Source organism: Podarcis gaigeae (assembly GCF_964106915.1).
Source record: "Podarcis gaigeae genome assembly, chromosome: 5".
Classification (NCBI taxonomy): Eukaryota; Metazoa; Chordata; class Lepidosauria; order Squamata; family Lacertidae; genus Podarcis; species Podarcis gaigeae.
Genome location: NC_139681.1, coordinates 7410204 through 7548674, shown reverse-complemented (window position 1 = coordinate 7548674; position 138471 = coordinate 7410204). Strand labels below are relative to the sequence as shown.

The 138471-nt window shown below is 44.3% G+C and overlaps 1 protein-coding gene across 5 annotated transcripts; it reads left to right on the top strand.

Annotated features, from left to right (window-relative positions):
• Nucleotides 1-75438: 75438 nt before the first annotated feature.
• Nucleotides 75439-137767, top strand: NTF3 (neurotrophin 3). 5 transcript variants are annotated; one of them, XM_083738893.1, is made up of 2 exons: nucleotides 75439-76037; nucleotides 136594-137767. In XM_083738893.1, the coding sequence occupies exon 2, from the start codon at nucleotides 136615-136617 to the stop codon at nucleotides 137389-137391; it is 777 nt and encodes a 258-aa protein (XP_083595019.1). In that variant the 5' UTR covers nucleotides 75439-76037; nucleotides 136594-136614; the 3' UTR covers nucleotides 137392-137767. The 5 variants fall into 5 exon arrangements, with proteins under 5 accessions (XP_083595019.1, XP_083595017.1, XP_083595016.1 ...); XM_083738891.1 differs by having other exon boundaries at nucleotides 75439-76041; XM_083738890.1 differs by lacking the exon at nucleotides 75439-76037 and adding an exon at nucleotides 78227-78571.
• The last annotated feature ends 704 nt before the right edge of the window (nucleotides 137768-138471 follow it).

Sequence of the window (138471 nt, the reverse complement as noted above, 5' to 3'; positions counted from 1 at the left end):
ACAAATTTCTATACTGAACCAGATAATTATGAACTTCTGTGACATTTCTAGAAATAGACGATGTCTTGTTTTTATCCCTTGTCCTGCTTCAGAGAATCCTTTTTTTAAAAAAAGATATTTATTGAAGTTTCAAAAGTTATATAAAAGAAAAAAACAATAATACAAACAAAACACAAACAAAAACAAGTATAATTTCAATTCCTTATTTTCTTATAACTTACTTCCCCGACCTCCTCATACCTCCCCTTTCTGTATTCCAATTTCTAATTATTTAGTTCAGCAAATCCTCTCCCTTGATTTTCATTTAATTTTTAGCCTTTCTTTTCTTTTTACTTAATCATTACAGCTGGAAACCACTTAATTTCTAAACCAACACCATTCTAACATTCATTAATTTTGCAATGTTTCCTAAGATAGTCCTTAAATTTCTTCCAATCTTCTTCCGCCGTCTCTCTTCCCTGGCCTCGGATTCTGCCAGTCATTTCTGCCAGTCCCATATAGTCTATCACCTTCATCTGCCATTCTTCCAAGGTGGGTAGATCTTGTGTCTTCCATTACTTTGTGATGAGTATTCTTGCTGCTGTTGTAGCATACATAAAAAAGTTCTGTCCTTCTTTGGCACCAATTGGCCGACCATACCCAGGAGAAAGGCCTCTGGTCTCTTCAGGAAGGTATATTTAAATACCTTTTTCATTTCATTATAGATCATTTCCCAGAAAGCCTTAATCTTTGGGCACGTCCACCAAAGGTGAAAGAATGTACCTTCAGTCTTTTTACATTTCCAGCATTTATTATCAGGCAAGTGGTAAATTTTTGCAAGCTTGACTGGGTCATGTACCACCTATAAATCATTTTCATAATATTTTCTTTTAAGGCATTACATGCCGTAAATTTCATACCGGTGGTCCACAACTGTTCCCAGTCAGCAAACATAATGTTATGACCAATATCTTGTGCCCACTTGATCATAGCTGATTTAACCATTTCATCCTGTGTATTCCATTTCAGAGAATCCTTGGAACATGTTAGGGGCAGATGTGGAGTGGATGGAGTCTAGGAGAAACTGCCCTTGCTCCCAAGGGATTCTGATACTTTCCCTTGCTGGAACAGAGCAGATTGTATAAACTTTTCTGGCATTCACAATCAACTCTAGTCCCTTAAAGGCTTCTCTCACCAAAACCCAGTAGGCCAGAACTTGATGGTTCTATCCATCCCTATCAATTTCTGGCTGTGGTACACCAGAACTACAATTCCCATCATCCCTAGCCTAGCTAACAGGGCCAGTGATCAGGGATGATGGGAACTGTAGTCTCAAAACATCTGGAGGGCTGGAGTTTGCCTATGCCTGCTCAAGCTCCTCAAATACTGTTTGTTTTTTTAAAAAAATAATATTTATTAACAGTTTAAAGATTACAGAAGAAAGCAAAAGAATTATACAATACAATACAAAAACAAAGACACTACATAACCACAACACTAAAACATTTAATTAACAAAACAAAACAAAAACAATTTAAAACACATCCAATAGTTTCAATATCTTATCTTTCATTCACTTGTTTCAACGACCTCCTCACATGTCCCTTTTTGTGTTCCTCTTCAATTAACTGTTTCAGCAATTCCTTTCCATCTTCCTCTGTTTTCTGTCCTGTAATTTTTCTTAACATGTTCTAACCTAATTTTTCCCTTTAATACATTAATAATCTATTTGTACTTAGTTCCTTATAACATTTCTACTAAAGCCATATAACTTCATTCCAACATTTTTCTAACATTCATTGATTTTACAGTACTTCTGTAAATAGTCTTTAAACTTTTTCCAGTCTTCTTCCACCGATTCTTCTCCCTGGTCTCGGATTCTGCCAGTCATTTCCGCCAGTTCCATATAGTTCATCAACTTCATCTGCCATTTTTCCCGGGTGGGTAAATCTTGTGTCTTCCAATACTTCACGATAAGTATTCTTGCTGCTGCAGTTGCATACATAAAAAAAGTTCTGTCCTTCTTTGGCACCAATTGGCCGACCATGCCCAGGAGAAAGGCCTCTGGTTTCTTCAGGAAGGTATATTTAAATACCTTTTTCATTTCATTATGGATCATCTCCCAGAATGTCTTAATCCTTGGGCATGTCCACCAAAGGTGAAAGAATGTACCTTCAGTCTCATTACATTTCCAACATTTATTGTCAGGTAAATTATAAATTTTTGCAAGCTTGACTGGTGTCATCAGAAGGGCTGATCTGAGGCATATGTTGCAGCATTGCTTTCATACTGATATCTTCAGGACTCAAAGAGAGAAAAATAGCATAAATACAAAACATTCTAATATCAGTGGATTTTGTGCTAGTCGCCTCAGGGTATTTGAGGAGCTTGAGCAGGCATAGGCAAACTCCAGCCCTCCAGATGTTTTGAGACTACAGTTCCCATCATCCCTGATCACTGGCCCTGTTAGCTAGGCTAGGGATGATGGGAATTGTAGTTCCAAAACATCCAGAGGGCCAGAGTTTGCCTATGCCTGAGCTTGAGCGTCAAGAAAATTTGCTTATAATTTGCTTGAGTGCTAATTGTCTGATTTTGGTAAAAATAAAATAAAAAAGACCATCACTAGGAAAAGAAATATTGCTTATTTTTAGTTCTATATACAGAATATAGGGAGGGAGAGGGGGAAAATGGGGCAGGACCATAGAGCAAAGGTGAAAGCAGATCGTGCAACAGCTATGGCTATAACATGGGAGTGAGAAGGGAGACAGAAGTGAACAGCATTTTAATTATCAAGTATGGACAAAAACACTAACTGTTGACACAAAGATACAATCATACAATTTCACCACATATGATGGAATGTTCCTTAGCCAATGTTTGTGATTAGCTCAAAAGATGTCCTTTTTATACACAGTGGAATTGTGATGTTTACAATGGTTGTAAACAGGCTCCTTTAAGGAAGAGGAAAAGGAAGACATGGTACCTGAAGCTTCAAGCTATGCAGTTCCTTCATGCCTACATGACCACTAGCCATTGCAACTACAAAGTGCCTACAGAGGAAATAAACATAACTCTGGAGGGCTGTTGTCTTTGTACCTTGCGTGCTGGCTTACCAGAGGCATCAAGCTGACCACTGTCAGAAACTGTATGCTAGGCTAGATGTGCATTTGCTTAGCTTCAGCAAAGCAGTTATTACGGTTTTTCATGACTCATCATTGCCCCAGAACCATTAAAGGCTTGCTTCCAAATGTCACAACTAGAACATTTCTGAGAGTGAATTGCAGCTCAGCCATGAGGGTTCGCATTTGCATTATTACGTATCATCTGCTCTTGTTTACTGCTCATTTCAGTCCTTTTTAGCTATTGCATTAGTGCTAGATGGACGTATGTGGAGGTTTGGCATCACGGCTGCAAAATTCTCTCCTGACCTTTGTGCCGTTATCAGAAGGTATGCGCTGAGGCCTCCATGCACGACCTCTGCAAGCAGGATGCTCCCTGAACACATTCTTTATGTAGGTTGAGAGAACCGCTTCCCATCCCATAAGCCATTCTCACCCACATTTGGCCTTAATATCATGCCTGGAGAGGGTTTTGATGACTCACAGCTGAATGTGTGAACTGATTCAATTGAAAGGAATGTTTCTGAAGGAAGGGGAGAAGAAACCTCTGTCTGTGTTGGTGCATTCACACATGTAAACAATTTCCTGATGGTGCAGCGATTGCGGTATGAATATGTGTGGATGCTAAATCTAAATGTTTGTTTCTTCGGATTCGCAGCCTTCTCATAGGTGGGCTTCCTTTTGCCTTCCAGTCCCTCTCTGTGTGAACATCTAGTGTAAATGAAGAGGGAAAGGTGGAGGAGAGTCATTGCTAATGGAAACAACATTTCTGGCCAAATTTAGATACTGCATTTCAAAGCAAGGGAAGCAAAACCTTGGAATTAAACTATGTGGTTTTAGCAGAAAAGATATAAAGGATTAAGTAAAGAGGAATTGATAACACGTGAAAATGTAAAGTTACAATATATTAAGATAAAATATTAAGATAAAAGCAAAAAGGGTAAGGATTTGCTGAAACAACTACTGAACTAGAATACAAAAAAGGGAGGTGAGAGGAGGTCAGGGAAATAAGTAAATGAAAGATAAGAGATGGAAAGACTGATTTGTTTTTAACTGTATTTATTTTTCTGTATTTTGTATTTTTTGTCCTTTTTCTTATTTTTTCCTTTCTTTTTTCAATTTTTGTAATTTCTTTGAAATTTTAATAAATATTATTCAACAACAACAACAACAACAACAACAAGGGAAGCAAAACCTCATTTAAGCTCCATATGTGGATTTGGCCTGAGAGTGGCAGGAAGAAATCTGCTTAATGGCTACCCTTGGCTTAAATCTTGTCTTGTTCCCTGATACTAAGGAGACTGAAGATGTGCTGTATGGGACAAAAGCTCACACGTTACTCATTTGTTTGGAAATATTTCCCTGAAGGAAAATACTAATAAAAACTAAGGCTGATGGCATCCACAACTTCCCAGCCAACTTTTGAGAACTATTACTCATGGGTTCTATTTATGCAATGGGTTTGCCTCTGCCTCTCACCAATGTTTTCAATGTGTTGTTGTTCAGCTGAGACTTTGGAGGGGGCGCCAGTATCTCCTGCCAGCAGGAGGGAGAAACCAGGCTGCCATACGAGGAGGCTACGTAGGAAGAGAGGGAATCCAAAAGATGTGTTTGCAATTTGGGCTTAAGTATAAGCACATTTTAGGATTTCGTATGCTCTTAATTAAAACACACACACACACACAACCCAATTTTAAAAGGGTGCTGTCTATGCTGTCGCCTGAGCCACTTGCTGCTTCGTGGCATATGAGGACAAATTTTGGAGCCAGCAATGAAAACATAACATGACAACATGAAAAATGTCATCGACATCTGGTTGTACAAAGTAAATCAGAAATGTCCAAGACTTGGACAAATATATATACAGTCATAACTCTGATTATATCCGTTTCATGTTATGTTCTTTCAGGTTATGTCCAATGGTGACCCGGAAGTACCGGAAAGGGTAACTTCCAGGTTTCGCTGCTTGCGCATGCTCAGATGCGCAAAATGATGTCACACACATGTGCAGAAGCGGTGAATCGCGACCCGCACGTGCACAGACGCGCTGCTGCGGGTTGTGCTCTTTTCATGTTGCGAACAGGCCTCCGGAACGGATCCTGTTCACAACCAGAGGTACCACTGTATATACCTTTAGTGAAAACGGGCTTTTGGGTTGTTTGTAGTCCTCAGACAGATCTCCGTGCCGCCCCCCCCCCCCCCCAGCCCTCAGCATGCAGGACAAGCACCAGGGATTCTGTGAATCTTGAGTGCAGTGTATACAACTATGGTCAGATCCATAACTTGCATTTAAAACACCTTCCACCATGATGTAAACAAAATCTGCTGCTTTTCCCTTATGGGGTATCCAAGAGCCCATACAGAGTCCTTAAGTGGGTTCCCTATTGGTAGGAGAAAATAACAGAGGCCAACCAGATAATATTGAGGAGCAAAGCAGCTAGTAAGCCGGATCTTTATTGAACTGTTGCAACAGGGTCCTCACTCACCACATGCAGGAGGGAGGAGGAACCCAGAACAATAGTGTGCAAGCCCGTTATATTGACTTTTGAAATTGCCCACCCTGTAGCTCAAGACCACCCCCAAAAACATCATGCATACATCTCAGAAGGAGGCGGTCTACAACAGAAATGCTGTCTGCCAGGATACCTGACAATGGCCAGTGTTTGCTTACTTGGGCAGCCTGGCTATTCTTTGGTGATGGTTAATACTTTAGTTCTACACAGCATCTTAAAAAGCAGGGACATCACCTTACCAACAAAGGTCCGTATAGTTAAAGCTATGGTTTTCCCAGTAGTGATGTACGGAAGTGAGAGCTGGACCATGAAGAAAGCTGATCGCCGAAGAATTGATGCTTTTGAATTATGGTGCTGGAGGAGACTCTTGAGAGTCCCATGGACTGCAAGAAGATCAAACCTCTCCATTCCGAAGGAAATCAGCCCTGAGTGCTCACTGGAAGGACAGATCCTGAAGCTGAGACTCCAATACTTTGGCCACCTCATGAGAAGAGAAGACTCCCTGGAAAAGACCCTGATGTTGGGAAAGATGGAGGCCACAAGGAGAAGGGGACGACAGAGGACGAGATGGTTGGACAGTGTTCTTGAAGCTACTAACATGAGCCTGACCAAACTGCGGGAGGCAGTGGAAGACAGGAGAGCCTGGCGTGCTCTGGTCCATGGGGACACGAAGAGTCGGACATGACTAAATGACTAAACAACAACAACACTTTAGTTCCTGAACCCAAGTCACAGGCTCACCCTATTCATACACAAAGATGCCCTAAAGAAGCAAAAGACAATGGAGAGGTTTTCCCATTTCCTTCCTCCTTGCAGAGAATCATTTGAAGTCAACTTGGGAGAGTCAAAATGGTTTCAGGATTGTTCTCCTGTACTATTTCAGACAGGTGGTTTACATATGTATGTGATTGCCTTGTAAATTGATGAACATTTAATTTATATATTTGAGACCTTAAATTCTTATGACAACCCAAATTTAAGTACATGACCCACCCCCAAACCCCAGGAACTCTGGTTTTACCCAGTAGCTGCTGGTGAGGTGGTGTCAGTGGGGCTCCATCGCTCTCCTGTCAGGGGCAGAATGAGGCACAGGAAGCAGAACATGGTACAGCACATGGCAGTAGATGCTCCAGGTTGGAACTGCTGATGTGACCACACTGCCCTCAGCTCCCTGTGCCTCACTCCTCTTCCCATAGTTTATTTAGGGTGCTGGTTCACTCTCACATAGCTACAATTACCAGCAACCTAAACAAACTGTGGTTCCCATGATTGTTTGGGGGGAAGCCATGTGCTGAATGTGCTTTGAATGCGCGGCATGGACATGCTCTGTCGTCTGCTCCACATGTTATTCACCCGCTGTGATCTCCCACTGTTCAGAGAAAGCAGCTCAGCTGCAGAGGAAAAAGGGCGACTGAGGAGAAGGAGCTGGAGGAGCCAGCAGGTCAGAGGTTTTGCAGTTCTTCTTCGCTAGATGCTTGTTGCCAACAGAACATATTCTGTTGAAAAGCATGAAATGAATGTGAAAGCTGTTTCTGTGGTGGCCCACAGAAACCAGAAAGTTACTATCCATTATTGCAGGTACTGGTAAAAAGAGAACAGTCATACCTTGGTTTTCAAACAGCTTAGTTCTTGAATGTTTTGGCTCCTGAATGTCGCAAACCGAGAAGTGAGTGTACTGGCTTGCAAACTATTTTTGGAAGCCGAATATTTTTGGAAGCTCCTGCAGCCAATCAGAAGCTGTGCTTTGGTTTCCGGACGTTTTGGAAGTCAAACAGACTTCCGGAACGGATTCCTTTCGACTTCCAAGGTACGACTGTACTTTGAAAGTGAAACCGCTACGCCTATTTCTTAACAATGAGATTGTTACATGTAAATTGAGCTCCAGACACACATTCACAGTTATTACAGCTAGAGCAACAGCTTTCACAGCCATGGCACAATTGGCCCTTGGGAAGAGAAGATGACCTTATCACATGTTTGTAACAGAAGTACTTGAATGCCCTCATTCACAAATGCATAAAGGTATTTCAAAGCAATCTGAGGCATGGAAATGCACTCATAGTTCTTTAATCTCACTTAAATCTTTTTTGCCAATGCAAACATATTTGGCGATGAACAGAGAATGCCCCTTTTGTTGCTCTTAAGAAAAATATGTATTTTTATTAATAGCCTGTCACAGCTACCACTAGTTTTTGCTGAGTTCTGGACAGTTGGCACCAAGCACTGTTTTATCAGCATACTTTGTGGAGGATTATTTTGTGCCCTCGAGCCGTCACACTGCAAGCAAGCCTTTATTTATTCGTTATTTATGTATATTGGGGGCATTGCATGGCAGCCCCCACACATCACAATGAGCCTATGAGGTAGGACAGGTCAAGAGAAGGTGAGGGGCTCACAGAGGCACCCCCTTCTCCAAAGGAATGAGGTTCTCAATGCATAATATACAACACAGGGCACCCGCTGAAATAGTTCTTGTCAGAGTCTTAGAAGGCTGGCCACTGCCTCCATTTTTGGGAGATGCCATTACAGTTGTCTTAAATACAAGTATTTATTTTAACTGCCACAACAGTTCAGTGTTAATTCCTGAAAAAATAAATTTTCCAGAGGTGTGGAAAATGTGACTCATACACGGCTCAGACTATTCAGCTATTTTGAAATTTTGACATAAATATCAACATAATATAATGGTAAACAAAGCAACATAATGTAATATAGGGACCCTTGACTGTTAGGTCCAGTCACGGACGACTCTGGGGTTGCGGCACTCATCTCACTTTACTGGCCGAGGGAGCTGGCGTACAGCTTCCGGGTCATGTGGCCAGCATGACTAAGCCGCTTCTGGCGAACCAGAGCAGCGTACGGAAACACCGTTTACCTTCCCGCTGGAGTGGTACCTATTTATCTACTTGCACTTTGATGTGCTTTCGAACTGCTAGGTTGGCAGGAGCTGGGACCGAGCAACAGGAGCTCACCCCGTGGCGGGGATTCGAACCGCCAACCTTCTGATCGGCAAGTCCTAGGCTCTGTGGTTTAACCCACAACGCCACCTGTGAGTCCTGTGAGTATATTTAGGTATAAATGAGACTTCAAGTATTTTGCCAGGAAAGCGTACTAAACAACATTTATGAAGAAGTATCAGCTAATTAAAGACTAGTATACAAAATTCTGGTTTTAGAATCCAAATCTGTGATCCACCTGCTGATGTTCTGTGAACAGCTGGGCTTGTTGCGCCAACCTGATCTGTTTTCTGTTTCATTATTTGATTGCTTCTGATTTGTCTAAAAGGCAACTTCATTTCAAAATTACAGCTCTGCCTTTATGTGGATTCTTAATCCGATCGGCAAGGAAAGCTTCCATTAATGCTACAGAAGTTCTGGACAGGGTGTACTGTATGCTGAGCAAGTTCTTTTATTTTCTTTCCAACCTTCTTTTAATGGGAGCCTAACTTCTCCATAAATGGCTAAAGTTGTTCAGAAGGAGATAAGGATCAAATATTTCGCCAGAGAATAGCTCAGAGAGAATGGGCACAAACGGCAAACCTCAAAAAAAACCACTTACTTCAGAGAAGTCCACTGGCTTTCTAAAAGCCACGTAGAGGTGGCTGGGTTTGAGAGTTGCGAATTCAGAGTATAGCTTAGAAAATAGACGTTATTACTAAGAAGAGGGGTCAGCAAGGTTTATCTTGCCTGGGCCGGACTGCACCGCAGCGGTTTAGCACAGCGCACGAGTGGGCAGCTCGGTTTGGGGGCGGCTCGTGGGCTGGGCGAACAATCTCCGTGGGCTGCTTCCGGCCCATGGGCCTTAGGTTGCTGACCCCTGTCTAAGAACAAGGGCTTGATTAAAGCATAGGTTCAAAAACTGTCACATTAAGCCTCCCTAAATTACAAAAAGGTGGTTTGACATTCCAAGCAGGTCCGTATCTGAACGAACTGTTTTTCAGGACTGGCATTGCTACCTCTCTCTAGCATGGAGGAAATGTGCTGTCAAAACCTCTCCTCTAAGTTTGATGTTGATAATGATCAGGTACAATACTTTCTAAGAAAAAAAAAAGCTTGATAGCCTATGGTGGGGTAGCCAACACAGTGCCTTCCAGCCACAAGAGCAAGGCTGAATGATCTGCTTCCTGGGGGCCTGTTGTGGAAAAGGAGGAACAGGAGGCTCATGTGAGCATGCAAGAATCGCTGCCAATTGAATTCTCCACTCAGTGGCGTAGCGTGGGGGGTGCAGGGGGGCCGGCCGCACCGGGCGCAACATCTGGGGGGCGCGCTCACCGCGTCCGGAGTCGCCGAAGAGCCTCGGGCGCAGGCTGTAGCAGAGCCCCATGTCTCGCGGAACCAACAAGCTGTGCGCGCGTCCGGGCTGAAGGCATCCAGCACGCAGCGACTCTCAGCGCTCGCCGTGGTCCCGGCGCGTCAAGGCCGCAGAGGGCGCGCCAGGCAGCCCCTCCTCACAGCCCCGCCACCGCTGCTGCTGCTGCAGCTGCTGAGCCATGTTGCATTTTCCTCGCCTCTCTGCCCTCCTCCTCTGGGCAAGCGGCGTAGTTTGGGCAGCAGCGCCAGCGGCAACTCACCTCAGATCACCTGACACAGACCCCCCGCTGCCGCCGTGGCTACCTTACCGTAAATACCCCAGCCCAGGCAGCAGCAAGAAGAAGCTGGCAGCGGCGGCAGGTTAGGGGTTAGGGGCGCAAATTACTTGCCTTGCCCCGGGTTAGGGGGCGCAAATTACTTGCCTTGCCCCGGGTGCTGACAACCCACGCTACGCTGCTGTCTCCACTCCCTGCATGCCAGCAGTGGAAGAAGAAAGTCTACTTGTTTACACTTCCAGCAGTTATTAGGATCCTTCTTAAACGTTTTAGATCATTTGTTAGGTGTTAATGGCAGTGTTTTCCTCGGTGGAGGAGAACACACAGGAGCAGCCTGAGGTCTGGGTGAGATAAAAACCGCCCATGATTTGCCCCTTGGGTGCCCCAAAATCGAGGTGGCATGCAGCAATAAATCCACCAGCAAAATCTGTGCCTCTACCAGCCTCTAATTGCTGCTGTAAAAGCATCTGAAGGCCCCAGGTAGAGACCATGACCTCACCCTAATGTCTAATTCATATGATTATTCCGAAGTGTGAGTTTATTGCACAAGAAGAACGTTTATTGTTAAATGTGAACACACTGACTAATGTAATACTGCTGTTTGGAACGCGAACCCTGTGATTACATTGTACCAGGCAAATAAAAATCTATTTATTAGATGAGGTATATATGTTTAATGTGCAGTACCATGCAGTTATAGCAGATTCTACTTAAACAGCTACAAATCATAAAAAGCACACATGGTGCATGTAAATGAGGATGGTGTTATGTAGCAACCTGCCAAAATTAATATCCTATCGGGGGGAAATCTGGGAATGCATCTTTGGCACTGTAATGAAGACATGAGACAATTAAGTTTATTTAAACGTATAAGGCTCTGAAACAGCCACAGATGCCACAACAGCATTAGGCTGGCCATACTCATGGTGCTCCTTGAGGGGCCCCCTCCCAACTCAGTCCCCCTTCTCCTCAAGGTGAAACCCCCATGCCACCACCGATCGCTGAACCAACAGAGGCACCTGCAGCTGCTCTGCCACCCTCACCTGGACTTGAAGCTGCAGGTGGGCATGAAATGGTTTGGTGTCTCCACTCTCCGCTGGCAATCCTATCAAGGGTCCAAAGGCACTGTGTGTCTGCAGGCTCCTCTTTGCTTGAGTCGATAGGGGGTAGAGATAACCTTTGAGATAACTCCCAAGTCTGTGATTCTAGAAAGCAATGGGGACCTTATGAGAGTTGTCAGGCTGGTGGCTCAGAACAGCCCTGATACCTTATATGAAGACATATCATGCATGAGAATTGGGGTCTTCTGCCCATCACAGTGGGCCATGATACTGTCAGATGATAAGAAGAGCTCTATGCTGTGGAAAAGTCTAACCATGCTGGCTGGCCCTATTGCCATTCGATATGCTGGTCTAGTAGGCTATGCAACGCTTCCGTCTCCGTAACGTTATGCTGCAGGAATGTGTGATAAAAAACCCAAAAGCTGGCAGCCACCTGGGCAATTGGGACCATGCCCTCCCAGTCTCCCAATGTTATTCCTCTTCAGCCGCAATGCCTGGCATCCTCCCCAGCCTGGTGATCTCAGGTGAGATAATTCCACACAATGCCTCTTTCGAGGGGTTGCTGTATCCCCTTCTACCCAATTGTTGGGATGTACTGGAAGACCCTGAATGAAACTTTCCATGCCAACACCGACCTCCACGCTTGCTTTACATACCCAGGGAAAGGGCCCTGCATGACTCCTGCCTGCCGCACGTCAGCTCCAATTTCTCTCCCTTCCTCCCACCACTTTGTCCCCCCAAATAATAATAATAGTTTATTATTTATATCCTGCCCATCTGGCTGTGTTTCCCCAGCCACTGTGGGCGGCTTCCAACAAATATTAAAATACAATAGTGTGTCAAACATTAAAAGCTTCCCTAAACAGGGCTGCCTTCAGATGTCTTCTAAAAGTCTGGTAGTTGTTCTTCTCTTTGACGATGGGTGGGAGGGCGTTCCACAGGGCGGGTGCCACTACAGAGAAGGCTCTCTGCCTGGTTCCCTGTAACTTGGCTTCTCACAGTGAGGGAACCGCCAGAAGGCCCTCGGCACTGGACCTCAGTGTCTGGGCTGAACAATGGGGGTGGAGACGCTCCTTCAGGTATACTGGACTGAGGCTGTTTAGGGCTTTAAAGGTCAGCACCAACACTTTGAATTGTGCTCGGAAACGTACTGGGAGCCAATGTAGGTCTTTCAAGACTGGTGTTATGTGGTCTCGGCGGCCGCTCCCAGTCACCAGTCTAGTTTCCGCATTCTGGATTAGTTGTAGTTTCTGGGTCACCTTCAAAGGTAGCCCCACATAGAGCGCATTCCAATAGTCCAAGTGAGAGATAACTAGAGCATGCACCACACTGGTGAGACAGTCTGCAGGCAGGTAGGGTCTCAGCCTGCGTACCAGATGGAGCTGGTAAACAGCTGCCCTGGACACAGATTTGACCTGTGCCTCCATGGACAGCTGTGAGTCCAAAATGACTCCCAGGCTGCACACCTGGTCCTTGAGGGGCACAGTTACCCCATTCAGGACCAGGGAGTCCTCCATACCCACCCACTCCCTGTCCCCCCAAAATAGTACTTCTGTCTTGTCAGGATTCAACCTCAATCTGTTAGCCGCCATCCATCCTCCAACCTTCTCCCAGGCGGCCGTCACCAAGATGGGCTATCCTTTCTCTCCATACTTGTGGTCGCTCCTGTTCCTCCTCCTCTGCTGCCTTGCTCAGATTGAAGGCCTCCAAGGCCCCACCTCCTTCTGGGAATGAATCTGGAAACTGCATCCCTTGTGGAATGAGTGAAACAGCTGAGCATACTTAGCCTGGAGAAGAGAAGATGAAGGGAACATGTGATAACAATTTTCAAATACTGGTAGTTGAAGGGCTCATGCAGAAGATGACGCAGACTTCTTTTTGGTTGCTCCAGAGGGCAGGAACAGGGAGGATGGTTTTGGCCAAACTCTAGGAGAAAATCCCTAAAAATATGAACTGTTTGACAGTGAAACAGATCCTCCTGGGAAGTGATGGACTCTCCTTCAGTAGAGGTACGTAAGCAGAGTCACACCTGACCACTGGTTATGCTGGCTGGGACTGAGGGAAATTTGACTCCAACATTTGCAGCTACCATGTTGGCTACCCCTGCTTCATGGCTACACTTATCAGCAAAAACCAGGGAGTGTGCTTCTTTCTCGGAAAGTTATTGGGCAGAATCATTTTCCGAGTGATTAGGGATGTGGGTGGCGCTGTGGGTTAAACCACAGAGCCTAGGACTTGCTGATCAGAATGTCGGTGGTTCGAATCCCCACGACGGGGTGAGCTCCCGTTGCTCAGTCCCTGCTCCTGTCAACCTAGCAGTTCGAAAGCACGTCAAAGTGCAAGTAGATAAATAGGTACCACTCCGACAGGAAGGTAAACGGCGTTTCCGTGCGCTGCTCTGGTTTGCCAGAAGCGGCTTAGTCATGCTGGCCACATGACCCGGAAGCTGTATGCCAGCTCCCTCGGCCAATAAAGCGAGATGAGCGCCACAACCCCAGAGTCGGTCACGACTGGACCTAATCGTCAGGGGTCCCTTTACCTTTACCTGTGCTTCTTTCTCGGAAAGTGATTGGGCAGAATAGTGCCTGCATACTTTGCTTTATGTCTCTGGTTCTTGCAAGGGCGAGAAACATTTAAACACACAGACACATGGAACCTAGGCCAGCTAATGGGAGTTACGGCCACATTCTAGATAAGACCTGGCCAACTGGGCCATATCACAGTTCTAATCACAACTCTGTAAGCTGAACACAGCCCATCAGCTGTGTATTGTGGCCTGAAATGTGTTTGTCATGCTCTCCTGTTTTCGCAGTCCCAAGAAGGCAGTAAGTTGTAACAGGAGGTTTTATCAAATCCCTGGCAGGCTGCCATACATGACTGGTGAGCCTCAAGGTATGCAGGCCTGACCTAACAAATCTCTCCCTAAGTCAATGGTGCTGTGAGTAAAGATGGGTGCATTCTTCTGGTTTTGATCTTGAAATAATTGTGGTTTTACTGGATTAATTTTCCACATGCCTGCTGAGCATCTGTTCTGCAACTTGTGCTGTCCAAACTGTCCTTTGCTCTAAAACGCTTGTGCTTCCAAGGTAACAGCTTTTGTTAGGCCCACTGCTAGAAGCTGCCTGCAAGTGCAAGACAGTGCATCTGCGCACCTTGGTAGCTGCACTTGGTGTTAGCGGCACTTGGTGCGAAGCATCGCTGCTGCCTTGATTGCCTTGGAAGCAAGAAGAAGGAGAATATCTGGGGAGGAGGAAGGTATTGGTGATGTGCTCTGGAACCACAGTGTATCCTTCTGTTCCCCCAAGGAATCTTCCTCTGAATAATGGAGCTTTAATTTTAACAGCAATTCTTCTTTTTGCCAAGCCACGTGAAGTGTGCAGAGGGAATGTCCAAGAAATCTTCATTTCACTTTTTGAGAGAGCTCATTTTAAACCCATTTATCTTCAAGTGGAATAATACCACACAAGTTTAAAATGCAACAGCTTTAACTATTGCTGTTTATTTAAATAGCTGCTCGCACACTTTCCAGAGCAGTAATATGTCGTGACTGGTTCCTTTCTTCTTCTTCTTTTTAAATAATTTTTATTATTTTCTAACACAAATATACAATTATGTCCAATTTTCACAAATTTTCACAAATTTGATTCTTTTTAGACTTCCTTTGGCTTCTCTGACAAACATCCATAATTACTTCTCAGTTTACGCATTCCTCTGTTTATATTGCCATTAAACTTCCCTCCCGCTCCTATTTGTTTTTAACAATATATCTCTGCTTTCACAGTGCTTCTTGAAATCCCACCAGTGTTGTTTGCACATCACATGTTTTTTTTCCAGATATTCAACAAATTTCCCCCAGTCCTCGATGAACTTTTGGTCTTATTCCTTTCACATAGCCAAGAGGTGGCTGTTTTTCTCTTTGCATTGAGTTGCCCCCTCCCAAAGAAATGCATCACCCAAAAAGATATAGAAGATGACCCAGATTTGATAAAATGTGCTAATTTATTTGTATAAATGTGAATTTAGAAATAATTACTATAACTGTGAGAACGTGATCTGTGTTTACTGGCCAGGTCTTAACTATTGATGGGCAGGTTCAAGGTCCTGCTCTCCCTTCTTATGGTTGTTGTTGTTTTATTTTTCGGGTGGGTATGTGTCTTGGTGGGGTAGACTGCAGCAGCAGTACTGACAGCTTGCGACCACAATCTTCCACACCACGGATATGGCATTTCTTTGTGATAGACACCTTTCCCCCTCCAGAATGGCCTGGTCTTGTGAAATAAGGGCAAAACCACGTTTAAAAATCGAAGTTTCTATTCAGCCCTAGGTTAGCCAGACATTGGGTTGTAGTCCACTAACTTTTCCTCAAAGCAAACCCATTGAAATGGTTATTAATTTCAGTGGAAAAAAGCCAGTGGAATACAGCCTAGAGCAGGCATAGGCAACCTTCGGCCCTCCAGATGTTTTGGACTACAATTCCCATCATCCCTGACCACTGGTCCTGTTAGCTAGGGATCATGGGAGTTGTAGGCCAAAACATCTGGAGGGCCGAAGGTTGCCTATGCCTGGCCTAGAGTCTGCCCTGAAAACTAGTGCCTCAGAATAAATTTCCACCACACTTTAGCATGTCTATATGTCTGTGGATATCTGTAGGTCAGCTTGCATCTTCTTTTGAGAAAGGTGACTCAGAAAGTTAATAAATAATAATCTTCTTCTTCTTTGGCGATCACTCGTGGCTGAGTAAGATTGCCTTCCATAAACACGGTTTTAACAATGAGTCCATAAGAGACTGTGGAGGCCAATTCTGGACCCACACGTTCTTCCACAGTGGGGTCATTGGTTCCCAGGCGGGAGTTGATCACAGTGTGGATTTGCCAAGCGTGCCTTCCTCCAAGCATGTTTCTCCCTTGCATCCTGAGTTCGAGTGTCTTCAAAGCCCATGATAACTTTGGAAAAGGCTGTCCTCCAATTGGAACGCTCGCAGGCCAGTGTTTCTCAATTGTTGGGAATAATAATAATCTGTCTGACTTTACTCAGCAAATCCTCAGCAACCCCACACAACAACTTCCAGGATTCCTGGGAAGGAGGCAATGCCACTTAACCTGGTATAGAATAAGCATAAATTCACAGTGTTTGCATTGTGCAAGGAGTAGCTCCTATTTATGGACTCTTGTCCATGGCAATTTAGCATCCCTGGGGTGAGTTGCTCTTCGCTTCAGAGTCCAGTCCCTTCTAGCTCTCTACCAGATCTTTCTGAGTGGCATGGGGATGAACGCAAAAGTGCCGAGCAGTGGATAGTCCATCATTTCACACAAAGTAGCTCCTCAGATATTCTGACCTACTAATAAGCTTGTTGTTGTTGTTTAGTCGTTTAGTCGTGTCCCACTCTTCGTGACCCCATGGACCAGAGCACGCCAGGCACTCCTGTCTTCCACTGCCTCCCGCAGTTTGGTCAGACTCATGTTCGTAGCTTCGAGAACACTGTCCAACCATCTCGTCCTCTGTCGTCCCCTTCTCCTTGTGGCCTCCATCTTTCCCAACATCAGGGTCTTTTCCAGGGAGTCTTCTCTTCTCATGAGGTGGCCAAAGTATTGGAGTCTCAGCTTCAGGATCTGTCCTTCCAGTGAGCACTCAGGGTTGATTTCCTTCAGAATGGAGAGGTTTGATCTTCTTGCAGTCCATGGGACTCTCAAGAGTCTCCTCCAGCACCAGAATTCAAAAGCATCAATAAGCTAGTGTACTAATAAGCTAGTGTACTACAATTCTTTAGCCAAATCCCCCCACAGCTTTTGAATATAGAAATTAGGTTTCTGAGTAAATGACTACTGAAAATGTAACAGATGCTTTGACTTCAAGCAACAATCCTTGTAAAATTGTATTTATATGTTTCTAAAAGCGAGATGAGCACCACAGCCCCAGAGTCGGCCACGACTGGACCTAAGGTCAGGGGTCCCTTTACCTTTTTATTTTTTTTATTTTTTTGCAATAACAGGTACAAGGAGTAGGATTGTATATGGACAGTAAAATAAAATTGTTTCTAGCAATAAGTTATCAATTTTGCCTTTCAGCATTTCCAGCTTACATATAATATTCCTTGCACTTCTGAGTGTGACTTTCTACGATATTATTCATCTTGACCTACCATCTTCTGTTCCCTGCTGCTCCTTTTATTCAGTGTGAATTTGCCCATTCATTTTTTGTGCTCCCTTTTTTCATCCATTCATAACATGCCCCTCTTTTCATCTGTTCAGAGCTGGAGAATGTGCTCCATCTGCTGCTACCTGTCTTTCCTCATTTAGACTGCGAGTGTTTGAAGGCAGGACTCTTAATGTTCCACAGAGTATTGGGTGCCTCCAGCACACCAGGGCCTTGGTGCTGTTCAGGGTCTTGTTTGGTTATGTCAGTGCTAGTCAAAATGCGAGCGGAGAGAAAATATATAGACTTACAGCTTTTCTAAATTAGCAGGAGGTTTATGACATGCACCAGCTTGCAAGCACTCTAGAGACCACTTATTTAGACATGCAAGGATATGTCAGCCATGGAAAAATTCCTCACCAACTGAATAGCTAAATTCCTACATTCTGAACAACTTGAGGACATATCTGCGTCTCCTACTTTTCACCCAGGGATTTTTCAGTGCTCCACAATGGGACGCAGACTTTGTTTTTAAAATGTTCAGAAGTTTAGGAGTTCATCTTCCATTAGTCAGCAAAGGATTGCATAATGTTCAAAGCATGCTTGTTAACAATAAGGTCCTGTTGAATGTGAACAAGTGAGCCCGGAGAGGCATTTTGAAAGATTTACTTTAATCTGCAGAAGGACATCTAGTTCGAAAAGAAAAGAAAAGAAAAGGGAAAGAGGCTGAGATGTTCAACTATGAAAACAGCTGCTATATCCATAGTGGAATGAGGAAGCTCAAAGGTCTGGGTGCAACTATTGTGGTTTCTTCCCAGTCAAGGAGCTGTGGATGTTTACATTCAAAAAGTGACAATAGTGCCTGATGACCTCGTAGATGAGGGGGCTGGATTAATTCCCATCACCACGAGGGCCAAATTTGGTTTTGATGAGGCCCTAAGCTACTGAAGGTAACAGGGCCCTTTATATGTCCAGCTGTCCTTTGTCAACAACAAATTGTCACTGAATATATGCTATATGGTAATTTATGGACCTAATAGGGGGTAGAGATAACCTTTGGGATAACTCCCAAGTCTGTGATTCTAGAAAGCAATGGGGACCTTATGAGAGTTGTCAGGCTGGTGGCTCAGAACAGCCCCGAGACCTTATATGAAGACATATCATGCATGAGAATTGGGGTCTTCTGCTCCTCACAGTGGGCCATGATACTGTCAGATGATAAGAAGAGCCCTATGCTGTGGAAAAGTCTAACTATGCTGGCTGGCCCCACTGCCATTCGATATGCTTGTCAAGTAGGCTATGCAACGCTTCCGTCTCCGTAACGTTATGCTGCAGGAATGTGTGATGAAAAATTCAAAAGCCCAAAGGAAGCTTGGAGTTCCTGTTTCCATTTTGCTGGGGGTAGAGGGAATGTTCTTTGTACCAACAGTGTAGCCAAGGAATTCAACCTGGGAGATGCCAAAGATGCATTTCTCATGCATAACTCAACAAAACAGTGCCTCACCCTCCACACCCATATCACGAGCTAGTCAATAGATCTGCCAGCAATCGAGGCATCATTCAACTATGGTGTGGTTGTGACACTAGGCATTCCCTTAGGAATGACTTCTATTCAATGCTGGAAAATGCCAGGCGCTCTGAACTGGAGTCATTTTACTCCGAATGCTCCACAATGAATGGCGATGATCTGGGCATCAACGGTGGCATCATCCGTTGACAGCTCCTGATAGGTCTGGGCCAGATCCAGCTTGGGAAAAAACATTTCCCTCTGACAGCTATGCCAGGAAATAGCTGGCCCTGAAACTGAATATAGTACTAATGTGAGGGCTTTATTAATAGCACACTTATAAACACCACAAATATGAATGTTGGCTTTAGTGAGGTGACAGTGGAGCATCTTCCATGTCAGATGTGTCTGACTCAGAGAAGCCTTACTCTGAGCAAATTATAGAATCATAATTGAGTTGCGAGGGACCCTGAGGGTCATCTAGTCCAACCCCCTGCAATGGCAGAAACCACAGCTAAAACCTCCATGACAGATGGCTATCCAACATCTGGTTAAAAAACCTCAAATGAAGCAGAGGCCACCACCTTCTGACATAGTCCGTTGCACTGTCAAACAGTTCTTGCCATCAGAAAGTTCTTCCTAATGTTTAGTCGAAATTTCCTTTCTTGTAATTTGAATCCATGGGTTTGGCTCCTACCGTCTGGAGCAGCAGAAAGCAAGCTTGTGCCATCTTCCATGTGACAGACCTTTCAATATTTAAAGACAGCTTTCTTACCACCTCACAGTCTTCTCTTCTGCAGGCAAAACATGTCCAGTTCCCCCAACCGCTCCTCATAAGGCTTGGTTTCCAGACCCTTGACCATCTTGCTAATCCTTTTCTACACCTGTTCAAAATCTTTTCAATATCCTTCTTAAACTGTGGTGCCCAGAACTGGACACAGTACTCCAGGTGTGATCACCAAAGCAGAACAGCATGTTACAGTGGTAAAGGTAAAGGGACCCCTGACCATTAGGTCCAGTCGTGGCCGACTCTGGGGTTGCGGCGCTCATCTCGCTTTATTGGCTGAGGGAGCCGGCGTACAGTTTCCGGGTCATGTGGCCAGCATGACTAAGCCGCTTCTGGCGAACCAGAGCAGCACACGGAAACACTGTTTACCTTCCCGCCGGAGTGGTACCTATTTATCTACTTGCACTTTGAGGTGCTTTTGAACTGCTAGGTTGGCAGGAGCAGGGACCGAGCAACAGGAGCTCACCCCATCACGGGGATTTGAACCGCTGACCTTCTGATCAGCGAGTCCTAGGCTCTGTGGTTTAATCCACAGCGCCACCCGCATCCCTGTTACAGTGGTACCTTGGGTTAAGAACTTAATTCATTCCGGAGGTCCGCTCTTAACCTGAAACTGTTCTTAACCTGAAGCACCACTTTAGCTAATGGGGACTCCCGCTGCTGCTGTGCCACCGCCACACAATTTCTGTTCTCATCCTGAAGCAAAGTTCTTAACCTGGGGTACTATTTCTGGGTTAGCGGAGTTTGTAACCTGAAGCGTCTGTAACCCGAGGTACCACTGTACTTCTAGTGATCTGAACATTATACTTGGAAGAGTTGGAAGGGATCTTGCAGGCCCAACTGCCTGTAATGCAGGAATCATGTTGACTCATACTAATTGAATTCGGCATCAATCTTTACTTGAGTGCAAATGGGATCTGGTGGGATTTCCAACAATTGGGGACCCCAATACCCAGAGGCCAAACCAAGGAGAATGGATTTCAGTAAGCAATAAAATCCTGTGGAAAGGATTTTGGTGATGCACATTAGCTTCCCAAACAGATAGATTTGACTGGTACTGGATTTTCCTAGTAGCCAATACTTTAGGAGGGGAAAAGAACAATTTCTGGAAAGTTTTGCCTGCAAGTTTTTAATCCTGGTGAAATAAGAGAAATTGCTGATGCCATGATAGAGAAATGGGCTTCCACTTCGAAATCTGCAAAGTGCTCAGGATAGGGACTGTCACGCTTACTGTTTTTCACTTTGGCAAAATACTGCAAAACCCTGGCTGAATGTGGTATAATAATAATAATAATAATAATAATAATAATAATAATAATTTATTTATACCCCACCCATCTGGCTGGGCTTCCCCAGCCACTCTGGGCGGCTTCCAAAAGAATACTAAAATACTGTGATACATCAAACATTAAAAGCTTCCCTAAACAGGGCTGCCTTCAGATGTCTTCTAAAAGTCTGGTAGTTGTTGTTCTCTTTGACATCTGGTGGGAGGGCGTTCCACAGGGCGGGTGCCACTACTGAGAAGGCCCTCTGCCTGGTTCCCTGTAACTTGGCCTCTCGCAGTGAGGGAACCGCCAGAAGGCCCTCAGTGCTGGACCTCAGTGTCCAGGCAGAACGATGGGGGTGGAGACGCTCCTTCAGATATATTGGACCGAGGCCGTTTAGGGCTTTAAAGGTCAGCACCAACACTTTGAATTGTGCTCAGAAACGTACTGGGAGCCAATGTAGGTCTTTCAAGACCGGTGTTATATGGTCTTGGCGGTGGCTCCCAGTTACCAGTCTGGCTGCCGCATTCTGGATTAGCTGTAGTTTCCGGGTCACCTTCAAAGGTAGCCCCACATAGAGCGCATTGCAGTAGTCCAAGCGGGAGATAACTAGAGCATGCACCACTCTGGCGAGACAGTCCGCAAGCAAATAGGGTCTCAGCCTGCGTACCAGATGGAGCTGGTACACAGCTGCCCTGGACACAGATTTGACCAGTGCCTCCATGGACAGCTGTGAGTCCAAAATGACTCCCAGGCTGCGCACCTGGTCCTTCAGGGGCACAGTTACCCCATTCAGGACCAGGGAATCCTCCACACCAGCCCTCCTCCTGTCCCCCCAAAACTGTACTTCTTGTCAGGATTCAACCTCAATCTGTTAGCCCACATCCATCCTCCAACCGCCTCCAGGCACTCACACAGGACCTTCACTGGTTCTGATTTGACAGAGAGGTAGAGCTGTTCATCATCTGCATACTGATGAACACGCAGCCCAAACCCCCTGATGATCTCTCCCTGCGGCTGCATGTAGATGTTGAAAAGCATGGGGGAGAGGACAGAACCCTGAGGCACCCCACAAGTGAGAGCCCAGGGGTCTGAACACTCATCCCCCACTACCATTTTCTGAACACGGCCCAGGAGGAAGGAGTGAAACCACTGTATGACAGTGCCCCCAGCTCCCAGCCCCTCAAGACGGTCCAGAAGGATGTTATGGTCGATGGTATCAAACACCACTGAGAGATCCAGCAGATGATGATGATGAGGATGATGATAATAATAATAATAATAATAATAATAATAATAATAATAATAATAATATATTGATACGCTGCCCATCTGGTTGGGTTTCTCCAGCCACTCTGGGCCTCTTCCAACAAAAGATTAAAAATACATCACCTCTGTGTTGTCTCATAAGAGGTACAAGGAGGGTGTAAACAGTACTGCCACATGTAGGAACAGCATGGAATTTCCTTCCATCACACTCCCGGGGAAGTAAGATTTCACTTGTCCAATATATCAAAATTTATGACTATTTTCAGCACTCTGATGCAGCAGCAGTTCATGGGATCCCCCACAGCACACGGAGCTGCTTGCCTAGATCTGAATCCCTGAAGCTCCTTCACAGCGTGACAGGCTGTTGCATTGCACCCTATGGATACCCAACAGCTGCAGAATTTATAGCCACCTGGGCAAGGTGGGCTTCCTGCTTTCATGAGGAAAGTGCACCACACAAGGAGTGTGGTGGAATCTCCTTCTTTGGAGGTCTTTAAGCAGAGGCTTGACAACCATATGTCAGGAGTGCTCTGATGGTGTTTCCTGCTTGGCAGGGGGTTGGACTCGATGGCCCTTGTGGTCTCTTCCAACTCTATGATTCTATGAGTTCTTGCTGCAGCTGCCTCAACAGCCAGAGCTTCTCCTAGTGCTTCTTGTGAGTTGTCTTTTCGAAAACAGGCACTTGTCCAGGACCTCATCGTTCATTCGTTCATTTTATTTTGTATGCCGCTTTTCCACACAAACAAAAATTACGCTCAAAGTAAAAAGGTAAGTAAGCCGCTTCTGGTGAACCAGAGCAGCGCACGGAAACGCCGTTTACCTTCCCGCTGGAGCGGTACCTATTTATCTACTTGCACTTTGACATGCTTTCGAACTGCTAGGTTGGCTGGAGCAGGGACTTAGCAACGGGAGCTCACCCCGTTGCGGGGATTCAAACCGCCGAACTTCTGATTGGCAAGTCCTAGGCTCAAAGTAGCTGACAACAAAGAATACAGGGATGCATTTCAAACAAACACTGCAAGAACACACAGTGGATGGGGTATTCACACACACACACACACACACACACAGAGAGAGAGAGAGAGAGAGAGAGAGAGAGGACCTGGGCTTGAGATCCTGTAACAAGCAAAAATATTATTACGATTACTATTATCATTTTATATTTATTTATACCTCACCTTTTTCTCTGATGGAACTCAAGGCAACTTACATATAAAATGAGAACTGCTAAAAACATAGGGGGGGGCAATGATTAAAAAACAATGAAACATTTTTAAAAGTAAAACTATATACACTTACATAAAAACTATTTAACCACATCAATAATTACAATAAAACAGCAGAGCAACAGCCCTTTCTTTAAAAGCAGTCGGTTCCCCAAAGCGTGTTGGAACAAAGAAGTCTTCAGCTGCCTGGCAGAAGTACAACAAGGAGGGAACCAGTCTGGCTTCTCTAGGGAGGAAATGCCAGAGTCTAATAAATAAAGAAAAGGCAAGGTTTGAAGACATGTGTTTCCTTTCTGGATTTCTGTTCTTCTTCTCTGAACTGTAATCCATCCTTTCTTCCAAGTGCAACCCATTTCTCATGTGGGTTCTTCCAAACTGGCTCCCCCCCCCCCGGAATCTCTTCTGTTCCACTGGGTCCTCTCCACCATTGACTTCTCCACCCCATATGGCCTTCTCAAGTTGGTATGGAGAGGGAACTTTTGTAATAGTCATGTAACCTGGTGAACAAAAGTTATTTCCCATAATGCAGTGCCGGGCTGGGATATTTTGCTGCTATAGGCAACTCCCCCCCCCCCCAGTACCTCCACTGCCTCTTGGGTGCATTTTGCTGGAGGTGCTTGCTGCCCCCTGCTTCTCTCTTCGCTCCTGGACTGCCCCAAAGAGGGTGGTTGTCAGGAATGAGCCAGCTCCCAGCAAAGGTTTGCAGCCAACTGCAGAAAGCAGCCAGGAAAAGAGAAGCTTTGATGTTAGTCAGACTGGGGAGAGCCGGCAGCTGCAGACTTTGGATCTTCCTGACCTTGATGGGCTGGCTGATGAGGCAGTGGCCGAGAGTAGGCTGGAACACAGCCAAAGCTCTCCGGAAGGACAAATAAGCAGGAACAGACACACAGAGAGTTTATCGGAAACGGAAGGGGCTGGAGATGATCCATTCAGTCCAAGGAGTCGGCAAATGGGAGGGCTTCTAGACAGGAAGCAAAACAAAAGACATAAGGTGTGAAAGTTCAGTATATTCTGTAGACACAGGAAGCAGTCTTCAGAAAGGTCATCTTGAGTGATAATGCCGGTGGCTGCGTTAGAGCTGTCTGGAGCTATCTGTCTGTTTTTGGAGTAAATCCTCCTTTTTAATTACCTACGCTTACTGTGTTATCAAGCTGGGAACCTGGACTCCTGACAGTGGCCCAGGGGTGACTAGCGGAGCACACTGCTGCAGCACTGTGGCGATCAAACAGGGTCCCCGGACGTTTGACGGTCTATTGATACCTGTGCCACCACTGTGATTGCTTCCCCGCTGCCACCAACCCATTTCTTTCGGGTACACACAGAGTCCAGACAGTTGTTAACATTAAACCAAATAAACAAGTTTATTTTATAAGGATTAACAAGTTTATGGTTTCAGATTTTTTTTTTGGTCAGTTTCATAATCTTAGTTTCTTTACCGGCCTTTACCTTCCTAATAACTTCTAACTGATTATCCCAACTGTCTATCTGACTCCTCTTAACAGATTCTCTCACTCTCTCACATCAAACTATCCCAACCCACAGACTTATCCTCCCTTTCTCTTCTCTAACACCCGACTGACTCCTTAAGAACTCTAACTCTAACTCCTCCCCTTGGGTTCCCACTGGCCAGTCACTTCACACTCATTTAACCCTTTCCTTATGACCCAGCATGATGTCACCCACCCAGGAGGGCAAACGCCACAAGCACCTAGGGTCGATGAGCAGGGGATGGCAAGCCTTCAACCACCCTCTTACTTGTCTTGCTCCTTTGGGTGGTTCCTCCTCCTCCTCCTTCCCCCCCCCCCCCCAGGATGCTGCCGCTTTTTAAAGTGCCACCTTGAAGCATTTCGCATAATGGCAACTGACCTGTTGAAAACAGCATTGTTCTCTACCAGGATCCAGGTTTGTATTTTTTGCTCCACATGCATGGAAACCCCGTCCATTTGCCTAAACCCAAAGTTTAAAGGAGCAAAAGTTCAGATTGCTGACATCACAAATCTTGCCAGCTGGCTTATTTGTTCAGCCAAACCTATTCTTTGCTTCTTAGCCCCATTTTGTAAGCAATACTCATTCACACACACAAATGTAATGGTTTTGTTCTGGTTGCAATGCCATAACTAAAGCTTGAACTATTTCTTATCCCAGTTGATAAATTCTGCCCTGCAAAGCTCATCGTTTAAGTTTTCAATCCAAATGGATTAAAAACACAATTTGCTTAACTTTTAAAAGGATAGAATAAAGAGATCAATACATGTTTTTAAAGCACAGTATATGACTATATCATAAACATAAATCTCTCTAAGAAACATTAATGTACTAGGTGGCCAAATGCGCGTTAGCCCTAGTGCTTCTGCCTATTAGGGTTGCCAACTAAAGCCAAGTTTAAAGATACAAGGTGCATTTTAATGGTGGCAATAAGATGCACACTCCAAAACAGAACTGCGTTCCAATTTGCTTGTTAGTCTAGGACAGGGGTCGGCAACCTGCGGCTCCGGAGCCGCATGCGGCTCTTTAACGCCTTTGCCGCGGCTCCGGGGTGGAGGCGAGGGGAGGAGGCGCATTTTCCTTTGTTCCCGTGCAGTCGCTGTCATCTGTGAGACGGCGGCGGAGAGCAGAAGGCAGCGCCACTCTCCTCGCGAGTTGGGCGCAGGGCAGCGGCAGCAGGAAGGCTCCCCAAGGGCCGAGCGGCACGCGCCCGCCTTCCCCGTGAGCCATTGTTTTTAGTGCGCCTCCTTTCACTCATTGTTGCCCCGCGCGGTGAAGCGACCCCGGGTTGGGAGCCGCCAGGATCTCTGGAGCGAGTCCTCTTTCGGGGGTTGTGGGGGCTCCCAGCAGCAGCAGCTCCCGGCGGGAGCTCCTGCAGGGTGCGCAAGGCTTGCAGACACTCGCCCGAAGCACGGGGAGCCCTCCGGAGGGCTCCCTGTGCTTCGGGCAACAGGCTGCCGCCCCAAGCCTTGCGCGCCCGACGGGAGCTCCTGCCGGGCGCGCAAGGCTTGCAGACACTCGCCTGAAGCACGGGGAGCCCTCCGGAGGGCTCCCTGTGCTTCGGACAACAGGCTGCCGCCCCAAGCCTCGCGCGCCTGGCGGGAGCTCCCGCCAGGCGCGCAAGGCTTGCGGACACTCGCTGGGGCTGCAGGCTGCTGCCCGCAAGCCTTGTGAGCCTGTGGGAACTCCCGCCGGGCTTGCAAGGCTTGCGGATAGCTTCCTGAAGCCTGGAGAGCGAGAGGGGTCGGTGCGCACCGATGCCTCTCGCTCTCCAGGCTTCAGCGAAAGCCTGCATTCGCACCATAGGACGCACACAGATTTCCCCTTCATTTTTGGAGGGGAAAAGTGCGTCCTATGGAGCGAAAAATACGGTATATAGCATGTCTTTGTTGCTGGCTGATTTGCTGCTATTGCTTTGCAATTTGCAGCTACTGTTTTGAAGGGGAGTGAAGAACACACACTCAAAAAAAGGTAACTTGTTAATATAACGTTTATTTCTATGAGGAGGAGTAATTCTGAGGGGTCAAACAAAAAATAATTAAAAAGTGTCAAAAAAGTTATTTTTATAATGACGAGGATAACATTGGGCTAAGAAACAATGTATGCAGTGTTATATTTGTTTTAAATGTTGCAATGGTTTTGCGGCTCCCAGTTGTTGTTTTTTCTTCGGAAACGGGTCCAAGTGGCTCTTTTTGTCTTAAAGGTTGCAGACCCCTGGTCTAGGAGGTGCAGATCAGAAGAGCTCGTTTCAAAATTCAGACAAAAATAAAATCCCTCTGTCATCCCTAGTAATGCATCTTACTTTTGAAACAGGAGCAGTAATTGAGAACTCAAAAATCCAGGAATAATTTCAGATGGAGAGAAGCCTACCTCCTCACTTCGTCGCCCAACTACCTAGTGAAGTCAGATTTCAGCTTTTTAAAAGGCTACCTGTTGGATCAAGCTGGGGAGGTTCACAATATTCTGTTCCCGTGGACAAAGAGCTTCCGATCAGACCGAGTGGCTGAATACAATTCTGAGAATGTTTGAATAAGTGCTCACTTGTGCAGTGCTTTTCATTGCTTTAGGAGTAAGCACCCGTATGTTTACTTACTTTTGAGTAAACCTGCACACAATTAGGCTGCACAACATACTTAAATTTCTCTGGATAGTGTTCACTACCAATGCAGCTGACTAGAGCTTTTTTCTTTTTATAGTTAGGAGATTCCTTAAAATGTCATTCAATTTATGAAAAACTCGTTCTAATGAAAAATTCACATTTTTTTCAAGTATTAATTAGCTGCTGTTGTTCTTTTTGCTCTCTTAGCCAGGCAATTTGAGAGTAGTCTGTAAAATGGAGGAATTAATTTCAAATACATCATTGTTGCAGTAAATTTGCCTACTGAGGAAGCAATTTCCTGGATGACAGCTTTTATCATGCAATAAAAATATATTAGATAGATTAGAGATAGAATAATAAGACTAATGAATAAAGTTAACTAAAGATGGGGCAATAATTTTTTTCCACAATAAAGACACTATCAGAAAAGGAAATTCACCAAACCCCATATCAAATTCTGATACATGGAAGTGAAATAAAATAAAAACAATATGCCTTAATATTTTTCTAACCAAGGAACATTATATCTACATGGTATATATATTGCATTGTGGTTGTGACAAGATAGCTGAACTGATGTGATGGTTTAGAATGTTCATAAAGATCCCAACTTCTCAGAAAACATTTTTTTTTCATAATAGTGCAGTTCGGTTTCTACAAGGGAATGGGAATTTGCCAGTCTGGGATTAAAGCTTTCTAGATACAGTAGTTTTCTTTAGGACTAGGAAGATAGGGAGATTAAAAGGAAGGGTGAAGAAAGGGATATTGGTTAAGAAGAAAGAGCCTTTTAAAGACCTTAAAGGAATGGCCGGCGTTCTCATGCATTTTGGGCAACCAGAGTGCAAGGTGTTAGAATTATTCAATTCTGAATCCCCAGAATTTCCTTGAGACTCAGACTGGACTATGTGAACCATTGCCAGTCTAGTGGAAGATTTGGTCTCTTCTGATGGAAGGTCAGTCAAAATGGGTGAAAATAGAAAAAAAACCTAACTCAGAGACACAGAATACCCCAAACAGAGCTCTCCCTTGCACATTGGACAACTGGCATTTGGGTAACTCTTGAATACCTTCCATTTTCAACAAGGCTTTTAAGGGGGGAGTTTTAATCTAGTCTGTATCTCTATTAGATTATAATTTTTTTAAATATCTGGAATTGACTTTGATTGTTTTTATATATGGAATTGATGTCTGTTATTGCAGCAACAACAACATTTCTGTCCAGTAGCACCTTTGAGACAAACTAAGTTTGTTCTGGGTATAAGCATGCACACAAAAGCTTATACCCAGAACAAACTTAGCTGGTCTCTAAGGTGCTACTGGACAATTTATTATTATTTTTTATTTATTTCAACAATATTTTTATTATTTATATGTTGCCCATCCAACTGGGTTGCCCCAGCCACTCTGGGCGGTTGCCAATAAAATATTAAAAACACATGTATGGAATTGTTTTTAACTGCTTTAATTTTGTTGATGTTTTAATTGTGAAATCACTTTGAGATATGTTAATGGGAAGTGATTCACAAATGGAATATAAGAAAAGAGAAGAAGGAAGGAAGGAAGGAAGGAAGGAAGGAAGGAAGGAAGGAAGGAAGGAAGATTGCCATTCTAGATCAGGAAGGAGGCAAGAAAATTTCAGGGTTTAGCAACTGCTGTGTGGAGAGATTCTGCTAGTAGATTTTCCATAGCTCAGGAAGGTGAACTTTTTAATGAATAAGATAAACATGAATTATTTCATGTGAGTTTATCTCATAATGCAGCAGGGACATCTGCCTGGAACATGACAAGAAAGTATTTAAAATAAAAGTATCCCCTTTTCCCTTGTTGTATCTGAATGGATCCTCTAGACATTTAATTAAATTCCGGCTATGACAGAACATTTCTTCACCAGCTTTGGCTGGTTCATCTGCTGTAGCCTTTCCGGGATAGCGACAGCCCGGCTACAATGATCTATTCTCTGTCGGCCTCCAAGTTAGATTATTGTAATATATTACACACTGGGCTGCCCTTCAAAACAATTCAGAAGGAGACGATTCAACTAGTACAGAACGTGGCTGGTGGAATTCCGGATGGTTACCTCCATGGAGCCACTTTCTGTCAGTTCTGAAGGAATTACACTGGCTCCTAGTTCACTACCAAGCCCAGTTGAAGTTGCTGGTACTTTGTTTTAGAGGCCTAAACGCCTTGGAGCCCATATTTCTGAAGGAGTGCCTCCTCCTGTAACAACCTGCCCATGCAATAACATAATCCGGGGTGGCCCTTCTGAAGTGCATTATGCATGTAGAAAGAAAGCGGACCTTTTATTTGCTAGCAATGGATCGTGTCTACCATGACATGGGAGAACTTCATTCATTTGCTCATGAATGAGGGCACTTAAAAATTCTGACATTGTCAAAATCTTTTCTATTTGTCCAGCTGTTTTAAATTATTGTATGATGAAGTAGCCAAGTAGTTTTATCCCTCTCCATTTATGTGCTGTTGTCTAATGCTTTATGTAGTGCGTACCAACCCTGAAATAATATACTGATGGAAGTTGGATTTGCAATTTTTAAAATATAAACGTCCAGCTCAATTCAGGTCCATAGCAGAATGTATAAAGGTAAAGGGACCCCTGACCATTAGGTCCAATCATGGACGACTCTGGGGTTGCGGCACTCATCTCGCTTTATTGGCCGAGGGAGCCGGCGTACAGCTTCCGGGTCATGTGGCCAGCATGACTAAGCCGCTTCTGGCAAACCAGAGCAGCGCACAGAAACACCGTTTACCTTCCCACTGGAGCGGTACTTATGTATCTACTTGCACTTAGTGCTTTCGAAATGCTAGGTTGGCAGGAGCAGGGACCGAGCAACGGGAGCTCACCCCGTGGCAGGGATTTGAACCGCTAACCTTCTGATCGGCAAGTCCTAGGCTCTGTGGTTTAACCCATAACGCCACCCGTGTCCCGACTAGATTAAAACTCCCCCATTAAAAGCCTTGTTGAAAATGGAAGGTATTCATGAGGTACCCAAATTCCAGTTGTCCAACGTGCAAGGCAGAGCTCTGTTTGCTTTAAGAATGTAAGGTGAGCCCAGCTAGATCAGACCAAAGGCTGATCTAATCTAGTGTCCTGTTCTCACAGTGGTCAAGCAGTTGCCTATGGGAATATGGCATATAAGCAACACATACTCCATGTGTAACAACATTTTGGGGGGTATGGCAGAAATTTAAGAATAAACTTGTGCCCGGGTCTCTCACTTTTCACAACAGCATACTGTAGTGAAATGGAAAGAAAATATTTATTATGCAGTGTGAAGTATGGAGAACAGAACAACTTAATGGCGATAACCAAAGTACTGAATCAAAGATAACTGTTGAAATATTGGACCAAAAAATGAATTGCAGCACACCCATCTCAGATGGTGTCAATATTTTCTGTTAGGCTGTATGGTCAGGGTCCCAGCTGGTTACTGAGGAGGAGAGGCAAGGCATCAGGGAGGTTGCCATGGGGCAGGCACAGCAGAAGAACCCACCTGACACCCCCAACCGTGCTGAGCTCCCTTCTGCCTCTCCCCTGCCCTTCTCCTTGTGGGTAACTGGCAGCAATGCTCAGGGTTGAGAAGCCAGGTGAGCATTGCTGTCCTACCAGCCACAACAGCTGAGGACAATAGATGCATGAAGAAGTTTGTTGTAAGAGGCGTGTGACACCCACATGGGACTCCCTCTCCAGCATCAGCTGCTCAGTGGTGATGGCTGCTGGTCGTATCTCCAGCCACTGCGGTCGGTCACTCCAGGTGCAGAGAGAAACCACAGAGGAGCCTAGTTAGGAGGGGCAGGCCCAGGACCTCACTTGGTTCTTTAATTGAAGCGTTTCTCTTGGTAGACCCAAGTCACACTCGTGTTCCTAGGCACACAATCTGGGAATGACCCTTAAAGAGGAATTCATTAGATTGTCTTTCGGCTTTTGAAGATTTGCTTTATCCTTTGTCCCCACATCACAATAAAGGGGATTTAAGTTCCAGAACGGGCAGAGAGCCAGAGATGTTAAACGGAGCACACAATATATTGCTTCCTGAAAGATGACTTTGGAGGCTGAAAGGGATGGGAGGTGGGAGCTCTCAAAATCTTGGCTAATTGAACACCTAGAGAAGAAGATGGATTATCCCTTGGGGGCAATTAGCAAACTAAACAGAACGGCAACAGAAGGAGATTCATTGCAGAGACCTTCACCAGAGTTGAAATGCATAAAACAGAGGAGTAAGTAATGTTCAAGCAAACGCTCTCCATTATCACGGAGGAAAGAAAGGAGAGGCAATGAACCTTCTACACTTTGGATACCAGAAGCCCTCTTTTTTCTGGATTAAAATGGAAGGTTTCTAAGTACACACACACACATACATTTCTGAATTTTCAATAAGGTTTTCAATCTTACAGAGTGTGATGAACTGGCAAGACACTGACTGAGGAAGGAGAAGAAGATCCCGGCAAGGGGTGTAGCCATAATCGCTACACACTAGAACCAGCTGAAGATGGGAAAGGGGAGACTGGGACTTAGGAGGTACTCAAGGGACATCTGAGGATGTCAAAGGGGCAGCTGGCAGTTCACAGGAGCCAGGGGAAGTGGACACATCACCAGGACCAGAGGTGCCCCCATCTCTGCGAACATGGCAGGCTCTGAGGCATCAGGAAAAGCATTCTCCATTAATGGACCATGGCCTGACTGCTTCAGAAACACCACAGGACTGACCCTAGGATTCTAACCCTGGATCTTCTTTGAAGATGGGAACCTGGCCTTGTGGTATTACTCTGAACCTGTCTCATTGCATTGGAGCTGAACCTGTATTTGACCACTGACTCCTCTCTAGTGTTGCCCTTGGGACTGTGTGCACTTTCAGGACTTACCTCAGAGTACACCAGGGTTCAGGACACAGAGATAAGAAGAGTTTGGATTTGATACCCCGCTTTATCACTACCCAAAGGAGTTTCAAAGCGGCAAACATTCTCCTTTCCCTTCCTCCCCCACAACCAACACTCTGTGAGGTGAGTGGGGCTGAGAGACTTCAGAGAAGTGTGACTAGCCCAAGGTCACCCAGCAGCTGCATGTGGAGGAGCGGGGAAGCGAACCCGGTTCACCACATTACGAGTCCACTGCTCTTAACCACTACACCACACTGGCATCCAGGTACAGTGGTGCCTTGCAAGATGAAAAGAATCCGTTCCGCGAGTCTCTTTGTCTTGCGGTTTTTTCGTCTTGCGAAGCAAGCCCATTAGCGCCTTAGCAGATTAGCGCTATTAGCGGCTTAGCGGATCAGCTGATAAGCGGCTTAGCGGCCTAGCGGATCAGCTGTTAAGCGGCTTAGCGGATCAGCTGATAAGCGGCTTAGTGGATCAGCTGTTAAGCGGCTTAGCGGATCAGCTGATAAGCGGCTTAGTGGATCAGCTGTTAAGCGGCTTAGCGGCTTGGGAAAAAGGGGGGGAAATTTGTTTTGCGAAGCACCTCCAAAACGGAAAACCCTTTCATCTAGCGGGTTTTCTGTCTTGCGAGGCATTCGTCTTGCGGGGCACCACTGTATTTCGTACATCAATGAAAAAAGCAAACATAAACAATGCACCCCCTACATCCCAAGTAGAAAGCACATATTTAGCAGAATACATAAGAATAGCCTGTTGGATCAGGCCAATGACCCATCTAGTCCAGCTTCCTGTTCTTACACTGGTCAGCCAGATGCCGGTGAAAAAACAGGGAGCAGAGCATGAGCACACGAACATTCTTCCCTCCTGTGCTGGTCCTGGGGGGGTTACCGTGCGGCGTGGTCTGAGTCCGGTCCTGGGTCAAGGGTCTGGAGGCTGTCCGTCAAGGGTGAAGCGGGGTCCAAGGCAAGGAGCCGGGCATGGTCAGGAACTCCAGAAGAGCAGGTCTGGGTGCTGGCAGAAACAGGTTTCCAACGTTGTTGCTCCTGCAACCTGGGACCGGGCTGACTGGCCTTTATCTCCACTGAGGTCTGGGGCGGTTCCAGCCCAGAGGTAACCCGCCTCTCCTGGCCTTAAGGCAAGCACTCCTCCTGAGAGAACCCAGTTCCCTCCACCTCTCTGCCCTGAGCTGCCTCTGTAGCTCAGGAGAGGCTGGAGGGTTACTGGACCCAGAGGCAACCTCATCTTCCCCTGACAGCGCTGGGAGAGGAGCACCTGCAGGCAACGGGTCCTCAATCACCTCCAGAGCCAGAGCGGATTCAGCTGGTGTCTGCTCCTGAGGATCCGGCACAGGTGCAGGCGCTTCAGATCCAAGGTCCTGCCCCAGTTCAGCCGGCCCTGGAGGCGGGGACTCCTGTGCAGGCTGGGATTCTTCCGATTCAGCCTCTGAATCAGATTCCTAGGCCATCACACCTCCTGTGGTTTTCCAGCAGTTAGTATTGGGAAGCATTGCTGCCTCCAACTGTGGAAGTAGAGCACAGCCATAAGGACTAGTAGCTATGGTTGTTTGAACCTTATCACATGTCCACCACATCTGTGTAATGGTCCCATTTCAGTGCATCCCCACCAGTAGACAGGAGAAGAATGGAAAAGGTTACAATTTAATAGCATTAAGTGCCAACGATGAAGCAACTTGAAAGAATGTTTTTAACAATTTGTAGAAAGACACTGCATGGGTTTTGTTTTGGTTTTTTTGCCTACCTATTGCACCAGTTGGCCTGTTCTATTCCAGTCCTTTGGTCTTCCTCCCATATTTGCTTCAAATAATCTAGTTTCATTAATTCTTCTTCTTCTTCTTCTTCTTCTTCTTCTTCTTCTTCTTCTTCTTCTTCTTCACTCACTCGTAGCCAAGTAAGATTGTCTTCCATAAACACGGTTTTAACAATGAGTCCGTAAGTGACTGTGGAGGCCAATTCTGGATCCACATGTCCTTCCACAGTGGGGTCATTGGTTTCCGGGTGGGAGTTGATCACGGTGTGGATTTGCCAAGCGTACCTTCCTCTTGCGTTTCTCCCTTGTGTCCTGAGTTTGAGTGTCTTCAAAGCCCACGACACCTTTGGTAAAGGCTGTTCTCCAACTGGAGCACTCGCAAGCCAGTGTTTCCCAGTTGCCAGTGTTTATACTATATTTTTAAAGATTTGCCTTGAGACAGTCTTTAAAACCCTATTGTTAACCACCAGCTTTCCAATTTTAAGTTCAGAATAGTGTAGTTGCTTTGGAAGATGATCATCAGGCATCAGCACAACATGACCAGTCCAACAAAGTTGATGTTGAAGAATCATTGCTTCAACACTGGTAATCTTTGCTTCTTCCAGTACACTGATATTAGTTCGTCTGTCTTCCCAAGTGTAAAAATTTTTGGAGACACTGTTAATGGAATCTTTCAAGAAGTTGGAAATGCCATTTATAAGTGGTCCATGTTTCACAAGCACCTAGTAAGGCTGGTAGTACAATAGCTTTATAAACAAGCATTTTGGTTTTCCTGCAAATGTCCCGGTCCTCACACACTCTGCACTTCAATCAGGAGAAAGCTGCACTCGCAGAGCTCAGGCGATGCTGGATTTCGGCATCAATGTTGGCCCTTGTGGAAAGATAACTGCCTAGGTAGGAGAAGTGATCAACATTTTCCAACGTTACACCATTGAGTTGGATTTGTGATGCTGCAGAGGGGTTATTTTGTACTTATTGGTATCTATATTATAGACAGCATAATTTTAGAAGTCCAGGTTGTGTTTAATATCATATTTTCAAATGGGGTCTCCTGGCTGGAGATTTCGGGGACTAAACCTGGGAACCTTTGTATGCAAAGCAGATATCTACTTCTGAGCCACAGCCCTTCCCTAACTGTTTTGCTCATGGAAAGTGCATTATATCCCCACACGTTTAAGACTTTCACAGTAAAATCCTCTTGAAAAGTTCCCAAAGCATGTCAGATCAGCTGTTACCTGTCCCTAATTCATGGCAATCATCTCAGTAACACTTACGTAGCTGGCTTCTTGACATTGCTCCATTAGCTCCTCCACTATAATTAACATTATAATGACAACTTGGGCATATTAAACTAAATTTAAATAGTCCTGAAGATTTAACAACTAGCACCATGAGCGTAAGGAACAGAAATGGGAGGAATTTACTGAGGGCTTGTGTGTGTGTGTAGGTGGGATTAGTTGCAGAAGGGCAAGTCATCTTTCTAAGGTGGGAAAGAGCTGAAAAGCATTCCACAGACATGATCTCAGTTATCTACAAATCTCTTAAAATCTGCCCATATTGCTCCTTCTCCTCCTTCGCCATTTCCCTCCCAAACATAATTGCAGTTTTGATTCTTTTTTTCCCTCCCCAAAGCTCATCATACAGCTAATTCCTTGCATATTTACTCAGAAGTAACCCCACTAAGATCAATGGTAGATGTACATAGGTCTGTGCCTCTACTCAAGTGAAAGTAAGCACCATGGTTGGCAGCCTGGAAATTTAGTTTCGCTCCTCCTTACCTGGTATCTCTTGGGCTGCTGAGTGGGACAGGAGACTTCGGCTTCAAGGCGGTGTATTTAAGGGGGCTACAAAACAGGGGGAGGAGAAAATGATGGGTGGATGGGGAAACAGAAGCAGTTGGGATGGGGTAAGGGTGGGCTTGGCAGACAGACCCCATGTCTGGACAGACCTGTAGCAGGCATGCACAAGCAACAAGAGAGAGAAAGGCGGTCTAAGAGCCACCAGAGTTGGTGCTGGTGCTGATGAAAATGTTGGCTCCCAGCCTTTTTCAGCTACTGCAGCCAGGACTGGGCAGAAGAGGGTGACACTGAATGTTTGCTAGAGGCTTAGCTCATGATTGAAGAAGCTGCTGCTTCCTTTCCTCTTCAAGACACACTGTGGCCCACCAGCATGAAGCTCACAGATCAGTGTTGATCCACAGACCACAGTTTGGGAAACTCTGGCTTAGTCTATTGTGGTCCCTCGAGGTTCCTCTCAGGATAACACTGAAAACTAGGTTTCCATAGACTTCCTGCCCCAAGAATTTAGTTCCTGAGTTATGATGCCTCAGTAGAAGATTTGGCTCCTCACATGCAATGGTCTTGCTGTGTCCTTATTGGTCTGAGCTGTTAATTTAATTAAATTATGAAATACATGTGGGATAACCAGCCCTGTATAACCAACATGCTTAAGTCTAATTAATACATGAAAGGGTTAAGACCACAGAGTAATCTGTCCTGCCAGGCTTAGCTAGGTCACACACCCTCACCTCTGGAGGAACGTAATCAAGTTGATAGAGACATCACCTTGCCAACAAAGGTCCGTATAGTCAGTGGCGTAGCGTGGGTTGTCAGCACCCGGGGCAAGGCAAGTAATTTGTGCCCCCTAACCCATGGATTTGCGCCCCCTAACCCGTGGAATTGCACCCCCTAACCCTAACCCCCAGATGTTGCGCCCGGTGCGGCCGGCCCCCCCCCCTGCACCCCCCACGCTACGCCACTGTGTATAGTTAAAGCCATGGTTTTCCCAGTAGTGATGTATGGAAGTGAGAGCTGGACCATAAAGAAGGCTGATCGCCGTAGAATGGATGCTTTTGAATTCTGGTGCTGGAGGAGACTCTTGAGAGTCCCATGGACTGCAAGAAGATCCAACCTATCCATTCTTAAGGAAATCAGCCCTGAGTGCTCACTGGAAGGACAGATCCTGAAGCTGAGGCTCCAATACTTTGGCCACCTCCTGAGAAGAGAAGACTCCCTGGAAAAGACCCTGATGTTGGGAAAGGCTGAGGGCACAAGGAGAAGGGGATGACAGAGGATGAGATGGTTGGACAGTGTTCTCGAAACTACCAGCATGAGTTTGTTTGTTTTTTATAATAATATTTTATTAAGTTTTACAGAAAATTAACAATCAACAGAAATCTTAAGAAAAAACAACAAACAACAAACATCAAAAATACAGACAAAATAGAAAAAAGAAAAATATAGAAAAAGAAAATTTAGCTTTAAAAAATGAAAAACTCTTTTTCAATTTAATAACCTTCAAAACCTTATTTTCCTTACTTCCACCCGCTTTCCTTTCTTGTATTCCACTTTAAAAATTAGTTCTGCAAGCTCATTCATTATTTATTTTCATCCTTTATCCCTCCCTTTATACTCTTATTTATACTCACTAGAACCCCTTCATTTCATTTTCAATGCCTTCAACATTCATAAATTGTACAATGTTTTTGTAGATAGGCTTTAAACTTCTTCCAGTCCTCCTCCACCTGTTCTTCTCCTTGATCACGGATTCTGCCGGTCATTTCTGCCCGGTCCATATAGTCTATTACTTGCATCTGCCATTCTTCCAAGGTGGGTAGATCTTGCGTCTTCCAGTATTTCGCAATGAGTATTCTTGCTGCCGTTGTAGCATACATAAAGAAAGTTCTATCCTTCTTTGACACCAATTGGCCGACCATGCCCAGGAGAAAGGCCTCTGGTTTCTTCAAGAAGGTATACCTAAATACCTTTTTCAATTCATTATATATCATTTCCCAGAAAGCCTTAATCCTTGGGCACGACCACCAAAGGTGAAAGAATGTTCCTTCAGTTTCTTTGCATTTCCAACATTTATTATCGGGCAAATGATAAATTCTTGAAGCTACCAGCATGAGTTTGACCAAACTGTGGGAGGCAGTGGAAGACAGGAGTGCCTAGCGTGCTCTGGTCCATGGGGTCACGAAGAGTTGGACACGACTAAACAACAACAACAACAACAACCAAGTTGATTCTTCCCTTCAGTCTACCTGAGAAGCTCAGCAGGTAAAGAGGTCGGAGCTGGTTGCCCCAGGCTCAGAACGCATGGCTCTGACAAGTCTCCCTTGAGTTCCTATTCCAAAAACTTATGAATTTTCACCACTCAAGTTTTACTGCCTTTGTTTTCTGGCTGACGTAAGGAAAAGCATATTAATCTGGCCATCAGAGAGTTTGCAAGAAAACCATTTTAAACTCACCAAACGTGTGGTTTTCCTCCCCTATGCTGGAGGAAGAGGGGACTATTTTGGAACTCACAAGGGCATATTTTAAAGGTCTAACAGCCTATATTTCTACACTTCATTTCCTGGGCTTCTTTCTCCAAAGAGTACTTGCCCCAAACCTGGATCTTGGCATCTAGGTAATTCTCTTTTTTATATAACTATATTTTTTCCTTGCCACCAACGACACATTGGTGTTACTTGCCCTCTCACTGCTTGGCCGTTCTACTTGCCTCAATCCTTCATCAGCTGGGGCTCCTTGTAGCTTGTTATTGAGCAGTTCTTCAGAAACCCTTCTCTGGGTGTCTTGGCTTTCTGAAAGTGAGGTGGATGACCACTAGAGAAATGGCCTTTTCTGAAGTGGTGCCCAAATTTTAGAACTGTCTTCCGAGAGGGATGCCAGAAAAAGTCCACCCTGCTTTTAATGGCATTTTATATCATTTCAATGGTCTTTTAGCTGCACTATCTTCTTTCCTAAATTACAGTGGTAGCTCGGGTTACAGATGCTTCAGGTTACAGACACTTCAGGTTACAGACTCTGCTAACCCAGAAATAGTACCTCGGGTTAAGAACTTTGCTTCAGGATGAGAACAGAAATCGCGCGGTGGTGGCATGGTGGCAGTGGGAGGCCCCATTATCTAAAGTGGTACCTCAGGTTAAGAACAGTTTCAGGTTAAGAATGGACCTCCAGAACGAATTAAGTTCTTAACCCGAGGTTCCATTGTATACCTTTCTATTTTATATATATATTGCTTGATGGCTTTGCTATTTTATCTTGGTGCTTAGTTTACTATTTTATTGTGTAGTAAAAGGTGGGATATAAATTCATTCAAATGAATGAATCAAAAACAAAATACTGTCCCTACCTAATATGGACGGGCATGGAGAAAATCCAAGTAATTTTAGCCAAAGACCTACACAGAAATCAACAGCAAACTAACCAAAGGAACTGGGCTCTGACCTTTAGTTTGCATCAAGTTGCCACAAATATGTTTGTCTCTCTATGATATCATCACTCACCAAAGAACACTTTGCTTTGTGGAAAAGGGCCAGGCAGCCCTGATAACAGTGTCTGCAAATTATGTGAAGAGATTCTCTTTTTTATGCTATAACATAATACAGTGCCACTCCCCAGCCCCCTGCTAAAATTACTTGGTCAACTTTGGGAGGAAAGTTTTCCCTTTTTACAAATATGCCATAGTATTTTTGGAAGTGAGCCATGGTGTTATTATACATACTCACTTGCTGTGAGATTGGCTGTCGTTTTTTTCCAAGCCGCAACGTCAGCTTTTGAGTGACTCCTTCTGTGCCAAAATCTGTCCAGTGGAAAGAATGTCCCGCAGTAAGCAGCCCATTGCGCCTCGTGCTTTTTCTTTCTTGCTACTTCTGTGACAATGAAATCCGTCTTAGCTTTCCTTCTTGGCTCCCGCGTCTCAGCTTCACGGGAAAATGCCTTTGCTCTCATAAAAATCCAAAGCATGTATTGTACGTCTCTGATAAATTCTTATATGAAATTTGCAAGCAATTGTACCTTCCATTATTTTGCTTATTTTTTTCTTCATGTTGGAAACTATTCACTGTAAATTCTGCGACCTTAGATTTTGTACCTTCTCATTATGCCCTCCACTCAAAGTCTGGCTGTGTTGTTGTTCTTGATATTAAATTTCTTTTAATTTTTTTCCTGGAGATGAACTTTTATTGGTTTTCACATGTTACATTACAATATAAATGTACCAAAGCCAACACCATTTCCTCCCCATCCCCCCATACATTTACTTTTCTATTTCCTCAATCCATCATATTATTCTTTTCTCCTTCCTCCCACTTCCCTCCGCCCCCACTCAAATTCCTCCACATTATACAATTTACAATAATCTTTGCATTCTACAACCTTCTCAAATCATCTATATATTCTTATTATCTTTCCTTACTAATTTTTCTTCCATCCAGTACTTCACATTTTAATCGAGGCATATTAGCATATCTTTTTTTTGAGCAATATTTTGCCATATATTCATCAAAACATTTCCACTCCTTTTTTAATTTTTGATTCAACTGATTTCTTATTATAGCAGTTAATTTTGCCAAAATTAAATACTCGTTTAGTCTACAAATCCATTCCTCCTTTGTGGGTATAATTTGTGACTTCCACCTAGCAGCAATCACTATTCTAGCAGCTGTACTTGCATATAGAAAAATTCTCTCCCCCCCCCCCCCGCATGGTCTCTCTTCATCAATCTTGATATTAAATTTCTTTCCCACTTTTCCTACCAAGGGAGTCCAGGGCAGCAAACAGAAGAGTGGTAAAAGAATAACATCACAAATAAAATAAAAGTCTATTTAAAAGAATTTTTGAAATGATGTACAACAGGTGCACACTCTTATAGCTAATAATTTCAAGGTTGGCATGAATGTGGACCTTAATAAACACTTTTTGAGAAACATTCAGTTACAAGATTAATATTACTAAAACAGTCATTTTTTGAATGTACCCAGTAACTCAAGTGACAAATACATTCTGTATGAACTTTGGATCTCAGTTAAAAATAGCCCAATAAAATACTTAGGAGTTTGGGTGCACTTATATTCACAAACAATTGTTGATCATAACTATAATAAAATAAGTACACAAAAAGATGAAGATCTTAAAAGGTGGCAGATGCTACAACTCTCCTGGATCAGCTACTTCTGTGAATATAGTGGTACCTCAGGTTAAGTACTTAATTCATTCTGGAGGTCCGTACTTAACCTGAAACTGTTCTTAACCTGAAGCACCACTTAGCTAATGGGGCTAAAGCGCTGCTACCGCCGCGCCACCAGAGCACGATTTCTGTTCTCATCCTGAAGCAAAGTTCTTAACCTGAAGCACTATTTCTGGGTTAGCGGAGTCTGTAACCTGAAGTGTATTTAACCTGAGGCACCACTGTATTCCACTCAAGCTGTTATTTCTATTCTCTACTCCATCATTGGAAACAGATTATCTGAAACTTAATTCTTTACAGAGCATCCTTTTATTTGCTGTTCTATTGGGTTTATTTGACCATGTGACTTGGGTTCATATAGCCAAATAAACCAAACAGGACAGCAAATAAAAGCTTAGATCAGAAAAATTATGGAGGCATTAGAATACCAAACTTCAATGCTATTTTTTCTAGAAAAAGAGGTGCTAAAACTTGTTCTCTTATAATGACCGCTCTCCACATTAAATGGGGGGGCACCCTTTGCGTGGTTGCGCGCAGCCCCCTGGACCCTATGTGACACCATTAGCACAGGCTTGGCTTCGCCTCCCCCCAGGTGGGATAGCTGGAGGTCTCTGCCTACCTCAGTCAGTTGCCGAAACTGAGTTCCCGTGAATTCCAGCACCAGTGATATTGATGAACCATTACTGAAAGCAGTCAAAGAACTTTACAGAATGCAACCAGCGAAATGCAGACCTTTTGGCTTCTACTTAAGTGATTAATAAAATGTGGTGCCATTCATATATATATATATATATATATATATATATATATATATGCAGGTTTTGGTGTCCTCGGGTGTCTTCCCGTGTAAAAGTTGGGGTGTCTAGGCGACGTTTCGACGAGGTCTCACTCGTCATCTTCAGGCTGGTGCTTTCGGCTTCTTGTTACTGGAACAGAGCGGGATCTCAATGTTTGAGTTCCTATAAATACTGTAGAGGGGGTGTGGTGTCTAGCCTCCAATGTTCTGGGCAGAGAGGAAGTTCCCAGGCTAGTGTGCCTTTTCTTCTTTTGTTCCTTAATTACTTGAGAGATACCTTGAGTGATTTCTTGAGTGATATCCTGAGTACCACTTAGGTGGGTCATTAGGTGTGGATTAGTTGCTAAAGTCTTTGTGTCTTGACCTCTTGAACTTTGTGAAGAGTTTTCCTGAGAAGATGGCTGTATTGCACTTAGTTGTGCTTTGGCTTGGCTTCGTGTATAGGGGCGAGCTGTGGTTTTGTGGCTTGTGTCAGCCAGATCTGTGTAGGGATTGCAGGGGGGTGCAGCATCTGGCTGACACAAGCCACAAAACCACAGCTCGCCCCTATACACGAAGCCAAGCCAAAGCACAACTAAGTGCAATACAGCCATCTTCTCAGGAAAACTCTTCACAAAGTTCAAGAGGTCAAGACACAAAGACTTTAGCAACTAATCCACACCTAATGACCCACCTAAGTGGTACTCAGGATATCACTCAAGAAATCACTCAAGGTATCTCTCAAGTAATTAAGGAACAAAAGAAGAAAAGGCACACTAGCCTGGGAACTTCCTCTCTGCCCAGAACATTGGAGGCTAGACACCACACCCCCTCTACAGTATTTATAGGAACTCAAACATTGAGATCCCGCTCTGTTCCAGTAACAAGAAGCCGAAAGCACCAGCCTGAAGATGACGAGTGAGACCTCGTCGAAACGTCGCCTAGACACCCCAACTTTTACACGGGAAGACACCCGAGGACACCAAAACCTGCATTCCTGTACCCGTGAAAATCTACGAAAGCATATATATATATATATATATATTTGCTTTCGTAGATTTTCACGGGTACAGGAATGCAGGTTTTGGTGTCCTCGGGTGTCTTCCCGTGTAAAAGTTGGGGTGTCTAGGCGACGTTTCGACGAGGTCTCACTCGTCATCTTCAGGCTGGTGCTTTCGGCTTCTTGTTCCAGTAACAAGAAGCCGAAAGCACCAGCCTGAAGATGACGAGTGAGACCTCGTCGAAACGTCGCCTAGACACCCCAACTTTTACACGGGAAGACACCCGAGGACACCAAAACCTGCATATATATATATATATATATATATATATATGAGAACATTCTCCCCAAGGACCTCAGTTTAAAAAAAGATCTTGTAGATAACCATTTTTGGCAATTTACAGTTTTTAAAAATTGGAACAATTCGTTTAACTATGGCAGCTGGTTTGTGCAGGACCAAATTATTTTGTATGAACAGGCAATAATAATACTCAAGCACAGATACCCCAACGGTTCAATTGTTTTCAGCTGAGACGTGAAACTGAAAGCAAAATATGGATTACCGCCTCAAAAAACCTCATTTGAAAGTCCAGAGGAAAGTGATAAAACTAAAGTAATAACAAAGGTCTATTAATAATCTCAATATATGCAAACCAATCTCTTCGTGCTTCGTATAAAAAGAAAATGGGGACAGGATTTTGGGTTAGCAATCTTCAAAGCAGAATGGACATGGGCATTTAAAAATATTCCAAGAATGCTTGATTAATGTGAATCTGAAAGATAGCTGTCTTAAAGCACTATTCCAAGAGTATTTAACCCCCCACAGAATTAGCGAGGAAAAATGGTTGTTGCTGGAGGTGCAATGGAATTAAGGGGGATTTAATATCTATCTTCTGGAGTTGAAGAAAAAACAACAACCCTGAATATTATACGAATAAGTACAGGCTATGATCTGCCAGGAGATTCTAAAATAACTCTCCTTTTGATACTTCATCCTGAAGTCATTAATACTGATTTACAACTGATTGCTATGCTGAGAAAAACAGCAAAACAGTGTATTGCACAAAAATGGAAAAATAAAGAACCCCACCATAGCTGATTGGTTAAGGGAAAACAAATTTGCGCAGTGGGACTTGTCTTCAGATTTCTGGAATGACAAAGTAAATGATGATGATGTTTTTGCTTTTAATTTATACAGGGTGGTATGGGTTGGGTCTTTTTTAATATGCTGTCTCTCTTCCCTCTTCATATGTAATTTCCTTGTTGTTCTTGTTTTCTTCTCTTTTTTATTTCACTTGTTTTCCCTTTTTTGCATGAGAAGCAAGGATGTTCGATATATAATGGTTTTTGCTACATATTCTCAAAACAGAATTAAAAAAACACACCACCCTTTGGAATTGGCCCTCCTTAGAGCGGGGGGCTGGGTGAGCTTCAATTTTTGAATCCTTTGCCAGGGAGGATTGATTCCCTATCCTGAGACTTGACTAGAAAGAGCAGGGACTTCCTTCAAAAAGAAACATGTTAGCAACCCAAATCCCAAACATGTCAGGCCTTTTCCATGAACCAACATAAGGTGGGGGAAAGTGCTTAACACAGAACGGAACTCGCAGGAGTCCCTAGCTAACAGTATTCTCTTGCATGAAATAGCATAGGGTGGGTCAAATCCCCTCTTATTCTCCCCCAAACAGGATATTTGTGGAAGGAAATGCAGTCGGTATATAAAAAGCAATCTCTGCCAAGTGGGTCATGAGTAAACTTCCCTTTGGAGAAGCCAATCAGGTATTGACAAGTAAATGTGTGGACCAAAGCCCAGCTGGATGCTCTAAACATCTAAAGGACCTTCTCAGTGGTGGCGCCCACCCTGTGGAATGCCCTCCTATCAGATGTCAAAGAAATAAACTATCTGACTTTTAGAAGACATCTGAAGGCAGCCCTGTATAGGGAAGCTTTTAATATTTGATGAATTATTGTATTTTAATATTTTGTTGGAAGCCGCCCAGAGTGGCTGGGGAAACTTAGCCAGATGGGTGGGGTATAAATAAATTATTATTATTATTATTATTATTATTATTATTATTATTATTATTATTAAACGTTGATTCAAAATGCCAAGGACATAGCCATTCAAGAAGTGGCAGACACTCAAGAAGTTTGAGACTTCTTGTAGTGAGCCAAAGTAAAAACAAAGATCTCTTATGAACATCAGGTTTATACTGTACTTTTTCCTGCGCATGAACTGGGTTTGGACAAAGGGATGAAAGAACAATTTGTTGCAATCTGTGATCTATGAAAGACTGACTTTATCCTAGGCATGTCCAGGCAGAGAATCATCTCGACCCAGTGAAAAATACATAGCTCTGTGTTTGAGAACAGAGCACCCATTTCAAAATCTATGAACTGAAGTAACCATTACCTGGAAAAGAGTCTTGGGGACTGAAACCGGGAAGGGGGTGGGTGGAGCTTGGGAATCCAAAGGGTATATAATTATAATTTGTTCTGTTTTTATTTTTGTTTCGCTATTTGTATGAAAATGGGGAAAGCCGTGGAAGGGAAATTTTGGTCGACTTTAGGAAAAATGTTTAAGAATGAGTGATGATGTATTAATATTGATGTTTAAGTTTGGATAACCTAAAATTGGTTTTTAAAATGGTTTAAATTAAATGAAAATAAGGTTTGCAAAAATAAATTGAGAATATGGAAGAAAAGAGGAAAAGTGAAATAACAACATGCTAAAATAAATTATTAAGTTAAAGTTGAGAAATAAGCAATAAGGACTTGCTGAGCTAATAATTTAAATTGGAATACAAGAAGGAGAGGTGTGAGGAGGTCTGAGAAACAAGTTAAATGAAAATAAGTAATTGAAATTTTATTTGTTTTTAATTGTTTGTAAGTTTTGCATTTTTGTTACTTTTTGTCTATTTTTGTTTTTGTCTTTTAAAAATGCTAATAAATATTCATTATTAAAAAAAAGAGTCTTCAGCATCAGCTCCTGAAGGAGAGCCCTGGCCATAGGTTCAAAGGGGAGCTCTACCAGGGCATTCAGAGCCTAATTCAGATTACAATTAGGAAATCAATGAACCATCAACAAACTAGTAAGTGTCACACCTTGAGGATGATTAAAAATGGACCTCTTGCTTTCACATTCTAGAATAATATTGCGTGCCGCTACCTGTCTCTTTAATGTGCAAATACTGGGAGAACAAGAAAAAGTCTGAAGACACATCTGGCTCCTGCTTCCAACCATTTGTGCGCCACTGCAAAAAGGCCTTCCATGTGCCTCCACAGAGTTTGTTAGTACAATTTCTTTTATATGTCAGCAAGGTCCCCCAGCACTTTTTTTGAAGGTTCACACTGCCTGAGCCAGAGCCACTCAAACTTCAGGCAGTCGAACTGGAAGATAAGAGTCTGCTGATGAATCACAGGGCCCTGAGAGAGGTCTGTTCTGGGTGATGGCTTCCAGTGTTTCCCGGCAGGCAAAGTCCTCAAAATTCAAAACACTGTTTTTAAGTACATGGATACTTGAGCATAAGACAATATGGTAGTGGTTAAAGGTAAAGGGTAAAGGGACCCCTGCCCATTAGGTCCAGACATGGACGACTCTGGGGTTGCAGCGCTCATCTCGCTTTATTGGCCGAGGGAGCCAGCGTACAGCTTCCGGGTCATGTGGCCAGCAGGACTAAGCCGCTTCTAGCGAACCAGAGCAGCGCACGGAAACGCCGTTTACCTTCCCGCCGGAGCAGTACCTATTTATCTACTTCTACTTGGAGGTGCTTTTGAACTGCTAGGTTGGCAGGAGCAGGGACCGAGCAACGGGAGCTCACCCCGTCACGGGATTCGAACCGCCAACCTTCTGATCGGCAAGTCCTAGGCTCGGTGTGATGGCCTGGGATTCCGATTCAGAGGACGAACCAGAGGAATCCCAGTCTGCACAGGAGTCCCCGCCTCCAGGGCCGGCTGAACTGGGGCAAGGCCTAGATGCTGAAGAGCCGGCACCTGTGGCAGAGCACCAGGAGCTGGCCCCAGGTGAAACCCTTCTGGCCCCAGAGGTGCTTGAGGACTCAGTGGCGTCAGGTGAGCCTCCTCCAGGGCCCAGTAACCCTTCGGCCTCTCCTGATCTGCAGAGGCTTAGGGCAGAGAGGCAAAGGGAACTGGTTGCTCCCAGGAGGAGTGCTTGCCTTAAGGCCAGAGGAGGCGGGGCTCCTGGGGGCCGGGACCGCCCCTGGCCTTAGAAGAGGATAAAAGCCCAGTCAGCCCGGTCCCAGGTTGCGGGAGCAACGTCGTTGTTGGCTTCGGACCTTCCTGTGTTCCTGATCCCTGCTCGGCCTCCTGTTCCTGACCATCCGGTGCTCCTGTTCCCTGCTCGGCCTCCTGTTCCTGACCATCCGGTGTTCCTGTTCCCTGCTCGGCCTCCTGTTCCAGCGTTCCTGTTCCCCGCCCGGCTCTCCGCCTCGGACCTCGCCCCTCTTCGTGTGGACTCTGCTTACGCCCACGGTACCTTACCCCCGGGTCCAGCACACTCAGTGGTTTAGACCACAGCGCTACCTGTGTTACACAGTACCAAAAACGTATTCACAGCTTTTTGCTTCTGGTGGATGGATGCAGATGTTGGTGCTGCCTGGTTGCTGCCCACCCCATGATTCATCACACAATTCAGTATCAGTACTGCAGGACAGAGTCTCAAACAAAGGTGTGCTCTCCCAAGTCCACATTCCCAGCATGTTCACCCTTCTGTCTCAGCAATGTTTACACCGGCTTGGTCCACAGAAAGGAAGATGGCAGTGCTCTATGGGGAGCTGGCTTCAGGCACCAGGCCCATTGGCACGCCAACTCTGCAGCTGTATCCAAATTCAGGTGGAGGCACAGATTGCTAGCTCGCTGATGATCTGAGCTGAATGACACGTTCTTCCTCCAAGCTGGTTGTTAAGGTTATGTCATGTATTGGGTTCAACACTGATCAACTGTTCAGAATTCCTTCCAGCTACTTTTAGGAGCTATCACCAGTTATCTGACCTTGCTTTATATGTGCCACCCTGGCATTCATGTGCCAGATCAGGTGCCAGAGGTTCAGGATGGGTCTGTAAAAGCTCTTATTCTGCAGAAAACCTTTGTGTATGTATTGCAAACAATCACTCTCTAGCCCATGGGTAGGCAAACTAAGGCCCGTGGGCCGGATCCAGCCCAATCACCTTCTCAATCCGGCCCACGGACGGTCCAGGAATCAGCGTGTTTTTACATGAGTAGAATGTGCCCTTTTATTTAAAATGCATCTCTGGATTATATGTGGGGCATAGGAATTTGTTAATTCCCCCCCCCCAAAAAAAAAATATAGTCTGTCCCCCCACAAGGTCTGAGGGACAGTGGAGTGGCCCCCTGCCAATAAAGTTTGCTGACAGTGGAGTGGCCCCCTGCCGATAAAGTCTAGCCTAGCACATCACGGTTCCATTTAAGATCTTAAAAATGGAAGACTTTGCAGCCAAACAACACCCAGTTCTGTTTTGGAACCAATCCCACAAAGCTAACGTCATCTATTGGCAGGTTCACATTAAAAAAAAAATTAATGCGGGGAACGGGACGAAGGCTTCATTATAAATATGTGGTATCTATATGTAAACACACGATTAAAAAGTATATATACTTTTGAATGGTTAGGTTAAACAGGCAACAAATGTGGCTTATCTTCCACCCCACATCTTTGACACCTGTAAAGCCACATATGGGAGTTTTAAGCTGCAGACGGCGACTGTGTTTATGGATCTGATAACTTTATAGGGCTGAGCTGAAAAAGAACAGATTCTTTTTCAGCTCAGGCCTATTTTTGCAACCTAAGAAATGCAGAATACGATCCCGTGTGCAGCTATGCTGTTTAAAAGCCACAGAAGGCAATGAGGTTTAAGCCACCAAAATGTGTACGAAGTTGCATTCCATATTGTTGCAGCGGTTACAAATGCATATAGTGTTTTTAAGTGGGCATGGTAGCAAAAGTGGCAGAATCAATGCCATGCATTTCTTGCTGACAGATCTTGGGTCGCATCGCTAGGAAACCTCTCTGGTTTAGTCATTGCTAAACAGATTAGATAAAACTCTCCCATTCAGCTCAGGCTGAGATAAATACTGTATTTTCCGCTCCATAAGATGCACCTGACCATAAGACGCACATAGTTTTTAGAGGAGGAAAACAAGAAAAAAAATATTCTGAATGAAACAGTGGATGTATGATTTTTGTGGTTCATGCTGTGGCCACAGACATGATATGTGATTTGATGGTGAGTTTGGAGTAGCCCAATGCAAAAATCCTGAGAATCCATGTGGATCCGTGCCATTGCGCCCCCCAAAAACAGTGGATGCGTGATTTTTTTGATGCAGGCTATAGCCATGGACATGCTATGTGATCTGATGGTGAATTTGGGGTGACCCATTGCAAAAATCCTGAGCATCCATGTGCTTTTACCTCCCCACTCCCAGGCAGCCTCCCTTATATCTAGAGTCCCTTATCCCTCCCGATCGCTTGCCGATCAGCTGCTCAGCGGTTTTGTTTCAACACCCCCTTCCCTCTTTCTAAAAAAATAAAAGGCATGATCTGCTTTTTGCCCCTGGGCAATTCGGCTCCAGGGACCACACATTTGCTCCATAAAATGCACAGACATTTCCCCTTACTTTTTAGGAGGAAAAAAGTGCATCTTATGGAGCGAAAAATATGGTAAATACAAACACAGCGGGTAGCTTGGTTAATCCAAAAAAATCTAACAGCAGGCTAATACCTTTACTAGGACCTGTGTGGCTTTCAGTTGGTCCTTATAAAAGAGAGCAAGTTTTCAAGAAAGCTCAATCCTGATGAATGTTGTCATGAACTGGCAGGAATTCGGGGAGGAGGAAGAGGATTTTGGCAAGGGTTGCAGCTGGGAGTGGGTCACACGGGAGCAAGCTGGGGATGTGGAAGAAGTTGGTGTAGGTAGTACTCATGGGGTGACAGAGGATGACAAGGGGCTGAGGGCCAGTGGCCAGGAAGCTGAGTAGTGGGTCGCCTTGCCAGAGCCAGAGGGCCCCCCGTCCCCATGAACACAGAGGGTCCTGGGGCGTAGGGAACAACGGGCAGGACACTCCTGGAAGCAAAGACAGGCCAGGGCCTGCAGCCCAGTTTGATAGCTGGCCAGGTGGGGAAGGAGGTGTGGCGATCACACACAGGGCCCCCGGACGTTTGATGGTCTATTGACCCTGTGCCGCCACTGTGATTGCTTTTTCCGCTGCCACCACCCCGCTTCTCACGGGGACACACGGAGTCCAGACAGTTGTTAACATTAACAAATAATCAAGTTTATTTTTAAATGCAGGAACAAGCATATGGTTTCAGTTTATTTTTCTCTTGTCAGTTTCTTAATCTTAGTTCCTAACAATTCCAAACTGATTATTCCAACTATCTATCTGACTCCACCTAACAATTCTTCTCACTCTCTCACAATACAACTCTACCAACCCACACCTAATCCTCCCTCTTCCTTCTCCAACTCCCAAACCTCAACTCTCAACTCCCAAACCTCAACTGACTTTCAAAACCTCCCACTCTAACGTTTACTCCCCCCTTGCATTCTCACTCGCCAATCACATCACACTCATTTTAACCCTTTCCTTATGACCCACCTAGGAGGCAAACGCCACAGGAAGCATGTGAATCCTTAGCTGGGGCAAGCAGAGAGCAGGTGAGGGTCACCTGCCTCATCAAGCCCAGATGCTGCAGTCAGCAGGAACAGTATCAGAAGGCAGCAGAGCTCAACTGCCCGTGTTGAGGGATCTCATCTTGGTTCTTCCTGGACCTCCACGGGTTTCTACTGTCGGCTTGATGCTGGACTGCATCCTGACTTCGGACGTTGATTGACCCTGAACCTCATTTCCTAACCTTTGGCTTTCGACTTTGGATCTCAGACTGTGAACTTTGCGGATGCTGACCAACCCTCGGATTTTGGACTTGGTCTAGGCACGCTGTCTGACTGCCAAGTAGGCTAGGGGATCAGTACAGTTGTTTAAAAACATTATCCCTGAGAAAAGAGTGATATTGACCAAATAAAAAACCCTGTGGATTGTATACGTTTTAGAAAGACCCTACAGCACTTACTACTTTTTGCTAAACATCTGCCCTGATAATGATTTTTTTTAATGAACTCACCTTGCATCCTCCTTAGATGGTTTCTAATAAAGGCATTTTCCTATTGTTACTTTAGGCAGGTAAATATATTGCACCTGTGATACTTCCAAGGTAATTTGCAATCATAGAGCCATTAAACACATTACTTGCTCTGGCTCACAAGGGAATTGCTCAACTGGTCACTTAAGATGGTCAGGATGATATGAAATTCCAGCAGAATCCAGTATTTCAGACCAGCCTGTGGAAAAGGAAAGGGAAAGGAAAGTTGCTTTAATTTAGATTTTTAGTTGAATTTAGTTTAATTTGGCCACCCATCTTAAAAAAAGAAAACCCTTGCACCTGGCATATGTAAAAAAATAATACATTTTGATTAGCACTAACCATTTGCAGAGGATTAGCATGTAAGTCAGGGACACGGGAGGCACTGTGGTCTAAATCACAGAGCCTAGGACTTGCCGATCAGAAGGTTGGCGGTTTGAATCCCCTCGATGGGGTGAGATCCCGTTGCTCGGTCCCAGCTCCTGCCAACCTAGCAGTTTGAAAGCACGTCAAAGTGCAAGTAGATAAATAGGTACCGCTCCGGTGGGAAGGTAAACGGCGTTTCCGTGCGCTGCTCTGGTTTGCTAGAAGCAGCTTAGTCATGCTGGCCACATGACCCGGAAGTTGTACGCCGGCTCCCTCGGCCAGTAAAGCGAGATGAGAGCCGCAACCCCAGAGTTGTCCATGACTGGACCTAACAGTCAGGGGTCCCTTTACCTTTTCAGCATGTAAGTCTGACGCAGCAAAAGCAACACAGGTGCTGAAATACTTTGTTATCAGCACCATTTTTGAGGACTTACCTTTGATTTTTTAAAAATAAACTTTTATTAATTTTGTAAAAGACAAGACAGCAAATCATAAATAAGAAACTCACAAGAGAAACACCGCAAATACAACAAAAGTAAGTGAAAATAAATAAGAGATAGGATAACCTTCAGCATTGTTCCATTTTTCTCCAGAAGTTCCATAGCTTGCAGCATAGAATTTCTGAGAATTCTCCGATGTCAATTCTTTTAGCTATTGAGAGTTCCATAAATTTGCATTTTCCTGCTGGTATATCGGGGGTGCCTGCTCCCTCATTTATAAGTCAAACCGGACTAGATAAAAGGTTTCTTTACTTGATATATTTTATTGTATAAATGAACTTTTTGCCTTTGCTTTTCTGAAAGAGACATGAGTTTACCATAACAAATTTCCGCTGTGAGTTTACAATGCGCTTTCAGAAGTGTGTAATCACCAGTCTAGCTGCCATCAGCAAGTAGCCAATTAGTTTTTTGTTTTTACTATTGAAATTTTGACCACCCCAGATGTTCAAAATCACCCGAGTGGAAAATGTCTTGTTGGGTAACCTGTTGGATTTCTTCAAATACCTGACTCAGAAAATGGCTGCTTTAGGTCAGTTCCACCACAGGTGAAAGAAGCAGTATGTGTCTTTTTCTTGTCTTTTTCTTGCAGTTCTGCAAAGATAACTAGGGAATGTAACAGGTGAAAGATGCCAGCAAAATAATCCAGAGGAAAATTGACTCGTGTCATGTACTGAATTTTCCTTCCATTTTAAGATTCTGACAACTCGGGTACAGCAACAGTTTTGTATCTAATCATTTACCACATATAATTTCTGCTTTTGGCACTGCAGTACTCAAAGGCAATCATTACAGGAACTTCCATTCAGTGGGTGCAAGATGGGGTCAAGATTATTTTTTATTACCTGCACATTCGCTCCCTTTTTAACAACAACCATAACAATGAAAGTTTGGAATCGGGGCCGCCAGGTGGCACAACCTGGGATTTATGAGTACTCAGGCAAGCTTCTGCACATCCCTGAGTATAATGCTTTTAAGAGGTTAAACAAGCAAATTCCTATTTGGGCAATAATAATTCCAGTTAGTTAGATCAGTAGATAGACGTATACTGTGCACATCATGCAGAGGGAGATCTTTGTCAAGCCAGAAGCAAATGAGAGATACTTACCTATTCAAACGGAAAGAGCTAGCGGTTTATTTAAAGGAAGGGTGAAATCTTCAAGTGGTGATTACAAAAACCGCATGTTGGTTTCAATTTCCATTTCATATGCCAAGAGCAATAGCATAATTTGCTTCTGCAAAGAAAAGGGGCAAATTAATTCAGGCAACAGGCAATGAGTCGGATGGATCTCTGCCAACACGAAGGCAGGCTGCACATTCTTTTCTTCATGGTTTACGCAGTAGCAAAGTACAGATTAGGGGTCAGTAAAGTTCTGGGGTTGTAATAGGATCTGTTCAGGAAGTTTACATTCTCTTGGTACAAAATCTCTCCCCCCCCCCCAAATATTAGCATATATTTTATTGAAGCAAAATCTCAGTGTCAAGCATAAGGATGGTGGAGAATTCTGTAATAGTTGAATGTGAAAGTGAGCTCTGCAGCTGTTCACTCATTTGTTAGCCTGGGAAGATGGTTGATTTCTATGTGAGCACGAGCCGTCTTTAACAAATATTCATTTTTGTTGTTGTTGTTAAAAGTGAACATTGTTTTCAAACCCGGGGCATATTTAAAGACAGCTAGTTGTGTAGATATGTGAAATAAAACAAAACTGTGTCAAAGTCGTAATACACACACACACACACACACACACACACACACACACACACAGTGGTACCTCAGGTTAAGTACTTAATTCGTTCTGGAGGTCTGTTCTTAACCTGAAACTGTTCTTAACCTGAAACTGTTCTTAACCTGAAGCACCACTTTAGCTAACGGGGCCTCCTGCTGCCGCCACGCCGCCAGAGCACGATTTCTGTTCTTACCCTGAAGCAAAGTTCTTAACCTGAAGCACTATTTCTGGGTTAGCAGAGTCTGTAACCTGAAGCGTATGTAACCTGGTTAACTTTTCAACTAAAGCAATTTGTCAAATGTTTCTATACCACCCGGATACTGTTAATCCTAGAGCAGTTTTTCAGTGTTTACTAACCACCTGACAAGCCAACACTATCAAAAATATGGACAACGACACTGAGGAATACATTGACGCTTGCAATCTACTTTTTTACCCATTTCTTCCAAGACTTTTTGCCAAAATTGATTTATTAACACATAATTCCACCACATATGATAGAAGGTTCCTTAGTGTTTGCACATCAATTTGTTGTGGTGGTTCAATGAAACAGGTGTCAAGTACCACCTATAGATCAGTTTTGGTGTGTTTTCATGCGTGCATGCAGAAACAAATTTCCGTAGTTTTTTACTCAATAGGACATTCCATTGTGCATCTGAAATGTTAATATTGAAATCTGATTCCAAAACTTTTTTAGAACTGGAATCATTTTGAGTGATTGGTAAAGCGTGTTCTCCATAACAGAGAGCACATGTTGCGGTTGGGGAAACAGGCCACCCTGCCATGACTAGGCAAATTTGGTGAGGAACCCAAGCCTTTAAGTGGTTAAAATTGGGTTACTGGGGAGTTTTGATTGTTGCCAATTTGGAGGAGGGGTCAGAGTCTTTAAATACAGGGGCCAGACGTTGGACGTTCTCTTGGCCATTTTGCCTCGGATCACCCGCCCTCCCTCCCTTTTATAGGGTGGTTTTTTCTTGTTCGCTTGACCTTGCTATGCCTGTCATGGGGTCGTTCGCCTTGGAGCGGGGTCCTGGTAGGAATTTTGCCATTTGGCTGATTGGCTGGTGCCATTTGGTTTTTGCCTACTGCGTAGCAAATCGTCACAACTTGTAAGGTTGGCGGTTAGGCATTGGTTAAATTGGTGCTTGGAGGGGTAAGTGCCTATCCCTCCAAATGATGCAAAAGGGAATTCCGTTAAAGGAATCCAAGGGCTTGCCATTCTTTCGTCTTTGTCCCTGGAGTCGGACCTGGGCCGTGCAAGCCCCACCAGAACATGAGGGTAAGAACTGTTGCCCAGCTTCATTTTCTTACCCAATACTTGTTTCCCACGCTGGCTTCCACTGGAATCCGGAAGGGCCAGCTCTGTCCTTGAGGGCAAGGACAGATAGTCATAACCAATGCCTAAGCAACCACTCACATTTTTTGTATTTGAATAAAGTTGTGGCCAAAATTATGCCAAAAACCTTAAACAAAAAATCATGTGTGAAGTGTGAATTTTTTGGTGGGTGGCATTGTGGGACTCAACACGCAAGGATCCTGTAGATGAAAGAAGTTATTCTTTTAAGACTTGAAGAATATTCTGGTAATAATTTTTCCATTTTAGTTGGGCTTAGTGCTTTTAGTTGATACCATCTTATTATTGTTAAAATATAAACTATGATGTAGTTGGAACCATGACATTTGTGTGTTTTGGAGCTGATGTTTTGGTTCTTCCCCAATTTTAAGAGTCCAACCCATTGACTAGCCCCCTCACCCCAGGAAGGCCTCTAGACTCCCATTGTTTAAATTGCAATATATTAAAATTTCCCATAGAACCAGAGCTTTTTTTTAGCTGGAACTTGTCAGAACTCAGTTCTGGCCCCTCTTGGGTAGGTGCAATTGGCATTATAAGAGGACCTGTCCATGGGGAGTTCAGAACCTCTTTTTCTAGAAAAATAGCACTGCATAGAACAACGGATGGAATATTATAGGTGATAACAGTGACTGTTCCGATGCAATAATTTCCCCCCACTTTTGCCATACCTGCAGTGTGTGCTTCAAGCAAGGGTTTAAAAACCAAGCTATCCAATTTAATATTTCCTTCTTTAAATGGTATGGCTCAAAGATGCATAAGGTCTTCACTTGCACATTCCATTAGTTTGCCTAAATAATTGCAAAGGCATATGCTGCGTGTAGTTGAAAAAGCCCCATTTCTCCATTTCTAGATAGTTTCTACTCGTGTGTGTGTGTGTGTGTGTGTGTGTGTGCGTGTGTTGTAAGGTAAGTTAAACCTGGTGAGAGATTCATTTATACAGAGGCCAGGATAGGTTTATTTTGCTCCATCTTTGTAAATCTTTTAAAATACTGTATTTTTTGCTCTATAAGACTCACTTTTTCCCTCCTAAAAATTAAGGGGAAATGTGTGTGCGTCTTATGGAGCGAATGCAGGCTGCGCAGCTATCCCAGAAGCCAGAACAGCAAGAGGGATTGCTGCTTTCACTGCGCAGCGATCCCTCTTGCTGTTCTGGCTTCTGAAATTCAGAATATATATTTTTTCTTGTTTTCCTCCTCCAAAAACTAGGTGCGTCTTGTGGTCTGGTGCGTCTTATATAGCGAAAAATATGGTACTCTTTAAAAAATGGTTTGTAATGAAGTTTTTTAAAAAACTTTTTATTTTTTTAGAGGACCACACCCAAATATTTATATTTTGGGATGTGAATTGTAAAAGAACAGTAGAATGTATTTTAAAACGAGAAAAGAAAATCACATGGTGCAGTCCTTCCAGAGCTGGACCATGTCAAAGTACCACTGGGAGACAGATTAGGAGAGTATTCCATATTAAAAAGATGCAGCACACAGGAAAACAGCATAATCAGGAAAACATTCAGACTTCTGTGACCTAAATCTGCATTCTAACGATTGCATCCATATTATGTGAATTTTCTAAGAATGTCGGTTGGCTTTAAAAAGACATTTAAAAGGACTCTAGGAATATACTAAAAAGTATAGAGATCACCTTGCCAACAAAGGTCCGTATAGTAAAAGCTATGGTTTTCCCAGTAGTGATGTATGGAAGTGAGAGCTGGACCATGAAGAAGGCTGGTTGCCGAGGAATTGATGCTTTTGAATTATGGTGCTGGAGGAGACAATTGAGAGTCTCATGGACTGCAAGAAGATCAAACCTCTCCATTCTTAAGGAAATCAGTCCTGAGTGCTCACTGGAAGGACAGATCGTGAAGCTGAGGCTCCAATACTTTGGCCACCTCATGAGAAGAGAAGACTCCCTGGAAAAGACCCTGATGTTGGGAAAGATGGGGGGCACAAGGAGAAGAGGACGACAGAGGACGAGATAGTTGGACAGTGTTTTCGAAGCTACCAGCATGAGTTTGACCAAACTGCGGGAGGCAGTGGAAGACAGGAGGTCCTGGCGTGCTCTGGTCTATGGGGTCACAAAAAGTCGGACATGACTAAACGACTAAACAACAACAACAGGAATATACTAGCATAGTAATACCCAAGCTGTGTGTTGTGGGAGAACTGCCAGCGTACTGCAAGAAACAGACTAACTCACTGAAGTGTTCCTGTGAGTGCAGAGTACAGGCTCACCTCATTTTATTGTGCTTCACAGATAATGCTCCTCACAAGGAGCCCAGCTGCTTGCATGGGAAGAAAGCCCCTCGCTGCCCCTGCCTCTCTTCTGGCCATGGGAGTGGATCTGGCTAGGGCTGCAGCCGAGTACAGTACAGTGTAAATATAACTTTTATATTTGTGCTGGGAAACAAAACAAATAATTAAATAATGGTTGTGATATACGCTTTACTGCAGCAGCCTGGAACCAGTGGCGTAGCATGGGTTGTCAGCACCCGGGGCAAGGCAAGTAATTTGCGCCCCCTAACCCGTGGATTTGTGCCCCCTAACCCTAACCCCCAGATGTTGCGCCCGGTGCGGCCGGCCCCCCTGCACCCCTGACACTACGCCACTGCCTGGAACTGAACCAGCAATATCTCCGAGGTAGGCCTGTACAGTGGTACCTCTGGATACGAACGGGATCCGTTCCGGAGCCCCGTTCACATCCAGAAGCAAATGTAACTAGCGACGGCACGTCTGCACACGCGTCGCTTTTTGCCGCTTCCGCGCATGCGCGTGACGTCATTTTGAGCGTCTGCGCATGCGCAAGTGGCAAAACCTGGAAGTTACACGCTCCGTTACTTCCGGGTTGCTGCGGAGCGCAACTCGAACGTGCTCAACCTGAAGCGCATTCAACCCGAGGTATGACTGTACTTGCATGCAGAGAAGAAGGTATCAGGCAGTTACAGTGGTACCTCGGGTTACATACGCTTCAGGTTACACACTCCGCTAACCCAGAAATAGTACCTCAGAACTTTGCTTCAGGATGAGAACAGAAATCATGCTCTGGCGGCGCGGCGGCAGCAGGAGGCCCCATTAGCTAAAGTGATGCTTCAGGTTAAGAACAGTTTCAGGTTAAGAACGGACCTCTGGAACGAATTAAGTACTTAACCTGAGGTACCACTGTATACCACATCTCTGCTTCGGGTCTGATGGGATGATTCAGTTACTCTTAATGCAGAGGTGCAGCAAAAATTTCCACCACATTGAGAAGATGTATATTTTAAAGCATTCTGCATTTCTTCACAGGTCTCTGCATTGGGCTTGACTTTCTCCGGTCGGGAGGGAAACTCAGAAAAGCGACTCGCTTTTTATCCAAATAATATTTATTATTTTCAGTAAATAAACATAGTAAAGAAAGAAAAGATTAACAATAATAAAGACAAACAAAAAAGAAAAGAAAAAGAAAAAAGAACAAAAATACATACAACATATTACCACTTAATTAATTAAAATTAAGTACCATCCATCTTCATAAACATCTTCTTAGTAATTATATGTAGCAGTTTCCAATATCAGTGTTTCAAAAGACCATATCACAGTCCTAATCATATTACATGACTTTCCTTATCGTACATTTTCTCATTTATAAATTTAATTCCATTTTAATCCTAGGCCTAATTGTTTCTTTCAAGTGATTACATATCTTTAATATTACAATATTTATTCAAGTAGTCTTTAAATTTCTTCCAGTCTTCTTGATGTTCCTCTTCTTTCTGGTCCCAGTGAGATCAGCCAGCTCCATAAATTCCATCATCTTCATCTGCCATTCCTTCTACCATTGGTAGTTCTTGTGTTTTCCATTTTTTGGCTAATAAAATCCTTGCAGCAGTACCTTTTTTAGGTATGAAGTGGGCCTCTAATTTTAATCCATTAAAAATAAAATGGCAGCTTTACCTGCCGGAAGCTTGGGAGCCTCTGGGCTAAAGCGTTTCTGAAGTGTCTCAGGTCTGACAACGCGAACAGGTTAATGCTAAAATATTGATTATGACACAACACATGGCTTGGAATTAAGGATTCTTCTTCTGAGTATTTGTCCGTATTAATTAGGCCAAATGGGCAAAGAGAGGAGTTTGCTTTGCCAAGCCCTTCTTTCTAGCAATCCTAAAGCAACAGCAGGAAACTGTCTCAACAGAACGATGGCTGCCTTCCATCCCGGGGTCACATTCTTCTCTTCCTCTGGGACCAAACTGAGGCCTCCTGCTGCTACTGTTTCACTGACCCCCTAATACTGAGAACTAGCATTGCCTGTTTTGTGCATGACATCAGTAGACACAAGGGAGCTGCGGAGAAATTATCAAATTTGGCTTCTTGTGCAAAATGGAATAGGGAAATAAGGAAGTTGAAACATCTTGCAATTCTTTAGCTGTGTCTAATCCCTGGGTTTTTTTCTAATGGGATTATGTTTAACTTCCGCTGTTAAATTCTGATGGCCCTTAGAGTACTTCAAGCTAAAAATCCAAAATGCAACCATTGCTTTACATATTCAGTTCAGGGGAAATTGACATGGTCGTATTTGCTATCACCTTAGCGACCACAGCTAAGAAAGGTAAAGGGACTCCTGACCATCAGGTCCAGTCGTGACCGACTCTGGGGTTGCGCGCTCATCTCGCTCTATAGGCCGGGAGCCGGCGCTTGTCCGCAGACAGCTTCCGGGTCACGTGGCCAGCGTGACTAAGCCGCTTCTGGTGAGCCAGAGCAGCACACGGAAACACCGTTTACCTTCCCGCCAGAGAGCGGTCCCTATTTATCTACTTGCACTTTGCGGCACTTTTGAACTGCTAGGTTGACAGGAGCTGGGACCAAACAACGGGGGCTCACCCCGTCGCGGGGATTCGAACCGCCGACCTTCCGATCGGCAAGTCCTAGGCTCCATGGTTTAACCCACAGCGCCACCCGTGTCCCCAGCGACCACAGCTAGATGGTTCAAATAGATTGATTATCTGCACCAGATGAATTCTTTTTAATTGATAGATTTATAGCTGGCTTTTTAAGAGGCATACCCTGGTAAAGTTACAAACATTACACAGGGATAAAAACAAAAGAAAAATGTAAACTTTTCAATCTCTCAAAAAAATTAAAGTCAAATTATCATATTTGTGAGCATCCTTTCTCCCTAACACATATGAAGATGTGAAGCTCTCTAGCTTCACATGATTATTATTTGGTTTCAATGGGTGATCAAAGCATTTTTAAAGCAAATATATGCTGTGTGTTTACATGCGAAAAAGGGATTTGAACAGTTTTCAGCCCAAAGCAATAGGAAAGGTTATAACACCCACCCCAGTAGCTATATTTGAAGAGCAGTTTATAACTGCATCATGTTTGTGTGCAATGCTGAAACAAATAAGCTGCCTTGTCTATTCCAGACACCTTTCTTAGGCAACTGGTAACTGTTTACAAGTAGTTTTACAAATGAAGCAAAACAATTATATTAATATAATGCATATTAATATGCATATTATTTGCATATTGTATATTGTATTATGCATATTGTCTTATTTATATGATGTTAGCCACTCTGAGCCTGGCTTTGGCTGGGGAGAGCGGGATACAAATAAAATTTATTATTGTTATTATTATTATTATTAAAGGGGATTTTCTTCCTGGTGGGATATTTCTGCTTGGATTCCACAATCCTGCCATCATATCCATCCATATCATTATATTATCATTATATTAATATTATATTATTCAAAGTATTATTGTTGCTGTTGTTGTTATATATATATATATATATATGTGTGTGTGTGTGTGTGTGTGTGTGTGTGTTCATTAATATGATCCATGTAACTTGTGGAGCAGAATCTCATCTCCAGGTTATATCAATTTCACTCTAGTTTTCGCATGTCTTCTCCTAAAGTCTGTGGAGTATATCTGTTCTAATAGCTGAAGGGCCAGTTCACACACGCCTGGGATTTTAGGTTGCACTCTTGCCATATCCCATCACATTTGGAACCATTATTGTGAACTCCGCTCCAGCGGGAAGGTAAACGGCGTTTCCGTGCGCTGCTCTGGTTCGCCAGAAGCGGCTTAGTCATGCTGGCCACATGACCCGGAAGCTGTACGCCGGCTCCCTTGGCCAATAAAGCAAGATGAGCGCCGCAACCCCAAAGTCGGCCATGACTGGACCTAATGGTCAGGGGTCCCTTTACCTGAGGAGAATATCTGTAGCAAGAGGAAGGAGCCTCACAGCTTAGATAGGAAGAGGGGGTTGAGGGTCTGGAGAAAGTATATAGACCAGGCATAGGCAAACCTGGCCCTCCAGATGTTTTGGGACTACAACTCCCACCATCCCTGACCACTGGTCCTGTTAGCTAGGGATGATGGGAGTTGTAGTCCCAAAACATCTGGAGGGCCGAGTTTGCCTATACCTGGTTTAAAACAAACCAAATGGTGTCCTTTGGAATAGTTACACTTTTAAGTTATAACTAAGCGGATACTGTAGTTCAGGCATAGGCAAACTCGGCCCTCCAGATGTTTTGGGACTACAACTCCCATCATCCCTAGTTAACCAGTGGTCAGGGATGATGGGAATTGTAGTCTCAAAACATATGGAGGGCCGAGTTTGCTTGTGCCTGCTGTAGTTTCTTTGTTTGTTTTTAAATGCATCAGCAGACTTGATGATGGCAGTTTGCATAAAATCTATGTTTCGGTTAAGTTTGTATTACATGAATAGGTTGTGTTTGCACTGAATAGACGTCAATCCAGGGAGCTGCAAAACCCATAATAAGCAGTCCATGACTAGGAGTTAACTGGAGGGCTGAGTCTGAGCCAGGAAAGGTAGAAGCTGTTAGGATAAAGTCTACCTGGGTCTCATTCCAGTCAAGAGGGGAGAGCTTTTCTGGGAAAAGACTCCCAAGCCAGTAACAAGGGCTGAGGTGATCCCTTGGGTCTGTAACTGGAATATCTCAGGGGTGGGACTGCTAAGGGAGAGGGTAACTGACGAAAAGTGCCCCTTGCTCATGAACCAAACTAATAAACACTGAAGGAACCGGTGCTTTGATTAAAAAAAAAGAATTCACGTGAAACATCTGCCATAACTCAGCAAAAGGACCTAGAGAGAAGTGGCAGAAACTGAAGTGTAGTAGTATTTATTTATTCGTTTATTCATTTATTTATTTATTAACATATAAAACACATACATATACATTTACACAATACATGTACACAACACACTACCTAATTTTCATGACATAAAACATACCTACATTACTCTCTATATAATACCTACCTATACTATACATATCAACATACCTACACAGCTACCCCACACAGACACCCACCAAGTGACTTGACTTCCCGCCGTTCTTGATACGCTACTTTATTTTTCCAACTAGCTTAAATGCATTTCATTATTTCTTTAATCTCTTCTTTTATCTTAACTTTACTCTTCTTTCACTCTAATCATTTTCTGGATTCACTCAGTATTTGTCAGAAATTCTACTTTTTCCACATAAATTTTTATGTATTCCTTAAAGGTAGCCCACTCCTTATTCACTTTTTGTACCATATCTCCTCATATCCTCCCTGTTAGTTCGTCAATATGGAAGTATTCCATTATTTTAGATAACCAGTCTGTTTTAGTTAGGGCGCTGCTGCTTTTCCAATTTTTGGCAATCAATAACCTTGTTGCCGTAGTTGCATACATAAATATTGGTCTGACCATAACTAAGTGAAAGGACCTAGAGAAGGGACAGAAACTGAAGTGTAGAGGCTGATTCCTGAATAACTGAAGTTTAAGAAAAGCTGTGCTGTACATACTACTGTGTTTAAGCCCGTGACCTCTTTATATTAGGTTTAAGTACCGTATTTTTCGCTCTATAAGACGCACCAGACCACAAGACGCACCTAGTTTTTGGAGGAGGAAAACAAGAAAAAAAATATTCTGAATCTCAGAAGTCAGAACAGCAAGAGGGATCGCTGCGCAGTGAAAGCAGCAATCCCTCTTGCTGTTCTGGCTTCTGTGATAGCTGCGCAGCCTGCATTCGCTCCATAAGACGCACACACATTTCCCCTTACTTTTTAGGAGGGAAAAAGTGAATCTTATAGAGCAAAAATACGGTAATAAGTTAACTTCTACCTGAAAGATGTACCTCCTGACCCAACATTGTTTTACCAACTTCTTTTTGTAAATAAAACCTTTACTGTTCAATTCCTGCCTGAGACTCCCTGAATCAAAGTTTCCCTCACACATGACCCCCACCAGATAGACTGTAGTAAATTGTGGGCATTCCTTTCACTGGCGCACCATGAGGTGAATCCGCTATATATATTTAATTGGGGACAGTTAAGTGGGGTGAGTCCGCTGCACCCACCTTGGAAAGTTGCCCAAAATGGAATGCTGCCCTCAGGCTGAAAAGGTTCCTCACTCTGATACAAAGCCGGTGAGGACTTTATAGGCTTTATAGATGAGTCACATTTTCTGCTTACTGCATATCAAGTTCCAGCTTTCAGGGTCCTTTTGCTGGAGCACGTATCCTCAAAAACAAGTTCAGGTTTAGTCTCCCATTGGGTGGCGCAAAGTGGTGCTGTGGTCTCAACCACTGAGCCTCTTGGGCTTGCCGATCAGAAGGTCGGCGGTTCGAATCCCTGCAATGGGGTGAGCTCCGTTGCTCGGTCCCAGCTTCTGCCAACCTAGCAGTCTGAAAGCACACCAGTGCAAGTAGATAAATAGGTATGGCTCCGTCGGGAAGGTAAATGGCGTTTCCGTGCGCTGCTCTGGTTCGCCAGAAGTGGCTTAGTCATGCTGGCCACATGACCTGGAAGCTGTACACCAGCTCCCTCAGCCAGTAAAGCGAGATGAGTGCCGCAACCCCAGAGTCATCCGCGACTGGACTTAATGATCAGGGATCCCTTTACCTTTACCTTTATTGATTGGGGTATCAGTTTGTAGCAGAGAAGGCTGGAAGCACTGGCATTTCATGAGAAAAAAAGCATTCACTTTCGCAGCCTCAGGCTACAATCCTATACACACCTCCCTGGGAGTAAGTCCCATTGAACTCATATGTGCTTTCTTCTGAGTAGACATCTATATATGTTAACAGCTGTGACTACTTTGCTACAATGCATTTCAAAATAAGAAAGGGAAAGCCAGCTTTGTTTCCTGTTAACGGGAAAAAGAAAATCCCAAAATAACTATTATGGAAAGTCCATTCAATTAAGACAGCTGTGTGTGCATCAGAGGACCAATACTATTTTCTACTGTTATTTGTTACAAATGTTCATGACTCATGTGCTGGGCTTTGCTACTTGTCAGCTATGCATCACTATCGTATACTTGTTGTGTTTAATACCCTGCAGAACACCACAGCCCTTTCCCATTCCTTCATAAGATGCTAACCTCAGTTACTATTCTTCTCTTCATTATGCTGGATAAAGAAATTAATTTCTCTTTCTTTCTTTCTTTCTTTCTTTCTTTCTTTCTTTCTTTCTTTTCCCATTCTTTATGATCACACTTTCATCCAGGGATGTCAAATAACTTGCAAAAATAAAATAAAAATCATTCAGTCGAAAATCTAACAATACCATGCATCAAAATCCTCCTCCTATTAGTTATACATAACAATATATACTTTTGTCCTTACTCATTTATCCTTCCCCCTTCCTCCCTCCTCTTTAACCCCTCCCCCCAAAACTTGTTCTCTCTTCAGATCTTTAACCATGTGCACAGATTATTCATTCTAATTTGGATGCTTCGGTTGGCTTCCCCCTGTGCTATCCACTTCTTATAACTTGTCCATTTATTCAAAATCTTTTGACATTTGTTTTCCCATGTATCTTCCGTCATTACCTGTTCAAAAATATCAGATTGAATATATTCAAAAACATAGTCATTCCATTTTTCCATTGTCCATTTTTCCTTTCCTTTCCATCCTAATGCAATAACAAGCATACCAGCTAAGATCATAATTTTATACCAATCTTGCTCTTTTCTTTCTGTTTTACTATTCCCCAGTATTCCTGAGATAAGCATTTCTCTATTGACTTCTATCTTAACCTGAAATACATCAGAGATAACCTTTATAATCTTTTGCCAATATTCCTTTACACAAATACACTCCCACCACATATGTGCATATACTCCTAACTCTTGACCACAATGCCAACATTTAGGGCTCAGGATAAAGAAATTAAATAAGCTCACCCAACATGCTCAAAACCAGGGGAAACAGTTCCAGGGTATAGAGAAGGTGAAGCAGTGCATTGTTAAATATGAAAATCTGGCAGAAGATGCCTATGAACAGTTTCAATGTGAGATTTTGTAGAATCCTTGGTAGCGAGTTGTGACATATGTGGAAGACACTTTGAGGATAAAGTTTTTTTTAATAAGCTTTTATTCAAAATTAAAACAAAACATATTATCCAGAAATATGTCATCCTTATCCCCCCCATTTTTCCTCCCTCCCCCCAATGAACCCCCCACCCCCCGACTTCTCTCAGTTCCAGTCTTTGATTTCTCTAAAAATGCTGTTTTCTGCATGTTACACAGTTGTATAGATCCTCAAACTATTTAGCTGATTATTATCAATAAAAAGTTTGTGAATGTTTATTCAAAACCAGCCAAAGAGTCCAGTTCGCTTTGTTGCGTCTTCAGATACTTTGTAAAGGGTTTGCATTCATCTTTAAAGTCACATTTATCCTTGTCCCGTAGCTTGTATGTCAGTTTTGCCAGTTCTGCATAGTCCATCAATTTTTCTTGCCATGATTCTTTAGTTGGGGTTTCTTCAGTCTTCCATCCTTGTGCTTTCAAAACTCTCGCGGCCGTTGTCGCATACATGAAGATGTTTTTGATGTCATGATTTGGGCTCCGTAGTTAGTCCATGGAATCAGTGTCAGCTCCCTGGGTTCCACAAAATTGCCCATGAAGGGGCCTGGCACCATTTCAGCACCAGGGCCATGCATTGCTGAATGGCAGCCACAGTCTTGGGCGTCCACGGTTGCGGAGCCAAGCTGGCACTTCTGCAAGGAGTCCAGCTTTGTTGATTTTGTGTGACTTGTGTTCTTCACTTTTGCCTGTCATGACATAAATCTAGTGAGGAAGGGAAATTGGTTGGCTGCAGGATGGCCCCAGATTTCTTTAAAGGAATTATAAAATTGACTACTCCTGAAGAAACATAACCTGGACAACCATAATCTTAACAACCATAGATCTATTGCCAATGGATCTGGGCTAGATATTGAAAAGAGTGTTGGCCAGGCCATGGTCAACTCCACTTTTAAGGAGGAAACAGATTTTGATCAAGTTGCAGGTTTGGTTTTGGGATCAAAACTGCCTAGGGAGTCATGTGAGAAAGTTTTTGATGAAAGAGAGATGGGAAGATGGGAGCCTGCTGATTCCAGAGGAACTCTCAGCAGCTTTCAGTACCATTAACCACCATATTCCCTTGAATATGCACTCTGATGGAGATGTGGGAGGCAAGACTTAGAGGGTCAGCTTCAGAAGGTGATGCTGCAGGCTACTGCTGGACTGTAATCCAGTAACAGCCTGGATGAGAGTGAACAAACTTGACATTCAAGCCAGACCAGCTGGGAATACAATTGGTGGGTGATTCAATCAACTGGTGCCATAACCCCTAACCCTGGAAACCATGGTGTGCAACAGAGGACACTTATGAGGTTCAAGCCACTTCCTCAAGGGGCACAACCATTGGTTCAGAGGATCCAGCCCTACCACCACCCTCAGATTTGGAGGATGAGTCCTTCCACCTCCTCAGCCTTGCAGAAATCCCACATTGCAAAATCATGTGAGAACCATTTAATAACCCAGCTAGCTCTTCCAGAGAAGTGAAGCTGGAGTCAACCAACTATGGGTCTCATCAGCCTATGTGCAGCTTCAGTTGGCTTTACTTGGAGCTGTCCAAGGTCTTGTTTTTCCTGACCTCTGCCTAAGGCAGCCTCTGATTGGACTTGCCTTGATTTGCCTTCACTTGCCACGACTTGACTGCGTTCCCTGTGACCTGGCTGTATGTGCCTTGCCTTGCCTTGCTTTCACAGGACAAAACCTGCTTCTCTTGAGCCTCGACTGTCCGAAGTTGAGTGGTATTCAACTTGTTATGAAAGGGCCAAATGGAGGTCCAAGTGGCTCCTGTAGCTTAAAGTGCCCTTTTGCATGCAGCTTTTGCTGATATGCCAGCTCCCTCGGCTAATAAAGTGAGATGAGCGCCGCAACCCCAGAGTCGGCCACGACTCGACCTAATGGCCAGGGGTCCCTTTACCTTTGCTTATGGGACGCAGCTGGCACTGTGGGTTAAACCACAGAGCCTAGGACTTGCCGATCAGAAGGTCGGCGGTTCGAATCCCTGCGACGGGGTGAGCTCCTGTTGCTCGGTCCCAGCTCCTGCCAACCTAGCAGTTTGAAAGCATGTAAAGTGCAGTTAGATAAATAGGTACCGCTCCCTTGGGAAGGTAAACAGCGTTTCCGTGCACTGCTCTGGTTCGCCAGAAGTAGCTTAGTCATGCTGGCCACATGACCCGGAAGCTGTATGCCGGCTCCCTCGGCCAATAAAGCGAGATGAGCGCCACAACCCCAGAGTCGTCCGCGACTGGACCTAACGGTCAGGGGTCCCTTTACCTTTACCTTTGCTGATACACCAGCTGTGCCCATTCCTGGGTGGTGATTGCTTGGCCTTAGTTGTCCGTGGCACTTAGCATATGGCAACGTATTGTCCATGCAACTGCTTTTAAGGTGGTCTGGACTACAGATGTACCAAAACAGAAATGAATAATTAACTGGGGCCATTTCTGGGCACAATTTGAAAGTGTTGGTTTTAACCTTTAACGCCTGTATTGTCTGGGAGCCAGTTTTCCAAAAATATTGCTTTCTCTCGTATATACCCTACTGTCCCAACCAAGTGTAGTAAGGAAATTGAAAGTTGCATGCTGCATATTGTTGTTTTTGTTGATGCATTTAATTATTAGCTTGCATTAATATCCTGTTCCCTGTAAGCCACTCAGTGGTTAAACGTGGCCTGCAGGGGGACAGGCAGGTCTGGCCCGCCAGCTGCCTTCTGCTCCACACAGTATTCAGTATTCAACATGTATCTCTCTTTGGCTGAAACCAGATATGACGCCAGCCACCTTTGGCATTCAAAACACATGATTGTGCGAGGCAGGAGAGTGGGACTGCATACATTCAAATGTAAGGTTCCACCTTAGACAGGAATAACCTGCTACAAAAATATAAGATGGGGGACACCTGGCTTTCCAGTAGTACATATGAAAAGGATCGAGGGATCTTAGTGGACCACAAGTTTAACATGAGTCAATGGTGTGATGCAGCAGCCAAAAAAGCTAATGCTATTCTAGGCTGCATCAACAGAAGTATAGTGTTCGGATCAAGGGAACTAATAGCACTGCTCTATTCTGCCTTGGTCAGACCTCATCTGGAGTACTACATCCAGTTCTGGGCACCACAATTTAAGGACTGCTTGGACTACTGCAATGCGCTCTACGTGGGGCTACCTCTGAAGGTGACCTGGAAACTGCAATTAATCCAGAATGCGGCAGCTAGACTGGTGACTGGGAGTGACCACCGAGACCATATAACACCAGTCCTGAAAGATCTTCATTGGCTCCCAGTATGTTTCCGAGCACAATTCGAAGTGTTGGTGCTTGACCTTTAAAGCCCTAAATGGCCTCTGTCCTGTATACCTGAAGGAGCATCTCCACCCCCATTGTTCAGCCCAGACACTGAGATCCAGCACCAAGGGCCTCCTGGCGGTTCCCTCATTGTGAGAAGTGAGGTTACAGGGAACCAGATAGAGGGCCTTCTCGGTAGTGGCGCCCACCCTGTGGAACGCCCTCCCATCAGATGTCAATGAGAAGAGCAACCATATGACATTTAGAAGACATCTGAAGGCAGCCCTATTTAGCAAAGCTTTTAATGTCTGATGCTGTATTGTTTTTGATATTTGGTTGGAAGCCGCCCAGAGTGGCTGGGGAGACCCAGTCAGATGGGCGGGGTATTAATAAATTATTATTATTATTATTATTATTAGGATGTTGACAAGCTGGAACATGTACAGAGGAGGGCAACCAAAATGATCAAAGGTCTGGAAACAAAGCCTTATGAGGAACAGTTGAAGGGGCTGGGTATGTTTAGCTTGGAAAGAGGAGACTGAGAGGAGATATGATCTCCATCTTGAAATATCTGAAGGGCTGTCACATGAAGATGGAGCAAGTTTATTTTCTCCTGCTCTGGAGGGTAGGACTTGAACCAATGGCTTCAAGTTACAAGAAAGGAGATTCTGTCTAAGAAGAATGAATGAATCTTTATTTGCCTCAGCCATTGGCCAAAGCAATAAAACAACAATACGATATACAAAGAATAGAAATAAAAAGTCAATTATATAAAATAAATGTTAAGGTTTTGAATCCATAGCCAAATAATGGAACTTATTCTGATTGCCCCAGCTAAAAGCCTTGCAAGATTCTGACAAGATTCTGGCTAGTGATCCATGTGATGGTCACCTCCAGGCTTGACTACTGTAATTCGCTCTACGCGGGGCTGCCCTTGAAGCTGTCCCAGAAACTCCAGCGGGTACAGAATGCCGCAGCGAGGCTCCTCACGGGGTCTCTGCCATGGGAGCATATTCACCCAGTGCTTTTCCAGCTGCACTGGCTCCCGGTGGAGTACAGGGTCAGATTTAAGGTGCTGGTTTTGACCTTTAAAGCCCTTCATGGCCTAGGACCCTCGTACCTACGGGACCGCCTCTCCTGGTATGCCCCACGGAGGACCTTAAGGTCCATAAATAGCAACACCCTAGAGGTCCCGGGCCCTAAGGAAGTTAGATTAGCCTCAACCAGAGCCAGGGCCTTTTCAACACTGGCTCCGGCCTCGTGGAACGCTCTGTCTCATGAGACCAGGGCCCTGCGGGATCTGATTTCTGACTGATATTCCGCACGATGCGAAAGTCAGAATGGGGGAATACACTTGGGGGTTACGTGGAGCAGGGAACCTGCCCTCACTCCAAATGCAACCAGGAGCTCATTGCTATGGCCCGAGCCCGCTTGACAGAGTGGACAAGCAATAGTTAGCCCCCGATTCCTTTGATGGAATCCATTGCAGCAGCAGCATTAGAGGGGCAGGCACAGCCAATCCATGACCCTCAACCAACCAAACCATAAACCAATGCCTAACCGCAACCTTACAAGTTGTGACGATTTGCTACGCAGTAGGCAAAAACCAAATGGCCCCAGCCAATCAGACAAATGGACAAAATTCCTACCAGGCCCCCGCTCCAAAGCAGACGACCCCATGACAGGCATAGCAAGGTCAAAGCGAACAACCCTAATTCTAGGGAGGGAGGGACGGGCAATCCGCTGCACGGGCGAAAAGAGGAAGCCCTGGCCTTGTGCAAGGAGTTTTAGCATTTCTGGCTGTCAATCAATAAATGGCAACATTAACTTCTTCCCAACAACAAGGGAAGCCCCAATCGCATCAGTGGCCAACGATCAGTTAGCCCGCCCCCAACTTTGGAGTGTCCTGGCGGCCCCCACCGCAACACGTGCTCTCCATGAAGGAAAACACGCCTTGTAACTTTCCTGCAGTGTTTTCCTATTTAAGCAAAAGGAGGTTTGGACCTTGTGAGTGGAGGAACAGCCAGGGTAGGAGTGAGAGAAAGCGAGTCTGCTGTAGCTTTTCTTGCTCGCCGTTTTCCCACACAAAACAGCGTCTGCCCGAAGCTGCTTTCGGTGAGAAAATGGTCCCAGTTACACAGCGAAGCACCCCTTCCCCCACCCTCTCAGTTGTTCTTCCACTCAAACTAGCGACTTTCTAAGGCTACTTTTGGAATCTGTTTGGGGTTCTTAAAAATAGCAACAAAACTGTGGGGGGAAAAGATGCATGTCACAGCATGTCATGTCCAGTTTGGTCCTAACTCAAGCTCTTCAAAATCCCAGCATTCCATCCAGGGATCAGATTCTTTTTGAGATTAAAAACTGGCAACCATAAATACGCATCCCCAACAGTGGTAAAACTGCAGCGAAACTGTTTCTCCATATAATAACTTTAAACAGCTGGAAGAGCAGCGCATGGGCATGTTCTTGGCACCTGCAGGAATGTAGAAAGATGCCCCACACTGAGTCAGGCCATTTATCCAACTGGTTCATGGACAGGTCTGTAGAGCACGAGACTCTTAATCTCAGGGTTGTGGGGCTCAAGCCCCACATTGGGCAAAAGATTCCTGCATTGCAGGGGGCTGGACTAGATGACCCTCGTGGTCCCTCCCAACTCTATGATTCTGTCTCCACTGATTAGCAATCGCTTTCCAGGGTTTCAGAGAGTGGCCTCTCCAGCTATATAGGGGTAAAGGTAAAGGTAAAGGTACCCCTGCCCGTACGGGCCAGTCTTGACAGACTCTGGGGTTGTGCGCCCATCTCACTTAAGAGGCCAGGGGCCAGCGCTGTCCGGAGACACTTCCGGGTCACGTGGCCAGCGTGACATCGCTGCTCTGGCGAGCCAGAGCCGCACACGGAAACGCCGTTTACCTTCCCGCTAGAAAGCGGTCCCTTTTTATCTACTTGCACTTTGACGTGCTTTCGAACTGCTAGGTTGGCAGGAGCTGGGACCGAGCAGCGGGAGCGCACCCCGCCGCGGGGATTCGAACCGCCGACCTTTCGATCGGCAAGCCCTAGGCGCTGAGGCTTTTACCCACAGCGCCACCCGCGTCCGCTATATAGGGGTACCTCGGGTTAAGTACTTACAGTGGTACCTCGGGTTACATACGCTTCAGGTTACATACACTTCAGGTTACACACTCCGCTAACCCAGAAATAGTGCTTCAGGTTAAGAACTTTGCTTCAGGATAAGAACAGAAATCATGCTCCGGCAGCGCGGTGGCAGAGGGAGGCCCCATTAGCTAAAGTGGTGCTTCAGGTTAAGAACAGTTTCAGGTTAAGTACAGACCTCCGGAACAAATTAGGTACTTAACCCAAGGTACCACTGTAATTTGTTCCGGAGGTCTGTACTTAACCTGAAACTGTCTTAACCTGAACTTTAGCTAATGGGGTCTCCTGCTGCTGCCACACCCCCGGAGCACAATTTCTGGTCTCATCCTGAAGCAAAGTTCTTAACCTGAAGCACTATTTCTGGGTTAGCAGAGTCTGTAACCTGAAGTGTATGTAACCTGAAGTGTATGTAACCTGAGGTACCACTGTTTCTGCCCCATATCCCTTCCCCTGCAGCTACAGCTCTTTTTGTTGTCATTCCCCAATAAACTTATTTTTAGCCGGTTACCTGTAAATGATCTTGGAGAATGGCTTACCTTCCTGGGAAACTGTCTGCTGAGTAAATGAACTTTGTCTAACTAGCTTCCTGGTAGGAGATAAATTCATACATATACCACTTCTTCTAACATGGAGATTAATTCTTGTGCCAGGAAAATAAGTGGCCTCATTTTCTTCCTGCTTGGAATTGGGATCCTCAGCTCTTTGAATCATATGATATTTTTAGGCCCATTGATAAACTTGCTCTTTCCGCTGTATGCACTTTTCAAGACAGGAAAAGCAGCTATCTCTTAACAGGGACTGAGACTGAGTGAGCAGGGAGAACTCAGAGTTTTTGCCAGTCTTCAGGGGCTGAAGTGGCAGACACAACTGAGGATCTCAGATTTGGATTATTATTGAATGCAAGTGCCAAACACCTCAAATCTATTTCCTATGCAGAATGTAGCTAATTTGGGATTTGAGGGGATGTATCCATCCCTGGGACGCAGGTGGCGCTGTGGGTTAAAGCCTCAGCGCCTAGGACTTGCTGATCGAAAGGTCGGCGGTTCGAGTCCCTGCGGCGGGGTGCGCTCCCGCTGCTCGGTCCCAGCGCCTGCCAACCTAGCAGTTCGAAAGCACCTCCGGGTGCAAGTAGATAAATAGGGACCGCTTACCAGCGGGAAGGTAAACGGCGTTTCCGTGTGCGGCTCTGGCTCGCCAGAGCAGCGATGTCACGCTGGCCACGTGACCCGGAAGTGTCTCCGGACAGCGCTGGCCCCTGGCCTCTTGAGTGAGATGGGCGCACAACCCCAGAGTCTGTCAAGACTGGCCCGTACGGGCAGGGGTACCTTTACCTTTACCTTTTATCCATCCCTACTGAGTTAAAGTAGTGGAAAGTTCAGACCCTGTATTTGTTTTCAGTACTAAGATTCCACACTGCAACATATGTAATAAGAATGCAGGAAAACATCCCTGAACCAATGCAGAGCACATTTGCCTCGCCACTAAATAATCACAAAAAAAGGATGAGAAAGATCTCTTAAGTTAGAGGATTAGAGTTACTAGACAGACTTGACCCAGGTATATCTTCAACTAAAAATTAACCATGGAATGTGGTTAGATACCTTCATGGAGCAATTATCCCAAGGTTCATCGTTAACTTACTATTTTCCATTTTTTACTTTTAAGCTTCTGCAATGGTTTCTATTTCTTCTGTCAGTGTTTGAGAGCTATCTTTCAAACTGATTATGATTGAAGAGCCAAAAAACTGTTCCTGAACTATTCTCTGGTCCTCTCCTCTCCTTCCCTAATCAGTCACAATCATCACACTTTTCTTCTGTTTGTTCATCATTCAGCAGCCCCCTTCTCATGAAAGAATTTCCATTGCAGCTGCGTATGTTTTGCCTGCTTGTCTGTATCAGTGCCAACCGCCATGGAAACACAACAGACTTGTTTAACTTGTACTCATAACATGCTCACAACACCCAGATCATTCCCCACTTTTCAGTTTCTATGCAATATTTCAACCACAAAGCGGTGCTATTGTGAAAGCTAACAATTACCAAAAAGAGAATTGTGATTGTTCTTGTAAGCATCAGGGCTACATATAGTTTCATTCTAGCCAACCATTCACCACCTCAACACTTCAGACACCTAGTGTTACATTGCGACATTGCCACATCACATTATTTCAACAGCTTTTAATTAACAATTAATTTAAATACTTGGTGGTGTCCATTTTCCTAACCTCAAATTCTCACTATCTGATCCTCTGTCATTTGGAAGCCATGCTGTTTAGATTTCCAGTTGGTTCCATATCAGGGGGAATCTCTGGCAACTGCCCTCAAGATTATATTTATACTATTTCTCCTGTATGTCCTCGTCTTAAGCCATAGGAATATATATATATATATATATATATAGGATACACAATCAGATGACAGTGTATCAAAATCAATAGCTATAACAGAAGATGTGGAAGATATTTCTTACAATTCACTATCCAGGAAAAAATTGAAATGCAAACTAAATGCCCAATAAATTTCAGGGCAAGAGGAATGGAGGGATGGCGGGTTTTTGTCGTTTTTCTAAAGCAACTCCCTACCTGCACTGAGTACCCCAAATCCCCCAACTCTTATCTGCCTTCAGAAGGGGAAAGATGAACACTGCTTTGTACATCAGTTTCATGGTCATTGGAGGCTAGGTCACCTATTATGAGGAGTTGTGGGCAAGTATCGCCCTCACTGCAGCAGCTCCAAGGGCAGCACTTTACTCTCCCTCCCACCAGAAGTCAACAACTATTCAATTTTATGGGTGGATTTGAAACAGGTGCATCTAGGGACTCCATGTGTGGAAGCAACGATTCTTCAACATCAACTTTGTTTGACTGGTCATGTTGTGCGTATGCCTGATGATCATCTTCCAAAGCAGCTACTATATTCTGAACTTAAAAATGGAAAGCGTAATGCTGGTGACAACAAAAGAGGTTTAAAGACTGCCTCAAGGCAAATCTTTAAAAATGTAGTATAAACACCGACAACTGGGAAACACTGGCCTGCGAGCGCTCCAGTTGGAGAACAGCCTTTACCAAAGGCGTCATGGACTTTGAAGAAAACTCAAACTCAGGACGCAAGGGAGAAATGTGCTAAGAGGAAGGCACGCTTGGCAAATCCACACCGTCATCAACTCCCGCCTGGAAACCAATGTCCCCACTGTGGAAGGACATGTGGATCCAGAATTTGGCCTCCACAGTCACTTACGGACTCATTGTTAAAACTGTGTTTATGGAAGACAATCTTACTCGGCTACGAGTGATTGCCAAAGAAGAAGCAGCAGCATGCTCTTAGTTACCCAAACAGTGGAATCTGCTCCTATCTTTAGATCCCTGTCCTGGCAAACATTCAAAATTGATTTTTTTACCATCTTATGAAAATGTTGGTCTTGCTTCAAGTATTTCTGCAGCTTTCAAAATGCTGTAGACCCACATCTTTCAAAACTGTTTGTAAAACAAAATAAAAGAAAAGATTCCTAGTGAGAGGAACCTTTGGGAGGAACCCAAGCAGTAAGCCATTTCTTTTCATTTATAGCTGAGGAAACAGGAAACACGGGTTGTCTCCCTTTTGCAGAGTTGCGAAGAGAGACCCTGCCTCCCCCACCCCCACCCAGGGATGCATATTTGGCAAGATTAGGTGTTGCGTCTCAAATTACAAGGCGTTGATCGCAGGAGGCCACAGGCACCAGTGGAGAATGGCAGAAACCTTTCCAGTTGCGAACAATGCAAGTTGCTGGGAGCCAGCCTCTCTGCAGGCTCAGTGATTTGGGGGCTTCTCTTTACTGCCTTCCCTTATGTTTGGACTGAGAGTGCACTGGCGGCCACAGTTTCCCAGGCTGTGAGCACGTGTCCAATGGCTAACCCTTTGGCTGTCCATATTTCTCAGGACAAGAGCTGGTTTTAATTCTAGCATTTTTTTGCAGGAGTTTAAATGCAGGAGTGAGCTGCTGCGAGCATTACATTTTTGCTCCAAGCAAACCATTTTTTTTTATTTAAAAGTTGTTATTAATATTATTATGATGATGACTACATTCTGGATGGAAGATGCAAAGTGTTGAGTGGATAAATTTCCGTACAGACTGGAGGATAAGCAGAGAACGACAGAAGAATAAGTTTACTTAAGAAGTATCAGCAAAGGAAGATTTTCTCCTCCGTGAAAGTCAACCCAACCAGTGAAAATGATGATGATGATGAGGCAGGTACAATGTGTAAAAATATGGAGCGTAAACATTAATTCATTAATAGGGGAATATATATATATATATATATATATTTGCTTTCGTAGATTTTCACGGGTACAGGAATGCAGGTTTTGGTGTCCTCGGGTGTCTTCCCGTGTAAAAGTGCCTAGACACCCCAACTTTTACACGGGAAGACACCCGAGGACACCAAAACCTGCATATATATATATATATATATATATATATATATACTAGATATATGCATGATTTACTATATGTGTGTGCAATTTCTGATTGATATACGAATTATATTCAGTGTGTGTTTTGCAAAGTCTCAAAGATGGTGATTGTCAGAGTGTGATCTTCATTTTCAAAGGACATTTGTCACACCTTGGGCTACAGAAATGAGAAATAACTCTTGTGACAGAGTCATTTCTGACACTGGGCATCCTAAAACCTTAAGAATGAACATTCACCTGTTTGATATCCATATGAGGGTGGGTGCTGAGAAGCTGAGGCTGCACATGAAGCACACCGGACTGATACAATGCTCAGCAGTAGAATGAGCTACGGTGTCATACGGTGTCAGATTTGGGGTGGCATTTTCAAATGTTCCCTATATAAAAAATTTCCCTGACAATAGAAAACTGGCATAAAGCTTTTAGCCCAGATGTCTGCCTGCTGTGCTGGTGTTTGTTTCCATGGTGTTTGTAGCATAGGGAAACAATAATAATAATAATAATAATAATAAAGTCCTCCATCTGAACTGGTGGAGTCCTTTTTACCATCTCATAATCCCCTGCATGTGCAGATGTGAACAATCACCTAAATGAAACTATTTTAAGCTTATGAAAAGTGCAAAAGTATAGGCAAGGAAATAAAACGGAAGGGTGGACAGGAAAGATCTACCGACGGTTTACTTAGACAATATATTATTGCAATAACCATAGCACTCTCTGTGTACTTGAAAGGGTAGAGATAAGACAAAAAAGACTGATCTCTATCACGAGGAGTCTACAATCTAAATGGTAAAGAAATGGACAAAAGTTTTTCATGGAAGAAGGAAGGAAAGTATGCCGATCCAGATTATTCTGTAAGGATGCAAACTGCACAAACTTTCTGTAGCATCAACATTTGGCTGGGAAAGTTTGCTCAGAACAAATCGTCCTCTGTGACCTCAAAGATGTTGGTTGTAACTTGCTCTTCACATTCTATTTTAATCTGGGCCGAGGAAAGAGCACGCGCGCACACACACACACACACACACACACTCATACCCGATGATATAAGCATGTATAAATTTAGAGGGAGAATTAAAGAAGCATGCAAGCTAAAATTATCATCTCCATTCTTAGTGAACTAGTGAGATAAATTCAAGGGAAAATGAGGTGGGAAAGTAGCCTTTGCTATTGATGATGAGGAATTCACTCGTTTTGCACACACCATTTTCACCTACATATAAAACCTCGAACATTTGCCTAGTTTTGGTGAAATATGTATCAGTAGAATTCATTTGACTTATAGGCATTAACAAAAGAAGAGAAAAAGCAGGCCCCCAGAAGCTGAAATCTGATTTGTAAGAGAGAGTCAGAAATCTCTCACCCCCCACCCCCAATATTTTGAATGTATTTGGTACAGAATCTACCAATTTGCAGCCTCCCTGTGCATTTTTGTAGATCACTGTCAATATAGATGTTAGGGCTGCAATCCTATACCCACTAAAATGGACGCAAACTCCATTTAATCTGATGGAGTAGACCGGGGGCTGTCAGTGGCATCTCTTCTGAGAATTAACAGTGCAAATCTAAGCATGTCTACTGAGAATTCGGTAGGGCTTTCTGCCAGGTAAAGGGGCTCAGGATCGCAGCCTCAACTCTTGAAAGCTATGCATGCTAATAATTTCAGGCTGCAGTGCAAGTCGGTTCCGGGTAGCCTTGCACGCGCGGGAGACGGGCCTCTAGGCTGCCATCCTGCACGCACTTACCTAGGTGCAAGTCTCCTGGGAGACAGTGGGGCTTGCTTCCGAGGAAACGCACCGCACTTCCCCCCCCCCCCCCCGGTCAAGCTTTGCTCATGCCAACTCGACTTCCCATCCTTGTAAAACATGCCAGTCGAGGGCTTGAAATGACTTTTAATGCCCGGGAGCGCAAGAGGAGCACCCAAACGCTGCCCCTTCCTCTCCTCCCCCCCCCCCCAAAAAAAGCAGCCTGAGAAAGAAAACTTCGCCCCGAGAGTTTCTTGTTGGTGTTTCCCGGCCCGGATTTGCAAGGGGCCGGCGCCGGAGGAGTGCGCGGCAGCCAAGGGGTTAAGGCGGCGAGCCATCTGGCGGAGCGGGTTTCTTATAGCCGCGCAGATTCAGGTTCGCGGGCGCAGAGGTTGCAGCTCGTCTCTCGGCTCCGAGCCGTGCAAGTTGCGGGGGGGTCCTTGCTGCTGCTGCCGGCGGGCGAGCGCGCCTCTCCAAGGGCCGGATCCTGCGCAGCCAGCTCGCTCTCTTCATGTCGGCTTCCCTGCAAACGGCCCCGCGGATGCCATGCTCACTTCTGCCACGGTAAGGGGACGGGGGTCGCGGGAGGGAGGCGAGGAGGGGGCCGAAACACCCACCCCCTTGGCCCGATGAGGTTGGGCCTCACTCGGGCACCGGGCTTGCCTACTCGCGAGTAAAAGCCACGCCGGACTCGCGCGGGGCTGCCCAGGTTGGGGAGCTGGGTCCTCTTCCGAGGGAAAGCGGGATGTACGCGAGGAAGTCTGGGGGGGGGGTCCCCTGGATTCCCCCCCTCCAAGCTTTGGAGGAGACATCGAGCAAGCTCGGTTCCTAACAAAAGCAGGCGGGGAAGGAAGACGCGCGCGAGGGATTCCCCCCCGGCCACCCCCCTCCCCGTCTCTGTTACTCCAGGTAACTCCGATTCCCGCGGCCCGTTCCAGGTGTGGGTCGTCTCCTCCCTCCCCTTTCACGAAGGCGGGGACACCCCCCCCCCAAAAAAAAATGTCCCGCGTGGCGCAAATCATTCTCCTTTCCAGAAAATCAAAGGCAGGCTTTGCGCGGCCGCGGGTCGGCGGAGTGCGCCCCCCGTCCTGTGCGCGGGTGCGGAGGGGGAAGAGCCCCCCGTCGGGGCGCCCGAGGGAAAGCGCGCGAGCAGGAGCCTCCGCCTTCCTCCTCCTCCTGCTCCTGCTCCTGCAAAAGTCGCCGAGTTTCTCGGGAGCTTCTTCGGGAGACGCTCAGCCCGATGGCTTGCGGGCAGGGAGAGGCGGCGAGAGGCGAGCGCAATCCTGACATGGTTTGGATACTTTTCAGATCCAGCCCTTTAATCCTCCCCGTTAAAATAAAACTAGGAAAGGGCGAAAGTTGGTCTGGATCTCGAAATAGATGGAGAGAAGAGCAAGGGGGGGGGGGGGACGGACGGACGGACGGACAGACGGCAGGATTTGGGTTTGAATGAAGTTTGCTGGCGGGCGGCTTCTTCGGTCACTTTGCGCGCAGCTATTTGGAGAGGCGAGCAGGGGTCCCAGCGCCTGCGAAGCGGAGGCTGCGCGCTGCGCCCGCGAGCTCCCTCGCGGTATAGCAGGGGCGAGGCGCGTGCGGGAGAGCCGGACTGGATGGGTGATCTTAGGTAGGCTGTATCTCCAGAGAGGTCTTCAACCCCCCCCCCACCGCCCCCAGCATCCAGGCAGATGGGGGAACCACGTGCGTGCAAGAAAATGCAAGCTTTGCAAAAACAATTTTTTATATACATAAAAAAACACCACATTCCAGGGATCCAGCTGCATTGTTGCAAAACCACAATAATGCAACGTAATCTGTAATCTCTAAACACGCCTCTTAGGGAAGAAGTGGCAATTTAGAAGAGCAGTAAACCCTTTTATAGCCTGAAGTCTTTCAGGGTATATGTGTATGTGTGTCTGTATGTTGAATCTCTCCCCCCCCCCCCCCGAAATAAAATAAATCAAAATTCTCTGTGCATAAAAAAAAATGGCACACCTGGGAAAAGATTAGGCTGAATCCTGTTCCCTTTTGTTTCTCTCCCACACACGTTTTTGTGTGTGTACAGGTCTGGCTTTCTTGTTTCTGGCAAGCTTTTGCTTCCTGTCTGGAGCGGTGCTGTCCCGACTCCGGGGAAGCTTTGCCACTGGAGTCTACTGACCTCATTATCATTATACTACCTGTAGAAAGTAAATAAGGTTGGGTTGTGGTGTCTGCCCCAGCTGATGGTAGCCTAAAGACCGGAAGACAGTGGCAGGAAACTACAGGTGGAACCGATTCTTGCTGTAGTTGGGGCTGACATGGAAGCAAAGTGAAATTGGAGAGGTATGGTGCAAATCTGGTCTGGAGCATAGCTGTCAACTTACAGATTTGAAAATAAGGGACCAGCAGCCTCGAAAATAAGGGATCAGCAGCCAAAATAAGGGATCAACAATTACTTTGATAAAATACATATTTTGTTGCATGCAAATGGCTTTAGATACCTATTAGGTCCATAAATCACCATATAGCATATATTCAATACAAAAAACAGCAACTGTTTGTTGTTGACAAAGGACAGCTGGACATAGAAAGTGCCCTATTACCTTCAGTAGCTTATTTAAGGGACATCAACAATAAAGGACAGCAGCGGGACATGACGCTGGGATAAGGGACTGTCCCGCCAAATAAGGGACGCTTGACAGCTATGGCCTGAGGTTAAAATGAGCAGGTGTGCTCACTGGCATCCAACATACAGGAGGGACACACATTCAGACTTGAATGTTTTGACACTGCTGAGAATGCTATCAAGGGAAGTTGTGGCACTTCCAAGAGGTGCTTGGGGCTCAGGCCTGCGCGGAGCGTATCTTAATGTCCCTCCTTAATGTTCAGTGGGAAGACAAGCCACAGTTGTTTGTTAATGAGGGACAGCTTTCCCTGGGCATTAGTTCTGAGAGCAGGAGGAAAGGTGGGGGTGTGGGAAGGCTAGGATACGGAGGAAGGGTGGTCTTCTTTGTAGTAAAAGCACTTAAAAGATCTGTGCAAATTTCCCTTAGGCGTGGGGAATGAACAATGAAAGGAATGGTCCACGCTTGTAATAAAGAGTGGAAGAAGACACTGAATGGAAAGAGAAGGTGAAGGCAACTGGGGAACAAAGGTTGCTCGCGTGATATATAGTGTTAGGTTCTAGTACTGAAAAGATCTTTTTTATTTATAAACTCTTACTCGCTAATCCTTTGTTCCCCACTAATATGCAGAGTAATCTCCCCTTGTTCCTTGAGTATGCTCTGGAAGCATATAAACCGGTTATTATCCTGATTGCATTTCAACAGTGTGGTCAAAGCAGGTATGCGTTAATACTTTCTGGGGCCGCATAGGCATAGTAACATTTAGATATTAACTTGAATTTTAAGATTCTTGGGTGTATGTAGCTATATATGCACACAATAATATAAATATGCAAATAATAAAAGTTATTTATTACTATGTAAATAATGTGACAGCTTTTAGTAGCCACCAAAAAGAAAGCCTTCAAGAACTGAATTATGTTTACAGAAAAGCCCAGTGTAGCCTTCTGGGACTGCAGCACTGTGTGTGTGTGTGTGTGTGTGTGTGTTTGTAGCCCCAACTCCACACAAAGCTAGTAAAAAAGAAGAAGACTGCATCTAGATAAATTGACAGACTGTCCTGTCTCCCTGACATGACATTAGTTTTCCAGAAGCAGGACATTATTTCAGATGTAGGAAAATGTTCATTCTTGTGATTCTCTCACTTAAGTAAGGACCTGGAATTCTGAAGTGGCATAGTCTTTTTCCTGAAGATCTGGAAAACCCTGGGGGGAAAGTGTCATGGCACCTTGGAAAATAATAGGCATATTGTGTTCTTTCATGCAGTGACCTATTTCATCAGGTAATCCCATTATGTTGAAATTGCAGTGAATTGATTTGCAGACTTGAGTTGGGGTTTGCTGGAGGATAAAACCAGTTAAGGAGTAATGTTGAAGTTAGAGGCCTGCAATGCACCTCACTGCTAATCCTAATGGCAACATTGCTGCATCAGTCTGAGAGCCCATGTGGTATGGTGTCTGAAGACTTGAATGGCAGAGACCTGGGTCCAAATTTCCAGTTTGCTACCAAGCTTACTGGATGACCTTAGGGAGGTTTCTATTTCTCAGGCTAACCTACCTCATAATATTGTTATACAGTCATACCTCAGGTTACGAACGCTGTGGGTTGCGCGTTTTCGAGTAGCGGAAGTAGCGGAACAGGTTACTTCCGTGTTTTGGTGCTTGCACATGAGCAGAAGCGCCGAATCGTGTCACACGCGTGTGCAGACGCGGCGCTTCAGGCTGCGAACGCTGCGGGTTGTGAACATGCCTCCCTCACGGATCATGTTTGCAACCAGAGGTATGACTGTAATGGATTCTCTGGAGAAATGATGGACAAGAGGCTGTTTGCAGGTGACCTGTGTTCAGAGGGTCACACAAGGCTGCAAATGGCAATGTGTTGTAAGATGCTTGTGGTAATAATACAGGGCGTAATAAAAAGATATGGTGGTACTGTAGTTGATATCTGAGGATACAGGCCAGCTGCAGTTGTTTGTAGAGATGGTGAACTCTGGCAAAGTATGGCAATAGAACAAGGAATCATGTATTGCTTCACCCTGGAAGTATCTTTTAATATATTTGCAAAGGAAGTTTGTTTGGTGATAAACACTAGTACTGGAGAAGAAGGAATAAAGGGCCAAATGGGAACTTGGGCTGGTATTTAATACGGAAGAAAACATGAGGTAAACTGGCTATGATGTCAGAATATTTTACCATCAAAATGTGAAGGTAGAGAAAACTGTGATGTTTAAGTGCAAAGAACTGCCTTGATGGAACAGACTGCCCATTTAGTTGAGCATTCTGTTTCTAACACTGACCAGTCAGATGCTTGAAGGAAGATGACTGCCATTTTACCCCCTGCATCTGGTACTCAAAAGAAGGCCGCTGCTTCTGAACATGGAGATTCAGAGTTAGGTATCAGAGTTATCAATGAAAGTTGCATCTTCCGTGAATTTTGTCCAGTTCTTTTTGTAAAGCCATTCAAAGCAGAAATCATCTGTCTGACCATCTGTTAAGATGGTAAGGAACCATGTTCCCAACAGGATCACTAGTGTGGGAAGAAGCCATCATTGTAGATCATCATAGAATTGTAGAGTTGAGAGGGACCCTGAGGGTCATCTAGTCCAATTTCCTGCAATGCAGGAATCCGGTCCACAGCTGTCCCTGGGTGGGCTGAAACTATCAAGTTTCTGGTTAACAGCCAGACCCACTGACCCATTGCGCCACAGAGATCTGAATGGAAGCAGTTTGTACGCTGTTGTTGGTAACATATGAATTGCCCCAAATCTAGTCTTTCTCATGACAGATTTGTGTGCGTGATAAAGTAGAATATTAAAATTTCACTTCAGTGTGCTTCATCGAGCATTTAACACATCTATCATCTGTATACAAAATAGCTCAAAAAAGTGATTTGTGTGTTGGACTAGGACTGGGGAGACACAGTTCAGATTTCCACTGGCCAGTGATGCTCACAGGGTGTGAGTATGAGTCTGTTACTCTCTCTAGCAGCTTCATCTACCTCACAGGGTTGTTGTGAAGATAAACTATAGAGGTAGGGACAACCATGTATGCTGCATAAAGGTAAAGGTAAAGGGACCCCTGACCATTAGGTCCAGTTGTGGCCGACTCAGGGGTTGCGGCGCTCATCTCACTTTATTCGCCGAGGGAGCCGACGTACAGCTTCCGGGTCATGTGGCCAGCATGACTAAGCCGCTTCTGGCGAACCAGAGCAGTGCACGGAAACGCCATTTACCTTTCCCCTGGAGCGGTACCTATTTATCTATTTGCACTTCGACGTGCTTTCGAACTGCTGAGTCTGAGCAACGGGAGCTCACTCCGTCATGGGGATTCGAACTGCTGACCTTCTGATCGGCAAGTCCTAGGCTCTGTGGTTTAACCCTGTATGCTGCATACAAACGTAATAAAAACAAATTAGGCATTTGGTAGCCTGGGTAGTAGATGGTGAACTAGAAGCTAATAGCTAGATGATATATTTACTATCTCAGCCAGCTGAAATTGGAGGGACAGGAATGTTTTGTAGGCAAAAGGAGTCAAATTTCATGGAAAGATGCACAAAGCCCACTTGAGAAGTTTTGCTCATCCTGTTAAAATGCTCCAGGCTCCCCTCAAAATCCCTTCAATTGCTTTGCTTGAATCCACCCCCTGCAGTTCATATCAGAACTTGCTTCATTGGTAGCCATAGTTCTGTTCAGGAGGAGCAGGTACTGGGTTTGAGGCACAAAGCTAAGGCAGTAATTTCCAAACAGTGTGATAGGGCACACAGTAATAACTGAAGGGTCTGGCCTAAAGGTCTGCTGCCATCTTGCATATTTGCACTGTGCTGCTGGTCAGAATGGGGCAGTGGCGTAGCGTGGGGGGTGCAGGGGGGGCCGGCCGCACCGGGCGCAACATCTGGGGGTTAGAGTTGGGGGGCGCAAATCCACGGGTTAGGGGGCGCAAATTACTTGCCTTGCCCCGGGTGCTGACAACCCACGCTACGCCACTGGAATGGGGAACCCCAGAGCAGCATTGATCCTCGCTCTCCTTGCAGTGATGTTGTCCCAAGGGAGCGATGGTATTCTGCGAGACAGCTTGCGTTGCAGCTGACTGGCGCAGCGGAGTCCCAGAAGCACCCTCACTTTCCCAAAAGCATTTGAGTTTGGATTGAATGGAAGGGAGAGCAGAACATTAAGAGACAGTATTACGTGAACTCTCTTGAAGATGCAAGGAGAATGCCCGCCTATTTCCAGGGTGGGGTGGGGTTGGGGCAGAGCATAATACTGTAAGAGTTCACCATGTGTTATCAGGAACAAGAATCCAAACCACCCAAGTGAAAATGTGCAACTCCGTTTCTTGATTTTGTTGTTTAGTCGTGTCCGGATCTTCATGACCAGAGCATGCCAGACGCTCCTGTCTTCCACTGCCTCCCACAGCTTGGTCAAACCCATATTCGTAGCTTTGAGAACACTGTCCAACCATCTCGTCCTCTGTCATCCCTTTCTCCCTGTGCCCTCCATCTTCCCAACATCAGGGTCTTTTCCAGGGAGTCTTCTCTTCTCATGAGGTGGCCAAAGTATTGGAGCCTCAGCTTCAGGATCTGTTCTTCCAGTGAGCACTCAGGGCTGATTTCCTTCAGCATGGAGAGGCTTGACCTTCTTGCAGTCCATGGGACTCTCAAGGGTCACCTCCAACACCATAATTCAAAAGCATAAATTCTTTGGCGATCAGCCTTCTTTATGGTCCAGTTAACCCATGATTTATGATTTATGTTTGGAACCTGCTATTTCAAACCAGTGTGGCATTATTAACAACAGACCACTCAATAGGCTGCTGGGAGAGATTCACAATGTATTTTGAGGGCAAAATCCCCCAGATCTGTGCCAAACTGGAAGCCACAGCTAATAGACGTCCTTGGAGCACTGGCTAGTTACAGTCTGTGGTATCAGTTTCAGTTGTTGTGGATGCTTGCAGAAGTAAGGTCAGATAGAAGCCCTCTTGATCCCTTCCCACAATGGTAGATGAAATCTAGTTGGAGCTGATTGAATGGATGGGTCTGTAGTTTAGTTCAGGCATAGGCAAACTCGGCCCTCCCGATGTTTTGGGACCACAATTCCCATCATCCCTGACTACTGGTTCTGTCAGGTAGGGATGATGGGAGTTGTAGTCCCAAAACATCGGGAGGGCGGAGTTTGCCTATGCCTGGTTAATGCCTTTTTATGGGAGGGATTTATGCCCACCCGTCCCTGGGCCCAGAGGTTTTAGAAAACTACTACCCAGTCTTTAATATTCCCTTTCTGGGTAAAATGAGGGGGTGGGTGGTGGGCAGCCAGCTGCAGGTGTGCATGGAGGAAACAGTTTATCCAGACTCATCACCACTTGGTTTCAGGCCTAGTTTTAGCACCGAAACAGCCTTGGTTACCCTGGTTGATGACCTTTATCGGAAGAGAGATGCAGGGAGTGAAACCCTCTTGGTTTCCCTTGATATCTCAGCAACTTTTGTCACCATTGACAGTGGAATGACGCAGGAGTTTGGAGGCATGATGCAGTAGTGGTTCCACTCCTACCAGCCCCAACTCTACAGGAAAGTAGCTCACGGAGCATGGCTAGATAATAATGGTTCATTTGGAGGAATTCTACCAAAACCCACATCTGCAAGGGGCCCCAGATGCTTAGCTTTTTTAATATATAATTTAAGTCTCTAACACCACTTTGAGGTTTTTTACAATCACGTGAGAGAGTAAATAACACCTCCCCAAATCATGTCCACTTGCTGTCATGGGTGGTAATGTCGGCTTCTCCTGTAAGCAGGCAGGTGAGAGGACAAAGTAGTCTGTACAATGCAAGCTTCTTACTCCTTCCTTCCTTCCTTCCTTCCTTCCTTCCTTCCTTCCTTCCTTCCTTCCTTCCCCACCACCTGCTTAAAGCAGGAGCCTGGAATTGCTTCAGATAGCACTTTTGCCAAGCGCTTTAAGAGAGCCCCATTGCTCAGGTGAGAGTGCATAGATTGTCTTAAAGAGCTTTGCAGAAGCACTCTTTGAAGCAGCCTCCCTTCTTGAGCAATGTTTCCAGGAGGGAGGGGGAGGCTGCTTCAAACAGTGATTTTGCAAAGGGCTTTCAGACACCCCCTTGCACTCCCACTCCTGTTTGAAGCTCCAGAGGCTCACACAGGGGTGCGAGCGCTGCCTAACTTTGAAGGAACTGCAGGTTCCCAAGCGCCCCAAAGCCAGCTGGAAAACCTGTGCAAGGGATTTTGAGAGGTGGGTGGGGCCTCCCACCTGTCAAATTTGGCCTGAGAGGCCAGTCCTGATAAGGATCTGGTCTGTGGAGCCAAAAAGGATCCCCACCCCTGTTATGAAACAAAATGTGCAGGCAGCTATGGGATGAGTCAGCCTGGCTGTTCCCCACCCACCCCTATAGGTGCTTTTGGCCAATGAGTGAAAGCAGAGCTGTGATTGACAAGTGAGTTTTTTAGACACTGGGCTATAGGAATCCCTCCCTGGGGCGCTAAAGAGTTGCTCTTTATTCCTTCCTTTTAGTGCATTCTTCTTTCCTGCTTCCAATTCCTTTTATAATCCTTGGAAAATCTGTACTGTAGTTTGTCCTCCCTCCCTTGCTAGCAACCAAGATTTGTCTTTCCTGTGGTGGGCTTGTCTGAAATAGGTGCTCACTAGAAGCTATTTTCTGCAGAAACTGTTGTTGTTGTTTAGTTGTTTAGTCGTGTCCGACTCTTTGTGACCCCATGGACCAGAGCACACCAGGCACTCCTGTCTTCCACTGCCTCCCGCAGTTTGGTCAGACTCATGCTGGTAGCTTCGCGAACACTATCCAACCATCTCGTCCTCTGTCGTCCCCTTCTCCTTGTGCCCTCTGCAGAAACTACAGTACATTAAATACGGACGGATGTTAAAGAACCTCCCCACTCAAAAGCAAATCAAAGTGTAAATTATCTGCCAGAGATTTATACATGTTCCCTGTTGTGCAGGAGCTAAAGTTCAGGCGCTCATTAAGAATTCAATGTGTACAATAAAATAAAAACATTTTATAGCATTTAAAAATCCTGATAATGATCTCCCGTTAATGGTTTTGCTCCACAAGTACCCTTGCCAGGGATGTGATCTTGAACGATGATAATTACTCTAACTTGCCTAGATGGAGATGGGTAAATATGTCTGGGTTTCAGAAACTTTTGAAACCTTTGTCCTTTATATAGGTATAAAGTCCAGTTGCAAGCGACTCTGGGGTTGCGGCGCTCATCTTTCTTTACAGGTGGAGGGAGCTGACGTTTGTCCACTCTGCAGACAGTTTTTCCGGGTCATGTGGCCAGCATGACTAAGCCGCTTCTGGCAAACCAGAGCACTTTTTGGCTTGCTTTTGAACTGCTAGGTTGGCAGGAGCTGGGACCAAACAACGGGAGCTCACGCCGCCACAGGGATTCGAACCGCTGACCAAGCCCAAGGCTAAGTGGTTTAGACCAAGGCGCCACCTGGGCCCCAATAATGGTATATAGGTACTGTACGAATGTAAGACTCGCACCTGCTGCTCTGCCCAGTTTTGCCTTTGGCTCCACTTACCCCAGACATATGGGACACAGGTGACACTGTGGGTTAAACCACTGAGCCTAGGACTTGCTGATCAGAAGGTCGGCGGTTCAAATCCCCGCGACGGGGTGAGATCCCGTTGCTCGGTCCCTGCTCCTGCCAACGTAGCAGTTCGAAAGCACGTCAAAGTGCAAGTAGATAAATAGGTACCGCTCCAGCGGGAAGCTAAACGGCGTTTCCGTGCGCTGCTCTGGTTCGCCAGAAGCAGCTTAGTCATGCTGGCCACATGACCCGGAAGCTGTACGCCGGCTCCCTCGGCCAGTAAAGCGAGATGAGGGCCACAACCCCAGAGTCGGTCACGACTGGACCTAATGGTCAGGGGTCCCTTTACCTTTAATGTGATTCCCCCCAACTGGAAGGTTGGCCATGCGGGAATGCAGTCCACAGGCTGAGAAAAATGTCCCATATCCCTGCTCTAGCAAAACAGTAAGGTCTGGAGGTTCCATAAGGAACTACAGGACCGGGATAATATGGGGGCATGTCTGCTAGTCCCAGATACTTCACCATCCCCACATAGATTTGGCCCTGAGAGACCGAGGGAAAGGTGGGCCCATGGAGGATAGAAGCATCTGCTTGGCTTCCAGTTTTCCAGGTTTGTGGAAAGAATTGGCTTGAGCCAACATGAGAGACGCTTAATGCTCATTTTAAGTTGGCAGTGTTTTTTGTTCGTTGGGTTTCTTAGTTGTTTTTTAAAGAAAATTTATGGAAATAGTTGGCTTTGTTTAGTGTGTGGGGGGGGAGAGCACAGTTTGGAGCAGGTTGAGTGGGGTGTTTTGGGGTGCAGATTCCAAATTTGGTTGTATGCCTCAAACGTTTGGTGAGCCGCTGCCCCCCCGCTATCCTATTCCTAAAGGAGTAGGCATTTCACTCAGCATCCAATAAGTGCGCTCTCTCTCTCTCTCTCTCTCTCTCTCTCTCTCTCTCTCTCCAAAGATTGTAATCCTGGAGGAGAAAAAAATTAATCAAATATTAATCTGTGATTGTGCCGCCTTATTTTGCCAATAGTTTCCACCCACCCTTGATAAGGTCCAAAATGTGTATCACTTAGAAAGCTATTATTCTTCAGATTGTGCAGTAGGGTTGGGAAAGACTGGATGGTAAACAAATCTCAAGTTCATATTTCTTTTGCCATGTGCTCACTAGGTGACATTAGGCATGTTACCACTCCTTCAGCCTCAGTCCTACATCTGCAGGGTTTTGTAAGTATTGACGCTGCCGTGTGAAGTGCTTTGGATGGTCTAGGGGAGTTTTTAATGGTTGATGTTTTAATGTATTTTTAACCTTCTGCTGGAAGCCGCCCAGAGTGGCTGGGGAAACCCAGCTAGATGGGCAGGGTAGAAATAATAAATTATTATTATTATTAAAATATTAGATATCATTATTGGTCTGGACAGTTGTTTTTTCTCCTTATGAGGTGCTCTTCTTGGTTTTATTTCCTACTGGCCAAACAGCATTTTGGTTAGTCATTTTAGATCTGGAAATAGTTCAGTAGGACTTCAATGTACCAAATAGCATACAGGATTGCATCCTGAAACTTCGCTGTAAATTAAATTCATTTGCTTGCCTCTTAATTAACCACTTCCTTAGTGCCATCAAAATACCTACCTTTGGTATGTGCTTTTGTCTAAGTTTCTTTTTTAATTTTTGGTAAGTCTTGGTCTATATTTTGTCAGCTCTGTCCAGTCATTAGGACTGGTGCTCAGCAAATGCATGGAGGGAAAGCAGGGGCACAGATGCTGTCCTTGCCACAAACATTCCCGCAGGCTCCACTTCAGATCTCTGCATACTGAATGTGAAGACCTGAATGGGTATTCTAAGCACTGAAGATGTTCAGAATCCCTCCTTAGACCTTTGAGCTGAACATGCAAAGATTGGGAGTGGAGCAGGCAAGGCTGTGGCGTCTCCTGATCTATGTGATCTTTAAATACAAGTAGACCTAATGGCTAAGTAGGTCTTTTTCTCAGAGCAACAGAATTTAGTTTGACTTTCTTTTTTTGTGGTGCACTAAAGGAAGGGCTCTACTGAGGAAGCCACCCACAATTCTAGGCTAGGTAAAATGGTTGGACTGTTCATCCCTAGAGCACTATAGTATTGCTGGAGCATGCCTATCCCATAATTTCATCAGGATGCTCTCCTCGTCTCCACCAGGAGCCGTGAGTTGAGTATTGTGGGCCAAGGTAAGGTTAAACAAGTGCCCTCACTACTACTGAAGGCTTAAAAAAAATATCCAGCAGGCATTCTGATTTTAACCGTTTTATAAATATTTTTTTATTAGTTTTTACACATATTTTCCTGCATAACATCCTTTTAAACATCATTTTGAATTTTTTGGCTATCACAGCCTGAGACTTCCTTCAACCTCGACTGATGGTTTTCTAAAGTCTTTATAATTATGCATTTTGTTACTATAGTTATTGCTATAAACTCAAATTTCCGATACATCTATTCTTAATTCTCTTCACAATAGTTTATAAATTACTCCTTACAAAACTTCTTTAAACCCTACAAACGATGTCAATTGATTATGATTGCTTTCCAGATATGTCGAAAACTTCTTCCATTCCTTTAGGAAAGTCTGGTCCTGCTTGTTCCAAATTTTCCCTGTTTTAACTCATTTTTTGTTTTCATTGCATTGAGCTTCTTGTGTACCACTTAGCAGTGTTAGAAACTCAGACATATAAGCTAGGTGCCAAATGGGTCCTTAAACCAGGGTTAAGGTCGCCAAAATGCAATGTCTAGTTGCCATTTTTGGGCAAGACGGCTCTAAAGTTTTATTTTCCAGATAGTGGACTGACTGATTATCAGACAGTATATATGTGGACAGTCACTGGATAAAGAGACTTTTCTTCTTGAAGTTCTCCAAGTTCTTAACCTAGCTCAAGGTTGTCACTTAAGCTAGATGTTTAGGTGACAACCTTCAGCTAAGTTAAGAACTTGGAGAACTTAAAGAAGAAAAGTCACTTTACCCAGTAACAGTCCACATATATACTGTCTGATTCCTGCCTCTTTTTCTTAATGCTTCTCCCACTGTGGTCTATGATTAAATGATTTTTGCAGGTTTTTGTGGTGCTTCAGATACATATATTGGGGGGGTAGTTATGACTCTAGCATACTACCTTGAACTCTTGTTGTCGTAAAGGTAAAGGGACCCCTGACCATTGGGTCCAGTCGTGACCGACTCTGGGGTTGTGGTGCTCATCTCGCTTTATTGGCCGAGGGAGCCGGCATACAGCTTCCGGGTCATGTGGCCAGCATGACTAAGCCACTTCTGGAGAACCAGAGGAGCGCACGGAAATGCTGTTTACCTTCCCGCCGGAGTGGTACCTATTTATCTACCTGCACTGATGTGCTTTCGAACTGCTAGGTGGGCAGGAGCAGGGACTGAGCAACCGGGAGCTTACCCCGTCGCGGGGATTCGAACCGCCGACCTTCTGATCAGCAAGCCCAAGAGGCTCTGTGATTTAACCCACAGCGCCACCTGCGTCCCATAAGATATGGTTACCCACCCACAAACCATGTGCACCCACACATGTGCACAAACGTGCCCTCTCTCTCTCCCCACCAGCACTTCGGGTTGAAAAATATTTTGGAGCCTATTTGCTCACGTGGTGGCATGTGATCTTTCTGGAGCTTGCAGCTGGGGAAGGAGGGTTATTCCTGCCCCCTCCAGCTGCACTTTCCAGGAAGAACATTCCACCCACCCCCACAATTAGGCGTGAACAAATTAGACTCCGGGAACAAGCGGATGACTTTTCCCCCCAAGCCTAATTGCAGTGTGAGGGCAGTTTCGGGGTGTGTGCACGCAGTGAAGTGGGAGGTGAAGGCGAACATTTGCTTCTTCATCTTGAGGAGCGGTTCATAGAATCATAGACCTGGAGAGCTGGAGGAATCTCAGCTAAAGCATCCATGAAAGAAGACCATCCAACCTCTGCTTAAAAACCTCCAAGGAAGGTCCACAATCTCTTGAGGGAGTCTGTTGCAGTGTCAAACAGCTCTGCCTCTCAGAAAGTTCTTCCTGATGTTTAGTCAGAATCTCCTTTCTTGTAACATGAATCCATTGATTCAGGTCCTAGCAGGAGAAAACAAGCTTGGTCCATCTTCTTGCTGTGAGCTAGACGGGAAGGTGTCATGGGCCACATTCAACCTGTGGACCAATGGTTTCTCTGCATTTCAATAAGCATGACAGTACTGCATCTGCGGCTTGTACGTGTGGCAAATGTATTTTGGTAGAAGGTAATTAATATATGCGTATTACTAAAAATGTTCTTTTTTTTCAACTTACTGTATTTCTTGCTCTATAAGACTCACTTTTTCCCTCCTAAAAAGTAAGGGGCATCTTATGGAGTGAATGCAGGCTGTGCAGCTATTCCAGAAGCCAGAACAGCAAGTGGGATTGCTGCTTTCACTGCGCAGCGATCCCTCTTGCTGTTCTGGCTTTTGAGATTCAGAATTTTTTTCTTCTTGTTTTCCTCCTCCAAAAATTAGGTGCGTTTTGTGGTCTGGTGCGTCTTATAGAGTGAAAAATACAGTAATTATTTCAGCATTTGTTATTAGATTTCCACCCACTATCACTGCTGAAATAAACAAGCATTTGTTTAATCAACAGTGGTCTTGTTACTTCATGTAGTTTACTAGTTATCCTAAACAGTTTATTTCCTACATTGGTGTTTACTATTTTGCAACAGTTCTCCTCTATGATTATCCATTTTTTTGGTTCCAAGTTAGTGTATTCAGTAACCACCTAATTTTTCCTTGTAAGCCATTCCCTCTTGGTTTCTCTTCTAGGAAATGCCTGCAATTTACATTAATAAAAGTCAATATTTAAGCATTGCACTTACAGTATCCCATCTTTATTGTGCATCAGCAGTGGTCTATTGAGCACATTGGGCAAAATCCATTTGGAAGTTGTTGTGTGCAAGGTTTTTTGAAATGAACAACAGCTGCACGAGAGGCCGGGTTCAGCAATATATATTTCTAGAATGTTTAAATTTTGTTGCTTTTGATTTTATGTCGCTTGAATATTGCTTAGTTGATATAATGATAGGCTACTTTGAGAGCTTCCTAAGAAGCAGGGACAAAATGTTGTTAGGTAAATATGCAGTGTTGGAGAACTTCGTGAGAGATCGAGTCTATTAAGATCCTTTGAACAGCAAATAGATTTGCAACTTTCAGTTCAGATGGCACCTGTGCATTTATCATAACATGCAGTTTGAGCCAATAGGGACGCGGGTGGCGCTGTGGGTAAAACCTCAGCGCCTAGGACTTGCCGATCGCATGGTCGGCAGTTCGAATCCCCGCGGCGGGGTGCGCTCCCATTGCTCGGTCCCAGCGCCCGCCAACCTAGCAGTTCGAAAGCACCCCCGGGTGCAAGTAGATAAATAGGGACCGCTTACTGGCGGGAAGGTAAACGCCGTTTCCGTGTGCTGTGCTGGCTCGCCAGAGCAGCTTCGTCACGCTGGCCACGTGACCCGGAAGTGTCTGCGGACAGCGCTGGCTTCCGGCCTATAGAGTGAGATGAGCGCACAATCCTAGAGTCTGTCAAGACTGGCCTGTACGGGCAGGGGTACCTTTACCTTTACCTTTACAGTTTGAGCCAGAGGTTTTTTTTCCTCCAAACCATTTTCACATTACAAACTCATTTCTAGTATTCATTTCCCAGAATCATATCCAGGACAACTATTCCCCACTACACATTATTTTTTTTGCCATACCACCGTACAGATTTTGCCTGGTTGTGTTTTATATTATTTTCTCTCATATGTATTTGTTTGGAATTTTTTCCAGCCTAGAATGTTTGATTTTTCGCCATATTTTTTTAACCTTCCCTGATCCGTTTGTCTTGTTGTTCTTCTGGTTATTGCCCTATTGTTTACGACGTGTCCCAGATTAATGCAGTCTGTAAATTTTAGCTATGTTCCATTGACCCTCGTCACATTGAAATAATTCAGCATCTTGTTAAAACAAATACCCGTGGAACTTCTGATACTTGTGGTATACCCCCAACCACTCTCTCTGCCTTGGTACGTTATTGTTTTTCATTACTGTGAATGCTTTAGTGCTGCCCATCATTTGAGTGCTGAGTGGGTGGGTGGGTGCATTGCAGCATTAGAGAAATTGTGTCTGCTGTTGCATTTGTCTGAAAGCTGCATTTTATTACTTTAACAGCTTCCATGCACCCACATTGCCTCCTCTTCCCTCCAGACAAACGCTGTTGTAAACTGAGATCATTTTTTCTTGCCATTGGGTATGGTCATGTCATTTCCCCTTTTTGAATTCCTCCACCAGCTCCCAGTTCCCCTCTACTGCCTCAGACCTCATGCCACAAGCTTGTAATAGTTCAGGCTTCTATGCTTGGTGCAGGTGTTAACACCTCTGTATCTTTGCAAGGCTTTAGAAATGGCTGTCCTCTTTGTTGCTCTGTTGCCCATGTGTGCAATGGGTCTGTTTGAATAACTGTTCTATAAAATGTCCTCTTTCGGTTTGGGAAAGTATGTTTTGAGAGGTGGTGTATAAGTAAATAACTGATATTTATTTTTTTAAACTTAGTACTTCGCCATCAGGACCTAGTGGGCTTTGAGTAGATTTCTTGCCTAGAAAGGTGGTGTGTGTGTGTGTACACACGTACAGTGGCTCACAGCACTTCATCCCTATATAGCATTATCAAGAGACTCAAGATAGGATGCAACTGTAATTGTACTGCAGACACTGCATTTCAGAGGGTCGGACTAGATGGTCCTGGAGGTCCCTTTCAACTCTACGGTTCTGTGATACTGTAATTCTATGAACAGGATAACTTTCTGGATAACACTAAATAGCTGGATCCACTTCAGTCTGGGTTCAGGATTGGTTTCAGGACTAAATCAGCCTTGGTGGCTCTGGTGAGTGGCCTTCATTCAGAGAGGGATGAGGAATTGTGACCTATTACTCTTTCTCATAATGGCCTTTGACCATGGAAGAATAGTAATAATAATAATAATAATAATAATAATAATAATAATAGTAATAAATTTTTATTTATACCCCACCCTTCCCGGTTTAAAAACCGGGGTATCAGGGCGGCTAACAGCAAATATAAAACATTGATTAAAATGCGACTTAAAAACAGCATAAAATACAACATAAAATGCAGCATCAATATCAATAAAATTCAAAAATTCAGGGGCCATTTTGGGGGAAAACCCCAAAACCCAGTCTGTAGACATCAAATGATCACCAGGGCTAAGAAAAGGGGATAGAGGATAAGGCTAATTCAAATTGAAGGCCAGGCAGAATAGCTCTGTCTTACAGGCCCTGCGGAAGGAGATCAAGTCCTGCAGGGCCCTAGTCTCGTGGGACAGAGCATTCCACCAAGTTGGAGCCATCACTGAAAAAGCCCTGGCCCTGGTGGAGGATAGTCTGGCTTCCTTAGGGCCCGGGACCTTTAAGCTATTATTATTCATGGACCATAGGGTCCTCTGCGGGACATACCAGGAGAGGCGGTCCTGTAAGTACGAGGGTCCTAGGTGTTCTCCTGGGTTGCCTGGGTGAAGGCTCAACATTCCAGTGGTTCTGTTCTTACGATTGAATCTAGACGAGAGGACTAGTGGAGTGTTCTGTTCCCCTTGGCATTTGTGCCATGGTGTTCCACAAGCACCATTTCATCCCTGATGCCATAAAGCCCACTGAGAATGGTCCTTAGGAGATTTCCAGCACTGTTTCTCCATAACATCTGAACCAGGAGGGGTTGCAAGCCATGGACCAGTGCCTCACTGCTGTGGCGAACCCTTATGCACCATATTGATCACCACAATTATCTGGAAGAGTGCTGCCAGGTGTTCCCCATGTCACAGCAGCCCAACTGGCCTCAACTGGAAGCCAAGCAGTTAGCACTGATGGTCCCATGTTGTGGAGCACTCTTCCAGCAGAAGTTTGGCAGGCTACTGACTTTCACATGTGTCTTGAAGACCTCTTATGTTGATGGGACTATGCAGCTCTTTAAAGATTATTTTTGTTCTCTTTCGTTGGTGCTGTGTGTTTTTTTCTTTATGTGCTGTGAATGTGATAGTTTACGTACGTTAAAGGTAAAGGTAAAGGTACCCCTGCCCGTACGGGCCAGTCTTGACAGACTCTGGGGTTGTGCGCCCATCTCACTTAAGAGGCCAGGGGCCAGCGCTGTCCGGAGACACTTCCGGGTCACGTGGCCAGCGTGACATCGCTGCTCTGGCGAGCCAGAGCTGCACACGGAAACGCCGTTTACCTTCCCGCTGGTAAGCGGTCCCTATTTATCTACTTGCACCCGGAGGTGCTTTCGAACTGCTAGGTTGGCAGGCGCTGGGACCGAGCAGCGGGAGCGCACCCCGCCACAGGGATTCGAACCGCCGACCTTTCAATCGGCAAGTCCTAGGCGCTGAGGCTTTAACCCACAGCGCCACCTGCGTCCCTTTACGTACGTTAGTAGTATGCAAATACTTCTGTTGATAATAAAATTAACAAGTCTTTCATAGAGTCGGAAGGGACCCTGAGAATCATCTAGTGCAATGCAGAAATATACAGCTGTCCTATTTGGGGATGGAACCTGCAACCTTGGTCTTATTAGCACCATGTTCTAACCAACTGAGCTATCCAGACTGAGCTTAGTTGATTGCATTCCTGCAAGTGTAGGGAAGCCCATGGTCCCCCAGACATTGCTGGAAAACAGGCCCCTTCCCCCCTGACTGATGCTGATAGTACAGTACAGTGGTACCTTGGGTTACATACGCTTCAGGTTACATACGCTTCAGGTTACACACTCTGCTAACCGAGAAATAGTGCTTCAGGTTAAGAACTTTGCTTCAGAATAAGAACAGAAATCGGGCTCCGGCGGCACGGCGGCAGGAGGAGGCCGCATTAGCTAAAGTGGTGCTTCAGGTTAAGAATGGATCTCCGGAACGAATTAAGTACTTAACCTGAGGTACCACTGTAGTTACAGCCCAGCAGCTGGAGGACTTTAGTGTCTTCCTCACTTGTAAGCCACACTTGTGTGCAATGTTCAACCTGCTATGTTGTTTTCGTTCCGCTTTTTAACAGCTGGTGTAGGACTGTTTACTTTGGTGCTATTTTTGCGCAGGTGATTGCAGTGTGAACAATATGCCACGGTTACCTTTGAACATGGGAGTGGTGGTGGTAGCTGGATGGACCAGTTTGGTGATGTTCCTTTTTGCCTTTAGGGGGAGAAGCAGCTCTTAGAAGCAGGTGACTTTTCCCCTGTTTCTCAGCCAGACCATTAAATGGTCAGCCCTTTATTTTGAAAACAGTCTTCCTTACTTCTGACTCCTTGCAGAGTAAGGCGAGCAACTGCAAGGACTTAAAAAATGTGTGACGTGTGTATAGCCATGCAGAACTTTGGAGAAGGCTCAGGCGGGACTCTCAGAGATCAAGCTGTGCCATGGAGACACAGGGAGATGGTTTGTGTGTTTGGAGGACCCAGAAGAACAGAGTTCAAGAGCAAGCCCCAGACCTCAGTATCTTATGCCACTACAGTATAAGGGGGAAGGGAGAGGCTGTTCCTGGGAGAGGCTGTAGTGACAGCAACTTCACAATGCCATGTGGAGGGAACCACCTGCATAGGTGTCCATGGTCACCCGTGTTTATACAAGGGGAGGAGAGAAGGTGTGGAACCACATCACCCTTCTTCAGCGTTCATAGTCAGCGTTGCCACATGGCATGGTGGCATGGAATCACACAGTGACTAGGAGGGATGCAGCACAATGCTAATTGCCAAATGGGCATAAGGAACAATTTCATTTAAAACAAATAGAAGAGTTGGAAAGGACCCCTTGGCCATCTAGTCTAACCCCCAGCAATGAAATCTCAACTGAAGTTACTACTCACTTCTATGTCACAAAGTAAAATGCTTCACTTGGGGACACTGTTGAGCTAAGGGCCAAGTTTTCCCTGATGACAATTTTTCCCCAGCTAGAGGGCTGTCATGCTCTCAAAATATCCTCAAAATATACAAAGTGGCCGCCGAGGCCATATAACACCAGTTCTGAAAGACCTACGATGGCTCCCAGTACGTTTCTGAGCACAATTCAAAGTGTTGGTGCTGACCTTTAAAGCCCTAAACGGCCTTAGCCCTGTATACTCGAAGGAGCGTCTCCACCCCCATCGTCCAGCCCAGACACTGAGGTCCAGCTCCGAGGGCCTTCTAGCGGTTCCTTCCCTCCAAGAAGTGACGTTACAGGGAACCAGGCTGAGGGCCTTCTCGGTGGTGGCCCTGTGGAACGCCCTCCCATCAGATGTCAAGGAAATAAACAACTATCTGACTTTTAGAAGACATCTGAATGCAGCCCTGTTTTTAATGTTTTATTGCTTTATTGCTATTAATATTCTGTTGGGAGCTGCCCAGAGTGGCTGGGGAAACCCAGCCAGATGGGCGGGGTATAAATAGTAAATTATTATTATTATTATTATTATTATTATTATTATTATTATTATACACAGGTCCTCCCTGCAGAGAAACCTGGCCTGTCATAATGAGGGGAATTTAAGGAGCTTAAAACAGAATCATAAGATCTAGCAGTCAGCTTTGTGTCCCTGAAGTCCTCTGGAATTAAAAAAAAGGACTCTACTTTATTCCATGCAAACAGGCATGGTGAGACTTTCCTCTCTAGGCAATGAGTCCCACAGAGTGGATGCTACCAGTTGTAAAATTCCTGTTTCTTGGGAGGACAGCAGGTTCTGCGCTGAACATTGTTTGATGCAGTGGGGACTGAAAACATTTTACTGCCTGCAGCATAACATGCAATATGCCCTCCTTAGTAAAAATATAAGAATAAACCAAATACTTTGCATTTTGCTGCTCTTTAATTCTATCACAATATCCTCTGCCTGGGGTGAGTGGCCTTGCTTTGCCTAATTATAGCGCTGGCTCTGGTTTGATGAAGGGAAGTTGTCTCTAAGGTATTCTGCACCTGGACTAAATGCTAAATGCTGCCACTGAATGATCAGTATTTTGTGTGTTTTGATTATTTAAAATTATTTATAACTTGTCTGATGTCAAATTGAGCTCAAGAATTTATTTAAAATTTCATTCACAAGAATAAATAAACAACAGAAAACAAACAACAACAATATTAAAGCAAAGAGGAGCTGACTGCCATTTTATTGCATTGCAGAGTTAACAATTCATAAATCCCTAAGGAACATGACCAGGTCTTACCTGGTGTTGAAAAGGAGTCAAGGTTGGTGCCAGATAAATATTTTAGGGGAGGGTGTTTAGCATTTAGGACACCACCATAGAAATGGGTGTTTTTTATCTATATATCCCAGGGTTCTGTGCAGATAATTTTTTATTCACATTAATAGTTTGTCTTTGGATAGTGAATGTTGCATTGGAGTGTAATTTTTTTTGGGGGGGGGAACAATCATTTTTTCCTCCTTTTCACTTCCAGAATACTCTGCATATGTGGGACTGTACATGCAAATTGTAGGGGCTGCCTTACAGAAGTCTGTGAAGATGGGGATTCCCTCCGAACCGTTGTTATCCGGAGCTGGGGAACGGTCACTTCATTGTGTCTGATAAAATACTGTGAATGGGGAATGGGTCTTGGAATGCTGGGGGCAGAGCGGATGCCATGGGAATGTGTATCCAATTATGTTCTATGGACTGCACTGTGGTCTGGAATAGGGGTCCTTTCTTGTGATACAAAACATCTGGCATCCATAAAGTGCTTTCTTTTCCTTTGTCACACATGCACATGCAGTCATGCCTCTCAGTACTATGGTGCAAAATAATCAGTCGGGAGTTTCTGTGAGAAATGGATTTGGGAGACGGGGGGGGGGGGTGCCCCTTCTGCAGCCAGGAGCTAAGTTACCACGGATTTTTGAGAACTGGAAAGGAGATGTGTTTCTGCTGGAGTTTAATATGAGCATACTTTTGAGTGTCTGTGGATAAGCAGCAAAGTAGGGTGACTGGATGAAGGACAGAGGAGGAATGGTCTTAGAGCAAGGGTCAGCAGGGGGCCGGTCCACTGTCCCTCAGACCTTGTGGGGGGCCAGACTATTTTTTTTTTAAATGAACGAATTCCTATGCCCCACAAATATCCCAGAGATGCATTTTAAATAAAAGGACACATTCTACTCAGGTAAAAGCACACTGATTCCTGGACGGTCCGGGGGCTGGATTTAGAAGGCGATTGGGTCGCATCCGGCCCCCGGGCCTTAGTTTGCCTACCCATGTCTTAGAGGAAAGAGAGCAACTCAGGAAACTGGTTTGTCCTTTTCCACACTGTTTCACTGAGCAAAAATTCAACTGCTACAGCTCCCTGATGTTTTTGCATGGCTGTGACACACACTAGCAACCTTCAGTTGCTCTTCACGGACAGCAACAGTAAGTGGACATTTATCCCCATAGTCCCTTCCCCTTTTCTTGCATTTATATTTCAATTTTTTTCTGTCATGGCTGAATCCAAGGTAATGTGCACATGGTTTCATGGTTCCATCTAGACTTCAGACCATACCCTTCACAGTGTTCAAAACTCCCATTGTTCTAGGAGCATTTTGCAACAGGGAATTTCATTAAGGCGAATAGTTTCTGCGCTCTGGACGCCATACTGTGCCTAAGATTTCAGATTAAAACTGCAGAGTGGAAGGAAAGGACGATCTTTTTCTGCCTCCCCACTTCGAGCTACTCTCTGAAGACTGGAGAAGAGACCCCCTTAAGAATATTAGTGGGGAAGGACTAGACCATGCGAAAAATGAACATAATATTTTAGCTGCAGTTCATTCATTTTCAGCTTTGTATTCTTGTCATAAAGATGCCCGCCTAGACATTCAGTTGTTGTGCCCCTAACTTGGGTTTCAAGGTGCTATTTAGCTCCTAGCTCCTCTCAGTTTCTAGCCCTGTACCCTCAGATCCCCTAGGAGAAATGTACTCTGTCCATGTGTGCAATCTGCTAAGCTATCCCCACCATCTGCATCGGGAGAATTAAGATTGGCTAACTCTGGACTGCTCTGTGTTTTTATTAATTTAAAGGATTTCTACCCTGTTCTTTAGAGTGGCTTGCAGAAACCAGTAGTGTAGCAGTCCCTGTCGCCAGACTTAATGGCCTAAAAAAATGACATATCAAAGAGATGGGAAGAAAGGAGTTGGGGAGGGAACTGTCAGGCAACAGTTCTTAAAAGTTACCATTCTTGCAATCCATCTGAATACAGGTAACACCCCATTTGTGCTTGTTTAGCATGTGTGCGACCACTGACGTGCATTGCGTTCAACACCGGAAGGGGGCGAGGCAGAAAGAATGGGGCAGGCTTATGCGTCTCCTGCTGGCGCACGTGGTGCCTTGAAACTTAACCCCCATGTAACTGGGGACTAGCCTGTAGTTATGTCTAGTTATGGCTTGGAGAGTGGGCCCTCCTCTGGAGAGCTGCCATCGTCCCTGATCAGATCCGGGAGCAGAGCAGGTGACAACGTTCAGGCCAAGTTGTTGTTGTTCAGTCGTTTAGTCGTGTCCGACTCTTCGTGACCCCATGGACCAGAGCACGCCAGGCACTTCTGTCTTCCACTGCCTCCCGCAGTTTGATCAAACTCAGGCTGGTAGCTTCGAGAGCACTGTCCCACCATCTCATCCTCCGTTGTCCCCTTCTCCTTGTGCCCTCCATTTTTCCCAACATCAGGGTCTTTTCCAGGGAGTCTTCTCTTCTCATGAGGTGGCCAAAGTATTGGAGCCTCAGCTTCAGGATCTGCACTTCCAGTGAGCACTCAGGGCTGATTTCCTTAAGAATGGATGCGTTTGATCTTCTTGCAGTCCATGCGACTCTCAAGAGTCTCCTCCAGCACCATAATTCAAAAGCATCAATTCTTCTGCGATCAGCCTTCTTTATGGTCCAGCTCTCACTTCCATACATCACTACTGGGAAAACCATAGCTTTAACTATACGGACCTTTGTTGGCAAGGTGATGTCTCTACTTTTTAAGATGTTGTCTAGGTTTGTCATTGCTTTTCTCCCAAGAAGCAGGCGTCTTTTAATTTCGTGGCTGCTGTCAGGCCAAGAAGGCAGGGCAAATCCTGCCACACCGTTCTTCCTGCAGGCAGCCAATGGATCAATTTTTTTCTGCCCCTCATATGGCATTTATCTATAGCTTAAACTTGTAGGCAGTGTAGTTAGAGTTCTGCTGTAGTGGGTGGAATTAGAGAAATCTGAAGAAGGAACTCTTCTTCCATTTTGTTCTCCAGCACATGGTCTTGAGCATCAGAAGTGGTAAGCAAGGAGACATTTAGCCCAAAGCTTTCTTTCCAATCTTTTTCAGTAGTTCAGTGGGGTGGGGGCAAATAGAAGTGCCCTGGAAAGAGGCCAGTGGGGTGAGGGGAGAACTTTGGAGGTTTCTTTGTGGGGTGGGGGCAATGCTTGCATTCTTAAATTTTATGAGGTGGTGGAGTGCTCTTTTTCTTCCTTTTTACAATGCTGAGAAACTCCTCAGACACTTTCCCTGTGGCACAAAGCATCACCTCCTGGCTGTGCTTCTGTAATGACCGTGTGACTACATGACTTTGCCTGGCCATATAGTCATTACAGAAAGTGTAGAAAATGCCGCCAGCAGGTAATCTTTTGTGAGAAAAGCCCTGAACCACAGAGAGGTCGTGCAGTGAATTTTCAAAAAGGGAAACATGCAGTTCTTCCATCTGTATTTAAGAATAAAAGTAGAAGCTCCTTCTCCCTCCTGCAATTTCACCAAATTTTCTGTGGTCCCCTTGAAAGTGTGGAGAGCAAAAGTTTATTTTGAAAGTTGGGGATGGGGCTCTGCACTGTGCTAGTAGGGGGGCTGTAATTCTGCTGAATTATTGGGGGGAGGAGAAAATTTAGCTTCTGAAAACTCAGCATTGTCTTGAAAAAATAAGCCAAAAACTTTCATGCATCTGCAGTTTTAAAAAAATTATGTTTGATAAAATTTCAGAAGCTAGAGGACTTGTTAAGTAAGATTTCCGTTTCCAGATTTCAGTGTCCCTCCTCTTTCCATGAGCAGCAAAACCAGAACAAAATATGCGAAAAGTAAGGATTTTTTTTTTTAAAAAAAGGCATGCATATAAATGTGCATTAATTCATATAATCCAACTTTTCCTGCTGCAAGGTTGTTGCTCTTTTCTGTTTCTTTTATTGCTTTTTTTATTTGGATACAGTGTGCAGATACTATTGGTTACTTTTGAGCTCTCAATAAAAGGCAGATTTTATTTCTATCTATAGCAATAAGCCCTTGAGTGTTACAGAATTAATCTTATTGGTGATGCCCTCATATTAGTGGCAAGTAAGCCCTGCTTATTTTAAGCGCTTCCCACCAGTGTCGCTTACCCCGGGCGCGGTGAAAACACTTGATCCCACATGCAGTAGCAGCTGTTGTTAATATGCCTGTGTAGTTTTCGACTTTATAAACTGCCTAAAACTGGAAGTTAATAGCGCTTCTGTATATCAGCACTGTTAATATTCCTATTAAAAAATGGAATGCAAGTTCCAATTGTTTTATCTTGTGCTACACTATCATACATAGTTATGCTATGATTATTTCCCAAAAGAATACCAGCACAGTTGGCTGTGTGTGTGCTTAAGTCCACTGAAATTACTAAGGCACGCAGAACAGTCCTTAATATTATTAAAGCCTAGTTCTGAGGATGTAAGCCTGTGTGTTGGAGCTACATCTGTTCAGATAGCAGGTGGAGGCCGATATGTCTGCATCTCAGGTAGGGGATGAGGAAGAGCGTGGATATCGGTCCGTGTACGCCTTCTCCTGCATGGACAGATGGTTTCAGAGACGAAGTGCAATGGGCATGGTATATTGGAGCCATGTTCTGCTCCAAGAGGGGACTTAGTGCTCTTACAATTCACATTTGTTATTTCTTAATTGCTGTGTTCTTCTGAAAAGAGAGAACCCTGTTAGGCTATTAGGGTACCGTATTTTCCCGTGCATAAGATGATATTTTTTTCCTTAGAAATAATAGGCAAAAATTCTGGCTCGTCCTATACATGGATAGCAGAGGGGGGATGGGCGATTGGTGGCAGCAGCCAGCAGGAAATAGTCAGCGGCGAAGCATGCAACTTCCACTGGCATGCTGGTGATTGGCGGGGGTGAGCTCCCCCAGTAAAAGCTCAACAACTCTGGGCAATCTCCCCCCCCAAAAAAACTCAACAACTTGGGGCAATTTCTACCCCAAAAATCTTTGTTGCATTCCAAAAAATAAGGGGCGTGTTATACACAGAAAAATATGATATACAGTAGACCCTCGGGTTACATTGTTGTTGTTGTTTAGTCGTTTAGTCGTCTCCGACTCTTCGTGACCCCCTGGACCAGAGCACGTCAGGCACTCCTGTCTTCCACTGCCTTCTGCAGTTGATCAAACTCATGTTGGTAGCTTCAACAACACTGTCCAACCATCTCGTCCTCTGTCGTCCCTTTCTCCTTGTGCCATCCATCTTTCCCAACATCAGGGTCTTTTCCAGGGAGTCTTCTCATGAGGTGGCCAAAGTATTGGAGTCTCAGCTTCAGGATCTGTCCTTCCTCGAGTAATGTAAACTTCGGGTTGCAAAAGCAGCAAACCTGGAAGTATACGACTGGGTTTCGCCGCTCGCGCATGCACAGAAGCAGGCCTCTGGGTACAGATTTCTTGGGGTGCACACGGACCCCCGGAACGAATTCAATTCCTATCCAGAGGGTCCACTGTATCAGATCCCTTCTGATATTTGCTATGAGCCCAGTATTTTATTTAGGCTGTTCTTGGTTCCTGATTTCTTTTTTACCTCTAGGGCTCCTTGATAACCCAATGAAAATTTCTGGATTGATGGGTTTTATCTCTTCTGCAGCCACCTGCAGCCACAGATTCGTGTCTAGTAGGCATTCTGATATATAGTGACAGAAATGCTCAGCACACTAGGCTCTCTTGTATGTGCCCTTTTGGGACTGAAATAACTTATTGGGGTCCAATAGTAGTTTGTATGTTGGACTGTCTTTTGGGAATGTTTTTAAATTAGTTTTTGCTACTTACATTTTATGTCAAAATCAGTCATATTCTTCCTTCTAAGCATGAGGACTGTGAGGTATTGTGCATAGAAACCAGAAAAAAACCCTTATTTAAATTAAGAGGAATTGCATTTATTTGTTGGTTTGGAATATTTATATCTTGCCTTTCCAACAAAATATTGCTCAAGGTGGCTATAAAAACATCAATTAAAATATACCGTAAACATCACAGCCAAGGAAACAAACCAAAATAAAGACAGCGTCTCATCATATCTTTAAGCAGCAGAAAACACAGAATTAAAATCAGTCAGATACTCGAATGCCATCAAAAGGTGTTAGGCCAAGCAGCGAATGTAAAGAATTCCAAAATCTGGGTGTGACCACTTCAAAAGGCTCTTTTGTGTTCCCACCAAACTCACTTTTGACATCTGCGGCACTCAGATAAATGACCTGTCTTCCTAAGCAGTGTTTTTTTAAAAAAGAAAAAAAGGGCTGGTACAGTGGTACCTTGCAAGATGAATGCCTCGTAAGACGAAAAACTCGCAAGACGAAAGAGTTTTTCGTTTTTTGAGTTGCTTCGCAAGACGAATTCCCCTATGGGCTTGCTTCGCAAGACGAAAATGTTCAATGCATTCCTATGGGAATCCGTGCTTCGCAAGACGAAAATTTCGCAAGACGAAAAAACTCGCAGAACGAATTAATTTCGTCTTGCGAGGTACCACTGTACTGTGTACCTTTGAGTACCCCCAAAAAAACCACACTGCTCCCTTCCCATCAGAATGAGCTACACAGGACCCTAGGTTTGTAAACTTCTGTCCATAGCTCCTAGCAGGGACTTTTTAAAATTTGCAATCTCCATCTTGGAAATGGGTCTGTAAACGGACATCAGTTTATAGTTTTAGAACTGTATAAAAGTACAGTTTTTGTACTTTTAAACATTTCCCCTTTTGTCTCTTTTGCCCCCTGCTTTGTGATCGTTTGGATCCTATTATTGATATTGGAGAAATTGTCTTTTATAAATATTTTGGTCAAAAAAGGGAAGGGAGTGTGCTTCCGCTATATGAGTTTTCGTAAACGTTGACATATGTAGAAATCATAATTAGTACATATGGGAAGACTGTATGTCTAGATGAAAGTGGGATGTTTGTTCCTTTTTGTGTTCATCCAGTTTAGGAAACCAGTCAAATAAGGGCTGAAAGGGGTGCTTGGGTAATCCAAGTGTTTTTCCTTTGATTTCTGGCCTGAATAAATGTCTTACTGCGATTGCACTTCCACCACAAATGACTTAACAGTCAGGTTCCACTTCATAGCAGCTAAACGATATTGAGTTCTACTTCAACCACATCAGCTAGCGCCTTTGTATGTTCATTCTAGCATGCAACTGTACAAAAAGAAAAAGAAACAAAAGGAGAAAATATAAAAGTTTCCCTTTTAGTGCACTATATAATTTTCAAATATTACACACAATTGCTGACACTTACTTCCCCTTTTCAAAACGTCTCCTAGAAATCGTGGGCAAATTTTAAAGTTTCGTTGATCCATTACATTTTGACACAGTTGAAAGTGAGGTCAACTATTACATTTCCTGCCTGAAAAGCCCAGCATTAGATGCTGTGGAACCTTGGTTCTCAGACTTAATTTGTTTTGGAAGTCTGTTTGACTTCCGAAACTGTTCGGAAACCAAGGTGCGGCTTCTGATTGGCTGCAGAAGCCGTGTTGGAAGTTTGGCTTCCCAAAAATGTTTGAAAACCAGAACACTTGCTTCTCGGTTTTCGGCATTCGGGAACCGATTTGAGAACCATTCGAGAACCAAGGTATGACTGTACATCATCTGGAGTGTGAAGGCACTCTGGGATGGAGGAGGGATGCAGGACGTCTCTATGTGCAGGTGAGACATTGGATTCTTGGATTGTAAAGCACTTCAGGGTACTTCAAGGGAGGAGATGTGTACATTAAATAAATAATAAAATGTATGATGGTCCCTAATGTGGGCTGGACTGCCAAAACACTGGGGTTAGGCAGTTGACTGTGTGGACAAGTGCAGTATTTTACTTTTCCACTCCCATTCTTGGGAGACCTGCTCATTCCTGGACATTCCTAGGACAGAAGCTGAACATGCTACCAATTAATACAGTGACTAGGTTCCTGTAAGGCCCAGAATATTTTGCTTAAAAGTCCTAATCTTGGAGTATCAATCAGATACCTGGGGGGTGGGGAGATACGGTGGTACCTTGGGTTACGAACTTAATTCGTTCCGGAGGTCCATTCTTAACCCGAAACTGTTCTTAATCTGAGGTGCGCTTTTGCTCATGGGGCCTCCTGCTGCCGCCATGCCGCCATTGCGTGATTTCTGTTCTCATCCTGGGTCAAAGTTCTCAATCCGAGGTACTGCTTCCGGGTTAGCGGAGTTTGTAACCCAAAGCGTTTGTAACCCGAGATACCACTGTACTTTTAAAATGGCCACATGCACTGTAACATTTGCCCTCCAGTAGATGGCCCAATGAGGAATAGAGGTTCTCTTCTCATCTGTTATTTATTTATTTGCCTTTTATTATGTGCATGTCCCACATTTTCTCCAGGGAGCTCAATGTGGCATACCCGCTCCTCCCACTTTCCATTTTATCCCCACAACTCTGTAGCGTAGATTATGCTGAGAGATTGTGAGTGACTGACCCAAGCTCACCCAGGGAGCCTTGAACCCTGGTCTCTAAGGTCCTAGTCCACTACATCACACATTTCCATGAACAAATATTCCGATTTCTTCCCTTATTTGCTAACCTAAGCCTGTATTCCAACTATTGATGTTCCCTGTTGTGAGCATGTTCCATTAACAGCTGCTACAATTTTAGCACCATATTCTCTCTTAATTCCCCACACTGTCTTTTCTCTCAGAATAATTACTTGTTGAAATATGTAATTTTTTTCAGTGAAAATACTGGAAGAGTTGCGGTCTCAGCCGTTGGCCCCTAAAGACTTCTATATAAAGGTCTTCAACTTTTCCAGTTTAGGCATTTGAGTCATGCTAGAGCGTGGACAAAAAAGTTTGCATGGTAAGGTTGCCATACACCTGGAATTTCCATATGGGAAAAAGCTCGACTTAGGGCATTTTTTTTAAAAAAAAAAAAAACCCTCAACAACGTTGCCAAAACAACAACAACTTTTCACTATTTGAAATATGGCACCTCACCTGGGTTGTATGGAATATTGAAAACTGGCTTTTAGAAGGAATGTATTCCTTTATGCAACAGCTGTGGCCAGAATATTAGTGCCGAAAAAGGGGAAAACAGACAAAATACCAGAATTACTAGAATGGAGAGCCAAGATTTTTGAATTTGCGGAAATAGCAAAGTTAATAGCATGAATTAGAGGTTGTCCCAATCAAAAAATCTATAAAGAGTGGGAATGTGTAAAGGTTTACATGAAAAGAGTTGGTTTTGGAGCTTAAAAATTAACATGCAATAGCCTAAAGGGTGTAAGGAAATAGGATAATTATCATAATAAAGATGGAACAACAAATATAAACAGCAGGTAATGCAACAACAACAAAATTACAGTATGCAAAGAAGATCGCACCCAGGTGGAGGGAACCAATGGGTCTTGGGGGAGGGTGGGAGATGAGGGTGCTAATTGAAAAATTGTCAAAGATAACAGTGGTACCTCACAAGACGAAATTAATTCGTTCTGCGAGTTTCTTCGTCTTGCAGATTTTTCGTCTTGCGAAGCACGGATGCACCCTGGTATTAATGGTTTTAAGGAAAAGGAAACAAACTCGCAAGACGTTTCGTCTTGCGAAGCAAGCCCATAGGGAAAATCGTCTTGCGAAGCAACTCAAAAAACGAAAAACTCTTTCATCTTGCGAGGCGAATATTCGTCTTGCGAGGTACCACTGTATATAGGATTGAAGGGATTGAAAATAAGGAATTGCAACAAGGAGACAAACATTAAGGAATATTAAAGTAATGGAATCTGAGAAGAGAGTAGTAGAAATGAAAACATGAGACTCAAGGTTTGGCCATATATGATTTGATTTTGGATGTGAAGTCTTTTGTTGTCAGGATTGTACACTAAATGAAGAAAACTATAAAATAGGGGGGAAAGAAAACTGGCTTTTATATCTTGCATTAAATAAATGTGCAGTTGTGTCATCATGATGCAGTTTGCTTGGCCGCAGACAGGGGCGGCTGCTGCTGACCTCATTTGGGTGAGAGGCAGACTGGGCGAGCTGTGGAGGGTCAGCCAGAACAGGCTACAGAAACCCCAAGAGTAGCTCCTCCGCTTCCAGCCCTGGAGCCCCCATGCCCAGGGTCTAGAGTACCAAGCCAACTGGTGCTGATTCTAGCCACTTTCCTCCTTCTTAGCCAGCCTGGAGCTCTGCCGCTGCCCAAGCAGATGCAGGAGGAGGAGGAGGAGGGCAGTGCTGTTGCCACAACCCAGGATAAGGGAGCACGCTTTGGGAGTGGCGATTGGGCCCCAAACGACACCCCCAGAGTCCTTAGGCTGTGCTTCATCCACTCCCCTTCCAAGTACCTTCCCCTCTGGCAGGAAAACACCCATGGAACGAGAGCAACGTCTTTCTTTGTACAAATGCTGATTTGCACAGAAGATGTTACTTTATTAAAGGACCCTTGACCATTAGGTCCAGTCGTGGCCGACTCTGGGGTTGCGGCGCTCATCTCGCTATATTGGCCGAGGGAGCCGGCATACAGCTTCCGGGTCATGTGGTCAGCATGCCTGAGCCACTTCTGGCGAACCAGAGCAGCGCATGGAAACGCCGTTTACCTTCCCGCCAGAGCGGTACCTACTTATCTACTTGCACTTTGACGTGCTTTCGAACTGCTAGGTGGGCAGGAGCAGGGGCCGAGCAACAGGAGCTCACCCCGTTGCGGGGATTCGACCCGCCAACCTTCTGATCAGCAAGTCGTAGGCTCTGTGGTTTAACCCACAGCACCACCCACGTCCCTTATTAGATATATAATAAATAATGATAAATTTTATTTATACCCCACCCTCCCCTACCAAGACCTGGCTCAGGATGGCTAACAACCAATAATACAAACAAGTTGATTGAAATACAACATTAAAACATGAAAATGAAGCCTCATCACAGGAGGAGAAAGGAAAAAAATAAAGAGGGGGAGGGAATCAAACTGATTCCAAGCCAAAGGCCAGGCGGAACAACTCTTGTCTTACAGGATGTGGTGCTGATGTAACTTTGAGAACTACAATGTGCTTGACAGGCTTTGTTCCCATAGGTTTGTCATTTCAGGTGGTAGCAGGGAGCATCTCCCCTGTGGGCTGCATCAAGTCTTCCGTGTGCCTCCTGATATGCCGTGCGCTCTGTAGCCTGGCCCCTGGGGGGGCAGATCCATGGTTTTGCTTTCCGTGCCCTTTCTCAGCGCGGAAGGAAAAATACGTGACCCTTCCCTGTAAGATGTGTGTGAGTGAGAAGTGTATGTGTGGTGACAAATTGTGTATGTAAGAATGGCGGTGGGTGGGGCTGATTTGGCCCCCGGCCTCTTTGTGGCTGGCCTTGGCCACCTGGGGATTGTGGACCCGACTGCTTTCCTCTTGAAGGAATTCTGTCCTCAATGGGGAAACGGTTCCCTGTTCTAAGAGCTGCCCATTTTTCACCCTGTAGCATCATTTCATTGCTCAGATTTCTTCCAAAAGACTTTATTGCATCTATTCAAGTTTGCATCTGATATGTTTGTTTCCTTCTTTTTCTTTCCTTCCTTGCTTTGTTTACTCGTTCCCATTTCTTTCTTTTGCTCTGCATTTTTGAATTCCTTCTCATTTGTCCTCATGTGTTCCAAATTAATGCAATTCCCCTCCCCCCCGACATTTCTGTCTTCAATATTTTTCTCATGTGGACTGAGTTTATTATTTTGCTTTCACAAATGTTGACCGTAATCCTCAAACCACTTTGGTCTAATGGCACTGAAAATCAACGAAGCAAGCTGCCAATTTTAAAACAAACAAAACAGATATAAAATGTGGCTTTGGTTGGCAGACCAGTTTCCTGTAGAATCCATTCTCACATGCAAGGATTACATTATTCTCTTTTTTCACATGTTCAGTGTTGAGGCTGAAATGATCGGGGCTCCTGCATCTTTGAAAGTTATAAGGGATCTTCTGCAGGTATAGTTTGTCACACTTGCTGAAATGGCCTTCTCTACACAACTGTTAAAAGTGCCTCTTGTAGATCTCTCTTCCCTAAATGCGAAAGACAGTTTGTTTTGAGTTCAGATATTGATTGATGGAGTTGCTGCTCTGCCTAGACAGGAATGGCAGGTTGGTTAAGAGCACAATTCTATATATCTCGATATATCCAGCAGTATGTTCCATTAGAGGGACGCAGGTGGCGCTGTGGGTTAAAGCCTCAGCGCCTAGGACTTGCCGATCGAAAGGTCGGCGGTTCGAATCCCTGCGGCGGGGTGCGCTCCCGCTGCTCGGTCCCAGCGCCTGCCAACCTAGCAGTTCGAAAGCACCTCCGGGTGCAAGTAGATAAATAGGGACCGCTTACCAGCGGGAAGGTAAACGGCGTTTCCGTGTGCGGCTCTGGCTCGCCAGAGCAGCGATGTCACGCTGGCCACGTGACCCGGAAGTGTCTCCGGACAGCGCTGGCCCCTGGCCTCTTGAGTGAGATGGGCGCACAACCCCAGAGTCTGGCAAGACTGGCCCGTACGGGCAGGGGTACCTTTACCTTTACCTTTATGTTCCATTGAGTTCAGTAGGAAGTTGCTCTTTCATTATAATTTTGGATGCCCTTATCTGAATCTTTTCCACCCCATCAATATCCTTCACGGGAGGCAACCACAGCTGTACACAGCATTCCAAGTGTGGTTACACCATAGATTTGTATCATGGCAGTACAATACTGACAGTTTTATTTTAAGTTCCTTTCCTAACGATCCCTAGCATGGAATTTGCCTATTGGGTGGCTGCTACATGCTGGGTAAAGCTCTTCATTAAGCTATCCATTATGACCCCAAGGTCTCGTTCCTTTGGGAGGGAAGGGAAACGAGGCAAAAAAAAGAAACTCGGCGACTTCAATAAGTCAATAAGGCTGGGTTTTAAAAGAAAATTATTTGCATTATTTTCAGAATCATCACATATACATTCTGGAAATAAAGGTAACCCATAGCCAACAAAACCAATGAAATTTCCCCAGGGACCCCAGAAAATACACTCACCACAACTTGTAACAGTATACATCAGTAAAACATGCTCTTAGTAAGTGATTCACCTCTGGAACTGCTACTTGGTTTTCTGAAGTATTTGTGAATGAAATAAAGGTCCACCATTCTCCTGCAAAGGTGTATTTGTGCTGTGTTCCTCTTCCTGGTCTCAGTTTGTCCTTGTTCTTCTGTAAGGGCAAAACACCATACTCTCTTGTACCAAGTGTTCAGGTTCGCACCTTTAAGTCTTTCCAGGGTGCCGGTATAACTAAAATGCTGCCACTAGGAGAAATCCAAATACAGTGGTGCTTTGGTTTTTGAACAGAACACGTTCCAGGAGTCCGTTCGACTTCGGGAACCATTTGAAAACCAAAGCGTGGCCGCTGATTGGCTGCAGGAGCATCCTGCAGTCAATCGGAAGCTGTGCCGGACATCCAGCTTCCGAAAATCATTCGAAAACCGGAACACTCACTTCCGGGTTTCGATCGTTCAGGAGCCGATTTGTTCAGGAGCCAAGGCGTTCAGCTTCCAGGGTACGACTGTAGTGGTTCCCCCCCCCCAATTCCCATTTAAATACAGATTCAGTAATGCAAGCTCTGGAGGCTTTTTGATATACTGATGAGTGATTTTACTTATCTCATTAAACGCTTGTTCCCTCAAATTTACCGTCAGTCAGTCATGTCCACCACAAGTGCCTATAGATGCCTGTGTCCCACACCACTGGCAGTATGTTTATGCATATATGAAAGTTTAACTGGGTTTAAGCACCATTTCTGCAGTTGTGAGAGCAGTGTTTAAGTTGGCGAGGCTGTTAGTTAATACCACATACAATTCTAAAATTGCCTTTGAGCCTCTCTGGTGTTATTTACGTTATGTATGATTTCCAAGGGAGAGCACAAGTAAGAAACCCATTGAGCAAACAGAAGCAGCCCAAAGGGAGTGGTGGAAGAGGCAAAGTGTGTGTGTGTGTGTGTGTGTGTGTGTGTGTGTGTGTGTGGCTGCTACTTGATGGAGTCACAGACCTAGTCTGGGTTTGAGGCAGCAGCTACACAACACCTATCAGTAGCCTGCCACCGTCAGGCACAATAAAATCTTACTTTGCAGACTTTTCAATACAGTGGTACCTCGGGTTACATACGCTTCGGGTTACATACACTTCAGGTTACAGACTCCGCTAACCCAGAAATAGTGTTTCAGGTTAAGAACTTTGCTTCAGGATAAGAACAGAAATCATGCTCTGGCGGTGCGGTGGCAGCGGGAGGCCCTATTAGCTAAACTGGTTCTTCAGGTTAAAAACAGTTTCAGGTTAAGAACGAACCTCCGGAACGAATTAAGTACTTAACCCGAGGTACCACTGTACTCTCATTTTGCTTGACATCCTCTTTTTCCTCTTGTATGTTTTCCAGAAATATGTCTAATGTGTGAAACTTCTGCCTTAGATTCAGGTAGTTAGCTGTGTTGATCTTCCACAGTCGAAATATATAAAAAAATTAAAAAATTGTCCAGTAGCACCTTAGAGACCAACTAAGTTTGTTCTTGGTATAAGCTTTCGTATGCATGCACACTTCTTCAGATACACCACGGGTTGGCAAGGTTTACCTCGCCTGGGCCGGTTCACTCCAGCGGAGATCCCTCCGTGGGCTGGATCGCGCACTCGCCCGCGACTTCCGGCATCTGCGTTTGCGCAGACGCAATTTCCGGCACCTGTTCATGTGCAGACATTATTTCCGGCATCACAGAAGTGATTCGCTGCGCTGTGCCGGTTTGGTATAGTGTGTGGGGACTTGCCACGCGGGCGGCTCGGGGGTCGGTTAAACAATTCCCGTGGGCCACAGGTTGCAGACCCCCTGTGATACACAGAAAGTTTATACCAACAACAAACTTATTTGGCCTCTAAGGTGCTACTGCACAATTTTTCTCCCTTAGAGTTTGTGTCATTTGTAGTATAGCACCAAAGGCAGCTCCTTCAGTGCTGGTTCTAACAAGAGTATATAGGCATATTCTTATTCTTCAACTGCTTTCTGTGTACAAAGGTATTTCAGGAAAAACTCTTGCTTTGCTCACTCCATAGCCTTTTCTGCCTTTCGTCTGCGGTGCTGAGCTCCAGATGGTCGCTTTTTAATCAGCCGTAGCTCACTAGAAAAATGAATACATTTTCTAAATAAGATTAAGATGTGACTGTAAGATTTAAAATTAAGTGCATTTTCACTTGGGGTGTGTGTGTGTGTCAGTCAATTCTACGGTCCATCTTTCATATATGCATAAAAACAATTCTAATGTATTAATTACTTCAAAATGATAAAATTATTCAAAATAATAAAAGTCAAATATTATAACAAATTTATAAGACATAGCAAAGGCTGGTAGGGCTGCTGGGGCTTTATTTGTTCTTATATATCTCAGCAGGAAGGCATAATGTTTAAGGGGAAGTTTGGTCTGAAAGCAATATAATATAAAATTAGGTGTGGCGCTCTGCCTGTTCCTGCTTGGTTTTCCACACTGCACGCTTTTTTACAGCTCTGATGTAAGGTTTAATATTCAATCTTATGGTATCAAGACAGTGATGATATATTTGATGAGCACCCTTTGTCCAAGTCGTTTATAAAGACGTTGAACAACAACGGGCCCAGCTGAGGTCAGACAGAAATTCCTTGTGGGATTCCCAGTGCTCACGGAAGATGTTTTTATCCTCCAAGCATTTTAATTGCAGTTTGGAGTTTTGGAGTTTTACCTTACCTGCATCTTATTTCTTGTACACCGCTTAGAGATTATAGTACTTAAGCCATGTATAAATTGTTTGAATAACAACAACAACAACTTCAAGGTTCTGGCATGAATGTGAGATCATTTCTCAGGTTGATCTCTCTCTATGGTTGCTGTCCGTCACTTGTTGCACTGACGTGAATCTGCATGTGTTTCTGTTTTTCTTCGTTTCTGTCAAATACAATATCAGCTCACTTGAGCACTGATCCTGCACATTGGCAAAATCCTCAGATGTTTGCTTCTCTACCGGCCTTGCAAACCTTTATGCTGTAGAATGTCCCTGTCGGCCTGCATTGCTTTCTACGTTAAGTTTCTGAGACTAAAAGCTGAAGGCTTCTTTTCATTTGTTGACTTTAGTTTTTCCATCTTCTATCAACAGAAGGATTACCAGTGGTTCTATCCTACTAAACTCAATAACACAAACATGGTGTATATAGTTACAGATAGGTAGCCGTGTTGGTCTGCCATAGTCAAAACAAAAAAAATTCCTTCCAGTAGCACGTTAAAGACCAACTAAGTCAGTTCTTGGTATGAGCTTTCGTGTGCATGCACACTTCTTCAGATACGGGTATCTGAAGAAGTGTGCATGCACACGAAAGCTCATACCAAGAACTGACTTAGTTGGTCTTTAAGGTGCTACATGGTGTATATAAATACTTTATAGTGATGTGATTCCTTGAAATTCTCCTTCAGCAGCTGCCTCATATTTACCCATTCAGAGCTCCCTCAGAAGTTGGACCCAATGCCTCTATTCCCCCTTGCTCTTTCATTTTGATTCCAATATCTTCTTTGAGAGTGGTTTTCTTTTTATTCAGGCCAGGATTCAATTGTTTGTACAGTGGTACCTCAGGTTACATACGCTACAGGTTACAGACTCCGCTAACTCAGAAATATTAATATTCAGGTTAAGAACTTTGCTTCAGGATGAGAACAGAAATCGTGCGGCAGCGGGAGGCCCCATTAGCTAAAGTGGTGCTTCAGGTTAAGAACAGTTTTGGGTAAAGAACGGACCTCCAGAATGAATAAAGTACTTAACTCGAGGTACCACTGTGCAGCCATAGAAAGCATTAGTTCAAGACACCAACTTGGTCGCCATCTTGAATTATGGGGTTTCTTTGAAATGAAAGCCCTTCATGATATTTTGTTAGCAAACCTGTTAAAGACAGAATAGGCCAGGCATAGGCAAACTCAGCCCTCCAGATGTTTTGGGACTACAACTCCCATAATCCCTAGCTAACAGGACCAGTGGTCAGGGATGATGGGAATTGTAGTCCCTAAACATCTGGAGCGCCAAGTTTACCTCTGCCTGGGATAGGCGATAGTACCATCAGGTGAATTCACTTTTGGTTGGAAAACTACACACGGACTTCCCATTAATGGCTCATCTTCATTCTGCAGGCAGGTTTTGAGTGGAGTGCTGCAGCGCTGTCATGCCTGGTGTTCTTTAACATTTTTATCTTGGATGAAGAGGTGGAAGGAATCTTCATAAAGTCTGCAGATGGCACAAACTTTTGCAGATGGCATAAAGCTTGGAGGACTAATTTAGCACCTCGGAAGAACAGAAATGTATTTTCAAAATGAAGTTAACAGGGTGGAGAACTTGGATTCATGACAAAATGAAATTCAGCAGAGACAAATTCAAAGTTCTGCATGGAGAACCCTCTCAACAGTAAGAGCAGTTAGACAGTAGAACCAGTTCCCTGTCTTCAAGCAGAGGCTGGCAACCATCTGTTGGAGATCCCTTGGGTCTGGATTTTCTGTATTGATCATAGATAGCTTATAATGCATTCTTCGGTTCTGTGATTTTTGTGACCAAAAAATCCAGCATTCTGTCTCCTTTGGTAGTCAACAATATAACTATGGGAAGCCTATGAGCACAACATGGATTTTGTGGCCTTTGTCTGTTGGTTGCTTCCTTTTTTATATAATTTTTTTAAATTAATTTTAACATATAAATTATAATACATACCACAAAACTTCACCACTTATACAATCTTTTTTGGACTTCCATCAGCACCTCTGATGATCCACCGTTTTTATCACTTCTTATGCATTTCTTAAATTCATATTGCCTTTAATTATCTTAATTAACCATCCTCCCCTTTATCCATTTTTGCAATAGTTCCAATAATTCACCCCACAAAACGTCTTGCAAACCTACAATTGTAGTCTGATCATCACAGTTACTTTTCAAATAGTCTGTAAATTTACACCAGTCTTCTGTGAATTTCTGGTCCCGCAGATTTCGAATCCTTCCTGTTAGTTTGTCTAGTTCTGCATAGTCCATTAATTTCATCCTCTATTCTTCTTTTGTCGATAATTCTTCTTGCTTCCATTTTTGTGCCAATAATATTCTTGCTGCCGCCGTTGCACATAAAAACAGCTTATATTCTTTTCTATTTATATCACTTCCTACAATGCCCAGTAAAAATGCTTCTGGTTTCTTTATAAATGTACATTTCAACATTTTTTTATCTCGTTATATATCATTTCCCAGAAGCTTTTCACTTTTTTTACATTCCCACCACATGTGATGAAATGTCCTGTTGGTTGCTTCCAATAAGTTCCATGTAGCTATCATAGCTATTACTTGTTCATTGAGCCACCTTCCGTGAGGGAAGGAAGGATAATTGTGGTGGATGAGGGTATGGCTGCTTGCACGCCATTTTCCCCTTGTCCACAGTACTCTGGTTGCTCTTCCCCTGTGCCCCCTAAATTTTGTGGTATTGTTATTGAATGCAGCTTGGTCCATAATAAGGCCTCGATGGATGAGGGGGCCAAGCCTGTGTGCATTACCCTCAGAGAGCTGCAATTCTCAGTGGTTTAGCAATCTTCCCTCTTCCCAGGCAACTCTAAGAATTGAAGATCTCTGAGGGTTTCTTAACAACTCTCAGCACCCTTAAAAGACTACAGTTCCCAAGATTCTTTGGGGAAGCCATGACTGTGGCGTGTGATACTTTTCAAAATGTATAATGCAGAAGGGGCCTCTCACAGATGCCTCAAATTGGTTTCGTTTGTCCACGAACCAAGGCTTTTAGTGTTATGGCACCAGGAATTTGGAACACTGGAAATCAAACAAACACTTAAAATCCTAAAAATTGCATTGCAAGAAGCAATTTGATTGGTCCTTTATTTTGTATTTTATCATTGTATGGTTTAATGATTTTATTGTACACTGCCTCAAGGTTTTTTTTATGAATTGGCAGTTTATATAAAAAATATTACAAGTCAAAATCATTTTTCCCTGTTATGGTCAATGACCAGCATTTATTCTTATAAGTAATTTGTCTGTGCTTCTTCTAGTAATTTAAACCAGTGGCCATCACCACTTGTCGTAACACTGAATTACAAAACTTAGCTGTGTATTGCATGAGGAAATACTTTATTTTGTCTGTCCTGAACCCGTTGCCAGTATGTTTAATTTGGTGACCCTGAGTTCAAGTGTTTTCTGGAGAGGTAGTAAAAATTTCTTTATACACTCTCCTTGCGACATTAATAATTTTCTAAGCATATCCTGTTTCCACCGAAGAAGACACCTTAGTCTAATTTCCTCCGTCCCAAATTGAAAAGCCTCGAGCTGTGTTTCCTAGTAGGGAACAAGACACATTCCTGACTTTGGCATTGTGTTTCAAATCCAACATTTTCTGCCTGAAACGTAATGTGCACTGACATCCATGATTGATGGACAACAGTGCCGTGCATGGCATGGATTGGATCTTGATTCTGAATGAGACTTTGTGCTATCATTAGCCAGAGCTCTTGAAACTGTGTATGAAGAGCAATAAAATAGGCTGAACTAGGTGGCCGGCCACAGAGAGAGAGGAAGAAGGGCTTACTTAGCAGCGGGTGAATGGAAAGTCCCAAGGAAATTTGAATGGGCTTGCAGCGTTGAGAAGTCTTCTCTGCCTTGTGACAAGGTGTATGTCCAGCCGTTCTGTGCGTTTCCGCTTACCTAAGCAGATTGGATCTTAAAGCGCAGTCTGAGCTCAGACCTCTTCAGGTTTCAGTAATATGGTTGCAGGTTCAAAATCTGAATCCCCCAGAACCAAATGAAAAATGCGCAGTCTTGAAGCCTGGCTAGGAGCCAAATGTGGAAAGGGTGAATTATCCAGTTACTGAACTCTCACAGGAGCAGCTGTTCCTCTCGAGAGCTTTCAACTCAACATGGTGGGAATGTTTTGAATGCACAAACGTATAAAATAATCTGGCAAAATTTCAATCACTTTTCAAAGGCAGAATAAAAACTTGAAGGAAAGCCACAGTGCTTTGGAAGCGTGTAGAAGATTTATAGGCCCCTGACAAGCAAACAAGTCGGGGGGGGGGGTGTCTCTAAATTCCAGTTGCTGTTTCTCTGTGGAGGCTGCAGCTAGGAATGGAGGATAAATTTGATTCAGTTTGTGTTTAAAGGCAAACATACCCAACTCACACTTTCTGAAAACTGTAACACAGCTAACCCTCAAAATTCACACGTCTCCTAATTTTTCAGTGCAGTTTTCCAGTCAAGTAATGTGTGCAAATATGCATGTAGTAGGGGGAGGAGTGCATATAAATATGTATATTAGTGGAAGTAAGAACAAAAATACACCAAATTTGAAAAACTGCATACAAAATTGTGTATATTTAAAAATTGCACTAAAATCTTGCTGAATTTTCGTGAGAACTTTTTGATACCAGTTTGTGATGGTGATTATTTTTTAAGGTGGAGAACGGAACTTTGGAAAGACTGGAAAATGAGAAACCCTTTTTTTTTAAAAAAATTAATAAATAGCTGTTTATTTTTAATTAAAGGGGTAGATATCTTTTTTAAAAGAAAAAAAAATGCACATAAATAAGAAAGCAGATTTGGCAGATAATGCCCATCCCTAGTTGCAGTATGGTTGCAGCTGGAAGCATTGTTCTTGTAACAGGGTGTTGAAATAGGTGGTTGAGCTGCGCTGCCAAATGAGGTTGTATGCACCTTGCGTACTCAGAGAGCAGAACTGGAGTGTTTCCAAGAAATCTCAAGTTATACCTTCCCTCCCTCTGCCACATGTGTTTGCCACTGCTTTCCGAAGCCTGTGATCCAACATCTGTCAGGGATTTTTTAGCTGCGATTCTACATTACAGAAAGTGGACTAGATGACTCTCAGGGTGCCTTCTATAAGATCAGGGGTCAGCAAACTTTTTCAGCAGGGGGCTGGTCCACTGTCCCTCAGACCTGGTTGAGGGCCGGACTATATTTTGAAGAAAAAAATGAATGAATTCCTATGCCCCACAAATAACCCAGAGATGCATTTTAAATAAAAGGACACATTCTACTCATGTAAAAACACACGGGTCAGATTTAGAAGGCGATTGCACCGGATCCGGCCCCTGGGCCTTGGTTTGCCTACCCATGTATAAGATCTTCCTAAGCCTTTCGATCAGGGGGATGAGAGCATGTTTCCAGTGCTAAATTACTTATGGGTCCTGACACCAGTGCCTAAAATGATTATGTGGAGCCATTTGCCCTTTGGGGGTTTCCAGTTTGATGGACTCACTGCTATCTATGATGTACATAGTGACACCACCTCCAATAGGCCCTTCCAGTAGATTTTGTGTCCACAGACACAACTGTGTCCCACTGGTTTTCTGTGCTCCACCACATTCCCATTGTTCCCATTAGATGCCATCCTGTAAGACCAAGCACTCCAGTTCACCTATCATGGTTCAGAGGCACTTGCGAGGGTCGCAGGTGGTGCTGTGGGTTAAACCACAGAGCCTAGGACTTGCTGATCAGAAGGTCGGCGATTCGAATCCCCGCGATGGGGTGAGCTCCCGTTGCTCGGTCCCTGCTCCTGCCAACCTAGCAGTTCGAAAGCACGTCAAAGTGCAAGTAGATAAATAGGTACTGCTCCAGCGGGAAGGTAAACGCCGTTTCCGTTTGCTGTTCTGGTTCACCAGAAGCGGCTTAGTCATGCTGGCCACATGACCCAGAAGCCGTACGCCGGCTCCCTCGGCCAATAAAGCGAGATGAGCGCCGCAACCCCAGAGTCGGTCACAACTGGACCTAATGGTCAGGGGTCCCTTTACCTTTACCTTTTTATAAGCACTTGCATGCAGCACTTAGGTTTTTGCCTGCAGTTGTCTCTCAGTTGCTCTCCTGCGACCTTTTATTCGCAATGCCTAGTTCTGTGCCTCCTGTAATTAACTGTACATCAGCTTTATCACCTTCACTCCCAGGGGAAGATTCGTTCTGTCCCTTCTCAGCTCCTGTCAGATTTTCCCGCTCGATCACTGGAGAGGCAGCATGGCATAATGGTTAGAAGGAACACGGGTGGCTCTGTGGTCCATGTTATGGTAGAGGCCCGTAGAAGAAACATCATACTCTGCTCTCAAAGTGCACAGGAGTTTGGCCTTTTGTTTTCCCCATCTAAAGTAACAGTTCATTATAATAGCTGCAGAAAAGATGTGAGATATGTAGGGTTTTCAGCGTGAGTCCCCATGGCTGATGTAATGACTCAGTCCAGGATCTCCATAGTCTGATAATCGTACAAACATAATGAAGATGTTTCAGATGAAGGGAGGCTTTCCCTGCTTGTAGGCAAGTCAAATCTGTCACCATTTTTGAAAGTTTTAACAAATCGGGCAATGTTAGATCTGTTGCTAGAAGGGGACAGATTAATGCTTAATGAAGAACGTGATGTTTAATAAAATTAATCTCAAAATGGTGGCACGTTGCTGTGTTGCAAAATCAATCAACTGGCATAGTTTCCACCTTTTTAAAGAGCCTCATTTGTATTGTCTGCTCTTGTTATTAATTATATAGCATTTCACCAAACAAATAGTATTCACCCCCCTTTAAAAATAGTTGCAGTGGGGTGTAGTGTACTACTTAGCCCTAGTGATACACTAGGCACTAACCAATAGAGGTCTTAACAACAACAACAACAACAGCAACTAATAATATAATATAATATAATATAATATAATATAATATAATATAATATAATATAATATAATATAATATTGTAGAATAGTGGGTAGACATGGCAGATGACACAGCGATTTCTCCAAGGCAGCTCTTTATTTTGTAAGCTGGAACAGAAAACTGAACAGCAAACAGCTCAGCTGGCCTGCTTTTATAGGACACCGGCTGTCAACACTGTAGCAACAACCCAGAGTTTCCGGCCTAAAATAACTGACGTGGACCTGAGTGAAAACTATCTACAGACCTGAGTGAAAACTATCTACAGTATCCCCCTGCTGGCCCAGGGTGAACTTCACTACATAACAAATATAATATAACATAACATAATATAATATAAATCTACTGCCTTTCATCCAAGGATCACGGGGTGGTTTGTTTGTGTGTGTGTGTGCGTGTGCGTGTGCGTGTGTGTGTGTGTGTGTGTGTGTAAGTTTGGGGCTTATTTCCCCTTGGGGATGAATAGGGATGGGACTCAAGGCTTTTCTTAACTGGGTTTGTGTTCCAAGTTTGTGTCACAGTTGCTCAGTCCACGATGACGCTAAGGTTGTTGCACCAGTATGCTCTCATTCCTCAGCCTGGAATGTCAACAGTGAACTCAATTCTGGTGTTGCTTTTTACAATTCCAGCCAAAACGATCTCCCTGCAAATGCGAATTGTGTGCCCCCAGGGCACACAAAAACAACTCCCATTCTTGGATCCTGTTTTTGGGTGCAAGCACCAAAAAACACAGCAAAACTTACTTCTGTAAGCAAGCATATATAAGATGGGTGGTGCCTTTGTGATCCCTTGAGGCAGTTGATGTTCTGCCTTCTCCAGGGTTCCTGTGATCTGGGATTTCTCCCAAGCTTTTGAGTACCTCCTATCACTTTCTAAAAGGTATGGTGCTTTTTGGGGCTCAGTGTGCTCTTCAGTGGTGGGCAAAGGTTCTTGCACAAAATTATTTCACCCACTGCTGTTTTATGCTAGAATTGGTGGGGTGATATAATGTGTCCCAGAATTGACATTAGAAGTCTAGCAGAAGAATATACTATTGAATTCAGTGACACTTGCCCTCAGCTAAGCAGAGTTTGGATTGTTGCAGAGTTCTGTATTTTTCCATGTTTTTTTATTGTAAGGAAATGTAAAAAATTGGGAGATGTCTTATACACAGATAGTGCATGGGGGAATGGGCAATTGGTGGCAGCCACGAGCGGGAGATTGTCAGTGGCGATTGGGCAGGTGATTGGTGACTGCGGCAAGGCCTGCTGACGATTGGCTGCTGCTGCTGCGGCAATTGGGCAGGCAGTTGGCGGTGAGCGGACGGACGATTGGTGGCTTCAGCAAGGCGTGCAATTGGCAGCGGCGGTCAGGCGGGTGAGCGATTGTTGGCAACCCCCCCCCAAAAGCTCAGGAACTCTGGGCAATCCCCCCATTTCCCTAATTTGGTGTCCCAAAAAATAGGGGTCGTCTTATACATGGGGGCATCTTATACACAGAAAAATATGGTAAACAGCAATCCAAAGCCCATCCTAAAGCCAGATGTGCTGTTGATGTCTTTAAAATACTTTTTCATTGAAAGTGAAGTTAATGGGAAGGCTGTGAATGGGATGTGGCAACCTATGTAGGGTCCAGGAGGAGGGGGCGGCGAGTTTTTGTGCCTTTAATAGCTAAACAGAAGACACTGAATGCTTCTGCTAAGGATAGAGGTGTTGCAGCTAGCTTGTATATCTGAGTTTCCAACACTGGCTGCAACCTCTGTTGCTGCTATTTGTTCTTTAATTTGTGTTTATGTAATTTCTGCCTTCCCTTCAAGGCTTTATTATTATTCATCCTCCGTTGTTCTAATGTTTTGGATACTCAATAAAATTACCACAAATGTTGTGAAACACTGGGGTACAGTCTTGTTCACCGATGTTTAATTAATTAAACAACATAGTTTTATTTGGGTTTTGAACAAATGTGCAATTAATTGTTACTGTTCTGAAGTTTATTGTGTTATAATCTTCCTTAGTGGGTCATGCAAACTACTGTTCAGAACAATGGTGTTTTTTTTTAGGGTGGCGCAGGGGGAGAGTTTAGTAACCAAGCCAGGGTGGGGTGGGGGCTGAAAAAGTTTGGGAACCACTGGATTAGACCGTTGAGACATTTGGATGGCATGTAAAATTAATATGGCAAAAGGTTTCATTTTTGTTTGCTGCAATATAGAAAATATTTCTAAACTCCACATAAAAGTAAGCCAAATTTAGTTTATTAAAACAGCTAAAACAACTTAAATCACTCGGCCCTCCAGCTGTTTTGCGACTACAACTTCCATCACCCCTAACTAACAGGACCACTGGTCAGGGATGATGGGAATTGTGGTCCCAAAACAGCTGGAGGGCCAAGTTTGGCCATCACTGACTTAAAGGGCTTACCATATATAATAGAAATAAACTTGCTAAATCTAAATCTGCTCTCCTTATATGGTCAAGAACAGCACTTTGAATTCAGAACAGAAACTGATTGGCCGTAAGTCCAGTTGGGTGAGGATATGCTCAAACCATCTTGCCCCAATGAGTAACCTGACTGCTGAATCTTGCAGCAGCTGAAGTTTCTGAAATGTTTTCTGATGCAGCCCCAGGTCTAATATTTTGAAGTAATCTAACCTAGTGGCTACCAGAGCATAGACAGCAGACGTTAGGCTATCCCTATCCAGATAGGGGCGGGACGCGGGTGGCACTGTGGGTTAAACCATAGAGCCTAGGGCTTGCCGATCAGAAGGTTGGTGGTTCAAATCCCCGCGACAGGGTGAGCTCCCATTGCTCGGTCCCTGCTCCTGCCAACCTAGCAGTTCGAAAGCACGTCAAAGTGCAAGTAGATAAATAGGTACCACTCCAGCGGGAAGGTAAATGGTGTTTCCGTGCGCTGCTCTGGTACACCGGCTCTCTCGGCCAATAAAGCGAGATGAGTGCCGCAACCCCAGAGTCGGCCACGACTGTACCTAATGGTCAGGGGTCCCTTTACCTTTACGTTTATCCAGATAGGGACACAGCTGGGCCACCCGCTGGAACTGATGGAAGAAACTCAGTGCCACTGAGGCCACCAAGTTTCAAGATCAGCCATGGATCCAGTAGAACCCTGAAGCTACATACCCACTCCTTCAGAGGAAGTGTAATCCCATCAAGAGCAGCCAACCTGCCAGCCATCCAGTCTAGAGAATTGCCCCCTATCAGTGCCCCAGTCTTAATCTGGATTGAGCTTCAGTTTATTGACTCTCATCCAACCCATTACTGAGGCAAGACACTGGTCCAGCACTTCCGCTGCCTCACCTGCAGATGTAAAGAGAAGTAGAGCGGTGTGCCATCAGCATACTCCTGACAATGTACTCCAGATTTATGGATAACGCCACTCAGCGGTTTCATGTAGATCAGGGGTCAGCAACCTAAGGCCCATGGGCTGGAAGCAGCCTGCGGAGGTCGTTTGACCGGCCCATGAGCCGCTCCCGAACTGCGCTGCATGCTCGTGCACTGCGTTAAACCAGTGCATCGCGGCACAGGGACTCGCTTCTGCGGCGCAAAAAATAATGTCTGTGTAGATGCAGGTGCTGAAAATCACAGGCGCGCACACGATCCAGCCCATGGAGGGATCTCCGTGGGACCAATAGATACCATATATACTCGAGTATAAGCCGACCTGAATATAAGCCGAGGCACCTAATTTTAGCACAAAAAACTGGGGAAACTTACTCACTCGAGTATAAGCCGGTTCACCACACCATAAACCTGGTGGTAGCGGCAGCGGTGAAGGAAGAACAAGCAGCCCCAAAGGGCTGCTTTTGGGCTGCTTGTTCCTCCTCTGCCGCTGCAAACAGCGGCAAGGGTGGCGAAGGAGGAAGGAGCAGCCCGAAAGCAGCTGCGCCTCTCCCAACCGCGGCTCCTGTGCCTGCCCTTGTGAGAGGCGGGCGGCGGTGGGACCAGCGGCGAGAAAGGGCTCCTTTTGGGCCGCTCGTCCCTTCGCCGCCACCACCCGCCTCACTCGAGTATAAGCCGAGGGGGGCTTTTTCAGGATTAGAAATATGCTGAGAAAGTCGGCTTATACTCGAGTATATACGGTAAACCTTGGTGACCCATGATGGAGATGCTGAACAGTATAGGGGATAAAATTGAACCCTGGGGGACCCCACATTGAAGGCTTCAGGGGCCCGAAGAGTACTCCTCAAGCATCCCTTTTGGGAATGATCACCCAAGTAGAACTAGAACTACTGCAAAGCGGTGCCTAACTCGGACGTCTGCTCCAGAAGGATACCGTGCTTGATGGTATCAAAAGCCACTGAGAGGTCAAGGAGAATTAAGAGGGACACATTTCTTTCTCTCCTGGCAGAGGTCATACAGGGCAACCAAAGCAGTTTAGGTGCCAAAGCTGGGCGTAAATCCCAATTGAAATGGCCCATTAGTTGTGTCATTAGTTACTATGTTCAGGCTGCCTTTGGGATTTTGATAATTATGTATTGCTGTTTTTATCTTTTTGCTTTTTTGTATGCGCCCTCATTTTTGCCTAAATGGCAGTTCACCTGCCAAGCTTAATTTGTTTTTATTTTGATAGTCAAGCAGTATATAAATTTTATGAAAAATATAATTCATTGTGTTTCCCTTTGCCTTTTGGATCTTCCCCCACATCTTGGGACCTGAGTTTACAACTCGAATGCCATATTGACCTCCACTGGCTGCAGTTGCTCGGCTGAATTTGAGTGATTTTCCCAGAGGACATTAACAGAGTTCTTGGGGCTCTCTAGCCAGTTTCACACACACACTTGGCTGACTGTAGGTAGTCAAGTTGAGCTACTCAGTTTGGTCCATTCTGTGATGGTTTCCTCTCTTAGGGAGGGACTCCTATCCTCCTCTCTTGAAGGAGACAATTGTGTGTTTTCTACTTTAGAAGTTATCCTTAGATCCCCTGAATCTAACTAATCTGGTCAGTTTTATGGGCAAAGTTTATTTGTTTGTTTGTTAAATTTCTACCTTACTCTTCCTCTGAAAGGATGGGGTGGTAGCAGTTTGGCTCTGGGACATTCAGGAGGGAAATGATCATATAGATAGTTATCAATCTGACTTCAGGCTAAGTTTTGGTTGGCAACTGTGTTGGCTAACTGGTGTATCTATGCCATGGGTAGGCAAACTAAGCCCCGGGGGCCAGATCCGGCCCAATCATCTTCTCAATCCGGCCTGCGGATGGTGTTTTTACATGAGTAGAATGTGTCCTTTTATTTAAAATGCATCTCTGGGTTATTTGCGGGGCATAGGAATTCGTTCATATTTTTTCCCCTTCAAAATATAGTCCGGCCCCCCACAGGGTCTGAGGGGCAGTGGACCAGCCCCCTGCTGAAAAAGTTTGCTGACCCCTGATCTATGCAGTGCTTTTTTTCTGGGGGGACGCAGGGGTACGCATACCCCTAAACATTTTGTGAATCTAAGTTTGGCCTCATCGAGGGGCAGTATTTCAATATGAGTAGGAAAATGAGAGTTCCCCTAAACATATATAGTTTTTTTTAGACTGGATCTATGTCAAGAGATATATAGGGGCCTATCCAAGCAGGCTGATTTTCTTGGATCTCTTTTGCTACCATTGTGACCTTCTGAGGCATTGCAATGTGCAGTCTCCTTGTTAGGAAGATCCCAGAAAGTAATCTTGATGCATTTATGCTTTGCACTGCTTTGTGGAATTTGTCTAGTGGAGCTCCTCAAGATCTGATCTTGTCCACCACGTCCTTCAATATCTAGATGAAACTTCTAGGAGCAGTGTATTTGGAGATCTGGCGTGATCTTACCACCACTTGGGTGGCAAAAAGCTGCCTATAAATAAAATGGCACCAATAAGTTGATTACGCCCAGCTCTACTTTTTTCTGCCAGGCCTGGGTGAGGAAGTGGTAATTGAGAACAGATGTCTGGTGGCAGGGATAGACTACAGGAAGAAGAATAAAATGAAACCCATACGCTGAGATCTTCAGAAGAATACCTGCTCCAATTAAAAATCCTACATAAGTTTGGGAGTGGCATGAAGGTGCAATGGGATTTGCTCTTCATAGTGCACTCCCTAGGGAAGCTTGCCATGCAAGTTCTCTTCTTATCCTCCAGAAACCTTTTCTTTCAAGTTGGTATTTCGGATGGGAGGCAGATGTTGCTTTACTGAGTGGGTGATATACAATTAGAAGTCATATTTGGAGCGGCCCCCGTTGAAATTTGCTGAGAATGATTAAATATTGCCCACTGTTTCTTCTGTAGTGCTTTGTTTCTTTCATTTATAAAAGTATTTATATGCCACCAGATCGTAAAACGTCAATGTGGTGTGCAACAATAAAACATAAAACTGCATTTGAAATGGTACAACATAATCGGAAAAATGACTTGCTAATTCAGAAGGTTTTAAGCAGTTGCAGGCGGAATAAAAAAAATAACTGAGAGAAGCCTCAGCGTCAAAATCAAGAATGCCTGCTGAATTTCTATAGCAAGGGAGCAACAAAAATAAATACCTGGTATCTGTTTGAAGCCAGTTTAGCTTCTGTGATATGGGGGAAATCTGGATGCTCTCAGGGACTGAGCTGTGATGTAAGCGTTCAATTGGTCTTTAAGATATATGGGACCCAAGTTCTTCAGGGCTTTATATACCAATCTGAGCCAGTAGCATATGGGAGCCGGTGCATATATTCTAGCAGAGATGTGTCATACTGTTGGTTGTCTGCCCCACCAGCAGTCAGTAGCTTGCTGAGACCCTTAAAGCCAGAACTATTCTATCATTTTCTGGCCAAATTCGTACAGTCTCCTTTCCAAGAATCTTGGTCCATACTCAGACTAAGACAGACAAGTTTCATAACTTCATCCTACCCTCTTGCTGGTATGATTTGATCTCTCAAATGGCTAATGATTTTCTGGAAATTTGCATTCATTCTTAATTGCAAAGTCATACAGTGTTAGAAGGAATTCAGGCATGGTAGCCCATAGCATTTTGAAATCTACGCAATCGCATAAATCAGCATTGATATTGTTGCTATGCAGTGCCATTTGTGCCGTTTTCCTAGTGTGAGACTCGATTCCTATTCACTAGCTAAGTTTTTCTTCCAGCCAGGTGCAGGTTAACAAGAGCCTTGCCATTGCGAACACCTCTGAATCTTGAGATAGGGTAAGAAATTCTGATGTTTAAATATGTTAAGGTTGTGTTATTCATAGCTGTCAAGTGGCCCTTATTTGGCGGGACAGTCCCTTATCCCAGCGCCATGTCCTGCTGCTGTCCCTTATTGATGATGTCCCTTAAATAAGCTACTGAAGGTAATGGGGCCCTTTCTATGTCCAGCTGTCCTTTGTCAACAACAAATTGTTGCCTTTTTTGTGTTGAATATGTGTGATATGGTAATTTATGGACCTAATAGGTATCTAAAGCCATTTGCACGCAACAAAATATGTATTTTATCAAAGTAATTGTTGATCCCTTATTTTCGGGGCTGCTGGTCCCTTATTTTCAAATCTGTAAGTTGACAGCTATGGTGTTATTTTAATTCATTTAAAACATTTACCGTATTTTTCGCTCTATAAGACGCACCAGACCACAAGACGCACCTAGTTTTTGGAGGAGGAAAACAAGAAAAAAAATATTCTGAATCTCAGAAGCCAGAACAGCAAGAGGGATCGCTGCACAGTGAAAGCAGCAATCCCTCTTGCTGTTCTGGCTTCTGTGATAGCTGCGCAGCCTGCATTCACTCCATAAGACGCACACACATTTCCCCTTACTTTTTAGAAGGGAAAAAGTGAGTCTTATAGAGCAAAAAATATGGTATATGCTGACTTTGAGAAAACCCTTCCAAGAAGGCTTACCATAGAACACGGTTTTATTTTCTTGTTTGCTCACTGATTTTACACTCCATGATATGTCTGCATGAGCAGGAGATTGCTGCTGTTTGCAGGGTTCTCTGGCTTTCCATGGGTTTATGCCTGGCTGCTGTGGGAACAGGATGCCCCTTAGTTGTATGGCAATGTACTGTGCAATTACAGTAATCTCCTTTCAGCACTAATCCATACGATGGTGACAGGGATCCCCTCCGAAGTCCCTGCGGAGGAGAACATGCTGCAAAAATGTTGATAGGCACCGACTGTTTGATACGGAAACAGATGATATTTAGGTAAACTGCTTCACATGGAGGGTCCCATTCAGATGATAGCGAATAGCCGTCGATAGGACTTTCCTCCCAAATATTCTCTCTCCTACATGAATGAGTCTGATCTTTTTAAAAGAGTTGTGTGTCGAGGTCCCCAGGGCCACCCCAATAACTCACACATCACACAGAATTTTTTGTTTAAGGTTTTTGGCATAATTTTGTCCACAGCTTTATTAAAATACAAACATGTGAGTGGTTGCTTAGGCATTGGTTGCGATTATCTGCCCCCCCCCCCATGGGGGACAGATTGACATTCCGCACGATGCGAAATTCAGAAAAGGGGAATACACTTGGGGGTAGCTATGGAGCAGGGAACTTGCCCTCAGCCCTCCCCAAATGCAACCAAGGAGCTCATTGCTATGGCCTGAGCCCCCTTGACAGAGTGGACAAGCAATAGCTAGCCCCCAACTCCTTTAACGGAATCCCTTGCAGCAGCAGCATTAGAGGGGCAGGCACAGCCAATCCATGCCCCTCAACCAACCAAACCATAAACCAATGCCTAACTGCAACCTTACAAGTTGTGACGATTTGCTACGCAGTAGGCAAAAACCAAATGGCCCCAGCCAATCAGCCAGATGGACAAAATTCCTGCCAGGCCCCCGCTCCAAAGCAGACGACCCCATGACAGGCATAGCAAGGTCAAAGCGAACAACCGTATTCTAGGGAGAGAGGGATGAGCAATCCGATGCACGGTCGAAAAGAGGAAACCCTAGCCTCGTGCAAGGCGTTTTAGCATTTCTGGCTGTCAATCAACAAATGGCAACATTAACTTCTTCCCAACAACAAGGGAAGCCCCAATTGCATCAGTGGGCAACGATCAATTAGTCCGCCCCCAACTTTGGAGTGTCCTGGCGGGCCCCACCGCAACACGTGCTCTCCATGAAGGAGAACACGCTTTACCTACATTAAGGATCCATGCAGTATGTCTTACGGCAGTGAATTCCATAACAATGGGTTGTTTCTAGCACTTTTGTCCTTCTTCAGCCTGTTGTCCATTAATTTCATTGCCCTGTTTACAAACCATCTCAAGCCATAGTTAAACTATGGCATTTCACTAGTATTTGTGTGCCATGGCTCACAGTGAATATTGCATCTGCAAAGTATGGGCCAATGTTCATTTATTAACTAAATTTCATGCAAAGCAAAGAATAAAGCATAGCAGGAACATTTTGTGTACAATGCAAGGGCTGGGTGTGAGATTTGATAGTTTCTATTTGGAAAGAAGGTTTTTCTAAAAAAAGACTCTACCCAAATAAATCATTAGACATGTCTGGAAGCGTGCAGAGTGCTGTTTTCCTTTTGATAGCTGGGGCAGGCTTTTTAGCAGTTACATTTGGAGACACATCATTCTGATATCCCCCCAAAGTTTGCTCTTGCTCAGTAGAAGAGTAAGAATTGTCTGCTTTCTTTGTATCCACCCAGTTCACTGATATGAGCATTCTTCTTGATTGGAAGGAGGTGATTCAAGCAGAGGTTACTAAATCCATTACTTTTGTAGTCTTTCCTGAAAATAGCAGCAGCTTCCTCTTTATGTGGGTCCTGCTGCATCTCTGCATTGGGAATAACTGAATCAATCAATCAATCAATCAATCAATCACACCTGATGCAAGTGAAGAGGTTGATTGGAAGGGGCCAAGTCCAGACAACGAATTATGCAAAAATATGGTAGGATAAGAACCCCCCATGGATAAGAACCTTGGGTGTGCTTAATTATTTGTTTCTTGTGTTCACACAGTTTGAGAATTGTTCATGGAGAGAGGAGAGTGCTTCCTATCTCTCTGTGTGCATTTCTGCATTTTGGACCATTTCCTTTTTCAGGTTCATATCCGTTTCCCACCCAATATATGTTTCTTTAACTTTAATAAAATGTGTGTAAGCAAAGGTTTTAGATCCCCAGGGGTCTGGTTAGATATCACTACTTCCAAACATTCTCCCTTCCTTTTAATATCTCAAGCTCAGGATAATGATTCTCCAGATGCATCAGCTTTCAGTGTTTACGTTGACTCTCACTTAGTAGACTCTCACTTTATTTTCTGCCAAAGGCCGTAGCCTTTTCCAGGCTCTTAATATTGTCTCACTCTGGACCTACTGGCCTGTGCAGATGGTCCTTAATCAGTTGCCAACTTGCAGTTTGGACGTTCTGCTCCTAAAGGAAGCACAAGAAATGTTGGTGCTAAATCAAAATGGCGATACTGCAACCAGTAAGTGGCTTTTCCGACAGGCTTTTTACTTTCCTTATTGCAATTTGTGTTTGATTGGAAAACCCTGGCTTGTGGGAGAAAGGCTTCGGGTTTTCTTCCGCCTTTCTCCTAGGAATGGTCGGAGATGGTTGGAGATGAGATTAGGAAAGAAGACCAAACTATGTTCCAATACGCAACGGTAGCTGCCAGGATATTGCTAGTGCAAAATTGGAAAACCCCTAATATCCCAACTATTAGAGAATGGCAAACTAAGTTATTTGAGTATATAGAACTAGCAAAGATGACACAGAAGATCAGGCATCAAAAAAACGTAAAATTTATTAACGATTGGAATCAATTCATTACATACATAGAAACAAATTTAGGAAATATTAAAATCACAGTAGGTGTAACATAAAACCTGCGATGTATAGATAAAGGGTGTAAAAAGATACCGCAGGAAGATACTGTGGGGATATAGCTCAAAACCGTGATGGAGGGAAGTCAATTAATGTTATGCTATAAATTGATGTTTTTCCTTTGTTGTTCATTTATACGTTTTTGTTCTTTTACTTGATATGTTTGTGGTTTTGTTTTTCTTTTTGTTTTTCTTCTTTTAAAAAAAAAAGCTTAATAAAAAGAACTTACAAAAAAATAATAAGGAAAACACTGGCTTGTGTTAAATGATAAACCAAACTGGGGCTTACTGGGGCTGCACAAACGTGACAGCTCCTGCAGAGGAGCTTTCAGCTGTAGTGTGAGCAGGAACTAAAGTGATTTAGAAATGGTTGTATTGGGAGGGGGGGGGGAGAGGGAGGCAGGAATCAGTTCTGGGTGTCACCAGCAGGGAAAGAAAGCTAAGTTTGCTAGCAGCACACCACTAAGTAAAGTTTGTTCCTTCTAATCCAGTCTCTGCAGCTTCTTTGTAATCTTGCAAATGCTACATGAGCTCCCCTCCCCCTGGATGCTGCTCAGCACATTGGTGGAAGAAGTCCAAAAGAGTGGACAAGCTTTTCTTTCCAGCCCTAAGGGCACCATTGGTGCTGGACAGCTTCTACTGGATTTGGCTCCATGGAAAGCAGAAGACCGTTACATCTACAGCTGCCCGTCTGCTTCTGGCAGAGTCTTCCTAGCAGTAGCAGAGGTGCTGCAACAGAAGCAGCCACGCTTGGACTTTGTACTATGCAACCAATTCATAAACTCGCCTCTGCTCAAACTGGCAGCTTCCTTAGAGGTTGGGAATGGGGATGCAAGGGCTGTTATTTCATGGATGCAGGGGGTAGGAGAAAAAGGAGAATCTTCTCTTTTTTTAAAAAAAAAGAAGATATTTATTGAAATTTTCAAAAAACAAGGAAAAAAAGAAAAAACAAAAGAAAAATTAAAAACACATAGCATTTACATTCCTTATTTTCAATAACATCTTTCCCTGACTTCCCCACCCCTCCCCTTCTTGTATTCCAGTTCTAATTATTAGCTCAGCAAGTTCTTGTCCCCAAATTTTGCCTTATTATATTTAATTCATTTTAATTAACCAATTTTAACTTATAAACCTCAATTTGTACGTCAATGCTCATTCTTTAAACCCTTTTCTAAAGTCGACCGAAGTTCCCTTTCACGAATTTTCCAGTTTTTATACTAGTAACGAAACAGAGTAAAAAGAAACAAAATATAATTGTACACCCTTTGGATTCCCAAAATCCCACCCCCATTTCTTCTCTTGCCATGTCCTTCTTCATCCTTTCTACAAAGAAGTAAGTGTCCAGACTAGTTGGAAAGTAGCATTAAAATTTTAATAACTTAATTTATAGTAGAAGAGAGAAGGTTATTAACACACACATCCCTAAAAGTAGTGAAATACAGCAAAAGCAGCATTTTCTCTGTAATGGGGGGGACGGGACGACGATGACAAAGTATCCTGCCAATCTCTTGAGCCTGTGGTCAATCCACAGGCTTCCATTCAGCCAAGAGTGGAAAAGCCTGACCTCTACTACTGGACTATTGAGCTCATCCCTAATTAGTTATTTGCATTCACTTATCTGTGGAGTGCAAAGATTTGAGAAATATGAAGAGAGGCCACAAGCAGGGGCTGAAGCAGTAAAACTGACCCTGGACTTGACCGCATGGGGAAATGGTTCACCACAGGGAAAAAGAAAAGGGAAAATTACTGTACATAGAAAGCAACAGACTGCAGCTTGGGATAAGGAGAAACTTGGTCCACTTTGCATTTTACCTAATTCACGCTTCCTGAGGCAGACTGCAAACTGAAATGCAGCTGCCCTTCAAAATTTGCGCTTCTCCAAATTTTGTGGCAGCCAAAAACTGCACAAGAGCATCTGTTTTAGGGGAAAGTATTCATAAAAAGGGGGAATGTGCACAAATGCCTTTTTTTAAGGACTTCTTTGTAAAAAAAAAAAAAAAAGCAATCTGATAAGTTTGATGTTGTATAGTTGAGGAACAGTTTTAGTCCAAACAAAGCCTTGGTCACCTGACCTTTTTCTACAACACTGGCATAACTGTTGGTATCTGATGGTTCCATGCCTTCTGTTGGACAAGCTTAGTTTGATGGAGTACAGCAGCTGGACAATTTTCATTCTCCAGTTGATATCAGACATGCTAGAAGCTCTAACCACTCTTTCCTCCCACCTTTGTGAGATCTGGGTTACCATTTCACATTTAACTTGCTTCAGCAAGAGTGCCGGTCCTTCAGTTCCTGCGATCTGCTGCTAGAAACCCCAATGTTTTCTCCACAGACTTCTGTTTTTACAGAACAGCAAGAAATTGTCATTTAAGTATTAAGGAAAATGTAGTCTAGACTTAGGTGAGCTCATTTCATAACAAAATATGGGAATGAGGAAAACACATTTCTTGACCATAAAAGGGCAGCCTGCACGCTGACAGTCATTTCTCCCTCCCCCATCCAGAGCAGAAAGTTGCTACTAACTGGTCTGGAGTTGCAAAAAGCTAACACATTAAGGCTGAAATTCTCAACACACTCGATAGGGAATATGTTCTATGAAGCGCAGTATGACTGACATCTGAATAAAGTTGCACTGTTACTATACTGTATTGTACGGTTTTGTGGACCAGTGTCTACAACTAAAAGTAGTGATGCTACTAAAAACATTAGGGCAACTGTGGGCTAACAGGCTACTTCACCCCTTTTTTTCTTTTGCTAGAAAGAAAAATGAGTTTTATATTTACCGAGCAAAAGTGCATAGTCAGGGTCTCTGCATTATTAAGGCATAACTAATATGGGATATGGGATCTTGAGATGTTCAGCTTAGAACATCTGCTGTGCTGCAAGTGGTCAGTCTACTAGTCTCCGACTTCTTTGCAATCTCTAGCTGCTGGTCCACTGTTGTCCCGCCAGTGGTTTTATCTTCTGCTCACTCCTGATATTGAAATACTTAATGCGTTATATAATCACACATGATTTCCCCACTCCACTTCATTGGCTGCTATTTGCAGGAGTGAGAAACATGCATGATGTTACAAAGGCAGAGTGGAAGAAGATGGGGTGAGATTCTTGTTTTTAGTGGTAGTTGTAAGTCTGCTGTAACATTTGATTCTGACTTAGTAATAGTACACTTAGTAATAAACGCACACATCTTTGCTCTTCTCTGTGGCCACCACGAGGGACACTGTGAATACATAGGCTTACGGATTATGCATGGATTCAGTTTTGCCATGTAAAAATTCAGCTGGTATCAGTGGAATGTATGTATGAATTAGAACCTTACAGCAAGAACTCCTGAGATCAGGGTGCAGGTCAGATTTTTCTGAGAGTTTAAAAAATAGGAATGATATGCTTGCCATGCATGGCTACATGCATGTCCCAAATTCAATCCCTGGCCTCTCCAGTTAAATGAATCTCAATGAGAAAGCAGGCAGAAAGCTCAGTGTTAATTCCTGGCACCTCCAGCTATAGGGTCCAGAACAGCTGGGATGGAAAGGGTTACGACCAGTCACGGTAGATAATATTGAGCGTAAAGAGCCAATGGTTTGTCTAAAGAAGCTTCATATGACCATATGAATTTGGGGGAAAGCTTGCATGAATTTATTGGCCGTTTGGTATTGCACACACAGTTTGTAAAACTTTGCATCTGCATAATATTGAAAAGAAAATGATGGAAAGAAAAACAACCACCACCAACCAGTTGACTATGTAAGCTCATTTGTTTGTCTCCAAGTTGACTCTTGGTTCTTTTTCAGATCTTACACGTGAACAAGGTGATGTCCATCTTGTTTTATGTGATATTCCTTGCTTATCTCCGTGGAATCCAGTCTACCAACATGGACCAAGGGAGTTTACCAGAAGATTCAATAAATTCTCTCATTATAAAACTTATTCAAGCAGACATCTTAAGAAATAAGATCTCCAAGCAAATCACAGATATAAAGGATAGTGTTCAAGACACAATGAAGAAAACAGAGACTGCTGAGCCTGATATGGATGGCAATGAAAGTGTGAAACTCGATTTCCAGCCGGTTATCTCAATGGATACAGAACTACTAAAACATCAGAAACGCTACAGCTCCCCCAGGGTCCTCCTGAGTGACAATACCCCATTGGAACCCCCACCATTATACCTTACGGAGGATTACGTTGGCAGTTCTGTGGCAGCAAACCAAACGTCTCGGCAGAAGAGGTTTGCTGAAAACAAGAGTCATCGTGGGGAGTATTCCGTGTGTGACAGTGAGAGCCGATGGGTCACAGACAAATCTTCTGCCATTGACATTAGAGGACACCAGGTTACTGTGCTGGGAGAAATTAGAACAGGGCCTTCCCCAGTCAAGCAATATTTTTATGAAACAAAGTGTAAACAAGCCAAGCCTGCCAAAAGTGGCTGCCGTGGTATAGATGATAAGCACTGGAACTCCCAGTGCAAAACATCCCAAACATTTGTACGAGCATTGACTTCAGAAAACAATAAACTTGTAGCCTGGCGATGGATAAGAATAGACACTTCTTGTGTGTGTGCATTATCCAGAAAAATTGGACGAACATAGGTCTGTGCCTCTCCGTCGTATAAATTATTATGTCTAAATTATATGATATGCATGTAGCATATAAATGTTTATATTGTTTTATATATTATAAGTTGTCCTTATTTATTAAATTCCAGAAAACTGCCATGTGTGTATGTATATGTGTATGTATATATACATATATATATATATATGCATGCACATAAACAGCACCAATTAAAAAACAGTGAAGTATGGATATCTACAATTGGCTACACCAGTTTTCATGACAGCTTGTGACTTCTGTTCCTCTTCAGCCTTCCATAAGTTGCCTGTAAAATCTTTGTGTAACATTGGTATTTTTTCGCCCAGAACTGTCAATCCACTGACTTTCATGGAGTAAACCTGTTAAAAGAAATTAGATCAAGTTGCCGAGACTTTTGTACATGCTTTTCCATTCCTTGATGATAAGATTAAATATATAGTGTTTAACTGTATCCCTTCATCCCAAAAACAAAATTAATCAATGTAGGCTATAGCCAGCATTGACTAGTAATAATATTCATTTTCTGTATGTTCTGCCAGCTTAACTATTAGAGTTACCAGTTATCCCCCCCCCCCTTCTGTCCCATGTCACTGTTCCAGATCCACTGCTAATAAGCCTGCAATTTAAGTTTAGGCTTGTTTTTCTTTTTTTAAAAAAATACATTTGTTTTGTAACTGTTTTTAGTGCTGCTAATTTGTCTTTTAGAAGGCTAGGAGAAAAATCTAAAACATTTGTCCTAGAAACTTACCAAAGCCAAGAAACAATCCAAGTGGATCATTAATATAATATATAAAAGTTGGGATTCCTCAAAATAAGCACTTTTAAAAAAATGTGAGCAGCCTTCTTCCATTTGGAATAAGCTGTTTTACTCCTGACGTTTCATTGCATTTATGTGTTTATTGGTACAGTAGGGGAAAATTTGGTTTAGATTTTAGTCGCTACAGTGTTCAGATATAGAAGACGATATATTTCTGGAATAGGCATCAAAGCCAGTTCCGTTCAAAGCTGCTGAAATGGTTTTGGAAAACTTTTAATGGAAAAAGACATACTGAAAATTGAGCAAAACCCCTTTTGTG

Bases quoted from the DNA above. Each gene is read 5' to 3' on its own strand.
- NTF3 (XM_083738891.1), top strand. From the start codon at position 76,021: ATGATGATGATGATGAGGCAG. The intron at 76,042-136,593 runs GTACAATGTGTA...GTTCTTTTTCAG, and splicing joins TGATGATGATGATGAGGCAG to ATCTTACACGTGAACAAGGT.